Below are 121,896 nucleotides of genomic sequence, written 5' to 3'. Positions count from 1 at the left end.
TATATCGTGATATATATCAATATCGATCCATATGAAAAAAATTATCTATAAGATTTTTTTCCATATCGCCCTGCTTATTGGAAGTTCCATGCAGCTCTTTGTGCTGGACTGGTTGGCCTCACCTGATGTAGAACATCCTCAACCTCTGCAGTATTGATTTATATTCTACTCAGTAACTTACTGAATGTCAGTGTAAGAGATCAACCCACACATTCAGTATAAAGACGTGTTTTATTGTTGTAACTACAATCTGTCACTACAAAATAAACCATCATCAACTGAGCAATTACTGTGGTGACAGCAACAGAGAAGACATTCAGCAGTTCCTTTCCACGTGTCAGTCCTGTTTACCTGGAACTTACAAAAATACATCTTATATAGAAACATATGAAGGCACATTTGGGGAAACCTGGAATGTATTTGTAGGCACTTCATTGGAAAATAAAGAGTGGCTAAGTACTACAAAGTCTGCGCATGATACTGTGGAACAGGCATACTTCCATTCACATTTCAAAATAAAAGCTAAAAATGTTTGTTAGTAAAACTGACTGTTCCAGGATCAGTGTTAGATGCTAGTTGTACCCCGGACGGCAGGAGGGTGAGCTATGAGGCCTGGACGCAGCATTTAGTACAGGAGGGACATGTTAACAGGTTCTGTTACAACACACTCTGAAATCAATCAATGTTAACATCATCACCTTTGAATATCCTGTTGATGCTGAGAACACTGGTATACTAAATAACTACAGTCACTTCTCAGAGGCATGAGCTAATATGGCAACAACATAGTCCCTGTGCGTGAAGATAGTGAAGTGGGGAAAAGTGCTCCAGAGGCCTGTACCAAGAAGAATATAAACAAAACAATCGCACCAAGTGTTCACACGACAGTTCACAACTCGCTGAGGAAACCCAGTCACACACACGGGCTCGTCTACTGCCGTTTCTCACAAACACTAAAGAAAACATCTGCAGCAGGAACAAAGAACACGCTGAGAACATCACCAGTACAAGCCACGTGTTCTCAAGGTGTGTGACAGTTTAACCTTCTGCTTTCAGCTCATAACTGAACATCAACATGATGAGAACCAATCGGTACATGCTGATCTGTTATAGCTGTGCAGCATTAGTTACCATGACGATACCTCACTAATCAATAATCCTCCTTCATTGTACAGCGTGAGACACAGATCTGGTACACAACCTGCAGCCCACCATTTGGAAGGAACTAATGATAAATACAAAGACCAAACCTTTGGGTTTTAATTAAGATTCACTTTCAAAATAAATCATGAGTTTTTCAAGAAATGTCATTGTAGTATAATATATTAACTGTGAATAAAAATAATCCTGTTAATGATACGGAAAATCATAATTTAACATCAGAGAAAATATATATTCTATTGTCTCATTAACAAGATAGATACAAAATTGAAATGCTTCAGATCGTCAATAAATAGATTTTGATAAATAAGCATTGACAACCAAAGGCACAACTCTGAGGGCTCGAGGAGATAAAGTGGACAACAGCACGGTCCAAGCTCACCTGATCTCACAGAATGGATCTGAAGGGGTTGAAAAGGCTAGAGTTAAACTCTAAAGACCTCAGAGGCAAAGGAACTAAGAAAACACATCCTTCCTTGTGTTGGCACTGAGTAACCAGAGTTCAGTGCCCCCGCCTCTCTGTTAGCCCACAGACGTCAACTAAAGGAGTAGTGCGGAAGATAACTTCCTCCATTTTGCTCTGTGGACGACCCAGAGTGACAGGGAGGTGAAAGAATGTTGCCATAACTGAACCCTCAAACTCATAATTCATATTTAATCCTCTTTAAAGTCTGTGTGCAACCAAAAGGCCAGAGAACGATAACTGACCATCAGCTCAGTGACACAAGGCATATGGTAATCTGTGAGTTAACCTGGAACCAAACCATCTCATGAACAGGATCAGAAGATGCCTTTAGAAACTTCGCTTCATGGTGACAGACACCAGCAGGTGTAAACTCCTACTGCACCTGACCAGTCAGATTAAACGTCTTTTTGCATGAAAAGGACGCTGCTTTACCAACTTGTCCGAGGGGACTCACTGGTGACAAGAGTGCAGAGCAGTCTCCTACTCCTGTAAACAGGGCTGAGAGGAGGAGGAGGAGAATGATCCCATCTTCATCTTCAGACACCTTCATCATTGGAGATGGAGAGCCTATCCAGGGGAGGGGGGGGGCAGCCCATGCTGCTCTGGTATCCCTCCTGGTCAGACAGGGAGTCTGGGGGGCCTCTCTGATGTGGGCTGAAAAAAGCAGGGGGTGGTCGGGGAAGGTGGGGCCAGACCTTGACGCTCACACACAAGTGGGTGTGCCGAGCTCGGGCCGAACATGCTGGCAAGTTCCTGACTGGAGACGGTGAAGGGGTTGCTCTGCCACTCAGTCAGGTCTTCAGTGGAGAACACGGGCGGAGGTGTGACCGTGCTGGGGCTATCCTCCAGGCCGCTGGAGCTAGGGAAGCCAGCGAAGCTGAAGCTATGTTGCAGCCGAGGGCGCTCCATCTTGTTAAAGGCAGAGAGGGGAGGGAGCCCACGGCACTCGTCTGCGTTGTGAATGAAGTGGCAGCGCGGCCCGTACGGACAGAAACCGATGGTGTGGAAGGTGCGGCACAGCTCAGTCTTGTACTTTGGGTGACGGCACAGGCTGCGTAGCTCACGCATTCCATGGGCGAATTGGCACTTATCTCCGTACTTGCAGGTACCGTTCTCCTCAAAGGGCCGGCACAACTCTGTTTTATAGCGGCTAGAGTTGACTTGGCTACTCGCAGCCACACACGCCTGATCACCAGGACGCAACCTGTCCCCCAGCTCCGAGTAAGAGCGTGCACGGAAAAAGTTGTCCTTGTTGTTGCCCTTGCAGCTGTTACCCAGCAACACAGAGGGGTCTGTTTTAAGGCTGAACTTGGTACTAGGGAGGCTGACTGAGTGACTGGGAGAGGAGGCCCCCATCACCAGCTCACTGGGGATGCACGAGAGGTTGGCACTGGAGCATGGGACAGAGGTCAGCTGAAGTCCACCAGGACTGTTGTTGTTGCTGCTGCTGCTGCTGTAGTCCAACATCTTATTGTTCTGTAATGAGAAATGTGTGACGGTTAGTAAACGCACCATTTCATATGGAAACTTCAAAATGCATTTTTTCATTGAATGTGTTATACATGAAACAGCAGTAGAAGAATGTGATTTCATATTCCCACAAAGGCATAATGCTTCAGAAAGTTATTTGGCATCCAACACAAATCAAGACAAGCGATACAAGTCAACTGTGAAGATGCATATATTTCCTTAAATCACCTTTGAGTCAAAATCTTTGTCAGTAACAATGGCAGTGTAAATGTAGTGAATATCGAGGCTTTTGCTGCTCCGACTTATTCTGCCCTCCCTCCTGAATTCAGAATGGTTAATCCTGAAGCACCAGAAGTGACAGTATGAAACACTAAGTCTCAAGTCCAAATCATCAGTCAACTCATGTTCTTCAAGTCGAGGAGAATTTGATTTTGGTGTCAGTCAGCGAGCAGGTCCATTATTGGACAACAGTCACAGAAGAAAGACTGACTGAACAGGCCAACCGCATGTGGATGAAGCTCACTTTGCTATTCTGTTGTTCAGAACACAGGAAGAGGTCCGGTGGGTCAGGTCCATTATCAGGACTCGGTCACTCTGTGTAGGAATGATCACACAAACATATTCATGTGAGCATTCCTCCGACTTCCACATTGACTTGACCCTAACCCATTAAGTGAGTTCTTCTTCTTCTTCTTCTCTGTGTGACACCAGCTGCATCTGCTCTACAGGTGGTTCTACAGGTGAACACACCTGTATATATATATTTATATGTCCCGGGAGACACTTGACGAGCTCCTGTCAACAACACGCACCAGCGAGCAGCGCTAGAAGACGTTCGTTTTACTCCCCTGGGCGACTCGGGGAGCGGTGTTTAAGTCACGAGTCAACAATCGAGCGGGTGGCACAAGTTACCAGTCCGACAAGCGGCTAGGCTAACGATAGCATGTTTGTGCAGAGGGGAGGCGTCGTTTACCTCGTCGGAGACCTCTCTGTATTCCGTTACAGAATGAATAACCGTCGCTGTCATGTTTGTGGGTAAATAATCCGAGCTGCTGGCTACAGTAGTTTGTGAACTCTGCCCCGTGGAGAGCGCCCCTCCGCCGAGCCGCGGTGCTGCGCACTTCCTTTTCTGCAGGCGGCGGCCATGGCTGCGAGGTGGGAGGGCCTCCACCAGGCAGGCCCGGCGCGGCCTGGGGACACAGCGCCCCTGCTGGACGGACCTTCTTCTGCTTCTGCTTCTTCTCCTTCTCCTTCTTCTTCTTCTCCTTCTCCTTCTCCTCCTACTTCTCCTACTTCTCCTTCTTCTTCTTCTCCTCCTTCTTCTTCTTCTCCTCCTTCTTCTTCTTCTCCTCCTCCTCCTCCTCCTTCTTCTTCTTCTTCTTCTTCTTCTTCTTCTTCTCCTTTTCCTTTTACTTCTTCTTCTTCTTCTTCTTCTTCTTCTTCTCCTCCTACTTCTTCTTCTTCTTCTTCTTTTTTGGCGGGTGGCAACCAGCGTTTTGGTGCATTACCGCCCCCCCCCATATGTACTATGAGTGTGAGCCAGAGTTTTCTACCCAAAACAAGAACCAAAAGAAACGAAACAAAAGAAATACATAAAATGTAGCTATTTAATGAATAAATGAATGAATTACATTTTTGCACAAGCCCTGACACACTTTTTATCACAATAGAAAATATAGTCATTTCTTTGACTCCAAGTCACCTGATTCCCCTCTTTAATGCTTCTTGCTCTTGTGTGTATTTATGGAAGTGTAAAACTACATGTTTTGTTGTTATCACAGTTATCACATAACTCTGATGGATGTTTGCCTATTAGATGCAGTGTTTTGTTCAGTTTGGTTTGTCCCACTCTCAGTCTTGTTAGTATGTTCTCCTCTTTGGTGCTGCTTTGACCTGTCCTCACCGTGCCCACTTCTCGCTGCACTGCATAGAGGTGCCGTCCTGTATTTACTGTCTCCCAACTATGCTGCCACCCATTGATGATGTTTCCTTTGATGATTCCTTTTGCCTCCTATTTACTAATTGGGATGTTCATTATGTCTTCATTTTCCAGTGCCTGTTTCTCAAACGTGTCTGCAATTTCATTGCCTTTCATCCCTCTGTGAGCTGGTGTCCACATAAATGTAGCCACAATATGCATATGCTTTAATCTGTATAATGTTTCACAAATGTCATTCACTATATCCTGCCTACTGTGAGATGTAATTGACTGCAATTAAATTAATGATGAGCTGGAATCAGTGCAAAGAATAACCTTTCTGACCTGTAATTCTTCTATTTTCTGTAGCGCAGTTGCAATGCCATCATCTCGACTGTGTATACTGATAAATGGTCTGATGTTCTTCTTTTAGCAGAGATTTGTAAAGCTGGTATATCGAAGGCAAATTATGTGCACCATGTATTAGGATCCTTGCACCAATTTGTATATACTGACAGAAATGTTTGGTATAATGTATGAAGTCTGTCCTCAACCAAAACTGACATATTTGCAAGACTTGAATGTTCTTCCATTTTTTCCCAGGAAATAAAAATCAACTGTAACTGGTGGGAACATCCAAGGAGGAGTAACTGATAAGGAAACTGTATGGGTATATTCTCTCTGATCTAGTGTCATGTTTCTTGCCACTTTTTCACTGCTCCAGGCAAAACACTCACGTGTGAACTTTCCACTCTCCCAACATGGAATCAATATTTTAGTTGTATCTGTAACCATTCTTTCCATTATCTTTCCCATGTTTGACGTGAGTGCTATTGGTCTATAGTTTGATGGCTTTGATGGGTCCTTCCCTGGCTTCCTGATGGGAATAATCACTCCTTCTTTCCAACTCAATGGTAATTTTCCCACTTCCCATACTTTATCATAAAAACATAACAGCTTCATATTTGCTACTGCGCCTGAATTCTTTAAAATAATATAACATATTTCATCCTTCCCTGGAGATGTATGCCCAGACTTGATTATTGCTCTTTCCATTTCTTCCAAGGTAAATGGAGCATCCATTGTACTAAAAGTATCCTCCCTTTTCTCTAGAATTCCAGGATGATCTTGTCATTCCCCTTCCTCTCTTGCATTCCTGTCAGGTTCTCAGAGCTATGGATTTGAGTGCTATTGCTATCATTTCTACCTTCTCTTCATCTGACACTGCAGTTTCCTCCCCTGTCTTCAGAACTGGATACTGCCATTCCCTTCTGATTCCTCTCATGTTCTGAAGCATACCCCAAATCTCCCACTGGTGTTGATCTCCCAATTTTATTACAAAAAGTCTGCCAGCTTTGTCTTTTTGCTTTAGGTAGAACTTTCTTCACCTTTGCTTGTGCTTGTTTATATTTAATTAAATTATTTAAATTAAATTAATTATCTTAATACCCTAAGAGCTTCATTCCTCTCCTTCACTGCTTTACCACACTCATCTGTCCACCAAGGAACCACTTTCCTTTTCATTCTTCCTTTACTTTTAGAAATTGTCTTATTAGCAGCTTCTAGTAATGATGACTTTTTATCATTGTCCCCAATATCTTCATTTAGGTTTATTTTGTCCAATTCTACCTCACATATATTTAAACTTTCCCCAATTTGCACTGCTAAATATCCACTTCCCCAACATTTTTCCCTGTTTATGGCTTCTTTCCAGTACTATTCTACACAGCACTGGAAAATGATCACTCCCTACTGATGTTTCCTCTGATACCTCCTATTCACATATCTCTGCTAAATTTCTAGATACTAAGGTTAGATCAAGAACTGACGTGTTTCCTTTGTGCACATCTATTCAAGGCCCTCTCCCATCATTTATACACACCCTCCAGCAGTTCTTCAATTACCTCACCATTTGCATCTGTTCTTAGTCCACCCCATAATGTGCTATGGGCATTAAAATCCCCACATACCAACACCCTATTCCCATTCATCCCTTTAATTTGTATTAACCTATTCAAATCTAGTTTCCAGCAAGGATTGTAATAATTTATAATTACATACCTACCTCTCTTATCCATAAATCTACTGTTATATATTCTTGATCATTTCCTATACTCACCTCTCTAAATGAAATATCTTCCCAAATAAATGTTGCACATCCTCCTCCTAATCTGTAGTGGCTAATCTACACTGAGTCACCGACACACTGTGTAAAGCATGCACGCAGAACGTCTGTCCATAAGTAACAAAAACATGATTTATCTAAGACAAAACTCCAGTTGACTTTTCCAATCATTAAAGAAAATACTATAAAACAGATTGCTTAAATTATATACAATATGTGGTCGGAAAATTGTTGCTCTCCGCCATCTAACCCGCAACAAACATTTCATTCATAAAACTTAAAGGGATGTCACCAATCCGTGACTGACCAATTTGGTCTCCTTTGTGTAACAAATCAACTAAAATAGTTTTAACAAATATAAGACAAAATAGCAGAATTAACTAAACATCTCTTTCCTTGCCATAATTCAAAATCTGATTATATGGCTCCAACATAAACCGTCCCCCCTATCACACCTAACAAAAACATACCCGACTATTCTAAAATCTAAATTTGGTTTCAACCATGTTTCCTGAACACAAATTACATTTGGCTTACTGGATAAATCATGTACATACTTTTTAAAGTCCTGTCCATTGGCCGACAAACTTCTAGCATTCCACTGTAGCAATAGGACCATAATTACTACGAACCAACCCCCTACGGCTCTTGGCTTGCTTGACCACTGAGCTCATTCCTCACCTCCTCCTATGTCTGCCCACCAATAACAAGATGATGAGGTGCTGCCTTTACAATTATTTGAATTCTCTCTGTTTTTGATTTAACCTCCATTGTAGCGAATACCACTGAAATGAAAATGACTAGCTTCTTTAGGTCGACTTTTTCTTTCCCCTCATTTGTCTGAACTGGTTCTGTTGTGGGTTGTTTTACTACTCTTCTTCTCTCTTCCACTCCTCCCCCTGACGCACTATCTTCACAGCCTCTGCATACATTAGCTTACTCTGAACTCTTACCTGCTGTATTTCTATTTCTCTTTTCATTACCTCACATCCCCCATAAACCACACTGTGATTTCCACCACAGTTGCAACATCTTGGTTGCACCTGATTACATTGCCCGTACACATGATCCTCTCCACATCTGGCACATCTTCTCTTGCCCTTTCATGTCTTGGCTGTATGACCAAACTTTGACAGTTGTAACACCTCATTGGTTTTGGTACATACTCTCTAAAACTGTAACTCAAGAAGCCTAGAGTCACCTTTTGCGCAAGGAAGTTACCTGAAAACTACGAGCATCTTTTATAATTCCTACTTTAGGTTTGATTTAATATCCTCGATAGTGACTCCGACTGGTACCCCCCAAATCAATCCCTTACTCCACGTATTTCTCTCTTTAATATGGCTTGTATTTATCACTTTAAATCGCCCTATCTCTTTCTTCCTCTCAGCCCGCTCTCTCTGTTCGTCATTTCTGCAAATAATCAACAAATTACCGTCTTTCAAAACCTTAGCCATGTGTATATCTCCTATCTGGTTCCTCAACACAGTTGTCAATTTTAACGAATTCATTGAAGAAATTCCCCGCTCCTCGCCATATCTCAAAATGATCTTATATTCCAAATCCTCCTGAACTTTCTCCTCTATTCCTCCCCGATGTGCTCCACTACCCTTGATTTCTTTGGTCTGGCCCCTCCAAAATCATTTCCTCTTTTCTCCCTCATTCTCTTGCTTCCTTGGCTCAACTCCATACTTTCATCTCTATCAATTTGTTCTGACTCTCCCCACTCCGGCTCATTCACAACACAGTTGCGCCTACCCACCACAGCTTTCTTCAGATCTATAGGTTTCCCCATCCTCGCAATCTCTTCACGCATCCGACCTCCAGTTGACAACCGTGACTTAGACGGAAAATCACCTGTCAGATGTCTTTGATCGTTATGAAGTAAAGTTTTAGCCGTGAATATACTGTTTTCAAATATCGCCACTGCCGTCTCCAGCCACTGCCGTCTCCAACCACTTCCGCCGTGGCCCCCGCCTCTCAAAACAAACTTCCCTAGACAGACCTGCTGCTGCTGCTGCTGCTGCTGCTGCTGCTGCTGCTGCTGCTGCTGCTTCTTCTTCTTCTTTTATTGTTTTATGGAGGTTGGCAAACAACGAAATGGTGGATTACTGCCACCAACTGGTGAGGTGTGTGGATCAGAATCAAACAAAACAACAAAATAAAAACGTACAATATTATTATATTCTCCCTAACACCTTTATTTCCCAGAGGTACTGTATTAAATGACTGTAAAATTCATTCTGCAAGTCTTGGTGTAAAATGTCCACAATATTCAATTTCATCTTGAGCTTTCTGAGGTTCTGACTGAGTTGTGTTCTCTCAGTCCCATATTTTTGACAGTGTACTATGGCATATGTTCTATTGTTTCCTCTTGTCGGCAATTGTCACAGTTTCCTGAGTTATGTTTTCCTATTTTGAATAGTGTACTATTGAGTCCGGTATGCCGAAATCTGAGTCTTGTTATGATTACCTCCTCTTTTCTACTTCTTCTTGTACTTCTCATCTCTCCCACTTTCTAATGCACTCCGTAATACCATCTTCCTTGCCTTTCCTTCTCCCACTGTTTTAGCCAAAGACATCTCAATTTCTGTTTTGTTAATGTGATGTCAATTTGTCTTTTCCTGGTCGCCTGCTTTGCAATTTCGTTTGCAGTTTCGTTTGCAGTTCATTTCCTATCACACCCAAATGTGCTGGAACCCAAAGAAAATGTACTGAGACCCATCATATGGATTTTGTGCAGTGTTTGTTGCATTTCTGTTAAAATGTCTTTCCTACTGTCTGTGTGGCTGCTACTAATACTGAGTAATGATGAGCTTGAGTCTGAACAAATTATGGTTTTCAGTGGTCTTATTTCTTCCACCCATTGTACTGCTAAAATAATTGCCAACATCTTCCCGCTGTGGTGGAGAGGAGGACTATGAACAAACTGTTATCCATCATGGATTATCTGGACCATCCTCCCCACCTCACACTGGACAGACAGCGGAGCTCCTTCTCCAATAGGCTGATTCAGCTTCGCTGTCACAAGGACTGTTACAGGAAATCTTTCCTGCCACAAGCCATAAAACTCTACAACACCTCACCTCTGGTTGACAGATAGACCTTGTTCCACTGTCAATACTTCATGTAAATTCTTTGAATTTATTATTCTTAATTTCTATATTTATTTTCAATTTGTATATTTTCAATTTATTGTGTAAATATTGTATATATTTTTTAATGTGTGCTGTGTTAAACGTGCTGCTGCTACACCAGAATTTCCCAGCTTGGGATGAATAAAGTATTTATCTATCTATCTGTCTACGATAATTCATCACTGATTTTTTTTCTTCCCAGCTTGACATAACTCTGGTATGTTACTGCTGTTCCTATTGTGCCATCAGAGCTTTTTGATGCATCTGTGTATACCTGTACATAACCATAATTGCCATCTATATGTTTCTGTACACTGATACAGTTAATCTTGTGTCTGTTCTTTTCTAGAAGTATTAAATCCACGGTGGCATCTGGGTGTATCCAAAGTGGAATAATAATAATAATAATAATATATTGGATTTCTAAAGCGCTTTTCAAGTACCCAAAACGCTCATACAAAACAAGACAATACAAGAAAAAACAAACAGAAAAGAAGAAAGTGTAATGGGGGAGAGTGGGTGGGGGATAGGGATATGCAGAGGAGAAGAGGTGGGTTTTAAGACGTGACTGAAAGGTTGTGAGGGAGTCGGAGTCACGGATCTCTTGGGGGAGGGAGTTCCACAGCCTTGGAGCAGCCCTGGAGAAAGCTCTATCCCCAAAGCTGCGGAGGTTGGTTTTTCGGGGTGGAGTCAAAAACTACGCCAAGGTTGCGGGCCGCGAGAGATGGGGAGACAGTGGTGCCGTCGATGGTGAGTGTGGGGTTATTGATTTTGCTGAGTGTAGATTTGGAGCCGATGAGGAGGAATTCTGTTTGGTCGCTGTTGAGTTTCAGGAAGTTGTGTTCCATCCAGGTCTTAATTGCTGACAGGCGGATGTGGGGGGATTTGGTGCTGAGGTAGATCTGAGTGTCATCGGCATAGCAGTGGAAGTCAAGGTTAAAGTGGCGGAGTATCTGACCGAGGGGGAGGATGTAGGTGATGAAGAGCAGGGGGGCAGAGTACGGAGCCTTGGGGAACGCCTTGTGTGACTGTGGATGTAGCAGAGGTGTGATTGTGGAGAGTGATGAAATGTTATCTGTTAGCGAAGTATGACTGGAGCCAGCTGAGTGCAGTACCTTTGATACAGAGGTCTCTGAGTCTGGTGAGCAGGATGTCATGGCTCACAGTATCGAAGGCTGCACTCAGGTCGAGATCGATAAGGGATGTTGAGGGAACCGGAATCAGCAGAGGTGAGGAGGTCATTGAGGACTTTGAGTAAGGCAGTTTCTGTGCTGTGAAGGGGGTGTTAGATCCGCCGAGCACACTTCCCCTGCCAGGGAGGTGCCGGTCCAGCTCTCCGTCTTAAAGGGTCCGAGTGCGGGTACTATGGAGTATTACCCCGAAGAGGCAACCCGCGCTTGTTTAAGCTGGTGGTGAGGAGACTCGCCTAGCTGTCTCACTGCCTTCGTCCGAACGTCTTACCCCGCTTCTGCTGAACAGCGCAGCCGGCCGAACAGCCCTGTGCGCCACACTGCCTCCGTTAGCCACGTCCGTTAACGGCAGCTCTCCTCGGGTGATCTGGGCTCTTGTTAAGTGCTAGGAGTATTTTAGTGACCAAGAATAAGGTCCCAGGGATCTGTTGCTTTTTAGTTGGCTAGAACAACCTATAAAAACCTTAAGGATGTTTATCGTCAAAACTTCATACTTTTACTGTCTCTGAAAGAACTCAATTCACAATCTTCCTTTAATTGTAAGTTGGTATTTATTAAAAGCGTTTACCAATGGCGAGCACACAGCATGATCATCAAAAGAGTAAATAAGGTACAATAATCAAAAGGATATAGTTTCCCATAAATGATTAAACTGATTAAAATCACGTGGAATACTCATCTCTTCTCTAAGTGCTGAGGCTCAGTTTCTAATTCGTTGTTACTTGTTGATGTTGGTTGGAGGGAACGAGTCCCCTGGCCTTGGGGACAACGCCCTTCCCGCCGGGAGATAGAAGTCCTTCTGCAGCCGCTTGACTCCGTACGAAGTCCAAACCGTCCGTGTTCAGTCTCTATCTCATGTCCAGCGGAGTGAACGGGAAGAGAGTCTTCAAGTGTCCGAATTGTCATCCACAGCTCAAGGGCGCAGCGGTTAGTCCTCCTCTCGCAGAACCGTGGAAGATGTCTTGAAGTCCTGTCCTCAGCAGATGTCGGCTGGATGTCCACTTGCTCCGTCCATGGTGTCTTGCGAAGAGCTCCGACGACTAACCCCGAGCCGTTCTGCTCAGCGTCTTTTTATACATCTTTTTAGGACAGCAAACTTCAGCCTTCCCCCTTGATCGTCGTTGTTTGGTGTTAATCCAATAACAACCCTTAACGTTTAATTCTTCCCTTTTATGGCAACATTAAGACATTTCTGACTCTTCCCCTCTTTCCGGCGTACGTGCCGAATGTGTTTTAGCAGTGGCATTAATGTAATGGTTATGGCACAATCTTCGTTGATCCTTATCAATACACATCACCCATTCTTTGTGCTGCTCTCTGATTACACAATACTTGAAACTGAGCACTTCTGCTTTTCTCTTGCGAGCGGTCATATGAGGTTACATTTTACAGTTTCCGGTACATTTCTTATAAAATCACCTCTTATTGTCGATTACATTAATTCATACATTATCTCAGTACTTTGTTTCTAAATCAACTCTTTGTTATAGTGGTTACATGTTTGTGATTCGTTCTTCTACACAGTTATTTATCATGACATCTTTATTACTTTGGCTTGCAATGCTTTTATGATTGACTTTCTCATTTTTCTCTCTGTGTTACCTTCATTGTGAAGTGGACTGTTTATCTCTGTCCATACCAGGCATGTGACCGGTAATCGTGTCGAGAGCGAGATCTCAACTTTCTCTTGACAGGGGCGAAAACCAGATTGGAGGGGTTCGAAAGTTTATTGGCGTGGAGATGGGATTGGAGTTGAGTGGCAACAATGCGTTCCAGTGTTTTTGAAAGGAAGGGGAGGTTGGAGATTGGGCGATAGTTATTGAGGGAGGAAGGATCAAGACCAGGTTTCTTTAAAATGGGGGTGACAGCAGCAGTTTTAAACGCAGAGGGGACAATTCCGTGGCACAGTGAGGAGTTGAAGAGGTTAGTGAGGTAGGGGCAGAGGACGGGGGGGCAGCACTTTAGCAGGGGAGTGGGGAGGGGGAATTACTAACAATGGTACTGTTGGACTGAAATTCTAAATATTTACTTATAGTTTCCCACATTTCCTTTTAACTTCCCATCCAAAACTCCTCATTCTCATCTTTTCCTTCTCCCAGCAGGGTTTTAGAATGTCCTATGCTGGATGATCCTGCCTGTGCCCTTGTAATCGTTCCCAATAATTTATTTCTAATTGCATTCTCCTCCTTTCAAGTGGCATTTCTCCCAGCCCTACTTGTAATGCTGCTGATGGTGTAGATTTAAATGCTCCTGTGCACAATCTTAGCGTCTGATATTTTATGGTGTCTAACCTTTGAAATGTTGTTTTTGCTGCTGACATATAGACAATACACCCATAATAAAGAACTGACCTGATCAATCCCATGTAGATGGCCTGGGGCAGGAATTCAGTTAAATAAAGTACTATTACAGTAGGTGTCTATCAGAAAACTCTGTAAGCAAATTTAAGGGTTAGGGTTAGTCATCGTTATTTACTCCACTGTAATGTGTCAATACGTTATAGGATAGCTATCAAAATTTGAATCCCACACAAATTGATGATCTTGTTGATAGAACAGCAGCCTCACTGCATACCTCACTGTGTGTGTGTGTGTGTGTGTGTGTGTGTGTGCGTGTTACTTAAGGCTGTTGAATATCAAAATTGTTTAGAGTTGGGAAATTGGTGACAGTGTTAAGGTTTGTGTTTTTGTTGGACCCAAATGCAGAGAGAGGAGACTGAAAGCATCTGAAAATAAGATGGCGGCGCGTATGGATGCAGCGGCTCCTCTCTGTCCCAATAGCGCTGTGTTTTCTTTTGTTTCGAACTCTATTTCTAACTCTTCTTCTGACTTTTCTTCATGTTTTAATTCAGCTGAACACAAGTAGAGCTGTTGGTTTATGCTGGACATTTGCAGGAAGGTTAACCGCAACTTTTCTGAGGAGACGCTACCCGACAGACTGAGACACGAGCTCCAGGAACTTGGATTACTTCGCCGGCCGGCTTCCCCCCCAGAGAGCAGACGCTGAAAGCGGTGCGAGAGATAGCAGAAGAGAGGCACGCGCGGAGGTGTTCGAGCAAGGCTGGCCTTGTTAAACGAGTCCTTGTTAAACGAGGAAAGAAGAGAGGTGGCGGACTCTACGTGTATATCAGTGACGCTTGGTGTCGAAACGGCGTTGAGGTATGTAAACACTGTTCACTGCTGGCGGAGTTTATGATCATAAGGTGCCATCCTTTCTATCAACCGAGAGAAATAACAGCGCTTCTGCTTGTTGCTGTTTATATCCCACCCACTACCAACAACGCTGATAGAATTGATGCACTTTGGGAACTTTAAAACGCCATCAGTGAGCAACAGACTGCTCACCCAGATGGATTTTCATCATCGCTGGGGATTTCAACCATGCAAATCTCAAGACTGTTCGCCCCCAATTCCACTAACATGTGAACTTTCCTACAAGAGAAAGTAACACCCTGGACTTGGTTTACACCTCAAACAAAGGTGCATACAAGGCTTCCCCCCTCCCCCACATCAACCCCTCGCACCACATCAGTGTCATGCAAATACCTGCATTCAGACCAAAGGTGAAAGTCACCAAACAAGCTCTGAAGCAGGTACGAGTGTGGCCAGAGGGGGCCTCTGCTGCACTTCAGGACTGCTTTGACACCACATTACATTACATTACATTCATTTAGCAGACGCTTTTGTCCAAACCGACATACAATGAGTGCATTCAAACATGGGGATATTACTCAAAGTGCAAAAGTTAACAAAGTGCATGAACCTTCATGAAATAGGCAAAGAAAGCTTCAAGTGCTATTAGTCATAAAGTAAAAGAAAGTACTTTTTTATTTTAATTTAATTTTTTTATGTGTGTGCAGTATATTTAGTTGAATTTAGAATATTGTATACAGGGAGTATGGTGCAGTCTGAACAGGTGAGTTTTCAGTCTGCAACGAAAGCATTGGAGGGATTCTGCTGTCCTGACATCAATAGGGAGCTCGGTCCACCATTGAGGAGCTAGAACAGAAAACAGGCGGGATTTAAAAGAGTGGTGGCTGCCAGCCTTTCGCAGTGAGGGAGTGGCAAGGCATTGGGCAGTGGTAGAACGGAGTGGGCGGGCTGGGGTGTATAGTTTGACCATGTTCTGGATGTAGGAAGGGCCTGAACCATTCGCAGCACGGTAGGCGAGTACCAGTGCCTTTAATCGGATTCCGGCTGCCACCGGCAGCCAGTGCAGGAGCTGCAGAGGTCGGATGGCACATGCCGGTAGACCAGCTAGGATTAAGTTGCAGTAGTCCACGTGAGAGATGACAAGAGCCTGCACAAGAACCTGCGTCGCCTTCTCTGTGAGAAACGGACGTATCCTCCTGATGTTGTGGAGGATGAATCTGCAGGAGCAGATCATCACTGCGATGTTGGCAGTGAAGGGCAGCTGGTCGTCCAGTGTCACACCAAGGTTCCTTGCGGTTTGAGTAGGGGTCACCACCGAGTTCTCAGTGGTGATCAAGAGGTCGTTTGTGGGGGTGGCCTTCCCTGGGAGGAAGAGCATCTCTGTCTTGCCCAGGTTGAGCTTCAGGTGGTGTGTCGACATCCACTGAGAAATGTCGGCCAGACATGCAGTGATTCATGCTGCCGTCTGCGTTTCTGATTGTGGAAAGGACCACATGAGTTGGGTGTCATCTGCGTAGCTATGATAAGAAAAGCCATGCGAGTGAATGACAGAGCCTAGTGACCTGGTGTACAAAGAGAAGAGGATGGGAACCAGAACAGAGCCCTGCGGGACCCCAGTGATGAGGTTGCGGGGTTCTGACATCGATCCTCTCCATGTTACCCTGTAAGTGCGGTCCTTGAGGTAGGTTGCAAACAGGGAGAGTGCTGTGCCTGAGACTCCCAGTTGTTGGAGGGTGGAGAGGAGGATCTGGTGGTTCACAGTGTCAAAAGCTGCTGAGAGGTTGAGCAGGAGGACAACAGAGGAGAGGGAGGCTGCCCTAGCTGTGTGGAGTTCCTCTGTGACAGCTAGGAGGGCAGTCTCTGTTGAGTGTCCTGCCTTGAATTCTGACTGGTGGGGGTCAACAAGGTTGTTCTGGTGGAGATATGCAGAAAGTTGAGTTAAGACAGCACGTTTCAGAGTTTTGGAAAGAAATGGAAGAAAAGAGACAGGTCTGTAGTTTCTCACGTCAGAAGGGTCGAGTGTAGGTTTCTTTAAGCGAGGGTTCACTCTTGCTGCTTTGAGAGCGCTTGGGAGGTGACCTGTTGACAGAGAGGTGTTGATGAGATCGGTGAGGTAGGGAAGGAGATCAGGAGCGATAGAATGAAGAAGGTGGGAGGGAATAGGGTCAAGGGGGCATGTGGTTGGGCGGTGGGAGGTGAGCAAGGATAGAACCTCACTGGGAGGTAGTGGTGAAAAAGCAACTAGAGAAGGAGATGAGGAGGGTGAGGGAGAGGCAGTGTCAGTAAGGGGGTCGGGAAATGAGGAGCGAATGATGTCTATCTTTTATGCAAAGTAGTTTACAAAGTCGCTTGGGCAGAGGAAGGAGGGAGGTGGGGGAGCGGGAGGGTCGAGGAGGGAGGAGAAGATGGAAAAAAGTTTTTTGGGGTTGGAGAAGGAGAACTGAATTTTAGATTCAAAGAAAGATTTTTTAGCAGCTGATAAGGAAGTAGAGAAGGAGGAAAGAAGGGATTTTTAGGCAAGAAGATCCTCGGGGCATTTGGATTTTTGCCATTGTTGCTCAGCTGCTCACAGGGAGGTTCTGTGAGACCATACTGACTCAGATAACCACGGAGCTGGAGGGTTGAGGCGAGCCCGCCGAGAGGTTAATGGACAGAGGGAGTCCAGGGAAGAGGACAAGGTGGAGAGAAGAGTGTCTGTGGCAGAGTCAGGGGAAAGGAGTGAGAAGGAGTCGGCTGAGGGGAGAGCAGATAGGACAGATGAGGCGAGAGAGGAGGGAGACAGGGAACGAAGGTTGCTGCGGACAGGTACAGTATGAGTGGAGGACTGGGAGATGTTTAAGCAGGCAGCCACCTACCACAACCACACAGACATTGAGGAGTATTCCGACACCGTCACTTCCTACATTAGCAAATGTATTGCTGATGTAACCACCGCCAGAACCATCACAACCCAGGCTAACCAGAAGCCATGGCTGACAAGAGAGGTCCACAGGTTACTGAGGGCCAGGAATGCCTCCTTCAGAGCTGGGGATGCAGATGGCCTGAGAACAGGGAGAGCCAACCTGTCCCGTGGCATCAGGAAAGCCAAATCCAGCTACGCCAAAAAAATAACTAGACATTTTGAAAACAGCAGAGACGCAGAGCCTGTAGCGTGGCATCCAGACCATCACGGACTACAAGCCCCCGCCACAGACCTGTGACAGCAACACCTCTCTGCTGAACAACAGCTTCTTTGCAAGGTTTGAAGCACACAATAACATGCCCCCACAGAAGACCACCGCCCCTCCCCACGACCAGGCTCTGTGCCTGACTGCAGCCAGTGTGAAGGGAACCCTGTCCAAGATCAACACCCGCAAGGCTGCAGGTCCGGACAACATTCCTGGTCGTGTGCTGAAGGACTGTGCAGAGGAGCTCAAAGATGTCTTCAAGGACATCTTCAACGCTTCTCTGAGTCAGGCTGTTGTTCCGTCATGCTTCAAAGCCACCACCATCATACCTGTTCCAAAGAAGCCCTCTCCATTCCCTTTCAATGACTATGGGCCCATTGCACTGACCCCCATCATCATGAAGTGCTTTGAAAAGCTTGTCATGGCTCACCTAAAATCCACCCTCCCCCCACCCTGAACCCTTACCAGTTTGTATACCGAGGTAACAGATCCATCGAGGATGCAATCTGTTCTGCTCTTCACCCAGGCCTCACCCACCTGGATACGAAGAACTCCTACGTCAGAATGCTGTTCATAGACTTTAGTTCAGCATTTAATACCATCATCCCTCAGCAGCTGATCTGCAAACTGGACCAGCTGGGGCTCAGAACTTCTCTGTGTAACTGAAAGCAATTGCAGTCACCTGAAAGACTGGACAGGTGATCTCCAGTCATATCAAGAACTCAAAATGGATGCTCTTGAGAAGGATCAATGCATCGCCTGCTGAAGAGTCTGGGGGATTTTACTGTCATTTCCTCAAAGTTGTATGAGGGCAGGGTGGACCTTCCTTAAAGTCTTCTACCACTTTCACACCAAAATTACTGTGTAGACCCGTGTTTAAAAAACCCGGGTCGACCCGCGTTTAATCAGCAATTGGCCCCTTTCACACTGCGAGCAGACCAGGGTCTGATGATGACGTGTAGTGACAGTCGGCGGCCATAGATGGCGGTAGAGAGCGGTGCGCACCGTAAAACAAAGAAGAAGAACATGGTAGTAAACAACAGAAAGCATGGTAGCCAGTGAGCCGGTGGTCAACGTTACCATATATCTTGTACTTGTCACTCTTTCAAAGTTTACAGACCCAGTGCAGTGTTACGAGCCGAGCCTGGTCTTTTAAGCAGGTGGCCATATGGGTTTTGAAGTGTGTGTGTATGAGAGAACAAGAAGGTTGTTTCTGTTGTTGTGTACGTAGCTGCAGCCACAAGGAGAATGGGCTCTGCACATCATCCATGTTACCGACAGTTTATGGCCACTGTGTAATGAGAGACCGCCTGATGAGGCCGTGTGTGTCCGCCGAAGGGTCGAAATAAAGTGCCGCATTCTGAACCTCATCCATGATCTGGATTGTGTTAGTTGTTACCACCAACGAGCAAAAGCTAGGCTAAGCGAGCTAGCTACATGCGAGAGGTGTCTTTACTACAGCTGGTAATTGTTCGGCAGGATTCTCGTCCTAGACCTCGGCCATGTCCTCACCGTTTGTTCGTTTATTCAGAGGGAGAAAACAGTCCTGAGTTCAATGCATTCAATCAAATCATGTTTATTTGCTCCAAGCAATAACAATACTTACAGAGTCTCTGCGTTTCTGTCTCACGAGTCACCAATCAGGGCTGGATCCCGCAGAGGACAGGAACCTGGTACAATAGTTCATTTGCTATTTATCCCGCATGGTGGGTGCAGTCTGTACGTGGGTGAACCGCCTGACTGTGTCTGGACATATCGTAATCGTTATTGTGTAATTATTTTGCTGTCCTAGGCTAAAATTGGTCTGAACAGAACATCTTGTGACATCTACTGTCTGTATGTTAATTAGTCTTATGCACGTAGTGCAGGCTCTGCAAGATTTGTTATAAAATCTTAAGTATAATGTATGTCAAGCTTTATAGGTGTCAGTATTTATTTAGCTATATGTTATTCCATTATTTAGCTATATGTCATTAGTTAGCTATATGTTAGTTCAGTGCAAAGTGTTATTTCAATACACCAGTACAAAATGTTATTTCAGTACATGAGGTAAAAGCAGCTTCGACGGAGGAGTCAAGTCTTCGTTGCCTCCGTCATCGCGCAAATTAGCCGGGGTGTGACGTTCACATCAATGCCGATCGGAGGTGAAGCCCATTAATCGGCTGAATGGAAATTAAACGTTTTCACACTGCAGAAACCGCCGGGTGTTAGCGGGTTTAAACAGTTTTTTTGGCCAGTGTGAAAGGGGCTTTAGGGGCATTTTCTCTGCAGCCCCACTGAGTATCCGACAGCTCCAGTGGCCGCTGATTGGTGTTCATTCTTTTCTGCATTTCAATAAATGCTGTGTCGTTTCGATGAGTTGGCCATAAAAGTGTAAAGTTTTTCAACTAAACTGAAAAAAGTTACAAAACAGATGTTTGACTTTGCAAGTTCTACCAAAACCAGATTGAGGCAATGTGCCTGACAGTGCACATACAAGGCTTTTGGAGGATGTTTAAGGATTCCTGACTGAAGTTCGTTAAAGTGACCACTCATGTTTGCAGCTCCATCATAACCTTGACCCCGGATGTTGTCTATTTTTAGATATTTTCTTTCAATAGATCATCACTAGATTTTCAAGAGCATCTCCGCTTGTTGAATGGACATTACACATCTGAATGAAGCGCTCCTTGATTTGCATGTGTACATGTCTGACAATGAAGGAAACCTGGTCAGTGTGTGAAACATCGGTTGTTTCATCAATCAGTATTGAAAAGATTTCCCTCTCTTGAATTTCTGTTTGGATGGCACGTCTTTCTGATCTGGCCAAAGCTTTGATTATATCATTCTGGCTTCTGTTTGAGAGTAGTGAGACAAGTGGTCTCGTTTTAGTTCCCTGCTTCTCTTTTATAGAGTCAAGGTGTAATTTAATTACATTGTCATACTTGCTCAACATCTCAACCAACTCTAAGAAATGTCCTCAATTTTGGCTTGAGGCAGTCGCATCGTCCCCTCCTGAAAGACATACCCTGCCTCCCCAGGTTAGGGTTAGGGCCTAACCCTAACCCTAAAGAGTGATGGTTATCAAACGAGAATTTCTTTGTTCCTCTCCTTCTCTATTTCTTTTGCAGCTTGTGACTCAAGGTCACCAACTTCCAGAGCTGCTTCTATTGATTTTTTCTTAAATGTGTTCCACCTCACCATACCACACATGTAAGACTCTAAGGCACTGTGCTCTCTTCCATCTCTTTAACCCTACTGTTTTCCAGGTTTTGCGGCTCATGTACTTTTCATCATTTCAAAATACACAACAGCTGAAACAAAACATGGCATCGGTACTGGGTGACTATTCCAGCCATTGGTTATTCTCAAACCTCTTCTTCTGAAAGGACCTCCCCTCTTCATTCTTTGGAAATGAGAGTACAGGTTGGCAGGATCCAATATAATCACACATTTGCATAAAGGCCTCATCATACTTTATAAATAATTGCAGGACATGGGCAGGATCAGTTGGGTATTGAATTTCAAGTAGATTTGAGAATGGGCTCTCTCTGGCTTCACTCTCCTTATCCAGCTTCTGTCTCCGTCTTCTGTCTTGTTGTTCCCTGTACAATTTCTGTTGGCTCTATCTCCATTTCCTCATCTGACCTATCACTTTCTTGCTGTCCATCTAGGAATAAGCAATTACGCATTAATCTATTAATTAATCAGCATCTCATTTTTTATTAAACATAATACACAAATATTGCACCTATTCAATAATAAACCCACCCTTAGGTATTATAGATGTAAAGTTAAATAAGTAAAACATTGCTAAACAAATGGCAAATGGGTTATTCTTACCTGTTGTGCTCTTTCAAACACATCCCCTTATGTTTACCCTTAAGTCGCCTCTCTTTACGAGGCATTTTGCACTGTAGAATGAAATATCTTTATTATTAATAAAAAATATGACACACTGGCACACAGTGGCTTGTTTTTTTCCAGAAATATGCAGTAGTCTACATTGTGCTGCTCCATAACACTGGTTGCTGCTGATACAGATTCAGACTCCTTGATTGTCCTTAATTGTTTATATCTAGTAGTAAAATTACATGATGTAAAGTCATCAATAGTCAGGTCAGGCATTTTGGTTAGCCAGTTTCTCTAGAAATTATTTATTTACTTTTTAATGATAAGATGCTTTAAAAAAAAACATCCCACCTCACTACAATCATAGCCTACTACAAGCACAAGATAGCTATGCATCTTGACAGTGGCATACAAAAACAAACAGTTGATGCAAGATAAACATTAATATAACAGTAGGCTAACATTAATCTTGAAATATCATAGCAAACTACTGAAAGGTAACATTTCACTTCACTGTATAGCTTAGCACAACTACATTTTATTAATATATTCACCTGCTAAGCAGGATGTTATATCTTAGTTCTCCAACCACTGATTATTTAAGTTAAACTTTTAAGACAAAATGCTTTCCCCTGTCCCCATCTTGCTCTCTCTCTCACACACACACACACACAGGTGGAGGGGGCATCTTCTGTTTACATCCAGAGAACTGCTGTCATCTCTTGTCTAGTGTATCAGAGCATGAAACGGTGAAGCTAAAAGGCTATAATACGATGACTATAAGTGTGCCCTAATAATACCCGTAAACATATACAGGGGCCGCGGCAACTCATGCAGTTACCGCGAAATTTCACTTCTTCAAAGTTAGCTGCCACTGCCACAAATTGAGCTTGCCTGCTGGCTATTTTCATCCTGGAGGCTATACTCTTTAGCTAGCGCTAGCGGCTAATATGTAAACAAACCTAATGTGCATACATGCATGCATTCTCATTCAATTCCTCTTGTAAAATACATGTAACAATGCATATAATTTCCCTGCAAAGCCCACTTACCAGAACTTCAACCTCCGACTTTCTCTCGCTCTTGCAGCTGCAGACGGACTCACTTTTGTCCAAGCGGCGAGCCAGGCAGAAAGTGGACATGTGTCACGTGATAACTCTGGGTGGTCATGATGTGATATGAAGGTCTAGTTCATTTTATATTTCTATTTAATTATAATTGTTAAATATTCTTCTTAAAAGGGCCATGTGCCATTGCCAAAGGAAAAGGAAAGGCAAAACAATTATTGACAAAAAAAAGACACTTTGGGCTTGAGGGCTTAAGGGGCAGGTGGGGTTAGGGCGCAAGAGATGGTCTGCTTTTATCGCAAACCCCTTTGGAGTCACCAAGCAGCTGACTGGACAAAAAGATCGACCACCATCTCCGCAACACTTACAGCAATTCGCAGAAAGGAACACCTTGGGCCCTACCGTCCGTTGATAGACCCACCACGGACTTCAACAGCAAGGAGCTCAACTGGGAGGAAGATCAGGACTGGTACCATGTCCCAGTCAAAATCAGGGACTTCATTTTAGACTATTACAACAGTTTAAATCTGAGTCGTCTCTGGGCCAGTCAAATCCGAGTGGCATTGGCTGGAGAAAGGGATCATAATGGATGCGCGATTTCAGTGATCCTCTTTGCCTTGGCCATGAACATGTTGTTCAAGTCAGACAAAGTGGAGAGGCCCGCTCACCAAGTCTGCCAGCCCCCCATTAGAGTCTTTATGGACGACAACAATATCGGTGCTGGGGTGCCAATGGATTCGCCAGGGGTTGGAGAATACCATCACTTGGGCTAAGATGTGTTTCAAGCTTGCAAAATCTAGGTACCTAGTGCCCAAAAGAGGGAAAGTGAAAGACAAGTTCTGCTTGTCTCTGGACTGTACAGCTGAGAAGGCCCTCTATATGGCTGTGGATCAAGAGGGGTGATCCGTTGGTATATGCTACTTAGACATCAATCAATCCCGGCTGGGTCGCCTGGGCGAGGGTGTATGATGTTGAAAGACTCTAAACACCCGATGACCCCAGCTTCCTTCATTGACAATTTCTCGAAGTGTATCAGCAAATGTATATTGAACTTATATATGTACAGAAAGACTACAAAGTCCTGATAAATATAAACCCCTTTTGAGGACTCATTGTTGACTGTTCTCAGCACAATATAGATGTGCTCCTGATGACTTCCATGATCAATGACTAGTATTTGGTTGTTTTTACTTTCTCCAAATGGCTCTTAGAGTTATCTTTCCTGAAGAACTCCACACTGGGTCAAACTGAGCCATTGACTTAATATCCCCATGGAATTCTATGATTAAACAACTGGTTCACCTGAAGCTGCCCCCCAGCTGTAGCAGTTGTGCATCTGTTAGCAGCTTTTTAGATGAGGCGACAGTGGCTCCACATGACTATTCCCAATGTTAGTGTATGTAGTGAAATGGAAAAATAACTAATATAAAGCTCAAAGAAATGCAAGAGTTGACCAGCTTCAGCCAATGCAGGGTTTAAATACGACATATAGTCAAGTAGTTCATCTGCAGGTGATAGTTTTGTGAATGTTCTCCCCAGAGTTAAGGAGTGATCACCTGAGAGGTCACTGTGAGTGACCATGAAACTGATCTATCCTCCTCTGAATATCCTGATTAAAAAGCCACTCATAATAGCCTGAAATGCACTTCTACACGCAGAAATAGCATATCATTCAGTGATCTTTATTTCGAAAAGGCAATCACTACATTTCATGTAATGGTTGCATGAGACATAATGTGAGCAACGTCCAAGTACAGAGCACTAGCTGCTTGTGCGTCACAGGCAGTTTTACAAAAACAAAAAATGGTGGTAAGCATTATCCTGTGAAGCATGTAGTTGTTTACAATCAACACCATATACATTGTAATATAGTTTTGCAACATAGCATGCCTTTTTTGTTCCATGTCTTGATTTTCTTTTTAAACGTTGAAATTTTTGTAGTTCCTAGAAGCATTTAAAAACATATGTAGTCCTTGCTTTTGCTGCATTCACACTAGCCTAGATTTTCACTTAGTAATGTGAACAGTAGGATCAGAAAAATATGTGCATACACAGGTAGTGAGTACATTAACAGTTTGGGGAGTGTATGTGAAAAAGTGAATGTGACCATCATAATGTCACTGTTATACAATCAGTGACCTAGCTCATGTCATTTCCCTCAATGGAACATGTACTGTACGTTGTGGGAAGAACATTGTCCACTCAAGCAGTCACCACACAGGAGCTGCGGTACCATTGGTGGCCACTAGATGCTGGCTGTGAAAAATTTCCAACTGCATAGAAATCCGCTTAAAATGACCCACATTTTCAGCAGGAATACAGTACTTTTTTCCACAAGAAGTTTGGCTCTCTAGAGCTATTTTCCCACCTTCTTTGCATCGTTGTTGGGAGTGTGAACATTTACCAAAGAGGTATTAAGGCTTCTACAGTATGTTTTGTGGTATGTTTTCTAGATTGACAGCCTATCAAGCATGTCAGCAGTGGTGCTTGCCATTAGCTTGTCCCAGCTCAGCTCCATCCAGGCTCCTTACACTTTGTTCATGTTTAGATTTTCCAGGATGTAGATGAGAGGTTAACCCAAAATCCATGCTCCAGAAAGACCCTTCAGGCACTTCCTGACTTTCACTTTCATCTGTTTGACAGTCTGTGGATAAGCTTGAGTCAAGTTCAATGAAAAGTACACAGTGTACTCTTTCTGTGGAACAGTCCCTCATCTTGTATTATGGCTTAGCTTCCATTCTGTTTTCATTCATTTTCATGGAGCATAGGTGCAGTCACTGTCCTCTGATCCTATCAAAGTGTGAATGCAGCACTTGTCAAACACTGTCAACCACAAATATTAGGACAACAAGCCCTGAGTTAGTGTTCAAAGAAGTCATGATCCAGGAAGCATTTTTTGGATATGGTACCGAGACAAAAGCTTAGCTTAGGGATCATGCACCGAGTCTCAGTCTTTTTTTAGTTCACATTTAAATGCACATTTTAAGAACTGAGTTCCAATAGGCAACATGTAAAAACAACATGACAATAAACACATTGTTACATTTAGATGAAGCTTCTCTCATGTTACTATTGTACTATTTCACAGCAGCATTTTTTGGGGTTGACTTTTTAATTTATAATTTTTGTTTGTTACTTATGTTCTCACTTTAGCCACATATGGAGTCACAGCACCGAGTTGGAGGTCCATGTCAGACCCCTAATTTAAAATATTCAAAATATCCTCATTGGCACCCATTAAATGTAACACATCTAGCAGTGCAATCCATGAATTCCAATTCATTATGCTTACATAGTGTTTCTCCAATTTCTGCTCGGCATTGTCGGATTGACAGCCAATTCATCTTGGATTTGATCAACCGCCTCTCATTCTGTGTAAAAAAGAATTCCAGATTTAATGGAACTGGGTTCAAGATGTAAAGAATCTGGATATAACAAAGTTTTGGCCACCATTTCTATCAGTGATGATAACAAGGTACACTCCAAATGAAATGGTAACATCTGGGACAATGTTGACAAAACAAAGTCTGATGAGGAGAGAGGGAAAATGTCTGTCGGACTTCAGAGTGGAGGTATTCGGACACAGCAGCAGCACTTGTCAGCATTGTCTCGTAAAATTAAAGGCCTTACACCATATGGAAGGGATCAATAATCCCTTGAGTAGCAGCTCAGGTTTTAGAAAACCAATCCAATATTTCTCTCTCCATTTTCAGTATTACCTCATCAACAAGTAGGGTACAGGATAACCAGTAGCTATATCGGAGATGTAAAGTAAAACACGAAAGACACACCTAACACAAAGGAGGTAAGTGTCATCTGCATAATCTGGTTGATTAAAACTGACACAGAATTGTGACAAATCACTAACTGGTTTCAAAATCAAGTGATTGAGTGGGTGTAAACCAAATCATTCTGCAGGCGTTGAAATGAAAAATAACACCTGTCCAGATGTGTTAAGACAGACAGTCGATAAACACACTTTCTTTGATACCAAACTCGTTGTCTGGATAAGTGGACGTGTTGTTGTGTATGTCGTCATGTACAGTCGGACACACATTATGGGCTGCATGTACAGTGTGGCCTTGTTGGTTCTGGACTTTGTGCAGGAAAATATGTATTTTATGCTAAAATTAACAACAGCTGTCACACTGGTAGGTTTATTATACATGTGAATCATCAATGCTGTCAACCAAACAGAATTTCTGCGCCCGACATACAGACAATACACAAGACTGACCTAAAACTTTGTCGGGGCTCATAAGCCAGCTGCAGTTGCGTTCATTTTTGCTGGTTGACGTACGCATATGTTAGAGTACATCTCATTGACATTACTTTAGCTTAGTTGAGTGTTAGCATTACTGAGAGAAATAATGGCCACAGCTGCAGAACTAGGATCAAAGTTATTATAACACCTAACAACTTTTTTTAATATGACCACCATTTGGCAGAGCACAATTGAAGACACCCTACCAGGTCTTACATTTATAAAACACAATGTGTCTCATCAGATCCATAAGACACAGTGAATACTGTGAACATTACAATATTTAGCACGAAGAGCTTAAGCACACACTGGATTGAGGGAGATCCAAGGCACTACTGGTGGTATTTATAACCTCTTGTAGGAATACACTCTGTCTATGGGCCCATCTGAAAATGCAGCTCTTTTGCTTCAAGTGTTTTCTCATTCTCATTCTCTTTGGTCTGCTCAGGTATAAACCCATTATGTGGCTTGCAAGCTTCCACAAACAGTGGAAACTCCGACAAGCTAGTGTTGCACTCCTTTTCTTCATTCTCATCTTCTCCATAGTCCTTCCTTTTCCCTTCATCTGCAGAGGGTGTGCTGCAGTCAAAGCTGCAGCCATAGGCCTCGCTGTGAGGTCGGCGGGCCTCGTCCGGGATGTTCTTCTTCAGGTCACGATTCCTGTTGCGCTTGGCCAGCTTGGTGACAGAGCCCAGACGGTTGAAAATGTTATCCTCAGACGTGGTTTGGTGGTTGGAGCGCCGGTCGCACTGCTCGATGCCCCGCAGCCGGAGGTTGTTCAGCTTGGTGTCAATGCTCTCCTGGGAAGCAGTCTTATAACTGTTGGTGTCCAGACTGTTGAAGATGGCACGGCGCTCTGGGGAAAGCATGTCTAGGGACACAGCACGCTGGTCCAGGCCCAGCTGCCTTCTCTCCATGCTCCGGATGGTGGCGGCTCGCTGCAGCTTGTCATGGACCTCAACACTCATACGCCGACGCGTCTCCCGAAACTCTGCACGCACGTTTGCTTTCCACTCTGCTGCGTGAGCCTTGATCTCTCCAACCTTAGCCAAAGATAGTGTGAAGACAGTTATTCAAAATCCCTCCACCATCAGTGATTGCATTCTTTGCTCAAAAATAATTCCGCAGCACAACAAGGTCCTTTTACAAGATGAATAAAGGAGACATAAGTAATCTATGACATTTTATTAACCTTAACAATAACATATAATCTCCTCCCAGTCCAATCTGTCAAACATTATTTCTGTGGTTCCTATCAATGATATTATCAACATGATAGAAAAGAACATACATATATCATATATACTGTATTTCTGCAACATAATAATATATAAAGTTGTATTTTGGTAAATATCAGATCATTAAAGTTATTATGGCTATGGCTATGTTGTGGTGGTGGCCACAAGTCGATAAATGTATGCGAAACACCGAGAAGTCTGAAAAAATACTTTGGGGCTCATTATTTTACTGCAGCGTGTTAGAGAACGTTAGATGAGAAGGCAGCTCTTCAATGTGGCCATGGACACATTTGTGTTCACACAGCTAAAAAAATGTGGCTACTTAATTCTCACTTTACTGTATATATATATCTAATTTTATTTTTGTATTTATTTATTTTTTCTAAAAGGAGCACTTGAAGCTTTTTTATGCCTATTTGATAAACGTTTATATACCTCTGGTAATATTTTCATACTTTGGAGAAAAGCGTCCACTTGTGATCTGATCACTCGCCTTAGGTAGGCCAGGCTGATAGGCTCTACAACAAACAGAGTGAGTCTCAGGTCGATAGAAATGATGAGAATACTCTCAAGAATCCCACTGCAAGGTGAGGGCCACATTACTCATATAGTATGAGGGTAAGTCTTAGTCGCCTCCCACTGAACTTTGTGGGGTCTAAACTTTTGATAAGTATAGGTAGGTTAGGCTGTCACAGATTCAAAACCAACAATACGTGGTTAAACGATTCATCAATTTATAAACAAAATAAAAATTAAATGATGCATTATGCAGTTACCATTATTGGTTGTAGCCCTGTTGTCAAAGCTTGTGTTTCCTTGGTGAGAAATTTAATATTATCGTTTCTAAGTGCATACCTCTTCTTTTGTCTTTTTGGACAGCACCCTCAGCCAGTCACCAATCATGTTCAGCACGGCAGCAAAGTAGGCTAGACCACCCAGGATCCAGAACCACACCAGTGGTCTGTACCACTTCCGGTACTCAATCCTCCGGTCTCCTCCTGATAACAAAACAAGCTATGTATGAATGAAGAGGAGATGTGCATCTCTACCTGAACACAAAAGTGGGAAGAAATCCATCAAGTTCATTGTGCTTGTTACTTTTCACATCGACCTAATGACACCACCAGCGCAGTGAGACCTTCATCCATCACACACATATATGCTCTCCATGGAGACTGAGCTAAGCTGCTGTATAAAACAAAGACACTCCTATTTAAGCTCTGGTTTTCACATGAACTTTGAGTAGAAAGTTTTTTAGACACTTTAATAAGAAAAATGAATGTTTGGGGCAAAGTAATCAACACGTCTGTGAGGTTTGTGCAGTCATGGTACTTATAAGTGCTGTACCAAAACAACTGACCACCTGGAATATGTTCCACCTTTCCCCAAAATGGGTTCTTCAGTTCTAAGTAACCGGTTCAGAGTCCCAGGCATTTCATCCTTTGTGTGGTCATTAGCACCTTGAGAGTCATTCAGGTCACTAGCGGCTGTGTCCACACTAATACTTGTTCATTTTTGAAACAAAAACAACCACTGTCCAGGCAAGCATTTCATCTTCGGAAATTTGTAGTTTCACCACGGAAGACACACGTCAATAACATCCCCCGTCGCATGATGACGTAGTTTAGTGAAAGACAAGTCGGATTCTCTGAGCACCGCTGATGGCTTTTCGTAAGTCCTATCAGTCCTCGTTTACACCTTTCCTTGACCTAATGACGTATTCCACTGAGGTCAAGGAATAGTAGATAGGAATAGTAGATAGGAAGGACAAGGGACCCAGGGACTAGATGTGCACACATGATGAAGGAGAATAAATAAAGCTCTTAGGGTTTTAAAAAGTACTAAAAAGTAAATAACTTACATAATGTAAATAAATATAAGAGAAGAGAAGGTAGAAATGATAGCAAAAGCACTCACTCTAATCCATAGTTCTGAGAACCTGACAAGAGGAAGGTCAGAGAGGAAGTGGAATGACAAGACCAGCCCATCCTGGAATTCTGGAGTGAAGGGAGGATACTAACAGTATAGTGGATGCTCCATTTACCTTGGAAGAAATGACTAGAGCGATAACCAAATCTGCATCTCCGGGGAAGGATGAAATATGCTATATAATTTTAAAGCATTTAGATGCAGTAGCAACTGTGAAGCTGCTAGGTTTTTGAAAAACGGTTTGGGAAGTGGGAAAATTACCATCTAGTTGGAAAGAAGCGGTGATTATTCCCATCAGGAAACCAGGGAAGGACCCATCAAATCCAGCAAACAATAGACCAATACTACTGACTTCCAACATGGGAAAGATAATGGAAAGAATAGTTAAAGAAAGATTGACTCTTTATATGGAGAGCAGAGTAAGTCTATCACCTCAGCAGTGGATTTAGGAGGGGTAGAGGAACTACTGTATGGATCCTGTTATGTGTCTGGAAACAGCCATTAGAAAAGCACAAGTCAACAAAGAATCTATATTGGGAGTATTTTTTATTTTTTTATTTTTTAGAACTTTATTTTTATTCTCAGAACAACCGTATCATCAGTTACATTTGCTTTGATTGTCTGATGTGACAAGATAGGAAAAACAAAAAGAAAGAAAAAAGTAAGAATCAAGACAGTGGTAAAATAAGATAAGATAAAAGAAAATACAAAAACAAAAACAAAATGCTAGAATATATATATGCCACAAATATACCTCCCCATGTCTGCCCTCTAGGGGTTGGAGGAATAAGTGATTTTAAATTGTTATTGCATCAATGTGCTCAATACTGGACTCCATCGTCTGTCAAATTTGTCCTTTTGAACCCTTAGCAGGTAGGTTATTCTCTCCATCTCATAAATTTCCAGGATCTTTTGAGTCCATAGGTTGTATGTAGGTGGCTCCAGTTTTAACCAGTTAATGGTAATGCATTTAATTGCTGCAGTTAGCAGGATTTGCAATAAATAGTTTGCAGCTCCTACCTCTTGGGGTTTTACCCCTAATACAGCAATCAGTGGCTCTTTAGGGATGTTGGTATGGAAGACCTCTACGAGAATATTATATACCTCATCCCAAAATAGTTTCAGTTTAGAGCATGCCCAGAATATGTGTAGATAATTACCTATGTGTGTTCCACAGCTTCTCCAACATTTGTTACTGTGTGTTGGGCCCATTTTTGTCACTGTGTGGTGTTCGAAAATATCTAGTGAAAACTTTCCATTTGAACTCCCTACATATGTTTGAGCTGGTTACCAAATGTTACCAGTCCTCCCTCGATATCTCTTGTTAAATCTCAGCCTCCCGTCTCTCTTTAATTTGTAATGAATTATTTGGGTTCAAAAGTAAAAATTCCAGTTGTAGATACCTGAAAAAATTAGTTTTGGGGAGGAGGAACTTATTCCTTAATTTTTCAAATGGCTTTATAGTGCCCTTCTCACATAGTTGATGGATATATTTAATCCATATTCCGACCATCTTTTAAATCCTATATCTAGTTGGGGAGGCGTGAAATTCATAATTGAGCCTATGCTTGTCAATGAAGAAATTAGTCTTGGTAGTTTAAACAAGGATTGTATTTCTCTCCAGATCTTTAGGGTAGACATTTTTCCACTCTCCCATCTCAGTGTTTTTCAGAGAGACATCTAAAAAGGGTAGTTCAGATAGAGGTAGTAGACATAGACTTTTTTCGATATTGAGCCATCGTGTGTCTGTGAGGTCCCTGAGCCAAGCTGTCAAAGGTTTAAGTTGTGCTGCCCAAAAGTAATATCTAAGATTTGGGAGTCCTAGTCCTCTTGCCTTTTTGGAGAGTTGCAAAGTTTTAAGTCTGACCCTTGGACGTTTCCCCTGCCAAATGAATCTGGAGAACAGCCGGTCTAATTTTTCAAATGTGCATTTAGGTATCTCTACTGTTAGCATTTGAAATAGATAGAGAAACCTGGGCAGTACATTCATCCTTATGCTCTCCACGCGTCCTTGCAGGGATAAAGGGAGTGCCGTCCATCTGTCCATATCATTGCTAATTTTTTAAATTATTTTCTTATAATTTGCATCATACATTTTCTTTAATGATGGGGGGTATATATCCCAAGATACTTAATACCTTCTTGGGGCCATTTAAAGACACTGCCATCCATGAATTGCTGCAAGACTTTGCTTCCTTTACTCATAGCCTCAGTTTTATCTAAGTTCACCTTATATCCTGAGTAGAATCCAAATTTAGAAATGATCTCTTTTAAGTGTGGGACTGTTAATGTAGGTTCTGTCAAGTAGACACTTGAGTAGCACATCGTCTGTATATAACGAAATTGTATGGCCTTCTCCATTAATTATTATGCCTTTTATCTTGTTATCCTCTCTGATGAGCTGAGCCAATGGTTCAATACTAATCGCAAACAGGAGTGGGGACAATGCGCATCCTTGCCTGCATCCGCGTTGTAATGTGAAGGCCTTCGACCTATATCCATTTACTTTAACTGATGCCTGTGGGCTCGAGTATAGTGTTTGAATCCATTTCAAGAAGTTTGGGCCAAATTAAAAAAATTTCAGGGTTTGAATTAGGAACTGCCAAGATACACGGTCAAAAGCCTTATGTGCGTCAAGTGATAGAACCATTGCCCCCTGCTACTTCCCCTGTGAATGCGTTATTAAATTTAGCAGTCTATGGATATTATCTCCATAATACCTTCCGTTGATAAAACCAGTTTGATCTTGATGTATAATGGGGGGCTGATTTTGCTCAGTCGTTTAGCCAGAATGTTGTTAATATGCGAAGGTCTCCATTCAGTAGCGATATAGGCCGATATGACTGGCATTCTGTAGGATCTTTGCCCTCTTTGTGTTTAACTACTATTGTAGCTTCATTCCAGGAGGGGGCCATGATTCCGAATTTGAGAGCATGATGGTATGCTTTCAGCAGTAGAGGTGATATTACATCTTTAAAAGTTTAACAAAGCCATCTTGGCCTGGACTTTTATTATTTTTTAATGACAAGATTATCTCCTGTATCTCTCCTTATTTTATAGGATCATTTAATTCTTTTGTCATCGAATCTGTGAGTTCAGTTAGCTTGATGTCTTTTAAGTAATGCATTAATTGTTCGTCATCAGAGCAGGTATCCGTGTTTTGGTATAAAGCCTTATAGAAATCTGCAAATGATCCAGCAATTTCATCTGGCTTTGTAAGAAAAGTAGATTGCCCTCAATTTTGTCAGAAATTAGGTTATTTAGTTCTCTCTGCGCATCTTTAAGAGGGGTCAATAGACTGGCGGATGATGTCTGTTTGTGTTGTTGTTTTTAATCGTTCGATCGTCTCCCTAATTCTTTTTGCCTGGCTTTTCTTTTCTTTTTGGCACTCAAAAACGCAATAATAGGGCCTCTAATATAGGTTTGGCACAATCCCATAAAATAACTGGTGATACTTCTGGAGTGGAGTTTGTTTCTAGGTAGAGCTTTAGTTCAGTTCTAACAAAGGTGATAAAATTCTCATGATTTAGGATTGATGTGTTTAACCTCAACAGCCTGGAAGTTGGTTCTTGTCCCAAATCCCAGGACATCAGCAGGGGGGCATGATCTGAAAGCATAATTGGGAGTATTTTTATATCAACTACTCTATGGATCTCGAACTTCGGTGTAAAGAAATAGTCAATTCTAGACTAAGATTGATGTCTACTAAAATAATATGTAAAGTGTTTACAGTTTGAGAATTTTTGTCTCCATATATCTACTATACCAGACTCTTTGGATTGCCAATTTAACATTTTGCTCCTTCGTGAGAGTGGTGTTTTCTTTTTTTGAGAGGGGTGTTTTCTTTTTTTTTTCTTTTTTTTAAGATATCTCGATCCCATCAATGATTCCATTTACTAAAATATATCTGCCTTCAATGTCCTTATGAATTGCTGTGGCTGTACAATTTACTGATCTGTGCACTAAAATAGACTGACTTGTGTGAAGAGTAGTAGACTTTGTCCGCCCAGCATTTTTTTAACTCGTCAAGCTCCATATCTGGGAGGTGGGTCTCCTGTAAAAATGCAATTTGACATCCTGCTTGTCTCAACTGGTTTAAAATCTTCTTTCTTTTGATAGGGCTGTGGAGTCCTCTAACATTATAGTTTATTATTTTAAGGGATCCCATAATTTAAGGTGCGTTTGATATATGAGGGGGAGAAAGAAAACAAAACAAAGAAACCGCTGAAAGAAAAAGACTGTCACTGTAATAACTGAGATTAAGAGCTCCAGTAGAACCGCGTACATGTGGCCTAGCAAACATTTCCTTAAGTAGTGATACAAAATCAAATAAACCCCCCCCCCAAAAAACGAAGCAAATCAAATGACGTCTGAGAAGTTGCATTAAAATATTATCCTACAGCATCATATCTGCGTATTCATACAGTAACTTATATGACTCTGATCAAATGTTAACTCCCATGTTGTACTCATAAACACGCCCTCAATGTCTTTCAATGTTCTAGGGGTTAACTGAGCCAGAGGCAAAGGAAATAACATTACCGTCATTTGCGAGTGTTCACATTTACTTTATCTCAGACCTTTGTTTAAATAAGTTTTAAAGGATATAAAAGTGCTGTCTCTTGGCCGGATACCGGGACGGCGTCACTCTCCGTTATCCGCGGCTGAGGCTGGAGTAATGTTCCTGTTCACATAATCCATGGCCTCAGGTGGCTCCAGGAACACACGGTCCTGACCGTTGAACATGATGTGGAGCTTCGCAGGGAATAGAAGGCCATAGCGGACAGATTGCTTTCTTTACATCGTTGAATGCCGCCCTGGCCTTTCATTTGGTCCATGTCAGAGCGGATCGTTGCTGTGTTGTTGGCCAACTCTGCTCTGATTGCCTGTAGCTCACTCTTCAGGTGGTTAAAATCTTCAGAGAGTACGTTCTTCATTTCTTCCCGTATTATCAAGCCTATGTCGGCTCGCAGGGAGGAGAGTATTTCTGATTTCAGCGTGTCCGCCTCCATCGCTGCGTGTTGGTTCCGTGTAAAAGGTGATGTTTGACCGGGCTCCACTGACACTTTTTATCCGTGGCTGCGCTCGGCCTGTTGCTGGAGGTCCCGTCATACTTGTATTTCCTGAGTTTCGTCGCCATTAAAATTAGTTTATTAACCAATAATGTATCCTTGAGGTTTCAGTGTCAATTTTACACTTTTTGACAGTAATTCACGTGGAAGGTGCTGTATATATTCTAAATTAATAGCGGCTCCACCGGAGCTCCAGAGAAAGCGTGTTACACCATGGCTTGCTCACTAGCGCCCGGGAGTATTTTTTGATGTAGAAAAGGTATATGATATGGTTTGAAAGGAGGGATTAATAATTAAATTAAATATGATTGGAATAGCAGGCAGAACAAATAATTGGATTCAAGACTTTTTATTTGATATAGTCAGAATTGGATCAGCTTTTCAGAAAGATATACGGTAGAAAATGGTATTCCTTCATTAGTCCAATACTCTACTCTACTATTTTCCATTATGATCAATTATAAAAATTTCTCAAGTCCAGGACGATATTGGACGATCATTCTTTGCTGATAATGGTGCTTTGTGGAAAAGGAGAAAGAATATCAATCACATAGCCTCGCCCTAACCCCCCTAACCCTAAATGATCATTTAAAACAGTAATTTGGCCCATGATGCAGTCCAAGTCTTTGTCATTAAAAAAAAAACAGGTCAGGCATTTCAATTCATGAATAAGTGAACTATGGATGATAAGCCCTCACCTGCCACATAGTCACCTATTCCAACTGTTGTCAGAGTAATAACCACGAAATATGTGGACTCCAGAGCCGTCCAGCCCTCAATGTGTTTGAAGATCACTGCTGGGATGGTGACAAAAAGGATGCAGCCAGCAAGGATGAAGAGGAGGGTGGAGGCCACACGAATTTTAGTCTGACTGATCTGGTTGTGATTATTCTACAAGAGAAAGTGAGACACACATTATAAAGCAGTGTAAACGCTGGATATCTGTCTCATCCTCAGCAGGCCTCTGATTGCACTCCTTAGCAAAGACCACAGTCTGAGAAAGAACAATGACGAATCAGTAGCAGCAGTTTTTTTTATCCCATCAGAATGAGCACTGATAATGCTGAGAAAAGAACTCTGTGTTCACTGTAAATGGCCCTGAGCAGGATGAAGGGCATTCGTTTAACAGGCGATGGTGGAAGTTTTTTCTGTTTTTCATCTTTCGTTTGATAAAATTTGTGCTGCAGGTAAAATGTGATTTTGACACTAAAGACAGAATTCATAGAGTTTCAGTTTTCTCATTGTTTCAGCTGTCTGTGTGGCAGTATGGACATGCTTCAGTTTTAATTGACACAGCTGAACAGGCTGCATGTACTCCATCTGTAGCTTCAGCCTCAAGTCTATCTTTTTCTGACTCAAACTCTCTGACCATGACTTACATTATTAAAGCGTGGCATTGTTTTCCTGTGAAGAGAGTCAGTGGGGCAGTATTTGCCAGTTGATGTGTTAAATTGAGTCACATAACTCAAAAACAATCTTTGCTAGTCTCCTTTGTCTTTCAAATGTCCCCTTTCAGCAGTTGTCAGTTGAAACTGAACCTTGATGTATCATCATCAACTATACTTTATGTCACTAGTTAAATATTAATGGGTGTCTGGCTCTCTGTCTGTTACTGACATAATCTTAAAACAATGGACTACTTTGAAATGACCATATCATATCCTTGAAGCTGAGTCATGGCCATAAGACATTTACAGTTTGACTTACCCGGAACATCTTCTCCACCTTGGCAATGCTTTTGACAAATATGGTACCTAGCTGGTCCCCGACGCCAGCCAGCAGGAATCCAAACAGCGGGATGCCAAATATTGCATACAGAATGCAGAAAATCTTCCCTCCCTCAGTGCTTGGGGCAATGTTACCGTAACCTGGACGAGCAATAGGAGACAAAGGAGGACAAGGAGTTTACAGGATGTACTTATTGTAATGGATGATATTATTTTTTAATTCTGCAAGCATTTCAGATCTTCCTAGACTATTCTGTTTATCTGTTCTTCCCAATGACACAGGGTCTATCTCTATACTGTCAGAGATGCTGGTTGTGGTCAGAGGTGAAACATGATTTAAATTTAGAACCAGAGAGGGGAGCAAAATAGTGAGGGAAGCCACAGGCTGGTATCTCTGTAAACTGGGCTTCAAACCAGGACGAGAGATTACTAATGAAGCCATTGATTTACAGGCTTGGATACAATCAAACATTGTACATAAGGCAGGTAAAGAGTTTGTTACTTTTACTCACTTTTTACCTCCAGACAGATCCAAAAGTTTAGCTGATTCTTAAAGGCTCATATGTTTAGTTTCTCTGATGTGCATGCTGTTTGTGTGTGTGGATTTTCAGTAGTAGTAGTAATCTTGGTAATTGCATAAGAGGTGTGTATACTATTCCTAGGATAAATAACTTAAGACAGCACCATTAATATCTATAAGGAATATAATACATCATTTTCAGATAGATGCAAAATTTGGTAGAATACCTTTGGACAAGGAAACTTCACCTCAGTCTCAGCTAAAGGGAAAGTAGCAGTGAACTATAGTATTCTCCCACACCAAGGCTTAAATAATTATATTTCACCCCAGATGACTTCATTGAGAGATTAGGAGAAGGTGGCTTCTGTTTACTCGGTGAACGATGTCAATTACCTGGCCGTTCTGACTGATAAAGGTACAAGAAAATTTTTTTTTGTCAAATTTACTGTACCACAATGACAACTCTGTGATTCTTTTTTGTCCTCTAGACAATCTAACGCAATTTTGATGGAATTAACTAAGCAACTGGGTAAAAAAAATGAAGTTTAATTCTTAATCGTCACATTATAACACCAAGTCAGTTCAACTTCAGTGATGTCAGGGATATAGCAAAAGCAAGACAACCCAACAAAAGGGAATTGTTTTGTATGTGGTGGCCACAGACAATTGCTCGCTACTTTCCTTCCTGACTGATTCTTCGTCACTACTGGAAGCATGAGTTTGTACCTGCAGCCCAATCAGGTTGCACAGTGGCCCAGCTCTTCCAGGATAACACATCCATACATGTGGTCAAAAGAATGTTTACTGTGTCTCCCAGCACAGTCTCAATGGAATTTTGTTTATCCTCCCTGAGAAACTCTTGGTTCTCAGACACCAAGCAAGGTCATCTTATCTATGGCAAGCCGAAACAATCAGTGAGCAGCTGAAGTCTCACTCTAGGTGTCATAGTCATGGGGAGATGACGACATTACTCAAAGCTAAATACACTGCAGAGACCAGAGATAGGCAGACTGTCATGGGACGCCAAACACTGTGGACCTGTTGATCTGTGTAGCGAACTGGAAGTATCCTCAATATTGAGCTCTTATAATAAATACTTCTGCTTAAGACATCCACGGTTTCTGTCTTCCTGAATCAGGATCCACTCCATCAATTATTCTATTTCATCTGGCGTCACGAACAGGTGCAAGTGCAAATTTAAAGTTTTATTCTTTAATTGCCTTGCTTAGTGTGTGTTTGACGGAATCATAAATTACCTTTGAAAAAATGAGTAAAGTTAAAGCAAGTCTGAATTGACCTGTGACAATTAAATTAAGATGCATAAACTAAGTTACCTAAAGGAGTTGGAAATAAATAAAAAGTTTGAGTAGTACGACATTTGGTCGGTGTTTAACCACACTGGGTTAAACGTGTTTTGAGATGGTGGATAAGATTCTACATGGAGGCCCAGGCTTAGATGGGCCCGTTGCGCTGATAAACACCGCTGGGAGTAAAACCAAGGTGTCCAGTTTTGCTGAGAGAGCTACCACAGAGAATTTATTAGGGAAGCTTGTTAGTGTTAAAAGTGGAGACCTTTTGATGCGGCAGCACTATTTATTATGGAGATATTTATGCTGTTTGTAATGAAGGCCTATGATTTTTGTCATAAATGTGCATCATCAGTCCACAGAAGAGATAAATCGTAAACCGCAAGAAACACACATAGATAAGAAGCGCAACTTGAGAATGATTCAAATGCAACGCAAACCTTTACAAGTATAGACGGACAGCGTGACAGTGTTCATGCCTTGTGGTCCATTGATGTGTTGGATGTATGCGTGAGACTGAGAAACGTGAGATTCCAGTTTCAAATGAGATGTGAAAGATAAAGATAAAATGCCTATGTGCTAAAATATTAATGTTAAAATGTAAAAATTAGAAGCAATGTTTTTTTTACAAATGAGAAGTAGTTTAAACAATCATTAGAAAACAAACATGATGAATTGCTTTGTATAGCGCAGCTATTATACAGACACACATTAGAAAAGACAAATTCTACTTAGATGAAAGAAGTTCAATCAGGAGAGACAAGTGAATGAAGAAATTATGTTCATTACAGGTTTAACAGAATGATATGCTATGATAAAATATTGATAGTCTTTGGTGCTTAGACTCCATGTTGAGATATGTAGCAGAGGGCATCGGTTCTGGCGGCACCAAAGTAGATCCCCAACATGAAGTACAGACATTGGTGGTGATGGTGGTTGATGACTTGCTGGGTTGATGGATTGAAGAATCCCATGAGTCTGCACAGACTGGGCAGTGATGGGGAGGTGGAGGGAATGCAGAACAGCAGCATGAGAGGACTAAGGCAGGGAGAGAACCATATTTAAATAGATAGCAGCAAGATGATAGGCTAACGAGGCAGGTATGTTGCAATTATATTGGATGGAAGGGACCAGCTGACTAACGGCTGATCGCAGCAATGACGAACTGATAGCACGCATGCGTGAGTGTATGACAGCCAGAGCATGAGAGTAGTCTTCATGTCTGAAATTATGCTAGAACTACATTTTATACAAGTGTTGAAAAATAAATAGATGATAATAAAAAAAGTTAAAGCATAAAAAATTGATTTGGTCTGTGACCAATATTCCACTGTAATGCATATGACTATTCATATAGAAGCTCCAACGTGCGTACAACATATAATACCTTTATAGATGTTGGAGATTAAGCTGTTCTCCATACACAATAATGTATATGTTTATATAATGCATTGAGTGAAATCTTTATATCTCAAAATTAACTAGCAGCTAAAGCTAAAAAGGAAAAATAAATGTAGTGGAGTTCCTTTTTAAATATAAAGCAGCCAAAAATGAAGAAACACATTTCCTTTCTAACCAGGCCGTATGAAGGGAAAGAGATTTAAAGTAAATAACCACAGCTGTTCAAAATGTTCTACATACGTAAAACCACATTGTGGCAACCTACAAAAATTAAATAGTCAGAATCAGAGTTTGATTAGTTAATAAACTGAATAGGTAGATAAATAAACAAGCAAATAAGAAACAGAAGCCTTAAAGGAAATAGATTTGGTTAAGCTAGAATTGACAAAGACTCTGCTAGGAAAATAATGAAGTAAAATTAAATGCTATATACCTTGTAAAATAGTAATAATAATAATAAGGAAGCAGAAAGATTAATAGCGCTCTACATTCAACATGGGATCTCCATTTGTTGAAATAGTCCTGAACAGAGAAAGTAACTTGAACACAGTTTTGTGGATACTTGTGATTTCACTAAGAAAAATGTTAATACAGTAAATAAGTTTCATTACTGTTAATTATTATCAAGCCTGAAAATAACGATAGACAATACCCTTACAAAATAATGATAAAGATTTAGTTAACACACACACACACACACACACAGTCAGCAGTGGGAAAGACAATGAATGCAAGGATTTAGATGAACATTCTAAATAATAAGCAGTTAAAATTCAACTTTCAAATGATCATTATTACTACATTACTGTTGAAGTTAATTAATTTACATGATGACAGAGATTAAAGAATAAAAGAGATTACATTTTTAAATCTGTTGATGACTGTTTTGCTTGATGTTATCTGCAAGAGATAATCTCTGTGATCATCCATTCAGCATACCGCCAATATGAGCAGCCATGGTGTCTTCAAAGAGGCTGTGTTTAGTTTTTTTTTGAAAACATTGCAGCAGTTATTTGTTTTTACATAGAGTAAGATGCCAAATGACTGAGCCAGATTGATCCAAAGGCAGTTGGAGACACTGGAAACAAGAGACACTGGACTGTTTTTAAGAACAAGAGACACTGGAATATGCGTCTAAAAGACAGTTTGAAGCTGCTTTTCATGCTGATAAAGAAAAAGAGACACTGACTGTATGTCTTAAGAACATTGTATCTTTCCTCCTCTGATCTAAGATAAGCTCTCACTCCAGCACCGGCTTTGGGCCTCAGAACATCATCAGCTTCCACCTGCATGAGAAGCGTGTGACACATGATCGCCCTGTAGCATATTGCTCGTACTGCTTTCCACCTGCGGTCTTGGCATGGCAAGCTATCGCAGAGATGTAGCCGCTGTTGCTACCATTTATGTTGTTTATGCAGGGCTGCACATCTTGAACATGATGCAGTAAGGAGATCTGGCTATGAGGCATTCATTTTGTCAAACCCTCACATTTCTTTAAAGAGAATTAAAGCAGACTGATTCAAAATTCTGATCTGATTTTGTAAATTGAAGGATTTAAAGATAACAAACACCTGGATGTGCTGTAGTGATAGATTGGGAAGTTATGGAAGCAATTCAATGTCTAAAGGCATGTCGACAAGCAGCAGAATTATATGCTCTCATTAGAGCCTGCATTCTGGCTATAAATATTACAGTTCTTTCTTAATGTTTTGGCCCATGTTTTCTCACGGTCTGACACGTAGGAAAAGGGGGAATGAATTAGGTAATTAGGTTAAAATGATTTGCACCAGGCATCACACAAATGTCACATAGGATATTGAATACAAGTAAAAGAACGTTCAGTGGAAACACGACCACTTACAGCCTCCATCAGACAAAAGAAGTAACTTATTACATCAACTGAAAGAGTTTTTTATTATTACTATCAGGAGTAAAATTTATATTGCAGTTAAAACAGTCAAATTATTATTTTTGCTGTTAATAATGTTTTTATTAATATACTTTTATAAGTATGAAAATAGATTTTATACACATGCCAAGCTGTCAAGGCTATGAATGAAAGAATGAACTTGACCATTGTCCATCCGCAGTACAGATAATGCAGCAACTGAACTAGATCCTCATGAGTCCTAATGGAGAGTATCACTCAAAAGCCATTCTTCTCTGGACTGATGAGATGAGTATATATGATTGTATGATATTGTATGTATATTGCATGTTAACAAAACTAGCAAATTAACAACAGTGATTAAAAGTAATGCTAAAAAGATTTAATTTGCAGCTCCTCCACAGATTCCTGGAAACATCGTGGGGGTTTCATGTTTCTCTAAATTTAAAATCAGACGAGTGTGTGTTAATCAAATCTCTCCAATCTCTGGAGAATGACGATGAGGACCTCCTCATGGGTCAAAAGTGGAGCACACAGTTAGGTGGTAAGAGGCCTGAGAAGGCCCAGGACTGATTATAACTGTCATAACTGGGTTGGAGTGACTTTCTTGTGATAATGATCCATAGGGGAGCAATCAGAGCAGTTGATGAGAAATGCAAAGGTCCGATTCCAACTGAAGAGAAGGAGGACCAGTATGAATCACATACACACTCTGAAAAACCCAACAACCAATAAAGTAACATTTTAAAATGCAATTTCTGCTGTCCATTTTTCTGTTTCACACACACGTTTCAATGTAGTTTGTTATTAAGCCTCGTTCTCAGGGACCTGTCCGTTTTCAGGTTAATGAACATACAACAAGATGGTTTTATGGAATGACTGCTGAAGCAAGATGTTTTGTCTAAAACATTGTTTTCCATCTATATTAATGATACTATAATCAACATCATAGAGGTACTCGATCTTTTTTTGGGTGGCAGTTTTTTACTGAATCTCCAAACATCAGAGATACATGTCAAATGCTTTGGTTTTGGACTAGCTTTATTAGAATGTATGATCAAAGACTCACTAAAAATATATTTAACACTTTGTATGACCATCACTGAGCCAGTGAGTTCATATCCTTTCTTTATAAATGAAAAGCAATGGGGATAATGGGCACCCCTGTCTTGTCCCCAGCTGAAGAGGAAAGTATGATGTCTGTGTCATTTGCTTTAACAGCCAAAGGAGACGTATATAACAGCCTGACCCAGGAGATTAAAGCATCACCAAAACCTAGTGAAACAGTCTCTAGTTAAACCTTAACTAACCCAAAACACAGCAGACAACAACAATAGAAGAAGTGTAGCTTCTTCAGCCCCCCCAGCAGCTCCCGAGCAGCTGGGAGGACAAGGCAGCTGGGTGACTGTCCGCAATAAGAAGCATAGTCCTAAACTGAAGCCCATGGTTCACCTCCAACCACTTCACTGGTTTCATTCAACATGTAAATAAAACCACTCACTGTTTAAGTCACACCCTCAACCTTGTTCTGACATACGGCATAGAAATTGAAAATCTAATAATATTTCCTGGAAACCCTCTGTTAGATCACTTCTTAGTCACATTTGTCTAAGTCAGTCTTGAGGTTATTTTCCCTCCATGTTTTGGAGAGTTTTTCGTTCTTCAGTAGAATCGCCTTATTTTAGTTGTGAAAGGAATTTTCTACAGCCTGTTATTTTTGTCACTCTGCCAGGGGTTTAAGATTATTTTGAATAAAAGCCTGCCTGAACTGTCTACTCTGCATCTGAGTCACAGGGGCAGGAGACACAGGCAAACTAAAGAAACCAAACACAGGGGAACAGGAAGTGCAGAGACACGAGGAGCAAACAAAATCAGTCAATGGAGAGCTGGGCAGGGGCTTTGCTGGGGGACTCCGAATGACAGCCCGGAAGGCAGGCCGGGAAGAGGGAAAAAGGCCTCAGAGGAATGACCAGGAGGCCGAGCAGACAGGCGTAACAGTTCACGGGGGCGGCCAGGTGGCCATGCAGACAGACATAGCCTTTCGGGGGGAGGGCCAGGTGGATGCTGATGGGCTTTTTTAATGATGGTTGACATGTTATTACGCCAGGTGAAGGTGTTGGTGATGTGTTCCCCGAGGTATTTGAAGCAGGGCACCATCTCCACAGCTGCTCCATCTATGTAGAGAGGAGAAGGGGCAGTGCCAGTCCCGCGGAAATCTACAACCATCTCCTTGGTTTTGCTGGTGTTGAGGATGAGCTTGTTCAGCTTGCATCACATTCCCAGTTCTTCCACCTCCTCCCTGTAAGCTGACTCGTCCCACCACTACCGTGTCATCTGCAAACTTTAGTTTGAGATTGTTTTTGTTGTGAGCTCTGCAGTCGTGTGCTAATAATGTGTAGAGCAGCGGGCTGAGGACACAGCTTTGTGGGGAACCAGTGTTTAGGATGATGGATGAAGATGTGGTGTTATGGGTTCTAACAGTCTATGGACTGCCAGTCAAAAAGTCCAATATCCAGTTGCAAAGAGATGGGGGTGTTCTGAGAATTGACAGTTTGTTCACCAGTGTTTGCGGTATAATGGTATTAAAGGCGGAACTGAAATCTAAAAAAAAGCAGTCACACATAGGAATCCTTATTTCCAGATGTGTGAGTGCCTGATGGATCACAGCAGAGATGGCGTCAGCTGTGGAGGGATTTTGCCTGAAAGCATACTGGTGAGAGTCCTCTGTCGCATCAGGGGACTGCTTTATCCCAGCCTCTCGAAGGACTTCATCACTATTGGGTTGAGTGTAACTGGGCGGTAATCATTCAAGCAGGACACTGTCTGGGTCTTTGGCCAAGGGATGATGGTAGATGTCTTGAAGCACGTTGGAACGATAGCATGGGACAGTGAGGTGTAAAATATGTCCTACAGAACCTCTTGTGTGCTCAATCCTCGAGGACCTTACCCGGGATCCCGTCAGGGCCTGTAGCTTTCCGGGGTTGACCTTCTGCAGAGTCCTCCTCACCTCTGCTGCTTTCACACTGAGTGAGGGCTCCTCTGCTGAGACTGTGAATCTCACCAGAGGACAGAAGTGGTGTTGGAGGCCTCGAAACGGGCATAGAAGAAGTTCAAAGTGTCAGGTAGCGATGGATCCACAGGGCAATGTGCATCCTTTTTGCTGTAATTAGTGATTCATTTAATGCCCCTCCACATGCTCCATGGGTCCTTTGATGAAAAATGGCCTTGTATTTTGAGAGCGTAGGTGGATTTTGCCCCTATTTATGCCTGCCGACAGTCTCCGGGCTGCACTGAGTGGTAGAGCGTCTCCAGCCCTGAACGCAGTCTTGCGATCTCAGTAGGGAGCGAACCTCTGCATTCAACTTGGGTTTCTGGTTGGGGTGGATGGTGATGGTTCTGGTGATTGTAACATCCTCTACAAACTTATGGATGTAACACAGGACAGATGATGTGGATTCCTCCAGGTCCACATTACCACCCTCTACTGTCGCCTCTCTGAACATCTGCCATGCTGTGGTCTCAAAGCAGTCCTGGAGCATGGGGAGCTTCAATAGGCCACACAGTGATGGTTTTCTGTATAGTATTGCTGCTCTTTAAAACAGGGCAGTATGCGGGGACCAGCATGATGGAAATGTCATCTGAAGAGCTGAGGTGGGGGCGGGATGAGGATCTGTATGTCCCTCGTCTGTTTGTGTACGCTCTGGTGTGTTTTCACCCCGAGTGGCGATGGTGACGTGCTGATGGATAATAGGGAGTGTCCTGCAGATGTACATGGTTCAAGTATCCCGCAACCACATATAAAGCTTTTGGTGTGTTTGTTCTGCAACAAGCCAATGTTGTCGTGCAGCTCCTTCAGAGCAACATTGGCGTTCGCATGCAGGGGGACAGCGACGAAGAACACCTTTGAGAATTCATGTAGCAGGTAGTCCAGGCAGAATTTGATGATCAGGTGTTCACCAGATTCAGAGGAGTGCCTGCCAACCATGGAGCAGTTTTTACACCAACCTTTGTTCACCTAGATGCAGAGTCCCCCTCCTCTTGTTTTCCCCGAGAGCCCTTTTCGGTCTGAGCGGAAGAAAAGCCACCTGTCGAGCTGGAAAACAGAGTCCAGCATGTTGCTGTTGAGCCAGGTTTCCGTCAGGAAAATAACAGCAGTTGTGCATCTCCCTCTGACACAGTCTCAGTCCCAACCAGTCGCGGCAGATGTTCCGCCCACAACTGAGTCCGGTTCTGCCAGAAATTTCTTCATGTTAAAAGGGAGTTTTTTCTCTCCACAGTAACCAAGTGCTTGCTCATTGTGGGAACTGTTGGGTTTTCTCTGGAATATTGTAATATTGACCTCACTATGTAAAGTGCATTGAGACAATGTATGCCATGATTTGGCGCTATACAAATTAAATTGAACTGAATTGAATAAATGCTATAAAAAGAAGGAGCATAGTGAGAAAAATTAGAGAAATATATATGAGTTATGTACATACACACGTGTGAAAAAATAACAGTACTCTGACAGAACCGGCTGTCATAATATGGAAGGGGAGAGAGAGAAGAAAAAAAACATGGCTCACATTTTGAGTGCATGTGAAGTTGTACCAGAGGCTTATGGCCAGAAATTTCGTAGACTTAAAAATCTAGATTCTTACACATACGTTGAGTTTGCTTGTGAGAAAATAGTTTTATTTGATTGCTGGTGCTCAGCGCAAGGAGTAAAAAATTTTGATGACACAACTGAATTCTTCAATTCCACGAAGAGAATCAAGGCTCTGTGTGTCTGGTAGAGTTACTATTTATCTGAATGAGCAGAAAGCTGTGAAGTTATCTGATGCTGCTGTACTAGCAGACGAATATGTACTCACCCACAAGTCTGGGTTTGAGAAGCCTGTTCACGCTCAATTTAATGATTTCAGTTTTAAGGATGGTTTAAATGCCACTGTGGTGCTGTCTAAAATCAGTGTCTCTAATAAGCCCAGTGTTGAAGAGCGGGGAACAAGGGAGAGTCCTGTGTGCTTCTATTGTAAGAAACAAAGACATATTCTAGCAAACTTTACACAACAAAGAGGAAAAAGTTTGTAAAACCTATTGCGTTGATTTAAACTCCTAGGCCTGTGTTTGAATCTGCTAGTATTTCTTCTGAGTCTGACCTTAAGGTCTATGCTCCTTTTATTATGCAGGATTTGGTGTCTTAACTGGGGAGGGTGACAAGTTCCTGTCACTATTTTGAGGGATACAGCAGGGGCACAGTCTTTTAGAGTGTAATGTTTTGCCTTTTTCTAATGAATCTTCTGTGGATGTGGTTGTCTGTGTGCAGGGTTTTGGGATGTGTTGCTTGGATGTGCCTTTGCATACCAATTACCTTGAGTCAGATCTTGTTACGGGTCTAGTGGTTGTGGGTGTGCACCCATGTTTCCCAATAAAGGGGAAAAATTGTGGCGAGGGCAAGGTGGTGGTTAAACCTGAAGTGACTGCTGTCCCTGTGGTATCCGAGTATCCAGACTTTTAGGCTCAGAAATATCCTGCGGTTTTCTGCTTGTGCAGTAACCAGAGCCATGTCAAAGAGTCAGACTGTGAGTAAAGATGATGTGGATTTGTCTGAGAGTTTTATTGGTACTGGAGAGTTGGGTTTATCCACTGACCCACCTTGTTCTAATAATGAGTCACTCGGCATAGAAAATGATGTCGGCAAAGTGAGTCTTGGCAGTGTGGTTATGGCATGTGAACAACTTGTCTGTGATCAAAAAAAAGGATCCTGATTGGTCGTCTCATTTTTAAAATGATGTGTCGGAGGAGGAAAGTCTTTGTGTCTCTGGGTTATTTTATAAAAACGAGGTGCTCATGTGTCAATGGACACCACTTTACACACCACCAGATAATGATTGGAGTGTGACAACGCAGGTTGTAGTTCTGTTTAAATACCTCAGTGAAATACTGAGTTTGGCACACGATCATCAGCTCGCTGGCTAAAATAAAACTTAAAATATAACGTATGATCGGTTGTTGCGCCACTTCTTCTGGCGTGGCCTGAAGAGGGTGAGTGGTGCAGTATTGCAAATCATGCCGGGTGTGTCCGATTGCTGGTATAGCAAATTTGGTTGTCCCGCCGGCATCTTTGCATCTGACCTCAGCTGTAGGTGAACCTTTTGAATGGGTTATTGTTGACAGTGTTGGTCCACTTCCACGTAGCAAGTCGGGTAATATGTTTTTGCTGACCATTATGTTTTCAACGACACGTTTTCCGGGGCTATACCACTGTGTAAAATCACTGCTCCTGTAGTGGTGAACACTTTGGTTAAGTTTTTCTCTGTGTTTGGCCAAAGGTTATTCAGACTGACCAAGGGACTAACTTTATGTCACGTATCTTTGCCCAAATTTTCAAACAGTTCGCAATACGTCACTGTCGTTCGAGTGCATATCATCCCGAGTCACAGGGGGCACTCGAACACTTCCATCAGACTGTCAGAGGGGATGAAGGAAGAGGACCCAAATGCAGAGTGCGTTCTAGTAAATGTTCTAATAAATTGAAAAGAAAAAAACCTTACTAAGTAAAACAGAAACAAAATCCAACTAAAGGTGTCCACGGGTATGGGAACGGAAACAGGTCATCTCTGACAGAACAGGTAGCAAACACAGGAACAGACTGAGGAAACTCACGGGTTGTGGGGGGAAATCAACAGATGAACAGACTGAGAAAAGTTGCAGGGGGAAATTAACAGACAAACTGACAAAGAGAAGCACAGAGACTAAATAGACACAAGGAGGCACAGATGATGGGAAACAGATGAGACACATTAGGAACAGGTGTGGACAATCACATGGGCAGGACACAGGAAAAGTAAAGTGAACAGAAACAAGACCCAGGAGAGGCACTTCAGAGTAAAACAGGAAACTCAAGAATTCACAGATAGGGGATAACAAAGGTAACTTAACAGAGGTACACGAGGAATCTTAAATGAATAAAGTTCAGAAGTAAGAAAAACACAGACACTTAAATCCATGCTGCGTGCGTACTGTTTGGAGTGTGAAAAAGACTGGGATGATTGAGTTTACTTGATGTTGTTTGCAGTCAGAGAGGTTGTACATGAATCCTTAGGATTTAGTCTATCTAAACTGGTATTTGCTTATTCTGTACAGGGCCCTTTAAAAATGCTGAGAGAATAATGGCTAAGTTATGAACCTCAGAATTTGTTTGACTTCGTTTGTGATTTTCTTTTTAAGCTACGTCGTGCTTGTCAGATGGCAAAAAAGAATCTGAGTGTTGCTCAAAAGAAGATGGTTAGGACTGAGGTCATATTGTGTATATGTATAGTTGTGTTTGTTGTTGTGTTTTCTTTGTTCGTCTCGTTTGTTTGCCAGGACAGGGTTTGACCGACTCCAAAGCCTGCGGATGATTGGCCCTGCCGGACATATAGAAGGAAGCAAGATGGCACGTTCGGCCTGGTATTCACCAGGAGCGAACTCATCTTCCTCACACTCCAACCGGCCACAGCCGTTGCACATTCTTGTTTCGTTATTTGTGCCATATCTATGGTTATACTCCTTAAAATGAGTAGGGGTGAGCTGCTGTTTTTCTTTTCACCAGTTTTTCTCCTGTTTTTGTGATTGTAAGGAAGTTAAGTTATTGTTGTTTCGTTTTTCTCAGATCCTGATAGTTTAAGTGATAATTTGTTTGTGAGATAGATTTGTTTGTTTGTTGTTTTGGCCTTGGTCCACACTGAAGCTAAAGAAATTGTCATTAGTTTAGTGTACATCGAATACTGAAATAAATCTCAGTTAAAACCTTTCAGAATTTATCTTGTGGCTTCTTTTGACTTGGGGAAAGATGTGGCTTCATGTTGCGCCTCGATCACCCCTAGACGGGGCGTAACAAGATGAAGGGCTGGTATGCTCGTAAAGCTGAAAGTACTGGTTTGATTACCAATTCATGGTTCTAGTCTGCAAGCTCGCTTCAGTGGTCCATACTTGGTCCAGAAAAAAATAAGTGTCCGTGACTATCTAATTGCTACCCCAAATCGCGGTCGTAAGAGTAGGTCAGTGTTTCCTGAAGGATTTTTTCTAGCAGCGGGGGCAGAATCTGCTTACCAATACCGGTTCTTATTGAAAATCTTTCCTGCCACAAGCCATTAAACTGTAAAACACCTCTTTTTGACACTCTGGACTCTATGTGATGTTTTTAAATATTTGTATAGTGTGTTGTGTGACAGATACCTGCTGCTGTAACACCGGAATTTCCCGGTTTGTGATCAATAGAGTTAATCTATCTATCTACAAGTCAAATTCAATACTATTTACAATATAAATTTAAGGAAAATACGTCTATCAAAGTAGAAATTGGGGCAAAATATGATACTAAAGTACATCAGTGCACAACATCTAACTGCATGTTAAAGATCTTTACTGGAGGAGCTTGATCAGCAGACTGTCACAGTCCGACCGCAGCACAATGAACCATCTGTGTATAACCCTAGCAGGACATTGATTTAGAGCAGTGTAGCTACTGCTCTAAATCAATGTCCTGCCGTTTGTCCAGATTCAAGGTGCGATTAGCATTTACTGCACTTTGCCTTGTTGTTGCTTTCTCTGTTGTAGGCAGACTTTTGACTTTTTAACCCGGTCCATGTTTCGCTCGGACTTTAGCATGCATGCTTAGTGCTAGCTCCGATCAAAACACAGGCGCACTTACGTTGATGTGTGACGTATATGGGGGCGTGTTGCCCTCAGCGCTCAGTCGCCACAAACGTGAGACTGTAATGATTCTCCCCCCAGGACCATTAGATCTAGTGGGCTTTTATTTATTTTTTCCATTTCTTGGAGTGCTTAGTGTTTCTTTGCCTTGGTTAAGTTATCTTTGTTATCCCGTGTTTGTGTTTTCTTGAGTTTCCTGTTTTATTTTGAAGTCCCTTTATTTGTCTTGCTCATTTCCTTTCCCATGTCTTGTTTCTGGTGTCTTTGCTTTACCTGTGTCTTCTGCCCCTGTGGTTGTCTGCACCTGTTCCTGATATGTCTCACCTGTGTTCAATTAGCCCCGCCCACCTTGAGTCTATTTAGTCTCTGTGCTTCCCTTTGTCTTTGTTGGTTCGTCTGTTATTTTCACCCAGTCTGTACCTGTGATGTGGATCCTATATTTCTTTTCTGCATCTGTGGACACCCTTGGTTGGATTTTGGTTTTGATTTTACTTTGTAAATTTGTAAAAACAAATTGTTTTCTATTTATTAAATCATCACTTTAAATGGACCTTTAGTGTGATCACTCAAACTGTCAGTGCACCTGTGGAGTTATAAAGTGCTGAAACTTGTTTACCGGTTATAGCTTCTGTCATTGTCTGCTGTGGGCGTGGAGGATAGCGTTGTTCTCTCCAAAGCACTGGTACAGGGAAGCCTGCAAAATTCAAAGGTGTTGGCTGAGGTTGACTCTCACCTGGCTAATTTGTCTGAACGAGTGGACGTTGTGGAATTGATTTAATCACATAAACAGAGGTTCTCTGATATTCCTTCATGTACGACAAATTTTAAAACATGATATTGATGTAGGTGACTGTCGATTTAACAACATGCGTATAGTGTTAATTCTTATCAGCACCGCAGACTTAAGAGAGGTGGATTATATGCTTGAGCATGGGATTGCCGAACTCGGTTCAAGCCCATGAAGGTATACCTGTCTTTAGTTGACCAGTCTAACAACTCCGATCGGTTTTGTAATGATTTCAGAAAAGTGAACGGTGTGAAAAAACCCAACTGTTATCCTTTGCCTAGGATGGAGGATTGTGTTGAGCGGGTTGGTGGTCCTTCATTTCTTACAAAGCTTCACAGTAAATGATTTCTGTAAATTTACAGCAATATTTCAACAATTTTAACCAGTTATTTGTTAAAACAGCACTTTACTGTTAATAAAATGACAATCTGTAAAATTACACTATTGTTTTTTTTTACAGCACAATTCTGTATTGCTAAAATACAGCACTTTACTGCAGAGTAACTTAAATAACAGTGTCATACAGTATTTATTGGATTCTGGGAAGAGAAAATTCACCAGCACATGTGGAGCTGGGATCCATTGTTTTCTTCATCTATCCCCATCTGTGTAATTATTTGATGAGTATCAATTTTATTCAATCCATAAATCTGTGAAACGTCTATCAGTGATCTTTCCAGGTTGTTTGCATTATCGAATATGTGCATTTGTCATCATAGATGGATTAGGCAGCTAGCTAGAGTTTCATTGACTGCTTAGTCAGACAACATAAGCTCATTTTTATTTCTAAGTTACCTTGTGATCAAATATTTTGCCAGTGAATAAAGCATAATAGTCTTGACAGTGTAAACCAATGAAAATCACAACTTCATTTTGATTGGGACTTCATCTAAGATGGTGAGCTAATTGAGCCCTATTACTCACCTAAATTTGTGAAAACACCAGATTGTCTTGTTTCTCTAATTCTTTGAACTCATTTCTTTCTCTCTCTTACACAGTCAGAGGTGGTTTGAGAGGACCAAAAGTCTGTCACTCCTCTGCCATCGTTCACCTCTTGGACTTCTGCACTTACACTTAAGTATACTTGTTAGAGCCTGAATTTACAGTTCATTTTTGGAAATTATATAATGGTTGTGTTCCTTAAATTTATAATTTGAATTGTAATTGTTTTGACAGAATGATATTGACCAATGTTTTGTAACAGGTTTTGATAGTACTAGTTTAATATGCAATTGTTCTGCTTGTGCAGTTTCCAACTTTTTATAAAGTAAAATGCAGTAAGAGGTTGTGATTTCTTTCTCTCACATTGAAATTATATGATTGAAAAATCTGTGATTTTCTTGACTTTCAAAGAACATTTTGTTGTGGTTTGTGCTCTGTGCTTGTAGCCAGATTTTGGGAGGACTTACAACCAGTGAGATCAATTTAAGTCTTTTTCTTAACAAAAGTTGCTTTATTCATATGTAGTGTGGTTTGCTTGGTGATTTATTCTGATTCCTGGCTGAGTCATGTCCTTCAGATTAAAGAGGTGTTTAACCGGTTGAGCCAGGGGTCTGCAACCTTTACAGTCAAAAGAGCCATTTTGGCCCTCCTCCCACCAAATAAAATTCATCTGGAGCCGCAAAACCTATTTCACCCTTAACATGAAGATAAAACAGCGTATATCGTTTGATATAGTTATACTCTATAATTGTTGCTTTTAAGAAATTATTGGAAAACAATTGACATTTTATTGCTGTTTTGAACTTATCAAAACAGTTATATTGTGACAAAGGAAAACACCAAACTCTTAGGGAAGAGGAGGAAAAAAAACACGGGCATGTGTAGGCCTACTTTGAAATAAAAAGGAACTGCAGGCCTATTTGAGTCTTATTTTGTGGAAAATGAATCAAATAAAAAGCTTTCCGCGCCTTACTATCTCCTGAGCTGCCATAAAACTAGCAGCAGTAGTCGAGTTTGGAGACTTGATCCACTAATTGAACATATGTTTGCTCTGCTCAGCTTCCGGAGCAGTTCCGAAATCGCTCTTTTACGTTCATCTCCATCTTAATACTTTTCAGCAAATGCTGTGTGCTTGTTCTGGAAATGTCTTTCAACATTAAATTTTTTGTTGTTTGCTAATTTTTCGCCACATATCAAGCACACAGGTAAGCCAGCATCATTGGTAGTAAAAGCAAATGTATCTGTCCACGCAGAATTAATCTCTATGTTCCTCCAAGACTTTTCTTTTTTTGGATTTATCCATAGCTTACCGGGGCTCGGAAACTAAAGATTAGCCACCTGCAGGCGGCGATGGGCTGTTGTCATGTATGAGTGGCGTAACTCCGGTTGTGAACGGGGCAGTGTGTGTGTGTGTGTGTGTGTGTGTGTGTGTGTGTGTGTGTGTGTGTGTGTGTGTGTGTGTGTGTGTGTGTGTGTGTGTGTGTGTGTGTGTGTGTGTGTGTGTGTGTGTGTGTGTGTGTGTGTGTGTGTGTGTGTGTGTGTGTGGCGACAGAGTGAGAGAGAGTGTAGCATGCTCGCAGCTGATCAGTAAAGGTTGCTGTTGATATTCAATAATACACTGTATGCAGCAACTCGTCGGTTCAGGAGTCTCTGTTAACCGCACTGTTGGTCCCGGAGCAGACAGCTTCGGACCTGGAGAAGCTGTCTCCCTGCTACCCGACTACGGTCCGGACGACGGGCAGGATTAAAGATCAACACTATGAATGAGACGCATTGATATATTAAAACGCTTTTTATTTGAGTTCAGTGTCACAGTATCACCCCGATCCCCCAAAGAAGAGCTGATTCCTTTGAAATAAAAAAATTAAAATAGCCGTTATTTGTTTCCATAGTATATATTTTTTAAATTCACAGGGAGCCACTGCAGAGGGGCTGAAGAGTCGCAATTGATGCGGGTGACTTGGGGCAGGGGGTGTTCTGCTTCATGATGGGGCAGACGGAGTGGAACATCCCATGTCCTACTTTTCAAAAAAGTTCAGACACAGACAGACACAGAGACATTTATTCACGATCAATCATACAATACGAGGCTTAAAAGACCAAAAAATAAATAAAAAATTTAGTAAAAACATTAACGAGGAATCTCAGGAAAACGCTGCATCGCCTATTTGCAATGAGGACAATACTTGAGGAGTTAAAAGAAAGACTAAAACTCAAAAAGAAAAGTGAGTAAAAATAAGAAGTGTGTATATATATATATATATATATATATATATATATATATATAAACATGTATACATGCACACATATGTATATATACATATAAGAGGATAAAATAATAAAATTGAGATAAAAGTTGTATTAGGGTTGATAAAATATATTATTAAAAGGACAGTAAATCAAATGAATAAATAAAAGTAATAAGATTAAATTAAATTAAGCCTATATAAATAAAATAAAAACAGTAAAATGGCTGAAATATAAATAAAAGGACAATTAAAAGATGTAAGATTCAATTAAACGCGAAATTTAAAAAGATACGTTTTGAGCTTGCTTTTAAAAAATTGCAACACTCTGTGCTGCCCTCAGGTCTTCGGGGAAGGCTCTTCCATAGATGAGGGCCACAGAAGTAAAAAGATTGGTTGGGCTGAAGAAAATTCTTTGCCATCCAGGACTTTATCTATCTACAAGGGTTAGGGTTAATGCATCTACAAGTAGGCATGGGCCGGTTTCCGGTTTCAAGGTAAACCACGGTATCAAAAAGCCACGGTTCGAAACTGTCCACTACCTAAGACAGTTCATCCCGACGGTATGAACCGTCTTTTAATTCCCGTGCGCTGCGCTGCCCGGTGTTGTATGAGCAAGAGAGTGTTTGTGCCGTTTGTTTGGCTAATGTGCTAACGTGCAGTGCTGGTTGCAGTCTTTCTCACTCTGATAAATGCCTCAGCACCTTAAGTTTTAAAGAAGACGTTTCTGTGCGTCGGAGTGACACGGTGCTTCCCAACTACAGGACAGTCTACACTCTGGACACCGGCTGCTCCGGGGAGATGGATTAGCCGACGCAGTCGGTTCTGCTCCGCGTCTCGTCTTTGTCCTACAGCTGAGAGCCAGAACCACACTCCCCTCCACCAGTGTTAACAGAGAGCCTCACTAAAGAACCAAAAAGTGCAGTGTAATCTTCTTGGTCGAGTAATGTGCAGAGTAACAACTGTCTCCAACATGAGCAGTACAGAGCAGTCAAACAATCAAAATTTTTATTTTAATTTCATCTAGAAGTGGGGTCTTTTCAAGAAAATAATTCAATTATTTTCTATATGTTAACATACAACATTTACTTATGTTCTATAAGTAATTTAGAAATAAAATACATTTTAGTCAATGGCAAAAATTGCAATATAATTTTTTTTACCCAGAGATTTTACAATAGCACATTTTAGAGTTGCGCGATACAGTGAAACCGCTCTATTTTTGCCCAAGGTTATCATACCATCAAAATATCATAAGTGCTAAAGGAGATCAGGAGACACAGCAATGTAGAGCTGTGTCATCAGCATAGCTATGGAAGTTAATGCTGTGCCTCCTGATGACATTTCCGAGTGGCAGAATGTAGAGATTAAAAAGTGTAGGGCCTAGAATTGAGCCTTGGGAAACACCACAATTCAGTTTATAGCTTTTGGAAGAGCATTCATCTATGCTTACAGTAAAATTACAGTAAAAAGCAGTGAGAAAAAGATATGAACCAATTAAAAACAGTACCAGAGAGTTCACTTCTATTGTGTAGCCTATTTAAAAGAATTGAGTGATCAACGGTATCAAAGGAGGCACTGAAGTCAAGTAATACAAGAACTGGTCTGTAGTTATTAAGAAGTGAGGGGTCTAAATTATTTCTCTTCAGAAGAGGTTTGATTATGGCGGTTTTAAAACAGTAGGGAAAACACCTAACTGGAGAGTATAATTTACTAAGTTGAACACATCATTGTCCACCAAACTATAAACTGATTTTAAAAAGGGTGTAGGGATGGGTTTTAAGGAGCAGGTTGCAGGTTTTAGTTGTAAAATAACTTAGCTTAGCATTCCAGCATCAACCGGGGCAAACTTCTCTTGTGTTACCTCATGTGCAAACATAGATTTTGGAGGATAAGGATTAATATTCTGATGTTGGTCTGAATTCAATCTTATAGTCAATTTTATAACTGAAGTGTACTGCAATTCCTCACATTTGGAGTTGGTGGAGATAAGACTGTTGTTAATAAAACCTGGATTAATTAAATGGTTAATGGTTGAGAATAGGAATTTTGGGTTGTTTTTGTTACTTGTCATTATTGAAAAGTGTTCTCTTCTTGGGTGAATACGGCTTATTACTGGTTGGCCCACACTTCTCCCTCTTTTGTTCTCTTTGGCTGGTTTCCAGTCTCTCATGGTTTGATAAACTTTGGTAATTAATTTAATTGTTCCTATGAATAAAATATTTTTTGTTAAAAAAAATGATTATTGTATGGGGATATACCCTGGTGAAAAAATAATATACTTTGGTGTATTTTAAATGTACTCACATTACATGTGTATATTTAATACAAATATTACTGTGATAATTAACCCATTTATGTTGATGATTTCTGAATTTGTCTGGCATTGCCAGAGTCAGACCCCTCTCTCAAGTCCACAGCACTCCGAACTGGAGTCGCTTTGAATAGATTAGCGCCAAGTCACTGACCAATCAGGTGTCAGAAATTTGTTGTTTACTTCCGCCAATCATAGCTGTGGACAGACGTAGTGCGATCGTCACACATGGTGACGGCACGCACCATTGCTCACCGAGTCTGCGTTTGAGGAGCCGAGGTGACGATGCTGTTTTAATTCCCCGGAGAAGACAGTGGCAGCTAAAGTCCTGCTTTTTGGAGGTTCGTTTGGGTTTTGGCTATTATTCCCCTACTTCATTTTCAGCTAGCTGAAACAAGCTAGCTGAAAAACGCAAGCTGTCAAGCTAAGTGTGGAAGTGTGTCATTGTATGAGGTAGGTGGTCTAAACTTTATTTCACTCTTCTTGTTTAATCAGATTCGTATTAATTTCAAAGAGGAATCTATTAATTCTGGGAGAAGATAGATGTGCCGAGGAGGAGAGCAGGGGAGTGTGCATGAAAATAAAAGTGGGATACAGACGTGGTGGAGACTAAGGAACACATGCTGGTGAGTAGATATACTACAGTAGTAGATAGTCTTGAAAATTGTATGTTTCAAAGTAACAAATGAATTTTTATGTTTTAATTTGAAATGAGCAGCATAACGTACAGCTGCTGTCTTCCATGGTAGGACTTCACATAGTACAATAGCGGTGGGAGTTTTTCAAATCCTTTAACTAAGTAAAGATAACAATACAATGCAAAAGTCATTCAACTTAATGTTAATCATAACTGCATGGAGGCCCAAACATCAAACCTGTTCTGATGATGCCTGAAATAGGAAGTCCAAAAAGCTTTGACATTGTAAGTCATACTTATTACTTTGCTGGTTTCTGTGAACTCTCTCAGACACAAATAATTTCTTTCATATCGTTATGTTACTGTTCACAAGATTGAGGCAGAATATTTTGTTAATGTTTGTTGTGGCCGGAACAAGGACAAATACTTTTAGCTGTAGGAAAAATTTAGACCAGACTTCCTTTTCTTATATAATAATACAACAACATCAACAACAATGATAATAGTAATATATTTCCCCCAAGAAAATGGTTGGAGTTGAGCGAATGCTAAATGCTTACGATTCCATGCTTTAATATACCTTTGAAAAGAGTCAAATAAACGGACTGTATTTATATAGCGCTTCTTCTAGTCATATAGACCACTCAAAGCGCTTTACAAGACAGTCCCATTCACACACATTCATGCAGCACTGATATTCACCTTGCTTTTTTTGTTCTTGTTTGTTTCAATATGTTATTGGTATGCAGAAAAGAGTACAACGTATAATGTAGGAATACCAATAGTAGCCTTTCAGTTTTATCCCCTCGACCAACCACCCACCCCACCCACTCTATACCAAGCAGGGCTCCATTACGGGAGTAGAAAATATATAAACAAGCTTAGTCACAGTTAGAGAGCAGTGCATAGTAATTTTCTGTAAACATTTAAAACATCAGTGCATACCAGAAGTAGTCGAGTGTAGATAGAGAGGTAGTGACAATAGTAGCTAAATAACTCAAGTAAATGAATAAATTAACTAATATATAACACCAACAGGCAAACAAAAAACAAAAAAGGGACAGGCACCACAGCACCATCAAAGGTCACAGAGGGCCGGTGGCAGACAGGCAGCGGCGCACCTACATCGTAGACGGACCTAAAGACACTACCCTGGTGCGATTTCGCCAGCAGGCAACCTATTGATATAAGTAAGTAGTGGCTGCCAGGTGGAGTACAAATCCATCTGAGGATCCTCTCATAGAGAACTTAAGCTTTTTTCAGTTTCAGGAAGAGCAGAACATCACATAGCCAGGACTTGGATGTGGGAGGCAGGGGGGACTTCCATAGGGGGAGAATTCTCCTACGGGCGACCAGGGAGACAAAGGCGATCACGTTCCTCTGCACCTTTGTTGTGGTGCTGTCCTCTGTGGATCTCCCAAATATAGCCACGAAAAGAGAGGGCTTGATTCTGCACTGCAGCACTTCAGAGATCACATTAAAAACAGACTCCCAGAACCTGAATAATTTGGGGCACGAGGACCTACCTCGTTTGGACCCTGCCTCCTAAGAAAAGAGGCAAGTGACACCACCTTTGAAGATCAGATTTAATTTTGGTTGTGAGAGTCCCAAAATTTTTCACCCGTAGTGATCAAATAGAGCTTGTAATGTCAATGCCCAGGTATTTAAATCCTGATTTTGAAAGTTTGAATGGGATCGCAAAAGGCAGTAGTTCGAATCGTTAATTGGGTTACATTCTTTTAAACGTTCAGCTTGTATCCAGAAAATGCGCCAAAGGAGTTAAGAATTGACAGTATGTGGGGGATACTGTAGGACGGACTGTATGTACATATAATAATAGGTCATCGGCTTACAATTAAACCCTGTGGTCTGTGCCCCACCTCCGAATGCCCAAGAACCGGGCCTCCAATTTCAGTGCCACTGACAATGGTTAGATGGCCAGAGCAAACAGGTGTGGGGAAAGCAGGCAGCCATGACGCGTCCCATGGAAGAGGGGGAAGTATTTAGAGCAGTGGGAATTTGTACACCTTGTGTGTCTGGGGTGAAGTGTAGAGGAGCCGAATCCAAGAAATGAAACCATCCCCAAAGCCGGAACGCTCCAGCGCGAAAAGCAAATAAGTTCACTCCACTCTGTTGAAGGCATTCTCGGCGTCGACTGATATGTCTACTTCAGGATCCTCCTGAAGGAGTATGTATGACACCAAGAAGCCTCCGTATATTAGAGAATGAGTGGCGCTGTCTGATGAAACCCGTCTGGTCCTCCGAAACCACAGAGTGCACCGCAGACTTCAAACGATGGGCAAAAACCTTAGCAAGTATCATACATTAGGGGGGTCCTTATCCTTCTTCAGGATTAAGGATATGGAGGCCTGTGTGAGAGTAGGTGGCAGAGATCCAAGTTCATGGTAATTCTCAAACATCTAGTAGTGGAGCCAGCTTTCCTTTCCTTAGCATTATGCATCGATTTGATTGTATCGGTGATCTTGGATAAACGCAAAGGGGCATCTGTCATCTTTTGCTCATCAGCGGAAATATTGGGCATGTCTAAACGAGAGAAAAATTCCGACATTTGGGCCTCGTCCTCTGTTACACAGCTGTGTAAAGTTTTGAGTAGAAGGTCTCAAAAGCCTCATTGATCTCAGTCGGGTCGGAGGTAAGAGCACCTGTGTCATTTTCGATCTGGGTGATCTGGCTCGAAGCCATCCTAGTCTTCAAATGATGAGCCAAGAGCCGGCCCGCCTTGTCTCTGTGCTCGTACAAGGTGTCGCGAGACCGGAACAAAAGCTGTTCTGCCTCCCTTGTAGTCAAGAAGTTCAGCCTTTCCTTGAAAAGATCAGGTGACGGGTTCATTGAGTAATGGGCTCAAGATCGATAATGGCCTCTTCCTGTCCTACGGCATCTGTTAGCATGATTTTGCCCCTAATAAATGCTTTTAAGGTTTCCCATAATAGTTCTGAGATGTTCTGTTCGTCTCTAAGAAGAGGTGGATAGCTCCGGAGACGCACATGCAGAAGCCAGAAGCAGGGGATCAAGACAAGGGGTGAGGAGGGTGAAGCAACTCTCGAGCTTGACCTATCCAGTATCGGGTCATCAACACAGTTCATGTCCCCTCCGAGTAACAATAAGTGAGAATTCAAGTGTGGAAGAGAAGAAAGCAAGCCTTTCATGAATTTATGGTCGTTCCAGAGCATATAAAAAGACAAGGGTTTTTGATAGTGTCCCAGACACAATCACGTATCGGCCGTTGACATATGCAATAACATCACTATGGGTGAAATTAACATTTTTCCTGATTATTATGGCTGCTCCCCTTGTTTTAAGATTAACCTTTGATTGGAACATCTGACCGATCCAAGGTCTGCCGGATCTCTGCTAGTCGGCGTCGCACGATACGTCTCCTGAAGAAAAATGGTGTCGGCTTTCAGGTCTTTAATGTATGACAAAAATTTGGTTAGTTTCACCGTGGCATTCCACGAAAGGAACCTTACCTCTTGCCCACCATCAGCCCGCATATTAGTCATACTAGCCATAATCAGGTGCCATAGATAAGATAGGCCGAATCAACATCATGATCTGAGTTATATGATAAGATACATGTAGAAAATAAGTCACAAACGTGTGTCGCAGATCTTAACAAACAAAAACAAGATTTTAGTGTAACCCCTGAAAATAAACAGAAGCAAAAGACTCCTTACCAGCCCGATTTGGTCCCTTATATCCTCCCTCCCCACCCATCCTGAGATTTCCTCTCCGTGTCCTGCTTTCCTCTATCCACAAAGTATCGGTACCCATTACTAGAAAGTGGCCCCATAACAGGGGTGAACAAATGGCTGAACGGTAGCCCAATTAAAAAGTTCTGCGTTCTGATATTGTGTACAGCAGCTGACTCTAACTGACCCAGTCGAACCGTCAACCATCGTGTTTGTGGATGAACGACTACCTCCTGAGCCACAGCCGCCTAATAATAATAAAATCACTGTTGGGGACAAATCTATCATTACTTCACCAAGTGATCAGCAAACCAGCTCCGGATGAAGTTATGATTACAGTACCTATTGTTGTGATGACAGTTCCAGCGAAGAAAAAGGCACTACCCAGATCCCAGTGACTGGAGTTGTAGGATGTGTCACCGATCGGATTCACTCCAGCATTCACAGCCTCTACAGAGTGCTAGAAAAAAACAGAGACAAAAGCACATTAAGAAAATCTTGGTGTCTCGTGTCTTACTCCGTTCTGGTTTCAGTGTCTTGTTAGAATTACCATCTCTCCAAATCCTCTTTGCTGCTTGGGCCTGTACTACGAAGCTCAACCTATGATTTCAACATACCCGGGATATGTTTTCATTATCTGGTTTGACTTAACCTAACATTAACCGTCTTGATAACCTGAACTACGAAGCTGGATATCAACTGTCTCAGTCAACCCTGGGTTTTCCTCCGGTTACGAGCGTGTTCATGTGGAAGAGCCGGAGTCGTTACTTTACAAGCAACATAATCAGAATAAGGGTTTACGATATGATACAAGAAGAAACTCTGATTCCTGCAGGTACATTTGGTTTAAGTGACATGTAAAATTGACATTCTACAAAGGGAAATGAAAATAATATAATCAAACAACTAAAACAGAAAAGAACCACTCAAAATATTTATTTATTTATTTAGTGTAATAATATGTTAATAAGCGCAGGAATTGATCAAGTTTACTATTGGGTGAAAACAGTATTTTATCTGACGTTGATCAAAAGTGTTGTCAGACTGTGTCTGCTGCTGAAGCAGAGAAGAGAAGATGTCAATGTGTGATGATGTCAATCAGACTAAAATGTTTATTCATGAACACATATTGATCAGCATGGGGATCATTTTCTAATTAAACATTTAGTATTTCATTTTAGTCACTATTTATTGTCACAGTCTCCTCAAGTTGTTCTGAGCTGCAGTCAGAGCTGGTCCTGGCAACCTGGCACCCTAGGCAAGATTTACCCACTCCCAAGGTGTTTACAGTACATGACAACCCCCCAACCCCCCAACCCCATTATATGTCCAACACTAATCACAACTTCATTTTTAAAATGAACACTTTAATGCACGAAATTAAACATTGTACAACACCTAAGCTAAGTGCAATATAAAATAATAAGGAAAATTGTTATTGATATTATTTATGATATATTAATTACACAATAAATAATTCAAAATACTTTTGAGAACTGTGAAGAATAATTCCGTCCTTTTTGACTAATTTTGCAACTGCAACTCAAAAGCAGACATAGACAGTCTTGGATGCTTCGTAATAACGTGCATGTGTTGGTTACTTGCATCACGTCATGATAGCAGACAGAGTTCATCATGTTGTCAACTTGTGATTAACAGTTCAGGGGCAGTTTGTCTTTTTTGTAATTAAAAGAGTTCAGGGCTGAGCTATAATTTGGACCCAAAATGCTGACGACCAGACTCAATGAACATTTTAACAGATTTAATATTCTCACAGGCAACAGAGGGTAAGGATTGAGAGTGACAACGTTGAGCAGTTAGGTAGAGGAGCAGGAGCAAGGCAGCATGGGTTCTGCAATGGTTTCCTGACCTGACACGGCCTGCCTCAGAAACTATGCAAAACAATCAGAGAAGACAAAATCAGCTTCAATCAATCAATATTCTATTCTGGCCACGAGAGAACGCACTTGCGCTTAAAAAATAGGCTAAATAAAACAATCTCTATTACAGGCCACGCCTGGCTGCACTGATAGAATAAGAAAGTAAAACAATGTCAGTGACTCTGTCAGGAATCAAATCATCTTTATTGAATTCAAATGAAGCTCTAATATTAATGTGTCTATGTATTTATTGAGTGTGATAAACTCTACCTCTGTTTATTATTAAAAGTTTTGTTTTAAACCAGAGTGGACACAGCATGATTCCACTCATTCATAAATATCTGCTGCGTTTTAGTATTTGTCACGTTACTCTAAACTCATTTGTCCCTGATGGGATCCTGTGAAATGATTACTCTGTGATCTGATTGGTCAGCAGTTTGGCTGTTGACAGGTTCTGATCTCATATCTCGAATGTAACGTCCTGCGGAGCCGTTCAGCATCAGTTACCATGGTGGTTTACCCGGTAAGAACCCGCTTCAAAGTACAGGCCTCTGGTGTGGATATTGCTGTAGTTATTAATGCTACTGCTGTTGAGTATTTGTAAATGGTGTTAAATAATACTCACATCTTGAATCACACAAAAAAATCCATACACATTGGCCACTGTGCCCACAAGGGTTGGACAAACAAAACATGTATTGCAGCTACAGTTTCTTCTGTTGCACTGACCTTTTAGTCAAATTGTCAAATTGAGGAGTGATTCAGACAGAACACAAATCAAATTAGTTGTTTGCAACATTGCAGCACCCACCATGCAGAGGTATCTCCTGCTGAGCCACTCAAGCTCTCATTCATGAGTAGTGACATTGCCTGTTTCTGGTTAGAGCAGGTTGTGTTCCCTTGGCAATGCCGGCAAGCTCGCCACAACTGACCAACTGCTTATTGCTCCTGTGGTTGGAGGCCAAATATGTAATTTGCATCAATATTCTGGTATACTTTTAATATAATGCTATATGACTTAAGAGTACCTGAGAGTATTTACACTATACTAATAACTTCCTTACAAATAAACGTTGTTATCGCAATACATTTTGGTAGTATTTATGGGGAATTTTAGAGAGAAAACCAGTCGTAAACAAAGTAAATGTGATGCAATTCAGCGAAGACTGTGAATTCATTGCCTGAGAGCTCCCAAACAACTAGGCGTGTTGAAATCGTTTCTACGATTCATCACGATGTGGATATGTACGATGCTGCATCGATGCAGTGACGGACCATAATCGATTATAGACTACTGCCGTTACTTGTTGATTTTCCGACCGCGGCTGTACAATAAAGTTTTACAGTTCAAAATGACTTTCTTGTATTAGTAACGCCTGCCAAGGACAAAGCTCAGCCAAGAATTTATGCTGTAACCCAGCGTTTATTGTTACTCCTGTACTGTATCATTTAACAACACAGGAACGTCTTATGAACCAGCGTGATCCAAGACGAAGCAACAACAACTTTATTTATCACCGTCAAACACTACAGCGCATCCGTTCCCTTCTTCCGCTCTGCCCTTCACAAAACAAGCCCAACTTAAATTCACTTATTATTGGGTTAGGGTTAGGCTTAGGGGTTATTTTGCTGAGGCAACTAACAAACAGATTCCAAAATAAAATGTAATGTAACATTAATAAAATAGCTTACACTACATTGCTGTTGCTAAGTGTCCTTTTTTAGAGCAGTTAGATTAAAAAAATAAAAAAGGGAGTTCATGTATATCGGTGACGAGTGGAGTTTGGACCCAAATGCAGTACAGTGGCAAACTGGCACAGTTGGTAATAACTTTTATTTCTTACAGCAGGAATCACACAACCGCTAAGTACTATTGTCCGTCTTGCTTGCTTCAGTGAGACACAAGTCTGGAGTGAGGGTGTCCTCACGCTCTCACACAGTTCACAGAGATTTGGTTCGATAGGCAGGCGAAACTCATTCGAAACAAGTAGCGGTTAGGCAGAAATCAAAGTCGGGGATGAAAGGCAGGTCTGGTTTCCAGGGACACGGCAAGGCAGGAGAATCTGGAACAGGCAGGGTTGGTTACGGTGAAACAAACTGGAGAAAGCTGGAAAGTCTGGCATGTAAACACGGAGAACAATCTGGCAATGAGTGAATGAACTGGAGAGGCTAAAGTAGTGACCTGAGGAGTAGCCGTGTGTCCAGGTGAGTGTCTGATGAGGTGGGATGAGTGGAAAAATACCAGACAGCAGGTCACTGACAGAGCAGGTTGTGCTTTGATTAATTTATAAAAATGTAGCCATGATGTGCAGTAATATCGAAAATGGAGGATGCATTGGAGGATGCATCGCATCGTGATTCATCGTGAAATGGAATCGAATCGTTGACAGGATAAATGGAATCGAATCATGAGACCAGTGAAAATTTACACCCCTACATACAACAGAAAACTATTCTGTTATAACTGGTTTAAACTGCCTCCAACTGAAATAATACTTTTTACCAACTTAAACCCCAACCTCAAAAATAACCAAACTTAGTACATTTGAGGTGATGGCTGGTATTGAATCGCATCATTTAGTTCAGTTTAAAGATTCATAGGAATAGAAACACCCATATAGACATTGAGTGATGTTCTCCACTGATTGTAACTGGCTCCACTCCACATTCAGTGGGCAGGTGTGTGTTGTGATAAGCTGGGGCTATTTCTGCTATTGTTTGCAGTCTTTTGTTTCCATCAACACAAAGTTCAGCTACATTCCACTAAATCAGCTCTTTCTCACATCTGAGTATGATAGAGATTAACTGGACACTGCTCAGCTCAACATGCAACCACTGAAAAATGATGACCATCCAAACCAAATGCTCTTGCATTCCATTACAACTCAGTTGAAAGGATGTGTATATACATACAAGCACAATGCTCTACAGAAGTCCTGTTCAATGCTTTGGTCACATCTCGCATTGACTACTGCAATGAAATCCTGGCTGGTGTCCCCAATAGCTCATCCACTGACACCAACTCAGCCAGAACTCTGCTACACAGATATTCACATGCTCCAAGTCCACTGAACAAGTCACTCCCCTGCTGTTTAAACTACGTTGGCTGCCTGTTTCACAAAGAATCACCTTCAAAATCTTGCTACTGACATTTAAGGGTCTTCACAATTTATTCCCTCCTTACCTCACAGACCTACACCCCATCTCGCTCCGTGCGGTCCTCATCAGCAGGTCTACTGGCTCTACCAGACATCTGAGCATTCACATGCAGAACCAAAATTCTGGAACTCCCTCCCTCCTCACATCCGCTTACTGGACACCATTACACAATTCAAAACTTTTCTTAAAACCTACCTTTTTAAATTAACCTACACACTTTAACTGCCTCAACTGCATTTTGTGTTTTACAACTGTTGAGTTGACAGCGCTGATGTTTTATTAATGCTTCATTATTTATTGTATGTTTTATTACTGTACTAGATGTAAGGTTACCTTGAGTGCCTTGAAAGGCGCCATTAAATAAAATCTATTACTTTTATCATTATTATTAAATGAATATACATCTGATATCTTTGAAGATTATTGGTGGGTTGTAGGCAGAATGATGTGTGTATAGAAGAACTGTATGAATGTGTGTGTGTGTGTGTGTGTGTGTGTGTGTGTGTGTGTGTGTGTGAATGGGTAAATGTGACTTGTATTGTAAAGCACTTTGAGTTGTTGATAAGAATAGAAAAGTGTTAGATTAATCAATTTACCATTTTCCAGACAATACTGGAAAAAAATTGGATTAGTTTAATTGACCATGTGTCATCATCACTGCTTCGACTGCTGTAACACCCCAAGAGACGGTAAGAAGGAAATTCCTCATACCACCCTCTTCATCCTGTTACATCACACTGTGGCTTCGCCCCTGATGTGCAGTGAGAGGACATTGGTGATATCACACCCAGTGCCAGTCTGCACTGCGAGTGTCCATCCTGGCAGATGGAGACTCAGTGTAATGAGGCCCACTCAGTGTGTGACAGATAGCTGGGTGGCTGGCTGAAGGGCAAACAAACAAGGACACAACATATTGGTCTCATCCACTGTGAGTCAGCGTCTGATCAAAAGTTCAACTTTGTCCCAGATGTGTTGATCTGCTACAAACTTAACAGCTCTAGTTTGGACTGCAGCCAAGCAGACATATCAGTTGGTCGATAAAGTCAGTTGATATGAGATATCAGGCATATACAATCATATCAGAACCTGCATTTATGTTTGCTGATATGAAAACCCTTATTTTACAAAATAAATAATGCAAAATGTGCATTCATGTTTATATTTTATGTCAGAATTATGTTTATTGTCTTAATTCAAGTTATATTATATTAGGGGGTGTACACATATACACGTTTTTGTATTGAACCATACACGTATACTTGTATTTGTATTGAACTGTTCGGTACGGGGCTTTCGGTTTGGCACACGTTACAAACCGACATCACCCAGCGTGTCAATGTGTGGAACTAGACGGAAACAAGGAGCAACACACGTCAAGGACTACACAAAGATAACGGCACATTACCTCGCTGCACAGTGTTACTTGTCTGAGAACATCTGTCCCTAGTGAGAGGGAAATCATCCACTGCAGGTGACATTGTCACATCAAGCAGATCTGTGCTGTCTACAGAAAATGTGGACATTCTCATCTTTCTTCTGAAAAAAAAGTTGAAACTTGAGTAAAATCGCACAGTAAGTTCCATAAATAAATTTCTTAAAGTTTCTTTAGCACTTTTCTTTTGTTTGTATTTGTTCCTAATTACTTTAATACTACACATTTTTTATAAAAAGATCTGAGTTTGTTTTGTATGTTGCTAAGTAGACACCCCAGAAGACGGGACATTGTTCAAGGTCAAAAAGCATTTAACATTATTATGTTATTTAAAAATCAAGGGCATTTCTACTTCTTTGCTATATCTCGAAAATAAATAAATAAATACATACATTTTATTTATAGTGCCCTTTTCATCAAAAGATCTCAAAGGGCTACAGGTTAAAAGCAGTTTTGTTAAAAATAAAAAGAGAGGGGATCCAAAAGTTTTGCTAAAAAGACATGTCTTAAGACCTTTTTTAAAACAGTCAGTGGATTGTGGTGCCCTCAAGGTGTCAGGGAGGGCATTCCACAGGCGTGGGGCAGTGGCACAGAAGGCCCTATCTCCCATGGTCTTAAAAACATACCGAACCGTGACACCACTGTATCGTTTCGAACCAAACCGTGAATTTTGTGAACCGTTACACCCCTAATATATATACACATACACTGTATATATGTCCGCCGATATATCCGGACATATATACAGATATCCGGTTCTGATATACATTTTTTACTCCCTAATATTGGTAGTGGCATTGAACCCCAAAAATCCATTTGGTCGGCTCTAGTTTGAAATTTCACAGAACAAGTCACAATAAATCATGATCAATAATAAAAGAGGATATAATGATGAGTCTCGCCGTGGCCTTTATATCTGCACAGCAAAAGTTGTGTGGAGTAAACATCCTAACCTTATCATGCAACTAAGGTACATAGGGATATAGTAATTACATGATCAGTACCTTAATCTGTAAATATAATCCAGTTTTTATGACTGGCGCATGACATGTACAAAGACTCTTGCCTATTTACATTTCTCTGAGCTGTGTCCTGTTGCCGTGAAAATGTGTAGTTAGTTGCAATGTACAGCACCAGAACTACACCAGAACTACACAGTAAAGGGGTCCTTTGGAGTTTCTTGTAGACAAAAAGTTTACATTTTCGTTTCTCATCAAAATGCACTCTGCATCCTTCCTCACAAAACATGTGCAAATGATAAATGGACTGTATTTATCTGACACTTTATTAGTCTTATCAACTACTTACACTACAACTTACACTACAAGTCACATTCACCCATTCAGAAACACATACAGCTCTTCTATACACAGAGCTTTCTCTGTTCAGTGTCTTGCCCAAATCATTAGAGGAGTGATGCATATCCCTGCACACGTGCTGTATATACTCCGATCAGGAAATACTACATTTGTATTTTGGACTATATGTTTGTTGACCGTAACCTTATTTTTGACCCTGCTTTCAGCTATGCTAGCACACATAGTTCAAATTATAATTATTTGCTGGGAGTCTTATACATCACTGTCTTTGCTGACGCATTGTTGCGGATGTTAAAGCATCACTGCCACATGTAGACAGTGGTGTAGTGTGAAATGTGTATTGTGTCAGTTTGTGTAGTTCTGTGGTCAGTAACTCCACAGGGAACCTTTACGTTGGTCTGCTCAACATACAATAACATTTAAAGCTGCAGTCGGTAGGATTGAGAGAAGTGTGGACTCCTGCTCTCTCTCTGCTGCACCTCGGTCCCTCCTCCACAGCTCCTCCCAGCCCGCCGTGCCCGCGCACACTACCATGGCAACAGAAGCCAGACAAGGTACGTAACACGACGTTCCCACCGGTAAGAAGCTAACACAGACTACTGTAGACATTGATAGACTATAACCCGTTTTTAGTTACCGTTGCCTCACATCATTACGTTTGTCTTTTTGTGAAAACAACATCGTCAGTGTTTTTAAACGTAGGCTACCGTAAATCGGTTTATATTAGCTTGTTTATGTACCTAGCTTTAGCTAGCATGTTAGCAACTACAGTGTTACATGGTAGGCCTGTAAATTTATCTTCACATACATCATTTGTTGCTTTGCAGGATCGTTGCTGCTTATTATCTATATTTTATAACATTATTAGAGCTTTGAGACGGGTACACTGAACTTCGAGGAGGAAGTGAACACGGCTGCTTCGACAAGCAGTGGAGCGAGGAGAAGAGGGAGTCGCCTACGAGGTGCACCAGGCAGGGGCCGTGGGAGACGGGGCAGAGGTCGGCGTGTCGGCCCGACATCCGAGGACCTGATCTTCACGTGATGAGCCAGTTGGTCCCTGCCGCTTGCACTGGTTTTATCCCAAGGAGGGTGTTGTTTCAGACTTTGCTATATGTAAATACTGTGCTGTGCAATACTTTTTTTTCATTTCATTTATTTATTCCAAAGTTATATTTTAATATTTATTCAACCTCAGTATTTGCCTTGCAGTTAATTTATGAAAGTGATTGGATTCTCATTGCATAAATATACATCAATGTAAAGATTACTAAATTTTTTTATCAAAATACTTTTTTAATCCATTTAAGGCATGAAAAAATATTAATTTGGGGTAATCAGATTCACTGGTTCAGTGCTACCGGTGCAATATCTCAAAGAAAAGCATAACAAATTTATCAAAGTAGACAATGATGTAATATTGTCAATCTTTATTTTGTACATGAATAAAATACATTAGGTGTGTTGAATATTCCTTCTTCAGCTGTTCCCCCAGGCAAAGTCAGCATCTTTGTAGAAAAGCAACATGAGTATGTGAAACTATGATCCAGGAAAAATTCCGAAAAACTATGAGGGGAATAAATCATTTGAGTACATAATCTGTAGACATGATAGCGCTGCTGCTTTGCACCGGCGTGATTGGTTGTAGTAATACATGGTCGAAGTACAATTGATAAAAGTACAAAAATAAACGTCTGTCTGGCGGCAAACTAAAGCAGTGAAAAAATACAGTATTTAGCTTACAATTGAACGTATAATTTTTTTAGGTAAGCATTTCAAAATGTGGAAAAAATACGTTTTTCAGTGGTCCCCTCTTTAACAGTAGGACTCTGACTTTCGCTACTTCCACTTCTCCTCCAAACTCAGTAAAATGACAGTGCTGATCACCATGTCCATGAGGTAACATATTAATTATGCAAAAGTGCTAGGGCTGAAACATTTCCATAGGTAATTCGAATAATTTGATTATTAAAATTCATCAAGGCAAAATTATTTGCCTCAAAGCTTGGTTTACGTCTACGTTATGGTTGATGATTATTACCGTCGCTCCACGGGCTTCTGGTGTGGATGCTGCAGTGAAGATTTACGAGCCGGCGTGGATTATAAAATGAATGAAGAGAGCGAAAAAAAGTGAAACAGGCGGAAGAAAATGACAGAAAGTGTCCAAAGTTCGGGATCATTTTAAGCTTATAAAAAACTACAACTCGGTCCGTTGTTGCCCTCGGATGTCGTGTTGAGGCCTAACTCCTGTTGTGAATGGGGCAGTGCGTGGAGTATGTGGGTAGTGCATGTGTACGTGCATGCAGTGAGAGAGCAACATGAGAGAGAAAAGGAGCAGAGCAGCTAGAAGTCAGATGTGCATGCTAGCATCAGATGTGCAGTAAATGTTACAGTTGATGTTCAATAATAAATGCAGCAACGCCTCAGTTCCACATAGAAGTCTCCGTGTGTCTGTTCACCGCGCTGTTGGAGGGAAAATAAGGGGTTGGTCCCGGAGCAGAAAAACTATCTTTCGCCCAGGCGACGGGCAGGATAAAAAGATCAATACTCCTCTCAATTAGGCAAAAGGATTTCTTATCTGATAACTTGATTAATCCATGGAATAATCGGTTGAATATTCAATTACTAAAATCATCGATAGCTGCAGCCCTAATAAGTACCTCATACAATTCCACTTCAAAAATCACTGAACTATCCCTTTAAAGGGGCCATATTATGCTCCAGGCACCTTTTCAGCCTGCCTCCACGTATATTTGGTTATCTGGGGTGTCTGCCAGCCCACGGAGAATGAAAAGAAAACAATGAGTCGTTGATTCGTGGTTTGGGTTGGCCGTGCAGACGGTCTGTAAATGAGCCATTCACAGCCCGGGCGTCAAGTGACGTAAGTTGACTCCTGCTACTAGGGCAACCACGCCCCCAACCTGAGCAGCACCTCCCCCCTTGAAGTGCCGGTGGTCGGTCGTGGCTGCCGGCTTGCTGCCAGGAGTTAGACTCGCGGGCGGCCGCGAGCTCGGCCGGCCGGGACGTCGTTAACGTTCTATCGCCCAGCCCTAATGTGCTCTGTGTGTAATGATGGAGAACGTGTTCGCTGTGCCTCCCGGGTCTCTAGGTCGTGTATGTGCCTTGTTACGTGTGACTGTTGCCATGGCAGCGCAACGCCGTAGTTGCACAGCAGACCCGGGGAGGAGCGAGGCGGAGCGAGGCGGAGCGAGACGGAACGCGATGGGAGGGGGGCGAGGAGTGAGCAGGAAAGCGGAGGAGGGTGAGAGGAAAGAGGAGGGTGCTGTGTGGCTTGATCCTTGAGGTGTTTTGACATGGAATGGCAAAGACATGTAGTGCACACACCTGAAAACCAATGTCACTTGCATAAAAGGGGGAATAATATGGGCCCTTTAAGGTGTCGTGGAGTGTAACAAACTGCACACACAGTGATGTGTAGTGCAGTCCGCCCCGTTTTTTTTGTTTTCAATTTATAGAGCCAGGACGGTTAAGCGCACACAAAACTGTGAGGCTATATTCGCTTAATTTGACAAAAAGTGTATTGGATTAAAAACCCTTACTGCCTCTTTAAACCTGAAGTTACCTCCATAACTAAATCCTGCTTCGTAGTACAGGCCTCAGGCCTCTTGTCGGCCCATGTATTATAACATGAATATGGCAGATAACAAAAAAATATCCTGCGTATGTTGAACTCTCTTCGTAGAACAGTCCCCAAGAAATAAATGTCAAGAGTTCAAAGGGGCAGAATATTGACAGAAATAATATAAGTGAGGGATAATGTACTACTACTTGTCAGGGCTTTGCAGTTGTCATGCCTGGAAACAAAATTCTCACTAATGTCACAACTGGTAACAAATTACTGTGATAACTAGGCATCACCAGATCTGCTGCTGTTGCCTGAATTAGAAGACAGGATCTTGCTCCTCAGGCAGTCTTCTGTGTTCAGTCACAGATATTATCTCCCTCTCCTCTCAAAACCAGTCAGAGAGAGGAGTTGGACAGCTGTGATGCTGATTTGGGGTAACATTTGCACAAAGAAGTTAGTACCACACTGCTTGTTTCAGTTCATCTTTTTATTATTAGGTGGAGCAAAGAAAGCATTAGTCTCTGGAGGGCAAGGGATTAATCTTAAATAATCCGGCGACAGAGGCACCAACTGAAATGTTCTTTACAAGTTTTTTTGGAATCTCTGTTTTTTGGTCTAAGTGTGGGAAGACAAATGTACCAAGTGCCTCTCACTCTCTTTCAAAACAAAGGTTCTTGTATTTTGGCCTATCTCCCAGGGCAGAGTGGTGCAATGGGGCACAAAGGGTTTCTTTGCTGGTTTCAGGTCCAAGCTCACTGGCTTTTAAAAAGAACACAGATGATGCTCTGATTGGCTTATTGCATGCTTAGACTAAAACACATCCATGACTTACAAATAACAATCCTTTACAACCATACGCCTTGCAAAGTAACCCTTTTGCTCTATCGTACAATGAGGAAAGGTGTATTTGGACCACGCGCTTAGATCGTTAATTTCCCTGATTGATAGCCCTCTCTATGTTGTCTTGGCAGATTCAGCTCAGTATGTCCATCCACATTATTTGGACCAGTCTCCTTGCTGTGTTTGGAGACTTTGGAGACTGTCTTCTTCAGTTTTGTTGATTTCTTATTCAGCTTTTGGTGTCCGGTATTCTCTTATGCTTTTTCTGCGCTCTTTCCATCTTCTTATTTTCTTTACTGCCAAAAGTTCAGCCATTAACCATGAATTGAAAGTTTTGTATTAAAACTAATATTATAAAAATAAGTTCATGATCACATGAAATCCTTTGAAGGAGTAACAATCAGCTGAAATGTTTAGACTTGCCGATTGATTGTTGATTGTAACTTTAATACATTGTACAGTGGTGCAAGTCAGGTGGATATACTACTGTATATGTAGAGCTACACAACCCTCAGACTGTTGCTTCCTGCTGCTGTAGAGAACATCGCAGTGGTCAGAATAGATCTGGTAAAAGATCTGCAACATCTCATTGCACACATTGAAGGACGTCTGCTCTGTCCTTTCCTGTAATGCAGCCTCTGTGTTGAATTTCCAGCCCTGTCTGCTGTTGAGGTGGACTCGCAGAGAATTGTGTTTAACAGAAGCCCTGTTCGGACCTGCTATTCACATGCGTTGCTAGTGATCCGTTCGCAAGTGGACAGCTCTTAGTTCGTCAATTATCATTTTATTCATGACATTTCATTAAATTCTGCAGGAGCGGTGGCAATAAATGAACGTAGCGAAAACCCTGCATCACCACATGCTTCTCGACTGACCACTTGTGATCGGGTTAGCTGTGGCTTTGGAAACTTTTGAAAACACACGTGAAAAACAAAACAAGTAAATTAACAAGGAGAGGCTGAGGAAAAAGGAGAAAGGCAGAGGGGAGAAACAACAGGTTTGGATTTACTGTGCTTCTTCCAAACTCTCAGCTGGTGTAGATTTAACATAAAGTCTCACTGTATCCCAAAAGCCCCTCAATACCCCTATCAAGATCCTTTAATGTGGCAGCAGCATGCTCCATCCCGATGAGCTCCATAAATTCTTCAAGCCAACTACTCAAACTAAAACAAGAAGGGCTTCTTATCTTTCAATTCATAACTATTTTTCCGTTTGGCAGCAAGACAACCTAATGTTACGATTTTCATTTTCCTCACAGCTATCCCATCTTTCCTGTCACCGACTAAGCACATTATGGGACATTGAGGAACATCTACATGTAGAATCTCTATGAGGGCTTGAGTGATCACTGACCAGAAGTTGTCCACTGCTGGACATTAATGTGCCTTTAATACTGCAGCCATGCCAACATTTGTCTGAGACAGCACCATTCATTTTGTTACATTTTATTGGTGTGATATATACTCTGCAAAATTATTATTTGAATTATTCTGTACCTGACACATTTTGATACACTACATATGTTCCATATTCTTTTCCAGTTGTCTGCAGATAAGGTGCCCCCGAGATCTTTTTCCCAAGATATTTGAGATGGTGAGTTACTCTGTGCTGATGTGAGACCCATAAGTTTATATATGTTAGACACGTTTCTTTTCCTGGAGGCAATAAACTGTAACTTATCATCAATGTTTTTATTTGCTGCCAGTTTTAAGACTTCCTTCAAACATTGGATTTTGCCACAGAGGGCACGAAGGAAGAGAAAACCATCAGATTTTAGGCTTTTTGTGAATTAATTTAGCAATTCTAAAGAAAAAGCTGATGATTGGATGTGAAATTCTGCAGGAGTGTTCGGATCATACCAAAGAGGGGTCAAACATATATTTTTGTTTATATTAGCAATAAGTTGCTCCTCCAGCCATTCCAAAGTTCCTGTGACATTACATTTATTGTAGCCACAGGTCATAGGGTAAGTCATTCAGGTAAATGTCTGGTCCTGCAAGACCACCCTTATTTCTTGGCAGTGCCAGCTTTGGACACATTTGTTTAATAATGTGGCCACATACGTCCAAGATCCAGCTGTTAATGTGGTTTGATTGATTGGATGTCAAATGTGTCCTCAATTCCATTTGGAAGTGTTCACAGCTGTAGTGGGAACAGTCCACTTGTGTTGGGATCACCCTAGACGGATGTTAATACCATGTCTGAACAGGGCCATGGTCCTGGTCCACCTGAACTCCACAACCACCTCCGAGGTCTTGCCCACATGTGGATGAGTACATCCAGCAGACCAGGGTTCCCCAACGAGTTTTCTTGGAGGGCCAAATTATGTAAAGCATGCCAAGCCAATGGCCAAAATGTTCGGGGTAAAACACGCACCCCCAAAAACATTTTAATTTACTGTGCCTCTAATATAAAAAACAATATCAACAGAATTACGCAAGTGGCATGACAGCAGGATAGGACTGAGTGGCAAAGATAACTGTCAACTTTTCTAAATGACCTGACATATCTGCATAACAAAATTGTTTTGGGGTTTGTAACAGGTTTCCACATAGACAGCTATCAGCAGCACCTCTACAACCATCTCAAGAAGAGACACACACACACACACAAACAGAAAGACATTTCCAGTTTGTCACTTTTAAAATGAGGTTAAAACCACAATATCACACCAGCACATTATTGTTAGTTTGACACTATTAGAATATGTCCTTATACCAAATAATATCAGATTATAATTATTTGCTTTTCTTGAGGCAATGGTCATTTGCTTTTATTTTGTATTATTTTAATTTATATAAATATTATGGAATTGTTGTATTCAGTTTTCCTTTTTTATCTGCTTTCCAGATAGATGCTCTGCATGTTAAGCACCTCGTGCATTTTGCAGGTCTGGTACAATAAAACAAAACTGATCAGTCCAGTCAGATTTGAACTGACGGTTTTCCTTGTCAACTTTATGTTTTTTTCTGGCAGGTCATGTTATTTTGTTGTTTGGACAGTGTTGGTCTGCAGTGGAGAGGTTTTCTTTCTGCAGGACCGAAGCGCTCTCTCGTTCGGGACCAACCCCTTACCTTCCCCAACAGCGTGGCCAAAGACACACTGATACTTCTCGTTAAACTTGAGTCGCTGCGGCATTTATCATTATAATAGAACAGATCGCAACCTGCGCACGCTCTCACACACACACTCACACTCCTACATTCCCGACACTCATACAACAACAGTTATTGATTTTCTGAGAATTACCGGTCATCAACGGCGGAGATCAAATGGTGTGGGATAAGGAAGTAGAGCAGCGCACACTTAATTAATGTGTTATGACAGATGCATTAGTGGGTTGTCACGGGCCAGACATTTGGCTCTTGCGGGCCGGACCTGGCCCGCTGGCCGCCAGTTGGGGAACGCTACAGTAGACAGTATATGTTTTTCTATTTCAGAAACTTAAACTAATGTTTGACCCTCGCCCAGTTTAATTGTATATTTCTTTGGCTGAATAGACCGGAGAAGATGCCAGCCAGTATAAATTTACATGACTGTCTGTGTCTTTGTATGTGAAATATTCAATATTTATAATTCGTTTATCAATAAAAGATGACTATCATTACTTTTTCACTTGGCTTTATTGCTCAAGCCACTTTCACAAATTGTTTGAATGGATCAAACATGATTAAAATGTACATTGTCTATCATTATTTTTATCCTCACTTTGACAATCTAGTCAGTGTATAATTTGCTGCATCCCCCTGTTAACCCAAACCCTGAGTGGCAGAATAGTGGATTTTGTCCAGCATCAGTGCCTAGTCCCCCTGTGCAGTGTTAATTTTTGTTATGTTTGCCTACTGGTGATGACATTGACAAGGAGAGGTAGATAGATCCATCAAGGGAAAATATAATGGCTTCTGCTGATCGGAGTGGTTGTGAATAATTGAATGATGTAAAATTGAGAGGTTTGTGTGTTTTATCTGATGAGTATTTACCTTTATTAAAACTGGTTGTATCTTGATGAATTATGGAAGAAATAAGTTTTTCTAATCTATGAACTCAAGCCTCAGTCATTATTTTTACCTGTTGTGACAGTGCGGCTGGTATTATTATAAATTTTGTTCAATGATTCCCTCCAATGCAAGAAGATATCTTATGGAAACTTTGCCTACTTAGAATATGTGGCTTTCCAGTTGAATTCCTCCTCCCGAGTTATGTTCCTTAATATCTACAGACCACCTCAATACAGTGCAACCTTTTTAGATGCCTTTTCTTAAACTACTGTCTTTAATCTGTATTGACTTTGACTGTGTAGTTATTGTCGGTGACTTTAACGTTCATGTTGACAAACCCCTGGACCGAGGGACTAAAGAACTGAGTTGTGTCGTTGATAACTATGGACTGACTCAGCATGTGACGGAGCCCACACACAACAAAGGTCACACTCTGGACCTTATCATGTCCTGTGTTTTCTTTAAGAGTGCTATTTCTGTGCAGACAAATGTTCAAAGAAAAGTTATCAAAAAACGGTATATCACCGAAAATACCAGTGTAATGTTTATTCAGGCTCTCTCCTCCACACCCACCCTCGCTGGGGTCTCAGTAAATTAGCTTGTTGATAAGAACTTACGTTGGTAAGAACAGAAAAAAGAGTGTCAAAAAGCTGAACGCAGGTGGTGAAAAAACCAATCTCCAGGTCCACTATGAAATCTCTAAAGAAAGACTACGCATCTACAACTTGGAACTGAGAAATGCAAGGCAATCCTTCTTCTCTGACATCATTGCCAAAAACAATAATAATGCACATGCCTTATTCACTACTGTTGACAGGCTAACAAAGCCTCCTGTGTCAGTAGCCCCTGAACTTCTTTCCACCAGGGCCTGCAATGAATGTACCTCCTTCTTCAATGACAAAATTCAGAAAATTAGGCAAGCAGTCAGTGCCTCCACATCAGGTACAGGACATGTGTTGTCCATGTGTCCACTTAAAATCAATTTAATTACCATCACACAATTTTATCTGATCAACCATAAAAACTTGGAGGACATCATACAACATCTAAAATCATCCGCCTGTTGCCTTGGTATTCTGCCAACAGGCTTTTTCAAAAATGTTTCAAACTACATGACCTCAGATCTTCTACAGATTGTAAACACATCTTTTCTCTCAGGTGTCTTCCCACAGGGAAGCTGGAAACTGCAGTTATCAAGCCACTCTTAAAAAAGAACAATTTGGATACTTCACTGATGAACAATTATAGGACTATATCAAACCTCCCATTTCTGAGCAAAATCATTGAAAAGGCAGTTTTTAAGCAACTGAACGACTTCATGGCAATAAACAACTGTTTTGATGTCTTCCAGTCTGGGTTTAGACCACACCACAGCACTGAGACGTCTCTTGTTTAGGTCTTCAATGACATCCACTTAAACACAGACAATGGCAAAATTTCAGTCTTGTTTTTACTGGATCTCAGTGCTGCATTCGACAGTCGATCATATCCGCCTTTGGTCACAAACCAGGATCTTGTAAACACCAGCAGAGCTGCGGCCACTGATCTTAGGGAGCGCCCAGGCACATAGGGGGTCAATAAATCGTTGATATAATTAGGAGCAAGGCCATTTAATGCTTTGAAGTGATCATTAATATGTTTAAATTGATACTGAACATGACGGGCAGCCAGTGTAAGTTGGCTAGCCAGGAGTAATATGTTGGTATTTCTTGGGTCCTGTTAAAATTCGCCTTGTCGCCTTGCCGCATATAACCTCAACCTTCTGTCCTGACCACGAGCTTCGTTCCGTCCCTCCTGGTTTCTGTCTGTCTCTCCCCTGGGCTGTTTGGTGAATCCCTGCTACGGCTCCTCGACTCCCCGCCTGGCCCCGACTCTCCCTCTCGCCTGTCCCTCTCTGGTTTTTCTGCTCAGCTGATCGGCTCTTCTGGTTTCGAACCACATGCTCTCCTGACTACGTCTCCGACCTGTCCCCTTACGGAACCTTCGCTTTACCCTTTGCCGCTCAGTGAATACGGCGATTCCTCACCTGATCTATTGCCACGTGTACTCCCGTTCGACTCAGCTGAGTCGACTCCCCGAGTCACCTGGGAGGCTCCAGAGGCTCGTCGCCTGCAGTGTGCTCTGAACTCTTTCCTGTGCTGCTTAACTGCTTTGATTCCTGTGTGACGTAAATAAAGGTGATTACCAACTATACCTGTATTCTCGAGTACTGCAATTGGGTCCTAAACACACCCGTTACACAAGGAGATACTGTTACTGTGCTGGAGAGGGACGTATAACTGTGTCATCGGCATAACAATGATGGGAGACACTATGGTTCTGAATGATTGGACCGAGAGGAAGCAAGTATACTGTATAGAAAATAATAATGGGCCAAGAATGGACCCTTGAGGAACCCCACAATTGAAATGGGCAACAGAGGAACTGGCATTTTCACCAAGAAGGTTATATTCGAGTTTTGTGCAGCGGTTTGGGCTAATTTGGTTATCAGCAATAATTAATAATCATCAAAGATAATTATGAAAATCAATAGAGCTTATTAATCAATAATAATAGCAACGGGCCACCAACCGGAAACCGGGACCAATAACCAAATAGTAAATTTCTGTCTCAAGAATAAAAGGTGTTCACTCAAAATGTTCATATCTGATGGATATGAGCATTTATGGAGTGAACTGAAGGTGTGAATCCGAGCACTGACTCTGTCAACCAGCCTATATCACAATGTACATGCAAATAACACAAAACAACTGATCTTTAAAGTATAACAGCATTTATTAACTTAAGAAATATCAATGTACAATCAATACTACTTTTCATCAACAAATGTCTATTATAAGCTAAGTTACCAATCATATATCATATGATCATCATATGAAAAGACAACAACAAGCAAGAGCGTGTGTGACCGTGTGAGCGTGTGTGCATGCGTGCACAGGTGTGTGCCCATGAAAGGGGAGGACGAACAAGATGGTCCATTATTCCAAACTCGTCATTATTATTGTTGTTGTTATTATCACTAATAATAACTAATAATAATTATTATTATTATCACTAATAATAATAATAACATTATTGTTATTATTATTATTATCACATATAATAACAACAACATAATTGTATTTTTTTATTTTAATTATCAGTCTGGTAGAGATTAAAGCGGCGGTTGTACAACTGTCCTCTCTCTCTGTCATGTCTCGTTCCTGTGTCAAGTTTCTGTTTTTAGTTTGTTTCATGTTTTCTGTTAGTTTTTCCATTTCCTGTTTTATTTTGTAGATTCTCTGTTCTCCTGTTGTCTTGTTTTACTCCCTGTCTTATATTTTCCCGCCTGTGTGATAACATGTCTCCGCCCTAATGTGGTGCACCTGTGTCTCATTGTCTTTTGTATTTGAGTTCTGTCCTTCCCTTACCCCAGTGCGAGATCGTCTGCTTCCCTGTGTCCTGTTATCCTGAGTTCCTGTCTTCACTTGGATTTTGACCATTACCTGTTTTCCCAGATTTCCCTTTTGCCTGCCGCTTACTGGACACTGTTGCCTTGCTTTATTAGCTTGCTAATAAATCATTGTATTATATGTACCTGAGTTGTTCATAGTGGGTCCATTCTCTGTGTGCGTGACACTCTCTTCACTCCTACTGTCTCTCCTCCCACCCTCTTTCTGCCCACTTCTCCTCTCTTCCCCATTTCTCTCCTCACCCCAACCGGTCGAGACAGATGACCGCCCACAACTGAGTCTGGTTCTGTCATAGATTTCTTCCTATTAAAAGGGAGTTTTTCCTCTCCACCGTCACCAATTGCTTTGCTCATTGTGGGATTTTGTTGGGTTTTCCCTGTAATATTGTAATATTGACCTCACTATGTAGACAATGTATGTTGTGATATGGCGTTATACAAATAAAATTGAACTGAATTGTGGACGTGGCCTGGGAAGTCACGTGATGCCAGAGAAAGGTGGGGCATGAGACCTCAAGTTAAACGGCGACTATCTTTAAACATGTGACTCTAACAAAGAGATTGGGGACAAAGTTAACTTTGGACCAGAATCTCTCCAGCACCCACGAGTGTGTGTAAATGTTCGTCAGTAAGAAAGCAAAGGGGAAAGCGATCAAAGCAGCAGTAAGGTTAATGCAATGATGACGGAGGTCCAGCACCTGGTCTGTGTGACGCAGGGGCGCAGCGGCTCAGCTGGTGAGCCAACACGTCTCTGGTTTTTAAACCGACTTCAGCGTGCTGAGTTCAGACATGATGGCAGAGCAACACACAATAGTCCGACGTAGTCGGACACAAATCACAGTCAAGCAACACTGATAATAGCGCGGTTATTATAGCGATACACAGTAGGTTAACTGTACTCATTTTGCGGGGGAACAAGCGTGTCCAGTCCGTCCTCGGATGCGGCGATGCGCGAGGCGGGAGCCGTTACGCTTCCTAGCGACTGACGCCGGTGCACAGTCCTCCGGGTTCGGATCGGACGGCGGTCGACTTGGTTGAAAGCCTGTGGGTTCAGATCTTTTATTCTGCAGGGATCAATCGACAGAGTGTTCCGTCTCAACGGCTCTTGTCTCGGTACCGGTGCTGGGTGCGTTTCCAAACGCGCACAAGGAAGAGGAAAAAAGGCAGATTCCAGTTCGTCCAGTGAAGTCGAGAATCCTGGGGCCTGGTTCAGCTGCGTCCACGTGAGATGGTATTGCCTACTGGGTTGGTAGACCACAGTCTTGTTTTATTCAAAATGTTAGATGATGAAAAAAGTGGTGGGGAAGGTCAGTCCTCAGATCCTGGTGCTTTACCTGGTAGTGTTAGTGTTGTGTGGTATACTTATACCAGAGCAGCACTGCAATAACCTGCTGTTAGAAACAGCACAATACTCTATTTTACAAGTAATTCAAGAATGACAGTGTTTTTAAAAGAACCATATTTCATATAAGTTTTGTAGGTGTTAGTGCGTGCGTGCGTGTGTTTGTGTGTGTGTGTGTGTGTTTGTCTGTGTGCGTGCATGTGTGTGTGCGTGCATGTGTGTGCAGCACTCTTCTGCCATGTCAACCATTTTCAGTCATTTCTTGGTGACAACAAGACAAAGGACAGAGCTGCTAATACAAGTGTTCTTCCCGGCCGTCTACAGATTTTCGTCCAACCAGAAGAAGGGAAATATGGCATTATTTTACTAACAAAGCCGACAGGCCGACAGGCGAGCCTGCAGACACCACAAAGCCTGTGTGGAAAAAAAACATGTTTGAAATCTATGCAGACCAACGGAGCCAACATTGTGAACCTAGCAAACATGTCGCTGACAGGCATGCTGACAGAGAAAGGTTAACACGTGATAATTGCAACATGCTCAACCCACTGAATATAGGTAAAACAAGTGTGATTTATTTTGTGAAAAGCAAAAATTTTTTTACCATCAGAGACATAAGACCAACAACAGCAGTTATAAATTATAATTTTATAATTAATCTGTACTGGTAATGGTAATCTTGTTTTTTAATCACATTTTGTATTGATTTTGAACATGTTACATCACTTTTCAGAGTAAGTTGCCTGCAACAATCAAGTCCCTCCCTCCCACCCTCAACCCCTTGAACCCCTTGAGCCATGATTGTTCAATATAGGTGAATACAACAATGAAAGTTTACAAAATTCTATTTATAATGAAATTAAAATACTTACATGTATATCCACATATATATCAAATAAATATATATATATACTTTTAGACCTTAATTGTCTTTTAGTATAGCTTTTAATCGGCTAGAGGATTTTAATCATTGGACGTTGGTCTTAAGATTTTTAAGCTGTCTATAGACTGTTGTTTAGCGATGACTCGTTTTTAGACCGGTGGCTAAGCTAACTAAAAAAAGCATGCCCTCTGAAGTCATTCTGCTTATGATGAAACAAAATGATCACTGACCTGAGGGAGGATATATATAAACGATTCGATTCGATTCGATATCACGAAGCATCACATGGCGATGCAGCCTCCATTTTTGATATCACAGCACATCATGTTTATGTTTTCATCAATGAATCAAAGCAGTCACATATATATGAACTCCGTTTTTTATTTTATTAATTTCACTGCTCTAAAAAAGGACACTTAGCAACAGCAATGTAGTGTAAGCTATTTTTCTCAATGTTATATTACATGTAATCTTTTGGATTGCCTCACTCATACTGAGTGATTTTAAGCTGGGCTTTTATTGTGAAGGACAGAACAGAAGAAGATCTCAAAAACCACATTCGGAGGTGGTTTAACCCTTCTAAGTCCAAATATAGAACTTGTATTTGGCTATAAATTAGTCCGAAAAATAATCTCTAGGAAAAAAATGCAATTAATCCGTGGATCACATGCGTTATCTGTCAAATGCTGTTTACTTCTGCTCACGCAGAGGGCGACAGTTGAGAAGGCGGTCCCTAATGTGGCCAAAAGTCACATACCCGTTCTCACTGCGTCCACAATGTGGACAGGATTCATGCCTCATTTTGTACTTAAATTAGTTTTTTGGCATATTTTATTATTTTGTTAAAAACAACAACAACTTTGGTCTTTTGCAAACAGAAATGATGTAGGTCTTGATTTACATACAGAGTGGGTAAGAGAAATCAGATCACAAGTGTCACTGAAGACACATGTGGAGACACCTTCTGCTGCCAGGTGAGAATAGACGTACTGAGAGCTGTGACACCTGTGACACCTGTGATCGGATCACTCAGGTCGGATGTTTCTGCCAGGTGAAAACGGTCCTAGAGGGGTTAGGGTTTAGGGGGGTTACGGGGTCCCCCTGGGATTGCATTAGAGTGGTTTTCCTCATATCTCTCTGAGAGGACAATGTCAGGGTCTGTGGGTGAATTTGTGTCTTGGTTTCATTTTTGATCAATCCATGAGCTAAATGAACATATGATCCCTGACTCCATCCTGTTTTTTTCATTAACATAACATAGCGAAACTTAGGTCTGTTGTCTCAAGTAATGAATTGGAGATGCTTATTCATGCTTTTATTTCTTCCTATTTAGATTAGTTAATTAACTGTTTAGCTGTCTCAATAACTCATCTCTCAACCACTGACTGTCCAAAACGCTGCTGCCAGGCTCCCTACCCAGTCCAACAAATGGTAAAATCACTGGACTGGCTTGCAGTAAATTTTAGGATTCAATTTAAAATCTTGGTGCTGATTTATAGAGCCCTACGTGGCCAGGCCCCACAATATTATTTCAGACCTCTTACACCCACACCACTAGCCAAGGTCTTAGGTCTTCTACCAAAAACTTAATAAGTGTCCCTCTGACTTGTTTTAGGACTCGGGGAGATAATGCTTTCCAGTCTGCAGCCCCTAGGCTGTGGAATAGTCTCCCCATAGGCCTGAGGTCATTGGATACTGTGGACTCTTTTATTCAGACAGGCATTTGAATAAGAAGCAAGATACATGTTGTTTAAGATCAAATGTGTCACAGCCCTTTCTGTGACCTCTAGACCTCCCCAGTGTTTCCTGTTTGTTTCCCTGTCAGTCATTCCCTGTGACTCCTCCTCTTGGTGTGTGTGTATGTTTCTCAGCAGGGGCGTGGCTCAGTCACCACCTGGCACACCTGACTCTCATCATCATCAAGCTCAGTACAAGAACCCCGGCTCTCCACTCACTCGTCGCCAGATTGTTCCACTCTCTATGTGGTAACTCGCCAGGCCCTCGTATACTAGTGAAAGTAAACTTTACTGATCTGTTGTTTGAACTTTACTGATATCATTCTCAACTACGCCTCCTTTACCTCCAGTAATTGCCATAACCGGAGCTGAGCCTGCCTCTGCTGCGTCCTGTCTCCACCAGCTCCCCACCACCAGACGCCATCACCTTCCACCTGGATTCCATCTCTCCTGTTCATCTCCACAATACACTAGGCCTGCAATTACCCAGACTGGCTAAAGGCCAAATAAAGAACTTTATTGTACTCAGCCAGTGTGTTGTGTCTACCCACCTCTCCTCTCTCCCCCATTTCTCTCCTTTCACCCCAACTGGTCGAGGCAGATGGCTGAAATTTTCACATAGTCGCCAAGTGCTGCTCATTGTGGGAACTGTTGGGTTTCTCCAAAATTGTGAGGTCGCAACCTTAGAAGGTAAAGTGCCTTGAGATAACATATGTAACGATTTGGTGCTATAAAATTAACTGTATTGAATTGAATGTTTTATCCTTGTGAAGCACTTAACCCTAACCCTGTGACCTGATTTACATGAAGATTTAATTGCAAAAAAACAAAAGCTTCTTTAGCAGCCTAATGCATGCCTTTAATGTTAATATTGCACATTTGAAAGGGTTTTGACTATTTTATTATAAATAAATTGTCATTTCTTAATATAAAACTTGGTGAACTTACTTTTGTGCATCAATACTTTGTGTGAACAATACCGCGAAAATACTGATAATCATGATGAATTTGGCTTTGACATGAAATCTTGCTACTGTCTTATCTCGAGTATGTATTTTTATAAATAATTTTTTTAACTAGAAAATGTGCTCAGTAGAGTACAGACCACCAAGAAGGTTTGCTGAATCATTGTAAACAATGTTTATTAAATGATATCTGCCTGCACATATAACATTAACTATCTAAGTAATTATTGTACACTGGAGAACAGACTACTGCAGACCATGTAAAATATTTAATAACCTAAACACTGACTTTTATCTAATGATTTTTAATATTTTATATGTGCTGATTCTTTTTCAAATACGCAACTACATGTATGAAAAAAGACAAACCTCTCATAAAATACAATTTTTCTTTAAGAATTCTGCTCAAACCCAGGATTATTTACTAAAGTACAGCGAACACAAATGACTCACTACAACTCCTTGGTGGAGGTCTGCGCTCACTACACTTCAAATTTGACTCAACAGTAGAGACAGCTGTTCATTTCCCACGACTACCATTGTTCGTCTACCTTAATCAGGTTATTATTATTATTATGACCAAGACAATGAAGAGCCCCGAATCTTAAACTGTCCCTCCCTTTGGAATCCACAGACAAATGATGCAAGGATCTGATAGAGCTGTGACTGGAATGTGGGATGTGCTCTGGATCTGAGTGAATATTTGAATGTGTAAATGGCTGAGTAAAAGCTAAGTCAGGGTATTGACATGGTCTATAAATGGAATCTATATCCATTCACTTTCTATGTCCTTCATATTTGGAGTAAAAACCTCTATCATTACTGAAAGATTTCTAACAGAATCCATCACGATAATGGCCGGGACACATCAAACCGACAGTCAGCTGTCTGAACCCGTCTGAACGTCGATGAGTGTCAATAGTCAAAGTCGTGGCGGTGTATTCTGCACCGTCAAAATTGTTGGCTGCCTATACTGGTCGATAAGCTGCTTTTCTGAATCGGCGTCGGAGTCAGTTGATGAAAGAGATCACTCTGATTGGCTGTTCACATTTAGTGTATCAGAGCATGAGAAGAGAAACGGACGTACGTAAAAGAGCAAACAAGGAGGTCAAGAGGGTTCACACTCACAAGCCAAGACTTGGCTCGCAACCAGTTAATCTTCATCTATCTGTCAATATGGGTCTACATGGAAAAATATGGAGAGTTATTTCCTGTCACTCAGGCGCAGAACGTATGAAACTGAATTAAAGATTATGAAACTAATTGATATCCGAAATATCTGCAACAGCAGGGTCGCTAACATGTTAGCACATAAAAATGGATCCATCTCTAAGTAAAAAGAAGACGATATCATTCTACTTTGACTTTCTGTCACTCATTCAGATATGCTCTTGGAACACTCTTGGTTAGCCAATGACAGTTCTAAGTAAGCAGGACTGCAAACCAATTAATACAGAATCCTGTCATATTTTTGGCCATACTGACTGGGAAAAAATGATTTCAATATGGTTCAAGGAAAATTAAGTTGGACAAATCAGAAATGCATGAAATGTAACATCCAACATCAACTTACTTTGGTTAGTGCTTATCACTGTAGAATATATCATGTCAAGACTACAAAAATGCAGAAGATAGGGTTTTTGGAAAAGGATGGGCAGTATAATGCAGCCAGGAGGAGGCTGTGGCAGCAGGCTTTGTAGCCTACCGTTATTTCAAGCACACTTAAAGCCTTACGTTTCATCAAGTCAATCCTGATTTTTGGACTCAAGTGCTCATATATTTGAAAGTATTTCTGCAGTTGTTGCCATGATCACAGTACAAATGATGAATAATTAATTAAATAATGTGTCGGGAGCTTTTAAGACCCGAAGGCTTAATTTGAGCTTAAATTGTTCGCAATTATCGCTGCATATATCATTTGTAGTGTAACCAGGCCTTATGCATCACAGCAAAAAGAAAAAAGAGTGCTCTCTCCAAGCCTTAGATAAGAGTTTTCAAAAACCACAACCTCTGCACTAGAGCACTCACATGATAATTGATATATCAATGTCTGATTAATGGAAGTCCTGAAAAGTGCAGCTTGTTTTGACATTGTAATACTACAAGAGCATGTGATGCAGCATCACAGCTCCGAGCATGATGATCTGAAATCAGTGATCCTTAGCAGCTGCACTCAGCCCATCTCCCTCCAGGCTGCAGGCTTTAGCTCATTCTACAGCTCATTTTCTTTAGAAGGGAATTGATCTGATACCTGATAGCTCTCTGGTTTTTATACCATTTCCCTACTTAGCTTAAATAAGATTAATGACCACATCAGTTTTTGCTTTTAGAACACATTGAAATGCAAAACTGACTTCCCATTGTGGCATATGTGAGATAATGCTAACTTTGTCAGTTATTTTTAGATTTAGGACCCTATCTTTTACCCACTTGCACTCACACAAAGCAGTGCAAGTGTCTTTGCTTGTTTCAGACACAGTTGTCATTTCACGTTCAGCACCGACTTTGTTTAAATAGTACCCTTGAGCACCCATGGGTGTGTTGGTCTAAAAATGAAGTGAAGTCAGTAGACATTGTTGGTGCATTGGTATCTGGAGGCAGCAGAAAGCAATTAACCCTAACCCGCTTTTGATCAACAAACACCTGGCCTGAAAGTCAGTGGTGCATTATCAAGATAGTAATATGCACCTATAGGTGAGCTTTCTTCAAATTAAAAGTAATAGTGCTTAACAATGCACTGTTATCAGGGTGGTATATATATATATTTATATATATATATATAAATGTAAGAAGTACCTGTACCTCATCTGTGTCACATACATCATTAGTAAGGTACAGTATTTATCCTTTTTGACCCTGAGAAATTACGCTGCTTATCAACCAATAAAAGACAGAAATATCGCAAGCAGTCACCTGACCACACAGGACAAATGTTGGAAGGAAAATTAATAGTGGTAGATATCAACAATTCATATCAGACAATTCATATAGTTAAATAAATATTAAATAGTTGAATGAATATGTATAAAATACTAAAGACACAACTAAGCAATAAATATAATAACCACGTAGAATGGACAACACTAAAATCCTCGTCACGTACAATGGTTTGCACATCTGAATGATCATTTGTCTTCACCGCATTGTTTTTTTCTGGAGCTGATGTGAAACCTTCAGGCTTCCAGGAACACCATCAACATGCTGGTGTGGAGAAACTCCACACCAGCCACTCATTTCCTCAGACCAGAGGGGGTGGATGAGGTGGAGGCTGGCTGCTCGTCTTGCTGGTCATGAGGCGTTCTGTCATGTTGCTGGTGCCGTCGATGGTGCCACATCAGGATTCTTCCTCCTAAAGATTCACAGAAGAGATGAAACATCAACAGAAAACTCTTCCCTCAGTGCTGCGATACTGTGTCTGTGATTTGTGTTTCTGTTTACATTGACAAACCAGGATCAGTACATGATGCACTGGTCCTCTGCAGCTCAGCCATGTACCAACAGTTGCTGCATCCACCAGCTGGTACTTTCTGCTGGGAACTGGAGGATATCTGTGTCTGCAGCCTCTGGTTGTCATCATGACACCAAACCTCCGGCCTGTAGAAGGTAGGACACCCTCTGTTTCAATAAACACAGACACACGAGACAAAGAAGATTATTACTTTGACTATGAAAATTCCATATACATATAATACATGAAGTGCAATGTCTTGTGGGCCTTGGGAATCTGGCCTCTGTTTACCCTGAAGGTGATTGGTGCCTGCTGCATCTTCCCCAACACTTGTGTGGCAGCAGGTGATATCTTAGAGGAAGAAGAGGAGGAGGAGGAAGAGGGGGATGAAGGCCCAGACCCAGAACGCAGAGGCTGATTAGAGGGACCTGGTCCAGAAATGGTGTCCTGGGAAGGTTTGCTGGCCAGAGGGACAGTCTGCATGTCAGGGTGAACATATCTATATGTAGACAGTTACACTCTCCAGATGTCGTCATGTTCTCTAGAAGTTTACAACATAGTTTAGATGACAGAGATATATAGATGCATAAATAGACCACATGAACACAAATGAAAAGATTTTGGATCAACATGCAAGACAAAGTCAACTTTTATTATCTCTGATGCTGTATGACCTTTTGTCATGTGTCCATGTTCAACCAGTTGAAGCTATATAGATAGATAAATATATTATTAGTTATATAATGTATGTAAATATGTTGTATATGTTTATGTCTTGTAATGTTCTTTTTCTTGATCTGACTAATTTAAATTTAACTGCGTCGTCTTAAATAAAATGTATATCACTGTATATTATAGAACTTTGGGTTTATTTAGTTTGGTTGCAAATATATATACACCACATATAAGACACCGTTGCTTTCCAAGAATGAATCACATGGTTAAATAAGAACATGAACAGTATTTTTTTACAACTTATTGTGTGTCAGACAGACTCATCCTCTCCCTCCTCTAACCCTCTCTCTCTCCCCACAAAGTTATTAGAACAAATAATACCTTTAAGCTCTGAGACCAGCGATTGATCGTTAAATTTACCCAAAATGGAAAAATAGCTCACGTTTAACTGCGACAGAGCCAGCGGGACTTTTGGCAAGGACTTGCTGAGATGAGGCTGTTCTCGGTGGGCACTGTGAGCGCTAACCGCCCAGTCATCTGGATGGTCGGAAAGGTCGCTTAACAACTCCGAAAAACGTCAGAGCAAATGTTTAAATAAGCTCTAACTTGATAAATCGACACAGATATAAAGCCAAAACAACTAAATTCTCGCCAAGTACATTTCCGGACACAACAACCAATTTATTTCAAAAGTTTTAACTTACGGCTGACACTTTTCTCCTTCCCTGTTGCTGCCGCTGGTTGTCGTGAAATGCATTCTGGGATACTTGGCCCCCTTTACCTCCGATGCATCCTCGGTAAAGGGGGCGGGGCGAGAACAACATCCAGGCATTTGGACCGGTCTTGGCTCGATGCGTTCTTTGTATGTGAACAGTACTTTGGCAGCAACTGATGACGTTTCACAAGAACACGAGAACGCAAGTACAGAGAAGAATGGACATTGAGAAACTCAGTTTCTCAGTTTCAGTTTGAACAGAACGGACACTGTCCTTATTGCGGAATTTACCTGGATTTTAAAATCCTGCATACATCCTACATGTTAATTTTCAACAGTAGAATTTCTTCTTGGCTGCTCTCTTCTTTGACCTCTCTCTCCCCACTTATAAGGCTGCATGACGACTAATTTGATTCTTCACTCGTCACTGCTCTACTGCTCTCTCTCCGCTCTCCTCCGAGGCTGTAGGATCATCTTCATGTGTGGCTTGACTGGCTCGCTCACTCACAGCCAACTGCTGAGTGTAAGTGGAGCCTCTCAACTTCCATTCCTTCCTCTCTGCTTTTTCTTCTTCTCTTTAAAGAGCTAAAACTATTTTATATCATTACAGTTGCAGACCCCTATTTCTAATCCCAGAAAACTCTTGGAAGCCATCTCATCTTCCCTCGTCTCCCCCTCCCAGAATATTTAGCTGCTTTCTTTAAAGGGCCCATATTATGCTCCAGGCACCTTTTCAGCCTTTTCAACCTTTGGTTATCTGGGGTGTCTGCCAGCCCACGAAGAATGAAAAGAAAACAATGAGTCGTTGATTCGTGGTTTGGGTTGGCCGTGCAGACGGTCTGTAAATGAGCCATTCACAGCCCGGGCGTCAAGTGATGTAAGTTGAATCCTGCTACTGGGGCGACCACGCCCCCAACCTGAGCAGCACCTCCCCCCTTGAAGTGCGGAAAAAGAGATCGCATCTACGCCATAATTTTCTCCCCGCAAGCGAACGACGACTGCGGGCATGGCCAAAAGATATAATAATGTTTGCTCTGTTGTTGGATGTACAGACCAACATAATGCCGGACAGCAAACCCATCTCTTTTTGACAGACGGAGCCTTTCCAACTGTCCGAGGCGAAGCCCCGGAGGAGGCAAATGTACATTTTCAAGATCGTATGTGGTCTAGGGCTGGGCAATATGGCTGAAAACTGTATCACGATATAAGTGTCCCGGCCGGCCGGGGTAGTTCGCGGCGCGCCGGCGTAGCTAGACTCTTTGCTCCGGTTTCTTCCAACGAGGACAAAAAAAAATTAGCGAAACGTTCTATCGAACGCATTTTCTATTGACAACGTGTCTATCGCGATACATACATCGCCAGCCCTAATGTGCTCTGTGTGTAATTATATAGAACGTGTTCGCTGTGCCTCCCAGGACTCTATGTCGTGTATGTGCCTTGTCACGTGCGACTGTTGTCATGGCAGCGCAACGCCGTAGTTGCACAGCAGACCCGGGGAGGAGCGAGGCGGAGCTTTGCGGTACACAAAGGGAGGGGGGCGAGATGTGAGCAGGAAAGCGCTGGAATCGACCATAGTCTCACAGGGCTGTTAATACAGAAAGAGGAGGGTGCTGTGTGGCTTGATCCTTGAGGTGTTTTGACAAGGAATGGCAAAGACATGTAGTGCACACACCTGAAAACCAATGTAACTTGTGTAAAAGGGGGCATAATATGGGCCCTTTAAAAAGAAAGTTTGCAATATCTGAAGTTCTTTCCTCCCTCAGCCTCTTCACCTTCACTTCAACCCTCTGAAACTTTGTTTTTAGTCATGTTACTGATTTATTCAAGGTTGTAATATAGATGTTTCACTATGTCAACCAGCACATCACTGTGACCTATGCCCAGGGACTACAGTTAGAAATTAACTTCTAAATGGATTGTGTCCCTGTTCAATAAACAATAAAATAAGAAATAAAGCTTGTTAGAAGTGATTAGTGTAAAAGGAAGATTTTTTGTGTTTTCAGCGAGAGAAGGCAGTAAGGAGACAAGATCTTTACATATCTCTGTACTGTGAGTTCGTACAAACAGGCCACGTCGGAGGTTGACCCTAACCCTATCTTCAAAAAATTTTAAAATTACTTTTGTAAACATGATGAATGTCCCCTGTGCGTATATGAGTGCACGAGGATCGCAAATTAGCATAATCAATGCCTCAAAAATACAATAAAAGTGTTCTTTTCCTGCCTCATGTCAGGAAGAGTTCATTCATGAAAGAGGCCTTAAAGAGTAAAAAGAAGTCGTTTACAAGATCGGAGATTGAAGTCTACCACTAATCCATTTAAGGGTCGCGGGGGGCTGGAGCCAATCCCAGCTGACATTCGGCGAGGCGGGGTACACCCTGGACAGGTGGCAACAAGAATAGAAACTCCTCTTGCTTTGGCCTGGAAGGTAGAGTGGTAAGGCTGCCACTCCCATTTTGACATTAGGCATTATCAGAACCCCGAATGTGTGTTTCTGGTAAAAAAAAATACTTAATGCTTGATATGTGAAAAAACGTCCTCCTTTTAACAGGGTTATTTAAAGTCGGCAGGTGAAGCACGGAGATACATCGATTATCTCCCTGCTACACAACAATGATCACGGAGGACCCGTGGTAACAAAAATACTGTTTTATTTGACCTGTTTTGTGACTGCTAAAAAAAGCAGCGGTAATTACCTGTTCCATATGTTGACAGCCACAACGCCGGCTAGTGAGTATAATATACACGGCTCAGAAGACTGTGGTGCATTTAGTTATACACTTGACTTTCAAACAGTTGCTTTCAAATTGCTCAAAAACATCTACCAGAGCCAATTCTTTATTTCCCTTCTTGCATATATTGTTTACATGGTTGCATTCCTAACAAGTCCAGAGATTCATCTTGGAGAGAGAGTTAAATGTTTCTCTTAGACACAATGGAGCTGTAGAAGGTGATTCAGGAAGATGTTTGGGTGTGAAATGTTTGTTTTGAAGAGCTTGCTGCTGTGTTGTTTTTTAAAGCAGCTGTCTTATTGGGGGCGGAAGCGATATTTCTACATGCCCTGCTGGGCACACAAGGGGGCACTCATTACCTGTGTTTATACATTTTCCTAATTTATACGTCCGGAGTTTTAATCATACTCTTACTTTTCGAGGTACACATGCAGTTAAGGATTATGGATAATTTCTTAAATTTGTTAAACTGGAATGTCAGAGGCTTAAAACTTCTTCTTCTCCCCGCTGGGAAGTGTGATGCGAAGCCGGGCGGGATACGGTGAGGGTTTAGGTCCACAGTTGTAGAGCTCCTACATCGCTTCCCTGTACTCTGCCCACTGACTCAGAACTTTGGGAGCGTAGTCTTCCACCATCAATGTCAACAACTGTAGCCATTAGCTTTGAGTTAGTTTCACGCAGTGTCGAGCAGACATTTTCTAACTCACTGACACATTGACTCAGGTCATCGGAGGTGAGCTCTAGTGACGAGAGACGTTGGCAGTGGTCCTCTACTGTGACCCAGACTTGGTTGAATTTAGATTCGAGCCGCCGAGTCATCCTTTTTAGCAGACTTGCCTCTTCTTGACTCCATTTTAGAAAAATGTTGAATAAAAAAAGGAAAATTCTAGTAAAGTTACACTTTAGTTGTGTAAATGAGCGTGGAGGAGTGAAAAAGTGACTAATCCATGCGGCTCCACCGGAAGTGTCCATTGTCATTATTTTGAAGCAAAGCAATGAAAATCTCAGACGATAGGTGAAACTACTCATAACAAGTTTGCAGAACGACGTCACTTCAAGTTTTTTGTTGTTCAACCAACAGAACCAAATCTACAGAGACTCAGTTCATTAACTACTCATTTGAGACTCAGCAGAGCTTAAATTAAGGCCTTTCATCCACAAAAAACATGTCAAGTTTCAAGGATGTGTGGGAGCCATTAAGACACTGTACGAGACAGTTTAGTGTGGTTTGTATCCAAATCCAGGGGGTCTGGCACAGTGTTGAGTATGTGTGGAGCTTAAATGGTGTCGGATCAATGTGAAGCTCAGTTTTCAGTAGAACTGAGTCCCCACTGGGGACCACATCCATGGCTGAGGAAAGGCTGGAGTATCAATCCACAGATGCTCTTACCTTGATGATAGCCTCCAGCTCGTCGGGGGACACACACGGGTGTTTCTGCAGGAAGGCAGCCTTCTCTGCTGTGATGGTGATCTTCTGGATGTTTTCAAAGGCCTGCTCCAGCGCCTGGAACACTAGGCCCCCTGCCACCAGGTAGGCCACCACCACCACAAACACCGCCAGCACTGTTTTCAGCTTCATCATAGTGAATGGGGCTGTGCCGTCAGCCACCGCCTCCATGCTGGCCACCATGCTGGCAGGGCGGGAGGAAACAGAGAGCCGGGGCAGAGCGCAGCCCATTGGGTTCTGCATGGTGGCAACGCTTGCGTGCACCAGGCTGGACTGAAGCATGCCTGGCTGCACCTTCTTCGGGGGGACCAGGTTGGTTTGCACTGCCACTGAAACAAAAGACAAACAGACAACTCTGTGTTGTAATATCTGTGTGATACAGTGATACTTCCTTCTGATGAACACTGATAATGTGTGTAACAGGTTAAAAGCATAACTGACCAAAAAGAACTGGCTATGACAATCTGTTTAATTTCAAAATGTCTACTGTCAAATTCATGCAAAAAGACCTGGAGGGAGAAAGAAATGCAGTCCTCAGGGTAAGTAAATACGACAGTAGTCCCCAGCTGACAGAGTAGAACTGAATTCAGTGTAATTGAATTGAAACCGTGAGACCGAGCTGGTGGTATAGTGGTTAGTATCCCTGTCCAAACACATGCAGGTTGGGTTGAGGTTAATTGGAGAATCTAAATTGATCATAGGTGTGAATGTGAGTGTGAATGGTTGTCTGTCTCTGTACGTTGGCCCTGCGATACAATGGCGACCGGTCCAGTGTGAACCCCACCTCACACCCAATGTCAGCTGGGATTGTCTCAAGCCCCCCTGCGTCCCCTAAGCATAAAGCAGTATAAATAATTAAACTAAATTAAATTTTATTAGTATAGCACCAAATCACAACATACATTATCTCAAGACACTTTACACAGTGAGGTGGAGACGTCACAATATGACAGAGAAACCCAACAGTTCCCACAATGAGCAGCTCTGAGACTGTGGAGAGAGAAAACTCTTATAACAGAAGAAATCTCTGACAGAACCAGAACATCTGCTGAGACCGGTTGGTGAGAGGAGAGAGAACATTTGTATAAGAGTTGCTTTAATCTCTAGCAGACTAATTCTTATAAATACAAATACAATACTTACACTAATAGAAACAATGACTTTGTTGATGATAATTATATTATTATGAACTCTCTCCTGGAGTAATACTTGTTTGATTTCTGTGTATTTCAGGACTGACAGATCTAAAGGGCAGTCAGGCAGAAGAGAGAAAATTCTAATTCCAGAGTCTGTAAAAGTTGAATGGGAGGCAGAGCCTTCAGCCACCAGGCTCCTCTCCTCTTGAACCAGGGAGGCAGACTCCCTGTCTACATTTAAAGTTAAACTTAAAACCTTCCTCTTTGATAAAGCTTATAGTTAGAACTGCTCAGGTGTTTAATAAACCATTTCTTTATTATGCTGCTATAGGCCTAGACTGCTGGGGGAACTTATATCATGAGCATCTCTCTCTCTCTCTCCTCCTCTCTCTCTCGGGCTCTGGCGGTGAATCTCTGTCCAAGATAAATCCCACCGTGTCCTCCACATGTCCATTCTGTCCACACACGGAAACCATCATTCACTGTTGTCTGGACTGTCACAGACTGAAACCTCTTTTTAGCATTTTAAAGACGGTGTTTTTCGACTGTGGGGAAGTTTTTACGGAGACTGTTTTTATTTTTGGTGCTGGCTACAGAAAACAAGATGCGAAGAAGTGGCAGTTGTTGAATTTTGTGGTTGGTCAGTTCAAACTGTCGATTTATAAAAGCAGGAAAAACAAGATAGAAAATGTGCCCGGACACGAGCTGACAAACATGTACGTGTCTCTGGTGAGAGCCAGAGTGAGAGTAGACTTCAGGTTCCACTCTCTGATGAACGACATACAAGAGTTTTTAAACCAGTGGTGTTTCACCACGGCTGTGTGCATCTTTCACTCTGTTTTAATGACTTGATTTATTTTGTACATTCATTTGTTTATTTTTTTTTTTCAATTCATTTGTAGAGGAACGTGATATTCTCTGGTAAATTTTAATAAAAGTTGTTTTTAAAAATGAAAAATCTCTCTCTCCCTCTCTCGCTCTCTCCTTCTCCCTCTTTTTCTCTCTGTCTCTCTGTCCCCATGTATTTACATTAATAATAATAATAATAATAATAATAAATTTCATTTATAGAGCACTTTTCATTATGTATCTACAGTACATGTCACTAACCCTGTTTGTGTTTTCTCTCTCTCCTATTGTATCTCTGACCCCAGAGCTGCAGGACCCAAACCCGTCATTATTATTATTGTTGTTATTATTATCATTAGTAGTACTATTATTATTATTATTATCAGTCTGGTAGACTCCTCTGAGGAGAGTCCTCCCACCCTCTTTCTGCCCACTTCTCCTATCTTCCCCATTTCTCTCCTCACCCCAACCGGTCGAGACAGATGACCGCCCACAACTGAGTCTGCTTCTGTCAGAGATTTCTTCCTGTTAAAAGGGAGTTTTTTCTCTCCACCGTCGCCAAGTGCTTTGCTCATTGTGGGATTTGTTGGGTTTTCCCTGTAATATTGTAATATTGACCTCACTATGTAAAGTGCCTTGAGACAGTGTATGTTGTGATATGGCGCTATACAAATAAAATTGAATTGAATTGAATTGAATTAAATCAGCTCAACCCAGCTACTGCACCTTGACTGTTTCGACTCTGTGCTGCATGCTACAGGTGTCAGTCGACGTGTGTCAAATCCTCGGCGTACTGTGATGCAGTTAGGGCTGCAGCTATTGAGTATTTTAGTAATCGAGTATTCTAGTATTCTACCGATTATTCCATGAATTAATCGAGTAACCAGATAAGAAATAGTTTTGCTTCATTGAGAGGAGTGTTGATCTTTTATCCTGCCCGTCACCCGGACCGGGAGCAGGGAGACAGTTTCTCTGCTCCGGGACCAACCCCTTATTTACCCTCCGGCAGCGCGGTGAACACACACACACACAGACTTTCGTGTGGACCGACGTGTTGCTGCATTTGTTATTGGACATCAGCTGTAACATTAGCTGCTAGCATGTACATGGACTTCTAGCTGTATCGCTCCACACACTGCTCCATTCACAGTCATACAACAGGATCAATAATAAATATCCAAGAGTGGTTTCCTCTTGGATATTGCTTATACGGAAACTTGGACACATCTGTCGTTTTCTTCCGCCTGTTTAACTGTTTTCGCTCAGATGCCCGTAGTGCGACGGTAATAATCCTCCGTGTGGAAACAGTGAGCGGTACAATGTTAGTTTAATTGATTAAACAAAGCTTTGAGGCAAAATTATTTGGCTGGATGATTTTTAGTAAGTGTGTTCCACTCAAATGTCGGGATATCTGTGTCTCTGCTGCATCGAGTTTGTCCAGTTCTGACCAGCGTTTTGAACATCCATCTCTTCCAAGTCAATATAAATATAAAGAATATACATAAATAGTGCAATTGTTTGTAATGTGCAATCAGTTACCAGTAATGTGCAGAAGAAGGTGAAGGTGTCCAGAGTGTCTGTCAGACAGACCTGAGGAGTTTGTGTCAGGACAGAGTTCCTGTAACGATGTAACTCGTGACAGCGAAGCTGAATGAGTCTGTCTGTCCAGTGTGTGTGTGTGTGTGTGTGTGTGTGTGTGTGTGTGTGTGACTTGGGTCGTAAAAGCTCTTAGTGTTAAGAATAGAAAAAGCTACTGTCCAGACAGTAAATGCAGTCCACTTAGTAAATACCCACAGAACCTGGAATACCAAAGCAGACTATCTTTATGTTTTTGACTGTTGGTCAGACAAAAGAAACAATCTGAAGAACTCCAACTACTGTTGACCTTTTGAATCAGTTAATCAAGGACAAAGGTGATGGGTAATAAAGAGAGTTCCTAGAAAACCTTGGAACTAGTCATCTCATAATCTCCATCAGCAGATGAAAACAAAAGACAGAGATGTACAAGTAAAAAAAGAAAAGCTGGTTAGATGCATTTGAAAGCTCTGGGAAAGAAAGTAGTAAGTGGACCTCGAGTTAGAGTGTTAATATACAAGTGGTTTTCACCTTCTCCAGTGATCAACACAGTGTGAGTGTTGAGACGCAATTCGTCTGTTCACTAAATGTGATCGTGACAAACACCTGGAACACTTTAAAGGAATTATGTAACTCAGATCGCGTCTCTCTCATCTGAATATCACATCTCTCCAGAAGGCCATGTGCTGAACCTTTCCATCACCTCAACAGCGGACGCCTGAGGACGTGACACACATGTAGGATCAGGGGATGGATGAGCTCATGTTTCTGTCTGACCCTGTGAGCTGACTGACAGCGTCTGTTTACATCTTCCCGCGGAGCCTCGCCGTGTCATGAACCATCTCATGAACCATCTCATGAACCAATCCTCTATACCAGCCCACCGCCGCATGTTTCCTTCGTGTGGTGGAGGCGCGACTGCAGTATTTTGGCACAACAAACTGCTGCACTGTGTCTAGAAAGTCAATGTGTGGTCAACATGAATCTTTCATTGCTATAGAAACAGCTGAGACCAGGTCCAGTTCCTCAGACTGCAGCACTTGTCCACAAGCAGAGATGAGGTATTCTTAAAAAAGAACTTGAACCATGTACACAACAGGAGATAATACAGCTGCAACCACACTGCAGCCTGTACAAAAAGAACGCATCGGACTAATTGGTGGTCTAACCTGGTGGAGGGTTCATGCTCCCTGGTTTTCTTGGATTCTCAGTCGGAAATTTCATCTTGATTCTCTGGCTGTTGCTGCTGGGGGAAATGTCTTTAGGTCCTGTCGGCCGCTTCAGTCGACTTGAGCCGAGAGGATGGAAAACGGCAGGGAGTCAAGACACATCATGCGCGGCGTGCTGCTGCTGCTGCGGCGGCTGAGGGCTGCTCCTCTCCTCCTCTCTCCTCTCCTCTCCTCTCCTCCTCTCCTCCTCTCCTCTTCTCTCCTCTCCTCTCCTCTCCTCCGCGGTCTTCAGGAGCGCACACCCACACCTCGCCGCATCACCGTCTGCATCGAGGAGGGCGCGCGCCGCGGGAGACGTTGCCCATCGAAGAATCCAGCGGTTACATGGTGTTCAATTTGTGTTCCTATTGTGCATTTCGACAGGCATCCTGAGCAACGGCTCTACACTGCGAGTGATCAGGATCCGATGCAAAGCAGCTTCTGCTGCGCTTTGGTTGGGGCGCCTGCGTACTACAAGACACGACGTCAGTTCAGTGAAGGGAAAGGAAATGGACCAATGGACCAATGGAAATTACTCTTCTAATTCAGTGTCTAGATGTATTTAATCCAGGTGTGTGCCCTAAGGTTGCATTGTGTTGCGTTCGAGAATAAAATGAACAAATCCTCTAGTATTCGATGTTTATGTAAGTAGATGGTGGTATTGTGTAGGTTGTGGCTATTTCCTGTGTTACACTGAGAGTAAGGTACAGTACAACATATACACAATATAACACACATCATAAGTTATTAATTTACTGTATATATTAGCAAACCTTGTGTATCTATATGTATTGCCGATTGTAATTAGCAAAGAAGGAAATCTTTATTTGGGGCAAAAAGATTAATTTGGGCAAAAAAGCAGGTTTTTGAGTGAGAGACTCTGTAACATTGTATAATATTCATCTTATCTGATTTTATTTGTATAGCGCCAAATGACATCATACATTATCTCAGGCACTTAACACAGTGAGGTGGAGTCCTGGTCCTGACAATATCACAGAGAATCACAAGACCAAACAAAAAAATTCATATCAACAACCTTTTTTATGAAATCTGAACCTGTTCTCCACTCGGTTCTTCCTGCTCACATAAATCGCCAACTTTGCTTCTTTTAGAAAATTTAGGAGCTGCCACTTCTCTTTGTTGTTGTTGTAGCCAGCTCCCATGATAAAAACCCTCATAAAAAACACGTTAAAGAGACTAAAAGCCATTGTCTCATGGTGAGTACAAAATGGACAGTGGTTTAAAACAGCAGGGTTAAATAAAGCTTCGGAGGCAATAGCACCATGTAAAGTTCTCAACTGGAGGACTGTCTTTTTGACAGGTTTGTATAAAATCCTCCACTGTGGGCAAAGTCCATTTTCTCCACATCGTTGTGACCACACAGTGAAGGGTGTGTTGCTCAGTCCAGACCTGTGGATGCTTTTTATACAGTTTGAGTAGAGTGTTATTTTGTCAGCTCTGTGTACAGTCAGGGATTTTCAGTAAGGGGCCGGTCAGTTCTTCCAGCTCCGGGCTCATGAATAACTCCGGGAAAGTCTCTGCAAGATCGGGTTTAGTCTTTTTCAGGTGATACTCGTTGAGGAGGTTCCTCTCCTTCCCAGAGATCCTCTGGGCCAAACGCACACGACTGCAGCCCCAACAGCGAGCCCACAGCCTAGGCATCGCTCAGTGCCAGCCCCACTGCATCCACCAGCTGCTGTAGTGTGAGAGTCCCAGAACGGATCAGTGCCTCCGTCAGGCCGGGTGTTGTGTTGCTGCTGACGTCCAGTCTGGTTCCATGGATCAGTGGTTCTCTAAACAACCACTGCAGAGAGTCGGCTTCGCGACACCTTTTATTATTAAAAATGCCCATGATTTAAAAATAACTTGATAAACTGGAAGTAGCCATACATACATTCCACTACTGTGGCTCGAACGGACTGCCATTCATGCAGTAAGAAATGTTTCACCAAATATGTGTGGGTTTTCTTTTTTCTGAGAATATTATATCTGTGTTGGGTGAACCTGGTTAGGATTGTATTTACAGTTTCACCCACATACTGCAAGCCACATTGTTTGCACCTAATCACATAAATACAGCTTCCGGACTTTGGATCACCATGACACTGGGACTTAAAAACATTGCTATTGTGCTGATTACGCAACCAAACCTGGTGCTGAAAAGATTCCCTGTGACCTCCGAGTCTAGGGTTTTAAAGTGATCTGAGTTTGGCTGTCACTAATACCACTTTCACACCAAAATTACCGTGTAGACCCAGGTTTTTTAAACACGGGTCGACCCGCGTTTAACCAGCTATTGGCCACTTTCATACTGTGAGCAGACCAGGGTGTGATGATCGTGTAGTGACAGTCGGCGGACGTAGATGGCGGTAGAGAGCGGTGCACGCCGTAAAACAAAGAGGAAGAACATGGTAGTAAAACAACAGAAAGCATGGTCAACGTTACCTTCTTGTACTTGTCACTCTTTCAAAGTTTACAAACTCAGCGCAGTGTCACGAGCCGAGCCTGGCCCTTTAAGCAGGTGGCACTATTGGTGTGTATGAGAGAAGAAGAAGGTTGTCGCTGTTGTTGTGTTCGTAGCTGCAGCCATAAGGAGAACGGGCTCCGCACATCATCCATGTGGCCATAAACTGTCGGTCACATGGATGATGTGTAATGAGAGACCGCCTGATGAGGCCGTGTGTTGCCGAAGGGGGTCGAAATAATATGCCCCATTCTGAACCTCATCCATGATCTGGATTGTGTTAGGTGTTACCACCAACGAACCAAAGCTAGGCTAAGCGAGCTAGCTACATGCGAGAGGTGTCTTTACTACAGCTGGTGATGTACCAGCAGTTACCGACGGAGGAGTCGAGCCTTCATTTCCTCCGTCATCGCGCAAATTAGCGGGTTCACCCGGTGTGACATCACATCAATGCCGATCGGAGGTGAAGCCAATTATTACCCGGGTCTATTGCAGAGTCATTTGTCCCGGGGCTGAATGTTGATTAAACGTTTCCACACTGCAGAAATTGCCTGTGTTAGCGTGTTTAAACGGGTTTTTTGGCCAGTGTGAAAGGGGCTTAAGTGCGACTGCAGATTTTTGTTCTTCCTGAATGCTGCAATGATCCTATGGTCCTGTAGTAGCTGAGCTCCCTGTGTAAAAGACTGAAAATTGTTTTTGACCACTCTGACTAGTTTAAAAATAGAAGGGGAAAATGGGAGGAGAATGGGAGGAGAATCTTAAACAATAGGCTTGGTCAGAGTAAAAGACCTAAAGCACTTTCTAAGAAAAGTCCTGCAGTACCTCCTAGTGGTCAAAACCGAAAACATCACCTTTGTAGCCTGTAAAAAATCAGAACACTGAGTGCAAATTCTGTGGAATCTAAGCAGTTGTGACTTTACCAAACCAGCATACGTGTGCCTGGGATGGTGGCTAGTCTTGTGGAGAGGACTGTGGGTGTCAGTCTCTTTAAAGAAAACCTTGATGTCAAGTCGGTGGGTCTCCTGGAAGTTACTGCATTTAAAAGTTGTCCTGTCCAGGAAATCCACAGACGTGCTACTAACAGTCGATTTAAGTTTGATAGAGTTGTTGTGGTTGTTTAAGGTGGTCAAAAATTCACCAAATTCCTCTCTCGAGCGCGTCCAAACACCCCAAATGTCGTCCAAATATCGGTAATAATGGGCAGGTTTCTTACTGCATGAGGCCAATGAGGCTGAGTTTTCCCATTGAGCCATAAATATGTTGGCATATGTGGGGGCAAATTTCTTTCCCATGGCAGTGCCTTTAATTTGATGGAAAAACTTGATATCAAATTCAAAATCGTTCAAATTGATCTCTAGTAGTTGAAGCAGCTCTTTATGTGACCAGTAGTGACTGTCGACTTTTTGTTGAATAATTGTGATTTTTGATTTAGGTGTTGGATACTATAAGGTTCAGTTTTAGGGCAAGGAATTCAAAGGATGATTCTGAGGGGAGAGTGAGTTCTGCGATCTGAGCACAAATCTCTGCATGTCTCTCACAGCTTTCACAGCTGTTAGTTTGTGAAAAAAAAGTTAGCAAATTTCATAGCATCTATATTAGTGAGCATTTTGCTCTCATATGCATGTTTCACACTACCTCTTATATGTCAGTGACATCCTCACATCTGTTAGTTTGTGAAAAAAAACCTTAGCAAATTTCATATGTTATGATCCTGGGTCATGTGTATCTGTGTGTTTGGGTTGTTTGCCCTCCCTGCCAGGGGGAGGTTCTGCTCCTGTTGTCTGTTTTTCAGGTAGTGATTGGAGGATGGAGATTGGCCAGAAACTAATCAGGCTGGATTTAAGGAGGATGCCTGCTGATGGTGACGCTCTGCTCTTCCCGACTTCCAGACTGACGTGCTGTGTTTTGTTAGACTTTGTATTATCGAGTGACGAATCATTGTTTGTTAGATATTGTTTAGATAACCTTTTGAATGGAGCAGTCCTGGTATTGTAGGGGTGAGTAGCCATTTTGTTTTGTGAATTGTTTTCTCCTCTGTTAACGTTACGGAGGCAGGTAAGAATCCTGTATTTTCTTTTGTGCTATTTTTGTTTGATAGGTAATTTAGTATCATTAAAAAGACTTTCTGTTTGTTGTTTTGGCTCACCCTGAAGACAAAATGCCGTTTTGGACTGCAAATTCCTTGTTTAAATCCATTTTAGAAATCTATATTGTTACAATATATTGCTATATTGTCTCTTCCCTTCTCTCTAACAACTAACCCTCCCTCTTCCTCTCATACTGGACCTGTCTGCCACAACCTTTGCTCCCTGTCTCCGTCCTCTCTTGGCTCATTTGTCCAGCTCTCCCCTCAGCCTATCTGCTGCTAAAAGCTCTGTCTTTCTCCAACCCCAAGAAACGTTTTTCCATTTCCCTCCTCAATCCCCCCTCCCCCACCTCCCTCCTCCACTTTGTAAACTACTTTGCAAAAAAGATAGATGACATTTGCTCCTCATTTCCTGACCCCCCTGCTGACACTGCCTCTCCTTCACCCTCCGCATCTCCTTCTATAGTTGCTTTTTCACCACTCCCTCCCAGTGAGGTTCTATCCTTGGTCTCTAACTACCACCCCACCACATGCCCCCTTGACCCTATCCCCTCTCACCTTCTTCAGTCTATTGCTCCTCACCTCTTTCCCTTCCTCACCCATCTCATCAATACCTCTCTGACAACAGGTTTCTTCCCCAACACTCTTAGAGAAGCAAGAGTGAATCCTCTTTTAAAGAAAACTACACTCGAGCCATCTGATGTGAAAATATACAGACCGTTCTCTCTTCTTCCATTTCTTTCCAAAACTCTTGAACGTGCTGTCTTAACTCAACTTTCTGCATATCGCCACCACATCAACCTTCTTGACCCCCACCAGTCAGGATTGAAGGCAGGGCACTCAACAGAGACTGCCCTCCTAGCTGTCACAGAGGAACTCCACACACCTCGAGCAGCCTCCCTCTCCTCTGTTGTCATCCTGCTCGACATCTCAGCAGCTTTGACACAGTGAACCACCAGAGCCTCCTCTCCACCCCCCAACAACTGGGAGTCTCAGGCTCGACACTCTCCCTGTTTGCATCCTACCTCAAGGGCCGCACCTACAGGGTTATTTCGAGAGGATCGACCCCGCAACCACACCACTGTGGTCCCTCAAGGCTCTGTTCTGGGCCCCATCATCTCTCTTTGTTCACCGGGTCATTAGGATCTGTCATTCACTCGCATGGCTTTTCTTACCATAGATACACACTTTGCACAATCCGAAACGCAGGTGGCAGCACGTGGCATGTCTCTCACAGCTTTCACAGCTGTTAGTTTGTGAAAAAAACGTTAGCAAATTTCATAGCATCTATATTAGTGAGCATTTTGGTCTCATATGCATTTTCAATAGCTCAGTCAATTCTGAATTTATTGACATCAAACTACCTCTTATATGTCTCTGACATCTTCTCACTGTACACCAATGACCGCCCAGACACCCTAGGACGCATGTGCAAAATGAGGGAGCTCGAGGTCACTTCCTTCTCGTAGCTGCCGTTGACTCCTAATCAAATTTTTTTTCCAAAAGTTGGCCAATTTTTTACGGAAATGTGTTGAAGGGCTGAGTAGGTGGCCTCAGTCTGACCCCAGAGGTGAAAGAACCATGTGTGTAGCAACTTCCTATGCAAAGATATGAACTTACACCTAAAGATATATATATATATATATGTTCATGTTCAACTTAACAGCATTTGAACAGTGATAGACATTGACCTGAAACTTGTTGTGTTAGGGTTTCCGAGGTCATACACTTGGCACCAGTGAAGCCATGTTTTTTTATTTTAATAACGTCACAGACCTGTTATTGTTCAATATCGTGTAACTGAATTTCATTTGTCCCTGTAAGAATTACGATGGCGGCCGCGTAATTATTAGTTTGTTCGTTATCTGAATTAACTAGACAAATCATTCCAGCTTTAGTACGTTCATCCTCCGTGTCCATGGCTGTAGTTTCCCGCGTTGATACAAATTAAGCCGCAGGCTCCAGTCGTGGTGGAGTCAATTCCTTTAAGTTACACCTTGAAGTTTGGGTGAGAAGCAATTGTCTTTGTCTTTGTTGGCTCTGTACAGGTCGTTCTTAATCAGGGTCAGGACCACTGTAAAAAAAAATCCCATAAAAAAATGGTCAAATGATGAATCTGCCAAACAAAAAATAATAAAGATTTACAGTTATTTTCATTCAAGGTTCTCCAGGTATTTTTATGTATTTCCATAAATTATTACGATCAAACACCTTCAATAAAGTGGAAGAACTAAAAGTTCTGCATCAAAAAGCCTTTATTTTAGATATTTTTCCTAAATTGTTATGATCAAACACCTTCACGAGAGGTCAAATGACTAGCACTAGCAACTGCCAAAAAAGACTGTTCAGTTAAAGTCAAATTTCCTAATAAACCTATTAAAATAAATACATTTACAGAAATTTGCATTCAAGGTTCTGGAGAAAAATATTGTGATCTTTCCTATTTTCTAAACCTGTTATACACCTATTACAAAAAAATGTACAAACCACTATGAATTCTTTAACACTTTTATTCAAATTATTCAGATGTAAATTTGCAATAGCAATTTTCACAAACAGGTCTTCAGAGCTTCTAGAGGAATTGTAAAACTAAAAATGGCATTTCTCCATGTGTATATCTTATCTGTTACGAGTGCTGCTGAGTTGTGGTCTGTCATTAGCTTGTATTTTCCAATTCAGGTTTATATTGTTTTCCACAATAATTTCCTGACCCCTGGGGGCTCTGTAAAGTTCTAATAATATATCTGGACAAACATTAGAGTCTTTGAATTCAGTATCCTAACTATACAGTGTATTAATAAATAAAATTAAAACATACCACAACAGGTCAATGAATCTCTACCAGAAGTGACAGTGCAACGTAGCAGATAAATAATAATCTTCCTCCTAATTGCCAGTAATCAGCTGGATCCTTGGTGCAATCTCTAGTGAAAAAGAGAAAAAAGGACACACTGAGATTCCCTGAAAAGTCCTTTAAAAGTAGGGTTTCATATTTTACCATTCCTTTTAACAAGCTTAAAGGCTCAAAACATGCCAAAACATGTTTTTAAAACTAAAATGTGTTATACAAGTAGGGAACTCCAGCTCAGTGCATCATGTTTGTGAATGAACAGTGGAGAGAGTGAGAGAGCATGTGTGTGTCGGTGAGTATGAAGTTAAAGCTGTGAACGTAGCAGTAAAGCAGTATTCAGACTTTTTACTCAGTACTTAGTTAAGGCACCTTTTGGCAGCCGTCACAGCCTCGAGTCTTCAGGGGTATGACCCAACAAGCTTTGGCCCACGTGGATCTGAGGATTTTCCTCTCTTAAGATCCTCTTAGGATCTGTCAGTTTGGATGAGAACCGTCGGTGGACAGCCATTTTCAGATCAGAGTTCTGAAAAACACAACCCTATTTAAGTTTAAAATATTAAATTCAGTTCTTTGGTTAGAAAATGACATGCCTAATTACAACTTACAATGGGTTAAATATATTTACAGTTGGATAGTTTATCAAAGCTGCGTACAAGGGGTGCAGATTTGAAGGTCCAGAGAGACGTATGAATTTATCAGTCGCACTTCTTTGAATTGGTGGTGGTCTGGCTGTAAAACCAGGGCATACCCTGCCCCACCTGTCCCTTATAAACAAGCCATCTATGTATGACAGTCTCTAATTTGTGTCATATACCTTTTTGCATTTCAAGGCCAATGCCATGTCATTACAGCACTGCCACTGTATCACCACGCTCCAAAAAGATAGTCCAGAGTGTCTCTGTCAGAAAGAGGTGAGGTGTTGTACAGTCTAACAGCTTGTGGCAGGAAAGACTTCTGATAAGAAGTAGGGCTGAACGATTTGGGGAAACCATCGAATCGTGATTTTTTTAACAGATATTGCGATTTGATTTGCGATTATAATTAGTGCACGCGCGCACACACAAACATACACACTGACAAAACGAGATGTGTTGAAGAGGAGAAGGGTAGAGCTCTCTTTTGTAGGCCTTTTTAACGAGGGAATAGTCGTGGTATTCGTCACCTCACGGTGCCACGTGAAACATTTTCATACGGAGTAACAGTCTCAAACAACTCTCGTGTGGTTCTGTGTTTGTCACTTCTGTCACTGACTTGTTGGCCGTACACTCGTCATGTAGCCGCTGTGGCGCTGTGTGAAGCGCCTATACAGGGTGGTGGTGTTGCCCCGTGAAGTAGCAACAGTAGCGCGGCATGTTCTGCACAACACCTGACGCTGCGCAGCATCGCCCTTTTTAAAACCGATATGCTGTTCCTCTTCGAAATTAAAGTCTCTGCTGTATCAGTCGAGCTTGAGGACATTGCGCAGCAGGTTAGTGCAGCGTGACTCATGCTTGTTTTGGAACCGAGGGCTCCACTCGCTCGTGTATCACGTGACCCGTATAATCGCATCCCTTTCGGTTAGAAAACCGCGCTTCATCATATCACGATATTATCGCAAATGCAATTAATCGTTCAGTCCTAATAAGAACTGGAATTGATTAAATTCAAACGATTTAACATTTAACAAATATTTAGAAGTGAAAGTACATCTAAGCCCGAAGCCCCTAGTTATTGTACAGCATTAAAAAGCCCTATTCTCCTACTATTTGAAATATGTCCTATAGTTTAGTATAACAATTAACAGTACAGTAATATCTACCTTGCAGTTAATATACCCTGATAAATACTGTTACCGTCCATGCTTTAACTTGTACCACCCAGCTCCAGACTAGGCTGGTTTAAGTTAACTGACATTATGCTGGTCTGGCAGCAGGTCCTAACGTTAGCTAATGTCAGTGGAAAAACAACAGCAGTGAGAAACAGGGTTTTCACAAGCTGCTGGTATTGGGGCAGTGAAATGACCATGTGGGTAATGGTCCTTAAAGCAGAGAAAATTATTCATTTGGTTGGGTTGAGGGTGGATCACACCCAGATTTGGATGGTGTCAGTGCCGATATTTTCTCTACTAAACTACAAGCTAGATACTGACTCACCAGTACAATGACACTAGCTTGGGACACGGACAGTATGAATGACCACATGTTACCACAACATTACATTAAAATGAGTTACGCCATTGTTTAGCTGAGTTTCTTACCACTTCAGTTAACACACCTCGCGCTCATCAGGGGTTGAGCTAAGTCTTTCGTTATGACCTTTCACTTTCACTAGCTTGACCAATCAGTGGACTGTCCGGAGGCGGGCTTAAGGTTTTGATTGGCTAAAGCGAAAGAGAATTCATTGGCTGTTGGCCAAGCTCATCAACAAAAAAAAATTCCTTTCACCAGCTAAGCAATTTGAAACATTTACATTTGTAATATGTAATTAATGTTTATTTCAGGGGAAACAGAACATTAGATTTCACCACTCTTGGCTACATAATGATTCTTACAAATGAAACTCACCTTCTGAACATCCCCGCTGAGAGCCTGTGGCATTTGTCTGCAGAGTCTTGGGTCACAGCTGCAAGTGGCGGCATATTTGAATGTATGTAACAGTGGCTGTGTCTGAAATCATGCACTCATTCACTATCCCCAACTCAATATCAAGTGAAAAGTCTTTAAAAGAAAAATCCATATATTATATCTATAAAAAATAGCCATAAGATGCAACCAAAAAAAATGTGGCTGCATCGCTTCCTAGAGTTTTCAGTACTTTTGTATAAGTTTGTTAACAAACAGCCCGGACATAAGCTACAGTTTATTCTCATGAGTCATTACATGAGAAGCGAGTGTGGTGCTACTTTTCTGTAGATAGAACTACTGTCATGATCTTGTGTTCTCATTTCCTGTTTTATTTTGAATTAGTTCATTGTGTTGTTTCACTTCCTGTCCTGTGTCTTGTTTCTGGTGTCTTGTTTTTTCCTGTGTCCTGCCCCTGTGATTGTCTGCACCTGTTCCTAATGTGTCTCACCTGTGTTCTAATTGCCCTGCCCTCCTTGTGTGTATTTAGTCTCTGTGCTTCCCTTTGTCTGTGTTGGATCGTCTGTTTTTTCATGTTGTCTGGCCCGGTCTGTTCCTGTCTGTCCCTGCTCTTTGCCCCTGTCTGTGTCTGCATTTTTCCCCCTGGCTCCAGTGTTTGGATTGCCTTTCTTTGCTGCATTTTGTGGACACCTTTAGTTGTATGCTAGTTTTTGTTTTATTATTAAATATTCTGTTTCCCTACATCTGCATTTGGGTCCTGCTTTCTGCTCAGTCGTGACAGAACGATCCAACCTCAAAATGGACCCAGCAGGTGATTTTTTTGATTTAGATCTTCGTGAATTAATTTACACCCTGACTTGTATTCATGGACAATTTAATAGAGAGATGGGATGGGAATACAAGGAGGGGTGTCTGCGCATGGCACGCAGGGAAGTTTCCCAGAGGCCCTGGTTGAAGAGTTCGTTTCCTGGCTGGTTCAAGGACTTTTTGAATTCTCCGGACCCCCACCCAGTCTTCCAGTGTGCCTTCCAGCCAGCACCCCAGTTGGCTAGCATCAGGCCTGCTAGCATCCAGCCAGCACCCCAGTTGGCTAGCATCAGGCCTGCTAGCATCCAGCCAGCACCCCAGTTGACTAGCATCCAGCCAGCACCCCAATTGGCTAGCATCAGGCCTGCTAGCATCCAGCCAGCCTCCCAGTGTGCCATCCAGCCAGCACCCCAGGTGGCTAGCGTCAGGCCTGCTAGCATCAGGGTTCCGAGGGTACAGCCGGTCTCCACGTCGTCAGTCGGAGGACCAATCGACACGTTCCCCGTCGTTGGTTCGGCCGACGTCTGCTCCTCCTCGGTGCCAGTTGGAGGACCAATCGACACTTTCCCCGTCGGTGGTTCGGCTGACGTCTGCTCCTCCTCGTCCTCAGTTGGTAGGGGAAAGAGTGGCATTTCAGTTGAGGAGCTTTTTGACATAATACGAGAACTCCAGGGATTTTTGGATGATTCGGCTCGAGCTAAGAACAGGCCAACAATGTCGGCAGGCCTGCGGCTTGCTTGCCTCCAGCCGTCCTCCACGTCTTCAGTCAATGGACCGATCAACACGTCACTCGTCCGTGGTCCGGCCGACGCCCGTGCCTCGTCTCCAGTCGAAGGACCGATCGACGCATTCCTCGTTGGTGGTCCGGTCGACGCCTGTTCATCGTCCGTCGGAGGACTGATCGACACATCCGTCGTCGGTGGTCCGGCCGACGCCTGTTCCTCGTCTTCAGTCGGTGGACCGTTCGACGCGTTCCTCGTCGGTGGTCTGGCCAACGCCTGCCCCTCCTCGTCTTCAGTCAGTGGACCGAGCGACGTCTGCCCCTCCTCGTCTCCAGACGAAGGACCGATCGACGCGTTCCTCGTCGGTGGTCCGGTCGACGTCTGCCCCTCCTCGTCTGCAGTTCGGTGGACTGATCGACGCGTTCCTCGTCGGTGGTCCGGCCGAGCTCTGCCCCTCTACGTCGCCAGTCGATGGACCGATCGACACGTTCTTCGTCGGGGGTCCAGTCGACGTCTGCTCCTGTCGTGCCTGCCTGCAAGGCCTCTTGGCCGTCCCCCAGAACTGTCGTGCCTGCCTGCAAGGCCTCTTGGCCGTCCCCCAGAACTGTCGTGCCTGCCTGCAAGGCCACCGGGCCTTCCCCCAGAACTGTCGTGCCTGCCTGCAAGGCCACCGAGCCTTCCCCCAGAACTGCTACGCCCGCATGCCCGGCCTCCAGGCCGTCCCCCAGAGCTCCTACGCCTGCTGGAACCCCCCAGCAAAACCCCTGTCCAGTTCCCCAGTGACAGTTTTTTCAGTCCGTCCTGGCCCCCTTCCATCCACCCTGCTCTGTGTAGATTTTTTTCGTCTGGAATTCGGTCCTTAAGAGGGGGGTTATGTCATGATCTTGTGTTCTCAATTCCTGTTTTATTTTGAATTAGTTCATTGTGTTGTTTCACTTCCTGTCCTGTGTCTTGTTTCTGGTGTCTTGTTTTTTCCTGTGTCTCCTGCCCCTGTGATTGTCTGCACCTGTTCCTAATGTGTCTCACCTGTGTTCTAATTGCCCTGCCCTCCTAGTGTGTATTTAGTCTCTGTGCTTCCCTTTGTCTGTGTTGGATCGTCTGTTTTTTCATGTTGTCTGTTCCTGCTCTTTGCCCCGGTCTGTTTCTGCATTTTTCCCCCTGGCTCCATTGTTTGGATTGCCTTTGTTTGCTGCATTTTGTGGACACCTTTAGTTGTATGCTAGTTTTTGTTTTATTATTAAATATTCTGTTTCCCTACATCTGCATTTGGGTCCTGCTTTCTGCTCAGACGTGACAACTACAGTGAGATGCACCATCTGTTACAACAATGTGCCACACAGTAGCAATACAAGGGAACTCTTCAAACATCTAAAAACAATGCAATCTGAAAGTCATAAGGAGGAGCAAAAGCAAAAATATGACTGCACCAGCAAATAACAGTTTCTTTTGGGCTGTTTTTGAAGTTTAAAACAAAGAAAATGCAAATGTGCACATTTTATGTTCATATTTATGTTATAATTATTTATTGTTATTTTAGTTAAAGTTAGTTTTTGTGTAGTAAATTATTCATGGCCAGCATGTGTCATGTGATTTGAATACCCCTTAAGAGTGGTAGAGTATCGGTATCATTAAAATGATAAAGTATCGGTATTGTATCGAAGGTTCTGGGTTTGTGTCCCGGTTCAAACCAACCAGGGCCTTTCTGTGTGGAGTTTGCTTGTTCTCCCCGTGTATACGTGGGTTCTCTCTGGTTCTGCAGATTCCTCCCACAGTCCAGATGGGGTAAGGTTAATTGTAAAACTCTAAATGGAGCATAGTTGTGAAAGTGAAGATTGTTTGTCTCTGTATGTCTGCCCTGTGAAACGTTGGCGACCCTGTCCGTCGACCTGTCTTTTCCTACCTTTGCCTACTCATTTTACCTTTTGTCAGATTCATTGAGTGAGACCAGAGGCGCTACATGCCTGAAGGTTTCAACCTCTAAAGCAGTGCAGCTTTGTACTCTTTTAAAAAAAAAAAAGGAGACCTATTTCTGTTTGGTGTAATGGAAAAAAGTTGCTAAATTTGTGTCCAGAATTAAAGTTTGAATTTAAAAGTACATATAAATATGGAACTAATAACAAAAATGGAAATAAATGTAATTTGACATTATTGGCAAAATACTTAAAATAACAGTGGGGTTGTTAATCTACATATAATGTCTGTGATTTTACAGACTTTTGCATATCATTTTAAAAAAACAAAAGTACTGTGAACATTGAGTTATTTTCATTTTAGTTATTACATTTTGAGTGCAGCTAGTCCGTGTCCCTGCTGTCCTTTAAGTTTCAGCTTTGCAACCATACTCCACCCAAAACTCGAACCATTCTGTCTCCTGGCTGCGTCTTGCTGTCCTCTCCGCGTCCGACCGGGTTTTCCCGTGTTTTTTATAAAATATATTTATTGGTCATTTTAAATGCTTTGACAGTTGACAGTGCTTACAGGAAAGGTGGAAGAGAGTTGGGAGGACATGCAGCAAATGGTCAGAGTCGAACCCATGTCCGCTGCAGGAGGACTCCAGCCAGTTCTGCCAACTGAGCTAACCGACACCCTGGGCTTCCCTGCGTTGATTCAAATTAAGCCACAGGCTCCACTTGTGGTGGATTCAATTCCTTTAAGTTTCCAGCCTGTATGTAGAAGTTTAGCGAGAAGGGGTTGCCTTCAACTTTCAGCTTTGCAACCATAGTCCACCCGCAACCCAAAGAACGTGGTCTCATCAGCCACCTGGAAGCATAAGCATCCGATGGATAGGATCTGTACTGATGAACAATGTCATGTAACTGAATGTAACTTGTCCGTCTTAGAGGTGTTTTGATTATTTAATGTCAGTGGCTTTCACATTTTATTGACTAATAATGAACCCTGAATAAGAAGTTAGTCACAATAAATGCTGTCTTTAAAGTCTGATTGAGGCTGCCTCTGGCAGGCACAGAGGGTAATTGCAACCACATATAGGACTTATGCTCTGAATTTGACTATCCGTGTTCCCGGAGTTGCCATACAGAAGGAAATATGTATTGAATGGGGTCACACGATGTGATCTACTGAAAAGCGCATGGAGGACAGAGATTTGGGCGTTTCTGGGGTTTGACTCTTTGTCGCTGGTTTCACGTGCGATACCAAAGTTACTCATTGACCTAACCTTTTATTTTTGTAATTTGTGTATTTTATGTAACTATCTACTTTACGCTAATCTCTGCTCTTGTTCTTCATGTTCTGTAATATGTAAAAAAAACTACAATAAAAATGAAGTATATGAAAACAAAAAGGGAAGACAGCCTCCCCCTTCAGGTCCTCATTAAAGTCAAAAAGCGGAGTACTTCCCTGGACACATGGGGCAGGTGTCCTCCGAAGGAAAGTAAGAAAATATATTTACAGATGGAATTATTTTCAGTGAGCAGGGTAACCACGGAACCAAAAAGCACAATAGTGGACCCACTTTTGAAATATTGAACGAAATGATCCTATTAGGCTAATTTAATGTTTCAATCGTTGTTTTTAACGCGTTGGTAACACGTACTGTACTTGTAAACTAACTTTAATAGTCGGTAACTACTTTGCAGGTTAGGCGTTAGGGTTAGTGGGGGCACGTCAGACGGTGCCATTCCTCTTCCCTCATCTGACTTAACTCCTCCTGTCCTCTTCTAACCCTAACCTGCAGTGGTGGTTTGATTTCACTCTGAATTCACCAAAACTACCAGGTTGACATATCAGTACTTCTCAAAGTCTTACCTGAGAGCTGTCGCTGTGTGACTCCTCTCCAATCTTCACTGGCTCAACTCCTGTCCTCTCCAACTGTGTGAAGGAGGCTAATTTACACTGCTCAGAAAAATAAAAGGAACACTTAAACAACACATCTTAGATCTCATTTAATGAACCATACCATACTCAAAATAAAAGTGGAAAATCACATTGCAGGCTGCTCCAACCGCAGCGAAAATTCCTCCAGACAAGTCAAAATGAGGCTCAGTAGTGTGTGTGGCCTCCACGTGCCTGTATGACCTCCCTACAGCGCCTGGGCATGCATCTGATGAGGCGACAGAGGTTCTCCTGAGGGATCGCCTCCCAGACTTGAATTAAAGCATCAGTCAACTCCTGGACAGTCTGTGGTGCAACGTGGCGATGGTGGATGGAACGAGACATGATGTCCCAGATGTGCTCAATTGGATTCAGGTCTGGGGAACTGGCAGGCCAGTCGATAGCATTATATTTTCATCATGGAGGAATTGGTGACACACTAAAGCCACATGACGCCTGGCATTGTCATGCATTAAAAGGAACCCAGGGCCCACTGCACCAGCATATGATCTCACAATGGGTCTGAGGATCTCATTGCGGTACCTAATGGCAGTCAGGGTACCTCTGGCTAGCACATGGAGGGCTGTGCGGCCATCCAAAGAAATGCCTCCCAACACCAATACTGACCCACCACCAAACCGGTCATGCTAGAGGACGTTGCAGGCGGCATAACATTCTCCACGGCATCTCCAGACTCTGTCACGTCTGTCACGTGCTCAGTGGGAACCTGCTCTCATCTGTAAAGAGCACAGGGCGCCACTGGTGCATCTGCCAATATTGGTGTTCTCTGGCAAATGCCAATCGCCGTGCACGGTGTCGGGCTGTAAGAACAAGCCCCACTTGTGGACGTCGGGCCCTAATACCACCCTCGTGGAGTCTGTTTCTGACAGTTTGAGCAGAAACATGAAACCGGACCCTTCACCCCCACACACATACAGAGTGGGTTTACAGTTTTTGTTGCTGCCTTTTTGCAGCTATTCCTCTGTTTCTGACAAAGTCCCCTTATATTTTGGACAGTTCTCTGTGCCAACACAGGGCCCTCTACCTCCTTGCAGTGACTGCACTCAGTTTTGGTGGCCAGTTTACCTCTATGTATGTGATTCCTGAAATACCGTATTACTGCAGTAACCTCAGTCTTAGTCCAGACTCTCTTTGGACAAACTCTTCTGGACCCAGCTTCGCGATGATCATCTTTTCCCGTAAATTATTCAAAGTAGAAAAAAACCCTGAGGTGAATCAATGACACAATTGAAAAAAATGATTGTTAACTTGTTTCTGTGATGAATATTCTTGAGTATTTGCTTTAGGTTTTTAATTGATGGCTCACTTGATATATTTCACCCTCTAGACTAGTCCACATGATGTGTGGACACTTTGGAATACACAGACGGGGAACAAATTAAAGAAAAAATCTGAATAAGCGTGGAGAAACATTAACTGCAGATGGTTTGATGAAGATGAAAACAAAGTGAATCAAATCCTACAGCCTCTACAGTCACAGGAATTCAACCCAGCTGAACACGTCTGAAAGATTTTGGAGCAGCATGTAAGATGATGTTCTCCACCACCATCAGCAACACCAATAATATCATAGAATCTCCTTCTCAGGTTCTCTGGGTGATTAACAGTGGCCCTATATAAACCACTTTACCCAGGGAGCAGTATGCGACGCTCACCTGTTCTGCGTTCTAACCTGCCTGCTTTTCTCTGTCCGCGGCTCGTCTAAGCAACCTTACATGAACCTAACAATACTGTTGGCTTGTCACCAAAAGGGCACAAAGTGTCAGACGATAATACAACAGACAACAAATCCCACAATGAGCAAAGCACTTGGCGACGGTGGAGAGAAAAAACTCCCTTTTAACAGGAAGAAATCTCTGACAGAACCAGACTCAGTTGTGGGTGGTCATCTGTCTCGACCGGTTGGGGTGAGGAGAGAGAGGAGGAAGAGAGGAGAGGTGGGCAGAAAGAGGGTGGGAGGAGAGACAGTAGGAGAGGAGAGAGAGAGAGGACAGTTGTACAACCGCCGCTTTAATCTCTACCAGACTGATACTTATAATTAAAAAATACAATTATGTTGTTGTTATTATTAGTGATGATATTAATATTAATATTATTAATAGCAATAATAATGACGGGTTTGGGTCCTGTAGCTCTGGGGTCAGAGATACACTAGGAGAGATAGAAAACACAAACAGGGTTAGTGACATGTACTGTAAACATATCGGGGATAGGGGAGTAATATAACAGTTGCTTTAATTTCTACCAGACTGATACTTATAATTAGTGAAAACTGATACTTATAAATACAATGATGTTATTAATAATAATAATAGTAATAATAATAATTAAAGCTGCGAGCAGCGATGATCGGGCCCTCGCACTCTCGCCGTCGGGGACGCGCCGGCAGCCGCTCTCCACGCGTCCGCCGAGTCTCGCGACGGCCGGTCGGGCCGCGCCGATTTCTCTTCCCCGTGTCCTCACTTTGAAAATGCCGTTTCCCGGCGGGTTCGGTTCGTGGCACCGACAGACTTCAGCCTGTAGATACGTTCGCCGGTGATATTTCATACGCGCGGGTGGCTTGGTTTTTTTGTATTGTAAGGAGCGCTACGGAGCTGCTTTGCAACGGCCGAACTCAAAACTCATGTCCGATCGAACCTGTCCTCGTTTGTAATATGTGTGCTGTGTTTCGTGCCTGTAGAAGCATCCCCGACACAGTGAAAAAACACATCACGTTTCGTGGCGAATCGCGCTCCACTGCGCCCGCACCTTTTGTCGTAGACTATAAAACCCTATATTCCGTTTGATCGGGAAGATCTCATCTACGCGTCGCCCAAGTTTGAGGTGGATTCGATTAACCGCCAAGGAGGAAGTGGTAAAAGTGCGTCGCCTTCCATTCACTGCTTACGCCAAGGTAAAATCCAAAATGGCTGACTTCCGGTTGGGCGGAGCTAATGGCTCCAAGAGGCTTTTTTGTAGGTCGGAGGAAGATACACCAGCCGACCAAATTTCGTTCATCTACGTCAAATTTAAGGGTTGGGGCCATGACTTTGAAATGTTGTAGGGGGCGCTATGGAGCCATTTTGACACAATTGGACAAAAGACACATATCGGACATATCAACTTGCCACTCTGAACATGTCTGCCAAGTTTCGTGAGAAACTAAGCATCATAAGTGCCTCAAATATGTAACGTATTTGATGGCGAACAGGGCGTCACCATGGCAACAGCATTTGAAATATGGTCAAAATTTTCACAGTATCATATCAGCCATGTCTCACAACTAAGCTGACCAAATTTGAGGTTGCTCCAGTGAACCTGCGAGGCAGAGGACGTAAAAGTACAATTTTAAACTTCCTATCACCATTAGGTGGCGCTATGACTTATGTCCAATATTGACATGAAGATGTGTTCAGGGCGGGACTGTTATCATGCCTGAGAAGTTTGGATCAGATTAGACCATGTACCTTTGATTTGGAGCAACTTCCTGTTCATGGCGAATCACGCTTCGCCGCGGCCACGCCTTTCGATTTAGATAAAATCTTTTGATATCGTTTGATCTGGAAGGCCTCCACTACGCGTTGCCCAAGTTTGAGGTAGATACGATGAACCGTCTAGGAGGAGTTCGCGAAAGTACGACGCCTTCCGTTCGCCCCTTACGCCAAGGTAAAATCAAAATGGCGGACTTCCGGTTGGGCGGAGCTAATTGCTCCAAGAGGCTTTTTGGTAGTTCGTCGGGAGGTACATGAGCCCACCGAATTTGGTTCTTCTACGTCAAATTTAAAGGTGGGATAATTGACTTTTAAGTGTTGTAGGGGGCGCTATGGAGCCATTTTGACACAATTGGACAAAAGACACATAGCGGACATATTGTCTTGCCACTCTGAACATGTCTGCCAAGTTTCGTGAGACACAAAGCATCATAAGTGCCTCAAATATGTATTCGTATTTTATGGCGAACAAGGCGTCACCATGGCGACAGCGTTTGACATATGGTCACAAATTTCATAGTACCACGTTAGCAACTTCTTACAACTTAGCTGACCAAATTTGATGATGATGTGGTCAACCTATAAGACAGAGGGCGTAAAAGTGTACACACATGTTACTTCCTGTTGCCAGTAGGTGGCGCTATGACCTATGTCCAATATTGAAATTGCAATCTGTTCAGGGCAAGATTGTTATCATGCCTGAGAAGTTTGGGTCCGTTCGGACCATGTACCTTCGATTACGAGCGACTTCCGTTTTCATGGCGAGGGATCGAAATTCGCCACATATTCGCCACGCCGTCACAGCGGGGGGCTCTGACGTACACTCAAACTTTTGATATCGTTTCATCCCATGGGTCTTTAGATGACACACAACAAATTTGAAGTTGCTCATGTGAAATTTGTAGGAGTAGTTCATTAAAATATAGCACGTGAAATATGGATTTTGACACAAAATGGCCGACTTCCTGTTGGTCAGAGGAAATTTTGCCAAGAGGTTTTTTGTCAGTCCCGACAAGATGTATCTGCCTCCCAAATTTCATTTATGTAGGATACGCCGAAATTTTTTTTCCTATACCTGATGATTTTTCCAGGGGGCGCTGTGGAGCCCCTGGGCCACACCCAGCGCCGGGCCTCTGGGCCTGAGTAGCGGGAGCAGTTTCTGACGTTCGTGCCAATTTTCGTTCGTTTTCGCATATGGGAACAGGGTGCAAAATGAGCGACCGCGTCTGAACAAGAATAATAATAATTAAAGCTGCAAGCAGCGATGATCGGGCCCTCGCACTCTCGCCGTCGGGGACGCGCCGGCAGACGCTCTCGACGCGTCCGCCGAGTCTCGCGACGGCCGGTCGGCATGCGCGGATTTCTCTTCCCCGTGTCCTCACTTTGAAAATGCCGTCTTCCTGGTGGGTTCAGTTCGTGGCACCGACAGACTTCGGCCTGTAGATACGTTCGCTGGTGATATTTCGTACGCGCGGGTGGCTTGGTTTTTTGTGTTGTAAAGAGCGCTACGGAGCTGCTTTGCAACGGCCGAACTCAAAACTCATGTCCGATCGAACCTGTCCCTGTTTGTAATGCGTGTGCTGTGTTTCGTGCCGGTAGAAGCATCCCCGACACAGTGAAAAAACACCTCACGTTTCGTGGCGAATCGCGCTCCGCTGTGCCCGCACCTTTCGTCGTAGACTATAAAACCCTATGGGCAGTTTGATCGGGAAGGTCTCATCTACGCGTCGCCCAAGTTTGAGGTGGTTTCGATTAACGGCCAAGGAGGACGTGGTAAAAGTACGAAACCTTTGATTTTCCATGTTTAGTCATATAAAATCCAAAATGGCTGACTTCCGGTTGGGCGGAGCTAATTGCTCCAAGAGGCTTTTTTGTAGGTCGGAGGAAGATACACTAGCCGACCGAATTTCGTTCATCTACGTCAAATTTAAAGGCGGGGGCCATGACTTTGAAATGTTGTAGGGGGCGCTATGGAGCCATTTTGACACAATTGGACAAAAGACACATATCGGACATTTCGACGTGCCACTCTGAACATGTCTGCCAAGTTTGGTGACATACAAATCATCCCAAGTGCCTCAAACATGTATCCGTATCTGATGGCGAACAGTGCGTCACCATGGCAACAGCGTTTGACACATGGTCAAAAATTTCACAGTACAATATCAGCCACGTCTCACAACTACGCTGACCAAATTTGAGGTCTCTCCATTGAACCTGCGAGGCAGAGGACGTAAAAGAAGAATTTCATACTTCCTGTTACCATTAGGTGGCGCTATGACTTATGTCCAATATTGACATGTAGATGTGTTTAGGGCGGGACTATTTTCATGCCTGAGAAGTTTGGATCAGATTAGACCATGTACCTTTGATTGGGAGCAACTTCCTGTTCATGGCGAATCACGCTTCACCGCGGCCACGCCTTTCGATGTGGAGTAAATCTTTTGATATCGTTTGATCCGGAAGGCCTCCTCTACGCGTTGCTAAAGTTTGAGACGGATCCGAATAACCGCCTAGGAGGAGTTCGTCAAAGTACGTCGCCTTCCGTTCGCCACCTACGCCAAGGTAAAATCCAAAATGGCTGACTTCCGGTTGGGCGGAGCTAATTGCTCCAAGAGGCTTTTTGGTAGGTCGTCGGAAGGTACATGAGCCGACCGAATTTGGTTCATCTACGTCAAATTTAAAGGTGTTAAAATTGACTTTTAAGTGTTCTAGGGGGCGCTATGGAGCCATTTTGACACAATTGGACAAAAGACACATATCGGACATATCGCCTTGCCACTCTGAACATGTCTGCCAAGTTTCGTGACAAACAAAGCATCATAAGTGCCTCAAATATGTAACGGATTTTATGGCGAACAACGCGTCACCATGGCAACAGCGTTTGAGTCGTTTCAAAAATTTTCACAGTATAACATCAGCCATGTGTCACAACTAAGCTGACCAAATATGAAGTGGATCCAATGATCCTGAAAGGCACAGGACGTAAAAGAAGAATTTCATACTTCATGTTACCAGTAGGTGGCGCTATGACTTATGTCCAATATTGACATGGGAATCTGTTCAGGGTGCGACAGTTATCATTCATGAGGAATCTGGTAAAGATTTGTCCAAATATGGTTGAGTTATGATGATTCCAATTTTGTTAGCCGTTAGCTCGTAGTTTTCCAATAGCCGCGCGGACGGCTTCCGACGAAACGTCACCGATTTTTTTATATGACATTGTCCAATATGTATAAGTGTACTGAGCAAGTTTGAGGTTGATCGGGCGAATCTGCGAGGCAGGGGAAATAAAAGTAGGATTTGTCACGTGAAATTGCCAGTAGGTGGCGCTATGACTTATGGCCAATATTCAGATGG

General features: G+C 42.3%; 1 protein-coding gene, 1 long non-coding RNA gene and 2 pseudogenes across 4 annotated transcripts; all 4 read right to left on the bottom strand.

Annotated features, from left to right (window-relative positions):
• Nucleotides 1-212: 212 nt before the first annotated feature.
• LOC118283693 lies at nucleotides 213-4,431 on the bottom strand (annotated as a pseudogene).
• A 6,496-nt stretch (nucleotides 4,432-10,927) lies between these two features.
• LOC118290612 lies at nucleotides 10,928-17,210 on the bottom strand (annotated as a pseudogene).
• A 7,140-nt stretch (nucleotides 17,211-24,350) lies between these two features.
• LOC118290640 (potassium channel subfamily K member 10-like) lies at nucleotides 24,351-100,170 on the bottom strand. Its single transcript, XM_035618417.2, has 7 exons — nucleotides 99,679-100,170; nucleotides 94,893-95,278; nucleotides 61,688-61,805; nucleotides 36,895-37,055; nucleotides 35,886-36,078; nucleotides 29,042-29,184; nucleotides 24,351-27,991 (listed from the first exon to the last, which is right to left on the bottom strand). The coding sequence occupies exons 1-7, from the start codon at nucleotides 99,731-99,733 to the stop codon at nucleotides 27,323-27,325; spliced, it is 1,725 nt and encodes a 574-aa protein (XP_035474310.2). The 5' UTR covers nucleotides 99,734-100,170; the 3' UTR covers nucleotides 24,351-27,322.
• Nucleotides 100,171-106,009: 5,839 nt separating this feature from the next.
• LOC118283719 lies at nucleotides 106,010-109,407 on the bottom strand. 3 transcript variants are annotated; one of them, XR_007030103.1, is made up of 4 exons: nucleotides 109,358-109,401; nucleotides 107,491-107,644; nucleotides 107,089-107,194; nucleotides 106,010-106,386 (listed from the first exon to the last, which is right to left on the bottom strand). It is a non-coding gene; the product is annotated as an uncharacterized LOC118283719 (long non-coding RNA). The 3 variants fall into 3 exon arrangements; XR_007030104.1 differs by having other exon boundaries at nucleotides 106,010-106,344; XR_007030102.1 differs by lacking the exon at nucleotides 107,491-107,644 and having other exon boundaries at nucleotides 106,010-106,344; nucleotides 109,358-109,407.
• Between the last annotated feature and the right edge of the window lie 12,489 nt (nucleotides 109,408-121,896).

The sequence above is a fragment of the Scophthalmus maximus genome, chromosome 18, assembly GCF_022379125.1.
Source record: "Scophthalmus maximus strain ysfricsl-2021 chromosome 18, ASM2237912v1, whole genome shotgun sequence".
Taxonomy (NCBI): Eukaryota; Metazoa; Chordata; class Actinopteri; order Pleuronectiformes; family Scophthalmidae; genus Scophthalmus; species Scophthalmus maximus.
The sequence above is the reverse complement of the archived record's forward strand: the minus strand, read 5'-3'. Positions and strand labels throughout refer to the sequence as shown.

Bases quoted from the DNA above. Each gene is read 5' to 3' on its own strand.
- LOC118290640 (XM_035618417.2), bottom strand. From the start codon at position 99,733: ATGAAATTTCCGACTGAGAATCCAAGAAAACCAGGGAGCATGAACCCT. The intron at 37,056-61,687 runs GTACTGTAATCA...TTGCTCGTCCAG, and splicing joins AACTGTCATCACAACAATAG to GTTACGGTAACATTGCCCCA. The intron at 29,185-35,885 runs GTGAGGGCTTAT...TTTTGTTATCAG, and splicing joins AATAGGTGACTATGTGGCAG to GAGGAGACCGGAGGATTGAG.